Source organism: Rhinopithecus roxellana, chromosome 16, assembly GCF_007565055.1.
Source record: "Rhinopithecus roxellana isolate Shanxi Qingling chromosome 16, ASM756505v1, whole genome shotgun sequence".
NCBI classification, from domain to species: domain Eukaryota; kingdom Metazoa; phylum Chordata; class Mammalia; order Primates; family Cercopithecidae; genus Rhinopithecus; species Rhinopithecus roxellana.
This window is the reverse complement of record NC_044564.1, coordinates 15,625,151-15,739,854: the sequence shown is the minus strand read 5'-3', so window position 1 is coordinate 15,739,854 and position 114,704 is coordinate 15,625,151. Positions and strand designations below refer to the sequence as shown.

The 114,704-nt window shown below is 48.2% G+C and overlaps 1 protein-coding gene across 6 annotated transcripts; it reads left to right on the top strand.

Moving 5' to 3' along the window:
- Window positions 1-51,714: 51,714 nt before the first annotated feature.
- FUBP3 (far upstream element binding protein 3) lies at window positions 51,715-110,663 on the top strand. Of its 6 annotated transcripts, none has more exons than XM_030919791.1 (20): window positions 51,744-51,903; window positions 65,651-65,728; window positions 67,824-67,929; window positions 82,644-82,674; window positions 85,111-85,160; window positions 85,613-85,684; window positions 86,946-87,003; window positions 89,011-89,173; window positions 90,451-90,549; window positions 92,982-93,086; window positions 95,016-95,118; window positions 95,873-95,973; window positions 98,613-98,754; window positions 102,825-102,985; window positions 103,757-103,830; window positions 104,141-104,221; window positions 104,401-104,477; window positions 106,905-106,976; window positions 108,252-108,379; window positions 109,329-110,663. In XM_030919791.1, the coding sequence occupies exons 1-20, from the start codon at window positions 51,820-51,822 to the stop codon at window positions 109,335-109,337; spliced, it is 1,794 nt and encodes a 597-aa protein (XP_030775651.1). In that variant the 5' UTR covers window positions 51,744-51,819; the 3' UTR covers window positions 109,338-110,663. The 6 variants fall into 6 exon arrangements, with proteins under 6 accessions (XP_010359248.1, XP_010359250.1, XP_030775651.1 ...); XM_030919790.1 differs by having other exon boundaries at window positions 51,745-51,903; window positions 82,641-82,674; XM_010360946.2 differs by lacking the exon at window positions 65,651-65,728 and having other exon boundaries at window positions 51,715-51,903; window positions 82,641-82,674.
- Window positions 110,664-114,704: the final 4,041 nt, after the last annotated feature.

The following is a 114,704-nucleotide window of genomic DNA, read 5'->3' as shown; positions in this document are numbered from 1 at the left end:
AGTGGAGTGGGGGACCAGATCCTTGAAGACCTCCAGACCCTCCAGCCAGCTTGGGGCCTGTTACAGGCTTGTGTGACTCACCTCAGAGCAGTGTCATGGCTGTAATGAATGATGATTTTTGGGATTTTTTATTCACCATCTATCCCCCATGCTAACCTGGGAGCTTCTCGTTCACCTCAGTATTCTCAGCCCCTAGCAGAAGACCTGACCCATAACTGATGCTCAAAAGATACTTACTAAATCAAATTATATATAGCTCAGACAGAGATGAGTACATCTGAACAAGTGGCACACAGGAGCTAGCACACAGGAGCTAGCACGCCAAATGGGCTTTGAAAGTGGATACAATTTCACTAAGCAAAGATGGAGGAATGGAGGTTTTTGCGGGGAGGGCTCACCATGAATGAAGAAGAGGAAGCAGGAAAGTGTGTGTCAACTTCCGTGCCTGGAAGTGCACACACAGCAAAACACAAATATTTTTAAGCTTTTCACAAAAAATACTGGGAGTCTCTCTGAACCTATTCTGGTCTGGGGACTGCCCAAATCATGAATCACCAGAATAAATAAATAAATGTATAAATAAAATACTCATGGCAGGGTGTGGTGGCTCACACCTGTAATCCCAGCACTTTGAGAGGCCGAGACAGACAGATCACTTGAGGTCAGGAGTTTGAGACCAGGCTGGCTAACATGGGGAAACCCTAACTCTACTAAAAATACAAAAATTAGCTGGGTGGGGTGGCACATGCCTGTTATCTCAGATACTCAGGAGGCTGAGGCAGGACGCTTGAACCTGGGAAGCGAGGCCACAGTGAGACCAGATTGTGTCACTGCACTCCAACCTGGGCGACAGAGTGAGACTCCATCTCAAAAAAAAAAAAAACTTACCAAACGCATGACTATTTGGAAGGGTGGATGGACGGACAGGCAGATGGGCAACAGATTAAAGCAAAGCTCCTCCTTTTAAGGAAACAGAAACCGAGGGCTGGAGAGAAAGGGGGCCCCTGAAGATGACTGCACTGCATTGAGGCAAAAGGAAAGCCGCTGTACCTTCAGACCGTCTCTCGCCATCCACCCTGCGTGACCATTGCCTATACCAGTCTTCCCTCCTCCTAGGATCTCTACCCCTCACCCCCAGCATCCCCTCCAGTGCCGCCCTCACAGGTAGCTACTTTCCTGCTTATTACTTTTTACCAAACCTGGAGCCGAAGCCCTGAGCAGTTGGAGCAGGGGATGGGCCCTTTGTCCAAGTCTCAGCCCCAGGGTGGGGGTGGGGGATGCAGCTGGGGGGCTCCCTCCTCCCCGCTGTCTCTGCCATCTCCCTCGCTGACTTTTGTCCTTGGATCGCCTGCGTGATTAGAAGAGGTTTCATTCTCTGGCAACTGGGCAGCCATTAGCAAGAGGCAGACGCATTACCCTCTCACCGCACAATAGTTGGCTACTTCAGTTATTCTATTTCACCTGAAGACTTTATTTGCAGCCGAGCCTCCCCTTCCGAGCGGGGCAGGCCCCATCTGTCGGACAGTTTGCTCCAACCGTCTCCGGCCATTATGCCTCCACTTGGAGGACGGGATGGCGTGCGTGCAAGGGAGCGGGGGAGAGAGAGAGCTGGGGAGACAGCGCGCGTGTCCGCCTGCCTGCACTCCCTGCCTCTTGTCTCTTTATCATTCTCCCAGGGCCAAACAGAACTTGCTTAAAAGAGTGATGTCAGACGTGTGCAAAACAGAGCGATAAAACCTAATGCACTCACGCCCCTTTGTCTGCCTGATTCTCCTCCCGAACATTTCCCACTCAGAAAGCCACTTAAAACACATCAGCAGTAACTCCACAAAACAGCCACTTGTTGGCTAATTGTGCTAAGCATCTGCCAGCAGGGCTAGGGGCGGGGTGGGGAAGGGAGCTGGAGGCCCCTCTGCTCCCCTAGCCAGAACCCAGCTCCTGGGGAGGGTGCCCAGCCCAGCCATCGCCTCCCTCCAGTGCCTCTGCACCACAGGGCTCTGCAAGGAGAGAAGAGGCAGCTCTGCTCACTGGGTGGAGGGCCGGGAGGGGAGGGGAGGAACTCGGGCCTGGGGACCAGGTTGGGGAGCCAGGTAGGCAGGATTCTCTGCCAGCTCCCGAGGAGTCACTGGCCATCTCCGGGCCTCAGTTTTCCCACCCACCCCACAAGCGGGTTGGACTGTGGGTTCTGAGGTCTCTTCCAGCTCCCAAAGGCTGCCTGTTGTTACACACTGGGAGCTTCTGACAGACCTAGGTTCAAATCCCGGCTCTGCCTTTTGACCTGTAGCCTCAGGCTCTCTGAGCTTGTTTCCTCATCTGGAAAATGAGATACCAGCAGTGCCTGTCATGATTGGCACAAGATGTGGTGGTGCCTGGGTAGTCTTTAGAGCCAGCCAGCACAAGACAGGGCTGTTGGGGCCCATAAGAGGGCACCCTGGCCCAGACTTGGAAACTAGGGTGAGCTAAGCTGAGACCAGAAGGATAAGAACCTCACCAGACTAGGGTGTGGGCACAGGCAGGGGCTGGCGCACAGTGGGCAGGCACGGCATATGTAACAGTCCTGAGGCAGAGCTGAATTGGAGGACCAGAAAGGAGGCCAGCTGAGTGGAGTCCCAAGGGAGGAGCTGGAGAAGTGGCCAGGGCCGGGTGAGAAGGACTCAGTAAGCCCTGGTAAGGAGCTCGCCTTTATTCTGAGGGCATAGAGAGCCATGGAGGGAGGGGAGCAGCCAGGTACCTTTTTCAAAGACCCTTCCTGGCTTTAGGTGGAGAAGAAGCTGGCGGTCAGGGTTCAAGAACAGAAGCAAGGCGCTCTCCCTCCCCTGTTCCAACAGCCCAGGCTGGATGGCAAAAGGGATGGATCCTCCCTCAGAGGGACAAGGATGAGACGCGGAACCAGTGCTCCCGCCCAGGCTCCGCAGGCCCTTTTCCTGGCTGGCCCCACTGGAGAGGCAGGGGTTAAGCTCCATGGCCTGTCCCCTCTGTCACACACGCACCCTGCCATCTCTGGGTTCAACTGTCACTGCGCTGTATCAGGACTCCATTAGGGAGGCTCAGGCGGCAGCTTGCAGTGTTCAGGCCAGGGTGGCGAGTTCTTGTACCCCTACAACGGCGCTTGAGGACAGCTCTGTCCGCCTGCCGATGCTGCAGCCTCCTCCTGCCCCTGCGGCAGAGGAGGGAGAGCCATGGGCACAGCAAGCACTAGCATTTGTGGGTTCAGAGGTCTGGAGCGGTTCCCGCTTCCAGACCTCGGATGTGATGCTCATCCGCACAGTGCGGGCAGAGATCACCTCCTCCCCAGAACAGCATGGAGATATTTCAGCGGGGCGCTTGGCTTAGATAAGCGCTCAGCAAACCAGAGTTGCTGTCATTATTCCCCCACCGCCCTCAATCCTCTCCACTCTGCAAAGCGTGCGTTTTTTTTTTTTTTTTTTTTTTTTTTTTTTTTTTTTTTTTTTTTTTTTTTTTTTTTTTGAGACGGAGTCTCACTCTGTCGCCCGGGCTGGAGTGCAGTGGCCGGATCTCAGCTCACTGCAAGCTCCGCCTCCCGGGTTTACGCCATTCTCCTGCCTCAGCCTCCCGAGTAGCTGGGACTACAGGCGCCCGCCACCTCGCCCGGCTAGTTTTTTTTTGTTGTTGTTGTATTTTTAGTAGAGACGGGGTTTCACCGTGTTAGCCAGGATGGTCTCGATTTCCTGACCTCGTGATCCACCCGGCCTCCCAAAGTGCTGGGATTACAGGCTTGTGCCACCGCGCCTGGCCCGCGTGTGTTCTTTTTTTACCCGATCTTCCACCCTTGCCGATTTCCCTTTTGGCCTCTTCTTGGAGGTTGTAAGTCAGGGTGAATCATTCATCAAAAAATAACTCACTCTTCCTCTTCCGGGGTTCCTGTCATAATTACCTCCCTCTTCAGTTTTGCTCCTGACGCCTCTTCTGTTTCTTTCTGTGTGAATTTCATGTTAACCATCCTTTGTGTGTGTGAATGCTGTTTTAAAAAAATCTTGCAAATGAGAATAACTTAATTGCTTTTTCTGATTTTTAAAGTAACACATGCTCATTATCAAAAACATCCAGACAACACAGAAAAAGATACAACAAGAGGAAAAACAGTGAGGTTGTTCTTAAGCAGCCTCAAGTAGTTTGCAGCAGAGTTGGGAAAAGGAGGCCCCCTCTTTTTAAAACTGGGGTGCTCCCCACCTGCCCCCAGCCCTCAGCCACCAACATCTTGCCCACTGTCTAAATGCCAGCTCAAGTTCTTACTCCCCACATAGGCTTCCTAGATTCCCACAGCCCAGGGCGATCTTTCTTTCCACTGACTTCAATTCTTTTCATTTCTTTTTTCTTTCTTTCTTTCTTGTTTTTGAGACTGGGTCTCACTCTGTTGCCCAGGCTGGAGTACAATGGCTTGCAAACATGGCTCACTGCAGCCTCGACCTCACAGGCTCAGGCAATCTTGATCCTTCCACCTTAGCCTCCTGAGTAGCTAGAACTAAAGGTATGTGCCACCATGCCTGGCTGATTTTTGTATTTTTTGTGTGTGTGTGGAGACAGGGTTTTGCCATGTTACCTGGACTGGTCTCAAACTCCTGAGCTCAAGCGATCCACCCGCCTTGGTCTCCCAAAGTACTGACAGGCATGAACCACCGCACCCATCAATCCTTTTCATTTCAACAAACATTTATTGAGCCTCTACTTTGAGCCAAGACATAGGATCTGGCCATCTGGATTCATCCCCTTCTGCCTGCATTTCATTGGTTTTTTTTGTTATTTTCGTGCCTGGCGTCTAGACTCCTGTTCCAGCCTGGACTGTCAGGTCCCCATGGGCAGACCTACAGCTCTGTCTCTGTATCCTCATCCCTAGCACATATTGTTGCTAAGAGGAACCTCGCAGCTGCCTGCAGGGAGGGCAGGTGCTGTGGATCGCATGTGCTGGACACCGTGTCAAGCCCTTGGCACCAATGATCTTGTGTGATCCTCACCTTGACGATGGGAGGTGGGTGTTGTTATTAGCTTGACTTTTCAGGTACAGAAATTGAGTTTATACAAGCTTGCCCAAGGAACCACGATGGGTGAGCTGAGAGTCAGGAATTGAACCTGAGTCTCTGAGACCAAGGCTTGAGCGCTGAGCTGCTACAGGGGATTGCTTCCTTGTACAGCTCAGTAATGGCACAGGGCAGGGGACAAATGCTCTCAGCAAGGAATGCCTGGCACAGGAAGGATAGTGCCATCATCCTGGGATGATGCTTGACAATGTTTCTTTCTTTTTTTTTTTCCTGGTTTGTTTGTTTGTTTGAGACAGAGTCCCTCACTCTGTCACCCAGGCTGGAGTGCAGTGACACGGTCTCGGCTCACTGCAACCTCTGCCTCCCACGTTCAAGCAATTCTCCTGCCTCAGCCTCCCAAGTAGCTGGGATTACAGGTGCCCGTCACCACACCCAGCTAATTTTTGTATTTTTAGTAGAGACGGAGTTTCACCATCATGGCCAGGCTGGTCTCAAACTCCTGACCTCAGGTGATCCACCCACTTCAGCCTCCCAAAGTGCTAGGATTACAGGCATGAGTCACCGCACCCGGCCTCTGCCAAGTTTTTTGAAGAACAAATGAATCATAAAATGTTGGTCATGTCGCTTCTGGCTTAAGACTTCTCCCAGCTTGTAGGAGCAGTTTTAAATGCATTTGCTGCAAACTCTTCTAATGAAATCTTACACTGAAAATCTAAAGGAACAACCCAATGAAAGCACAACTTCCCTGAGACCGGCGTGGGGCTGGGTGCAGAACCTGTATCGTCTCATCCGTTCCCTCCCTCTGGTTCACCTTCCCCCAGGCGCCAACGGGGCTCTGAGGAACCCAGAGGATTCCAGGGAGCTCAGTTTGAACCACTGGCCTAAAACTCAGGTCCAAATGCTTGGTTGGAGTGTATAAGGCACAGCATGGTGCCGCCAGCTGGTCAGCCCACTCCCCTACCTCCCTGCCCTGCTCCGTATGCACCTGCACCTTCCACTCAGAGTGGCCCATGGTTCTCCCACCACAACTGATTACACCTTTGGCTTGATTACAGGTTGTTGCCTCCTCTTCAATGCTTTCTACCTACTTTCCACTGGACTAATTCCTATGCAACCTTCAAAACTTGGTCAAGTTCGAGACCAGCCTGGCCAACATGGTGAAACCCTGTCTCTACTAAAAATACAAAAAATTAGCAGAGCGTGGTGGCGGGCGCCTGTAATCTCAGCTACTTGGGAGGCTGAGGCAGGAGAATCGCTCGAACCTGGGAGGTGGAGGCTGCAGTGAGCCGAGATCGTGCCATTGCACTCCAGCCTGGGCGACAAGAGCCAAACTCTGTCTCAAAACAAAAACGAGAACAAAACAACAATAACAAAAAACTTGGCAGAGCTTCACCCTCTACCTTCCTGACTTCTGGCTCTCGGGAGGGTATGTTCTGTTGTGCCTGCCTTGGGGATCCTGTGTCATAGGCCCAGGGTCAGGATCCCAGGGTTCTAGTCCAGCGCTACCTGAGACTTACTAAGGGGATTTCCCCCTCTCTGGGTCTCAGGATTCAGGCCCTCAGCCTTGGACTTGACCCATGCCTGTGGCTACAGGCCAGAAATAATCTTACCCTGGCCAGTTCTTTTCAGGGCAGTCATGCACTCCTGATGGGCCTCCCAGATTAGAAAAAGAACCATGACAACTATAGCAGCCGCCGCCAGAACCAGTACTGCAGGCACTTCTTTCTCATTGAGGCTGCACAACCACCCACTCTGCAGGGAGGAAAACCAAGGCTCAGCAGTGAGGTCACTCAGCAGCTACATATTGGAGACAGGACTTGAGCCCAGAGCCTATGGCTCTGAAGCCTGCCTTCAGCACCACCACCCCAGTAGGAAGAGGGCATAGGCAACCTGCCTGCAGCCGCTGTGAACGCCTCCCACCCCTGAGGCCCTCCAGGCTGCCGTGCTCTCAGACATCAAGGTGACCAGCACAAGTCTCTGAGGAAGGGAAAGTTCAAGGTCCCACTAGAAGAAGGGATAGGGCAGGTGCTGGCTGGACTGTGAAGGTGCTCCCTGCCTGCCCACCCTTGACTATGGCCAGTCACTCCCAGTCTTGGGATGTGATGCTTGTGCTGGGGGCCTGAGGCCTTCCCTCCTGGCCTCCACCTCCTGCTGTCTCTGCGGGTCCACCTTGGTTCACACTGGTGGCTCTAACGGGAGCTTTGTTCCCATCCCCAGCCCCCACCACGCCACACAGAGTCACCCACACCAGTGCTGTGGGTTTAGTGACGTTTCCTGGAGATGGCTGGGCTTGGGGGGTTCCAGGGTGGTCACTGTGCTCCCCCCCGTCTCTGCTCCTCGACATCCCCCAGGACCTCCACCGTCTCCTCCCTCTGCTCCACAGGACACCTCCTGCCTGCTTGCTCTGCTTCCTGGAGGACCTCAGGGCTGGGGGCTGTTCACAGCTACTGCAGGCAGACCACCCCCACCCTCTGCCCACTGGGAAGGTGGTACTGAATGCAGAGCTGAGCCTCGGTTTTTACTCCCAGTAAAATGGGTGGTTGTGTTGCAGCCATAAAAAGGAATGAGTTCATGTCCTTTGCAGGGACATGGATGAAGCTGGAAGCCATCATTCTCAGCAAATTAACACAGGAACAGAAAACCAAACACCACATGTTCTCACTCATAAGTGGGAGTTGAACAATGAGAACACATGGACACAGTGAGGGGAACATCACACCCCGGGGCCTGTCGGGGTTTAGGGGGCAAGGGGAGGGAGAGCATTAGGACAAATACCTAATGCATGCAGGGCTTAAAACCTAGATGATGGGTTGATAGCTGTACCACACCATCATGGCACATATAGACCTATGTAACAAACTGGCATGTTCTGCACATGTATCCCAGAACTTAAAGTAAAATAATAAAATAAAATAAAATAAAATAAAATAAAATAAAATAAAATAAAAAATGGATGTTTGTGAAGACTCAATGAGAAAGAAGTGCCTGGGGTACTGGTTCTGGCGGTGGCTACTATGGTGGTCATAGTTCCTTTTCTAATCTGGAAGGCCCATCAAGCATCTGACATCTCAGGTACCCTCACTCCCAGTCTCTGCCATTCACCTCTGCGATTCACCTCTGCTGCGTGGTTTGACATAGCAGCTTTGGTGAGTCGGACCCTGCCGTACATTTTACCCAACAGTTGCATTGTCTTGCAACCTTGATTTTGGATTCACCTGAGCAGAAACCCACATGAAGTACCACGATCAGGAAGGAATGCAGAGTGTGCGCCTCTCCCAAGGAGCAGCTCTACCTCACGCTCTGCCTTACGCTCTGCCTTCTCTCTGGAAGTGTGTGGCCGGTGGGGCTTTTATGGAATATTCTCTCTACACAGGGAGTTCATTGATTCTGTTTTTTTTTTTTAAGAGGAAAAAATTCTTCAAACACCTTTTTTTTTTTTGAGACAGAGTCTCACTCTGTTGCCCAGGCTGGAGTGCAGTGGTGTGATTTTGGCTCACTGCAAACATGTGAGCATGTGCCTGGCTGTCAAACACCTTTTTTAATAGAATGCTGATTTTGAGTGTTTCCCCAGACATGGCAAGTTTGTATAAAGTCAAGACTTCTGTTAAGAAGTGCCCATCTTCAAGCTGGGCGCAGTGGCTCACCCCTATAATCCCAGCACTTTGGGAGGCCGAGGCGGGTGGATCACCTGAGGTCAGGAGATTGAGACTAGCCTGGCCAATGTGGTGAAACCCCATCTCCACCAAAAATACAAAAATTAGCCGGGCGTGGGGTCGGGTGCCTGTAACCCCGGCTACTGGGGAGGCTGAGGTGGGGGAATCGCTTGAACCTGGGAGGCAGAGGTTGCAGTGAGCCGAGATTGCACCACTGCACTGTAACCTGGGTGACAGAGTGAGACTCCGTCAGAAAGAGAGAGAAGGAAAGAAAAAGGGAGGGAGAGAGAGAGAGGAAGAAAGGGAGGGAGGGAGGGAGGGAAAGAAAGAGTGGGAGAGAGAAAAAGAGAGAGAGAAAGAAAGAGACAGAGAAGGGTGGGAGGGAGGAAGGAAGGAGCACCCATCTTCATTTATCATGAAAAATGTGGCTATTGCTCACTTCTACAGCTAGAGTGAAAAAGAGGGGGCCAGGAGAGCAGGTTCTACAATTTTTCTTTAATCTGCTCCTTTAGCAAGTAAGTGTTGAGCTCCTGCAATGTGCTTGGAGTATAAATTTGAAAAAGGCAGAAGCAGGCACCAGCCCAGGGGAACTCACAGGCTAGAGGAGAAATAGGTCATGAGTCCCCTCGTTCCTGGAAAGCCCCGCATAGGGAAGCATGAAAGTGGGGGCTGCTTCACAGCCTCAGGGAGATGAGGAGCTCATCCCTGCGGAGGTGAGGTCCAGCCAAGACCTGGAGGAGGAGGATTAGCCATGCAAAGAGGAGGGGAAGGGTGTTCTGGGCAGAAGGAACAGCACATGCCAAGGCTTGGCGGTAAGAGAGAGCAGATCTGTCTGGGAACAGGAAGGACCAGTGTGGCTGGAAGAAGACACCCAGCCAGGGTGATAGGGCTCAAGGGAGACAGGAGGCAGAAGATGAAGGTGGGGTCAGGACTTGCAGAACCCTTGGGCCAAGCCCAGGAGTTTGGAGACCACCGAGGAGGATTATGCAAAGAAATGACCCATCTGAAATGCACTTAGAAAAGTCTCTCTGGGCTGGGCATGGTGGCTCACGCCTGTAATCCCAGCACTTCGGGAGGCCAAGGGGGGGGGTCACTAGGTCAGAGGTTCAAGACCAGCCTGGCCAAGATGGTGAAACCCCTTCTCTCTACTAAAAATACAAAAATTACCCGGTTGTGGTGGTGGGTGCCTGTAATCCCAGCTACTCGGGAGGCTGAAGCAGGAGAATTGCTTGAACCCAGGAGGCAGAGGTTGCAGTTAACTGAGATCACACCACTGCACTCTAGCCTGGGCAACAGAGTGAGACTCTGTCTCAAAAAAAAAAAAAAAAAAAAAAGAAGGCTGGGCACGGTGGCTCACGCCTGTAATCCCAGCACTTTGGGAGGCTGAGGCGGGCGAATCACAAGGTCAGGAGATCAAGACCATGGTGAAACCCCATCTCTATTAAAAATACAAAAAATTAGCCAGGCGCGGTGGCAGGCGCCTGTAGTCCCAGCTACTCAGGAGGCTGAGGCAGGAGAATGGCGTGAACCCGGGAGGCGGAGCTTGCAGTGAGCCAAGATTGTGCCACTGCACTCCACTGGGCAACAGAGCGAGACTCCGCTTCAAAAAAAATAAATAAATAAATAAAAAGAAAAAGAGAAAAAGAAAAATCTCTCTGTAGAAGCATTATAGATTAGCAGTTGAGGCCAGGTGTGTTGACTCATGCCTGTAATCCCAGCACCTTGGGAGGCGGATGTGGGAGGTTTGCTTGAGCCCAGGAGTTCGAGACCAGCCTAGGCAACAAAGTGAAACTCCATCTCAACTAAAAAAAAAAAAAAAAAAAAAAAAAACATTAGGAGTTGAAAGTTCAGGTTCTGGCATCCCAAGGGCTTGAGTTCAAGTCCTGGTTCTGCCAGAAAGTGAATGATCTTGGGTAAATTGATCAAGTCTTCTGAGCTTCAGTTTCTCCTGCTATAAGATGGGGACAATAATAGTCTCTACTGCCAAGAGCCATGGGAGGAATCCGTGAGACATTGCAGGAAGTGGATCCCTCAGAATGGCAGCTGTCAGGGGCAGATTTTCCATCTGATTCATTCACTGCTGTATTTCTATACCTGGAAAATGATAGAAACTCCATAAAATATGTACGCAGTGAATGGAGAAATGGTTGCTGAGTGCATGATGGATTGGAGGGGCAGACAGGGATCCCTCTTGACTATGGAAGGCAAGAGGGCAATAAATATAGCAAATTTAATAATCACGCAGGCTGAAGACACAAGGCGTTCAGCGATGTACATACATTAGTCCTCCACAAACCCAACATCTCCCTCATTTACAAGTGAGGGCACTGAGACTCAAAGGAGTTCGATGCATTGCCCAAAATCACCCAGCAAGAGAGCACTGAGTTTGGAATTTGCACCCAGCCCTTTGCCTCAGAAGCCTTTGAAGTAAACCACAATGCCAAGGACCCCACCAATGCCGTGCATCACACTGGTTTTCTTGCTCTGTTGGCAGTTGCCTGCAGCTAAGGCACCTGTGGGTGCAGCATAGGAGGGGGCTGGTAGGCACAGAATTTAGTGGTCCCCAGAAAGGGCCTGGTCCCAAGGGCATTTCCATCCATCACCAGCTATTTATTGAGCACCTATGATGTGTGCCCTTTATAACTACAAACGTGTGAGGCGGGGTGGAGGCTTGCAGGCTAGTGGAGGTGCCTGCCACCGAATTGAGAATTTCTTGGGGGTGGAGGCACACGGACAGGGATAGACAGGCTGATGGAAACTGTCAGCCATGGTGATTAAAACACAGTTGGAGTCCCAGCTACTTGGGAAGCTGAGACATGAGGATGGCTTGACCCCAGGAGTTCAAGGCTGCAGTGAGCCACAATTGGGTCACTTTGCTCCAGGCTGGGCAACATAGCAAGACACCATCTCAAAAAAATAAACTCTTCCTGTGTCCATTTCCCTCACCTGGGTCCTGCTGCACCTGCCTCACCATCAGGACCCTGCGGCTGGGCTCTGATTGGCTGTTCCCTGTCCCCATGCAGGTGCTATGAAAGCCTGACCTGATGGGTGGGGAGGCTGCTTGAGGAGGTGACAAGATGGTTCCGTGATGCTCAGTGAGGGTTAAGTGGGTGGAGAGACAGAGAGAGCAGGGCAGGGGAGGACCCACAGCTGCAAGGCCCAAGGCAGGAAGGAGCTGTGCGTTGGGAGTGAGAATTGGTGGTGAAGCTGGAGAAGAGGTGGGGCCAGTCCACAGGGCCCTGGGGGCCACAGGGAGAGATTTGGGTTTGATCCAAGGCCAGTGAGGGGTTGTACCCCACGGTCAATGAGTCATGGAGGTTCTAAGCAAGGGAGGGGTGTGGCCTGGTAGGAGGGGCCCAAGGGGGGGCAGGTAGGTAGCGGATGGCACTACCCAGGGCAGAGGTGAATGAGGACAGCACAGAGGCCAGGGACGGTGGCATGGAGAGAGGTGCGTAAGAGGTAACTCGGACTGGCAGGAGCTCCCTCCTCTGCATGTCCACAGCATCCAGGCCCAGGACCTCATGCTCAGACACCATTCCTCGCAGTCCTAGTGCTCCCAGAGATCATTCTGGAGCCTGCGGCAGGTTACAAGGCCGGGACCCCTCATCTGGCAGAGCGGGCAGGAGTGAGAGCTGCAGCCTCCAGCCCTGGCTCCCCAGAGTGCCAATTCCGAAAATGACAAATGGAGAGCCAATAAGAAGGTTGGAAAATGGGCACCTCCGTGCCTCCCTGTGTCTATTGCAGGGTTTGGAAATAGCTGAGATGAGACGAGAGCTGCTAGGAGGGGTGCCCGCTGGGCAGAGGAGAGGCCCAAAGCTGCTGCTGCTGCTGCTGCAGGAAGTAAGAGGAGAGACTGGAGGGGAGGGGAGGAAAGGAACAGCAGAAGACAGAAAGGACAAATGTCAAAATGGATGCACAAAAAAGACCAGCTGTGGTGTGTGGCCTAGGACTGTGGGAGGGGTGTGTGTGTGTGTGCGTGCACGCGTGTGTGTGTGTGTGATGCGGGCTTTGAGGAGCAATTCAAAAGCCCCTGGTCCCTGAGCCCATCTGAACACCCCCCTTCTCTCTTCACCCCCGCAACCACCAAAAAAAAAAAAAAAAAAAAAAAAAAAAAAGAGAGAGAGAGCAAGAGAGAAAGAAGGAAAACAAAATATCTACAGTTGTCGAGACAAGAGGAGAAAAATAGAGGCAAACATCCGTAATTTTCTCTGTGGGGCTTTGCGGTAATTGAGCCATTTGGATAAAAATAAAGGCAGCAGGCCCCTTAGGTAAGAAGAGCTTTTGCAATCTAAGAAGCTTGAATTATGCGTCTTGTGTCACTTGAAATCCCCCATTCTCCCCCTTCCTTGGACGACCCAAACCACTTTCCCTTTTCTTATTATTTTTTTAAGTACCCTGTCAAAATGTCGACTGTAGAGAATTTCAGCTGTCACAACTAATTTCAATTTTTCCACGTGTTTTCCCCCTTGGCGGGGCCCTGGCAGAGCCCCCTTTCCCTCCCTCTCGCATCCGCTTACTCTTTATTTCTCATTATTGTTATTATTTTAAAACTAGATTTACATCATCAGTGTGTTTGGGGAGTGTTTAAGGACTGTGGTTTGCTCCTGAGGAAGGCTGGGCCTGGCACTGTTGGTTTCTGGCTCCTGCTCGACTGCACCCCCTCATGCATGCTCCCACCTCCATCCGCCTGAGCCCCTGGGACTCCCACCTCTGTCTTCCTGGTCCCAAGCTGCCAGCCCCCATCGACCACCCACTGGGGAAAATCCAGACCTCCAAAGAGTCTTGAGGTTCTAGGAGAGCCATGGGAACCATGCACATTTCCCTACCAAGAAGAGGTTCCGGGGCAGGCGAGATCCAGAGGGGCAAGCGTCAGTGACTTTCCTCCCTCCCTACTCTCTCTGGCTTTTCCATCTTTTAAAAAATTGTTTAACTTGTTTCTGTAGAGACAAGGTCTTACTCTATTGCCCAGGCGGGTCTTGAACTCCTGGACTCAAACGATCCTCCCACCTCGGCCTCCCAAAGTGCCGGGATTATAGGCGTGAGCCACTGCTTCCAGCCTCAGCTCTTTTACCTTTTGCCTCATCTTTCTTGCCTTCAGTGCATTCATTCCATGGGCATCAGTCCGGGGCCACCTCCTATGAGCTGGCCCTGCCAAGTTGCTGGGCACAGCGAGGTGAGTAAGATACAGTCCTTGCCCCTGAGGAGGTGACAATCTAGTGGGCTCCAGGAGACAAAAAGGCCGGCGGACGGGGCAGAGTATCTGACGATGTGCTGGTCAGCGCTGCTTCTAACCCAACTACTGAGAGGTCTGCTATGGTTTTTTTTTTTTTTTTTTTTTTAAGACAGAGTTTCACTCTTGTTGCCCAGGCTGGAGTGCAATGGTGCGATCTCGGCTCACTGCGACAGCTGCCTCCTGAGTTCAAGTGATTATCTTGCCTCAGCCTCTGGAGTAGCTGAAATCGCAGGCACCTGCCCCCATGCCCAGCTACTAGCTGATTTTTGTATTTTTTGCAGAGAAGGGGTTTCACCATGTTGGCCAGGCTGGTCTCAAACTACTGACCTCAGGTGATCCACCCACCTCAGCCTCCCAAAGTGCTGGGATTACAAGCGTGAGCCACCACGCCTGGCCTCTGCTGTGGCGTCTCCTCCAAGATTGAGGTGTTGCCAATATGGCAGTATCAGGAAGTGGGGCCACTAAGAGGTGATGAGGCCACAAGGGCTCCTCCCTTGTGAACTGTATTAGGTACCCTTCTGTAAAGCGGCTTGACAGAGAAGGATCATCCCTTTTTCCCTCCTGCCTTCTGCCATGTGAGGATGCAGCAAGAAGGCCCTCACCAAGCCGGGCGCGGTAGCTCATACCTGTAGTTCCAGCACTTTGGGAGGCCGAGGCAGGAGGATCACTTGAGCCCAGGAGGCAGAGGTCACAGTGAGCCATGACTGTGCCATGGCACTCCAGCCTGGGTAACAGAGAGAGACCCTGTCTCAAAAAAAAAAAAAAAAAAAAAAAAAAAAAACTTAAAATTTAGCTGAGCACAAAGGCAGCCGACTAAATGCCCGTAGTCCCAGCTACTCAGCAGGCTGAGGCAGGAAGATCACTTGTGCCCAGGAGTTCAAGATCAGCCGGTCTACATTCTACACAGGTCTCTTGTGTAAAGACTCTGTCTCTAAGCAAAATAAATATTAAAAAAAAAAAAAAAAGAAGAAGAAGAAAGAAAGTCCTCATCAGATGCCAGCAGCAGAACTTGGACTTCTCAGCCTCCAGAACTGTGGAAAGTGCATTTCTATGTTTTATAAATTACCCAGTCTGAGGTATTTTGTTAGAGCTGCAGAAGCAGACGAAGATAAAATCTTCACCAAGGAGTGGTGCCCCAGCTTTCACAAGCAAATGGATGCTGTCTCTACTTTAAAAATACAACAATTAGCCAGGTGTGGTGGCGCGTGCCTGTAATCCCAGCTACTTGGGAGGCTGAGGCCTGAGAATCGCTTGAACCCAGGCAGCAGAGGTTGCAGTGAGCCAAGATCGTGCCACTGCCCTCCAGTCTGTGCAACAGAGTGAGATCCTGTCTCCAAAAAAGGCAGGGGGCGGGGTGGGGTGGGTGGATTTGGACACAGACACGCAGGTGGAAGCAGAACACTGTGCAGAGATGAAAGCAGATATCAGGATGATGCCTTCACAAGTCAAGGAATGCCAAAGATGGCCAGCGAACCACCAGAAGCTTGGGGTTTGGGGAGAGGCAGGGAACAGACTCTCCCTCACAGCCCTCAGAAGAAACCAACTCCACCGACACCTTGATCTCAGATCCTGTAGATCTCAGAACTGCGAGACAAGAAAGCTGTGCTGTTTAAGCCCCCGGCCGGTGTACTTTATGACAGCAGCCCTAGCAAACGAACACATGTGGAGGCATGAAACAGCACGTTCTGAGAATTGCTGTAATTGAGCAAGGTGGGTGCGTGGAGTTTGAAAGTGGCAGCAGTTGCAGTGGACTATGTAGAATCAGGGACATTACCTGCAGGGCGGTGGAGAGTGGGGGAGGACATCCATGCAGGGATTTCTTTTTTTTCTTCTTCTTTTTTTTTGAGACAGAGTCTGGCTCTGTTGCCCAGCCAGGCTGAAGTGCTGTGGCGCAATCTCAGCTCACTGCAACCTCCACCCCCCAGGTGCAAACGATTCTCCTGCCTCAGCCTCCTGAGCAGCTGGGATTACAGGCACCTGCCACCACACCCGGCTAATTTATTGTATTTTTAGTAGAGACGGGGTTTTGCCATGTTGGCCAGGCTGGTCTCAAACTCCTGACCATGAGGTCCCCCTCGGCCTCCCAAAGTGCTGGGATTACAGGCGTGAGCCACCACACCCGGCCCATGCAGGGATTTCAAGCAGGAAAGAGATGGGATGAAATGAGCTTTATTAAATGCACACCCTGGTTACAGAGAAAGCAGCAGAGGGGCTGAGACACGTTTCTCCTCCTATTCCTGGCTCCCCTTCCCACTCTCTCTCCCACCCCTTCTAGCATCTCTGGGGCTGGGCCTGGCTTTACCCATCCGTGGGTTTTGGGGCCCAGGACAGGGCCTACCCTTCATGGGCCTCCTTGACCAGTTTGTTGAGTGACAAAACGAGCCCATCAGCTCCTGGTTTCTCAGCTCTTTCTACTTGGTTAATGGCCCTCATGGAGCACCCTGGTGTGCAGAAAATGGGATCGAGGACTGGAGGAGGAGCTGCGGGCAGGTGGCAGGTGCCAGCACCTCGCCCCTGAGAAGCCACTGGATGTTTTCTGTTTGCTTGTTTGACTTGAGATGGTCTCACTCTGTCACCCAGGCTAGAGTGTAGTGGCGCAATCTCGGCTCACTGAAACCTCTGCCTCCCAGATTCCAGCAGTTCTCCTGCCTCAGGCTCCTGAGTAGCTGGGATTACAGGCATGCACCACCACGCCCAGCTAATTTTTGTATTTTTAGTAGAGGCGGTGTTTCACCATGTTGGCCAGGCTGGTCTCAAACTCCTGACCTCAAGCCTGCCTCAGCCTCCCAAAGTGCTGGGATTACAGGCTTAAGCCACACGCTCGGCCAGCAGGTGCTGTTTAAATGAGGAGCTGAGCGACAATACATCCACATTGGAACAGAGGCAGAAGGAGAAGCGGTTGCCTTGGGGCTGGCATCACCAAACGAGGGCTCCCATGGACAAGGTAGAGAACTGGCCCTTACTTCTCAATGTACCTCCTCCTTGGTCCAGCTGGGTTCCCAGTGAGATCGACTTGGCTGTCTCCTACTGTAGCAGGACGAGCCACGGACAAAATCCCTCAGACACTGGGTTAAAGAAAGAAGTGGCTTTACTATGTTGCCCTGCTTTCCTCCCCTGCCCCTGCCATCCCTGGGAGAGAGAAGGGACAGGCTTAGAAAAGGCCAGGACTCTTCTCTAGGAGTGGAGGAGCCTGACCAGTGGCATTACCTGGGAGGAGTCAGGCTGGGTCACTCCTGTGTCCCCAATATGTGCCATAAAACCACACTGCGAATGGTCCAATTGCCATCTGCCAGGCCCTGCCCCCGGGGCTCTGTATGGATTAACGCGTTGGATTCTCACAGCAGCCCCGTGTGATAGGTACTTTATTGTCCCCATTTTACAGAAGGGAAAACTGTGGTACAGAGCGGTCACCTGACCCGCCCGAAATCCCACTGCTGGTAAGAGGCAGAGTTGAAGATGCAACCCTGGAAGTTTGGATCTGACCCCCTCACTCTGAAAACATACATGCTGCCCCCATGAGGGCCCCAGTGGGCATTCAATACCTATTTATCCAATTCAGCACTCACTTCCAGAGAAGCAGCGTAGCTGAGTGGTTAAGAGCATGCTCTCTGGAGTCAGAGAGCCTGAAGCTGAACTCCAGCACTACCCCCTCCCAGCTGGGCCACTGAACTTCTACAAGCCTCAGTTTCCTCTCCTGCAAAATCAAAATATTAGGTTGGTACAAAGTAATTCTGGGTTTTGTCGTTACTTGTAATACTAATGGTTGGCCAGGTGTAGTGGCTCATGCCTGTAATCCCAGCACTTTGGGAGGCCAAGGTGGGCAGATCGGTTGAGCTCAGGAGTTCAAGACCAGCCTGAGCAACATGGCGAAGCCCCGTCTCTACAAAAAATACACGCACGCATCTGTAGTCCTAGCTACTCAGGAGGCTGAGGCAGGAGAATCAATCATTTGGGCCTGGGAAGAGGAGGTTGCAGTGAGTCAAGATCGTGCCATCACACTCCAGCCAGGGCAACAGGAGTGAAGCCCTGTCTCAAAGAAAAAAAAAAGAAAGAAATACTAATGGTTCCTACCAGTGGCAAGTCCTGGCTGCTTTTCACCAAAAGGTCTCCTTTTCCTCCCAGGTACACAGCTAGACTGCATTTCCCAGGATCCCTTGCAAGCAGGTAGGGCCATGTGGCTGAGTTCTGGCCAATGAAAGATAAGGAGAAAGTGATGTCACCACTTCTGGTCCTGGCTCCTAAAACATCATGCACCATCCTGCATGCTCTGGACCCTGGGCCCATGCATGACTTCGTGGAGCAAATCCCATACCGGACACTTCTCATACTGGACTGTGATGTGAGCAGGAAACAAGCTCTTACTGTGGGATTACTTGTGTTAAACCAGGTTAGCCTAAAGCTGCCTCCTTACATATTTTAAGTTCAACCTAAAGGTTTCTCCATACGTCATAAAGTATAATCTAAGTGGAATTGTAAACAGATAGTAGCCTACACTTGTACCAATCAAGTGTGACCCACTGTTCAAACCATGTTCAAATAAGGCAAACACCAAGCTATAACCAATCTGGCATTTTCTTGGCCTCCCAAAGTGCTGGGATTACAGGCATGAGCCACCATGCCTGGCCTATCTCTATAAATTTTATAACTCCAAAGACTTCATGTGAGTGAGGTCATAGAATTTGTCATTTTATGTGTGACTTATTTCATTTAGTATAATGTCTTCAAGAGTCATGTGTCAGAATTTCCTTCCTTTTTAAGGCCGAATCCTATTCCACTGTATGAATGGACCACATTTCATTCATTCATTCATCCATTAGTGAACATGGTGGGTTGCCTCCACCTTTTTGCTATGTGAGTCATACTGCTATGGACACAGGTATACACCTACAGAAGATGGCTTTTGATGCCATCACTGAGATACTGAAAAAAAAAAAAAAAAAACCTTTTTTTTTTTTTTTTTTTTTTTGAGATGGAGTCTTTCTCTGCCAACCAGGCTGGAGTACACTGGTACAATCTCAGCTCATTGCAACCTCTGCCTCTTGAGTTCAAGTGATTCTCCTGCCTCAGCCTCCCTAGTAGCTGGGATTACTACAGGCACCCACCACCATGCCCAGCTAATTTTTGTATTTTTAGTAGAGACGGGGTTTCACCATGTTGGCCAGGGTGGTCTTGAACTCCTGACCTTAGGTGATCCGCCTGTCTCGGCCTCCCAAAGTGCTGGGATTACAGGCGTGAGCCACCATGCCTGGCCAAAAAAAAATTTTTTTTTTTTAAGTAGCTGACATTTTTGAAAATTTGAGACAGGATCTCACTCTGTCACCCAAGCTGGAGTACAATAATCATGGCTCACTGCAGCCTTGACCTCCTGGGCTCAAGCAATCCTCCTGCTTCAGCCTCCTGAGTAGCTGGGAATACAAGTGTGTTCCACCACGTCCAACTAATTATTTTGTGTTTTATGCAGAGATGAAGTTTTGCTGTGTTGCCCAGGCTGGTCTCAAACTCCTGGGTTCAAGTGATGCTCCTGCCTCAGCCCTGCAAAGTGCTGGGATGTAAGCCACTGTGCCTGGCCAGAAGCTGATATTTGAAGTCAATGTCATAAAGAGGGGGCAAACCAAGAACTCCCCCGACTGGTTTCTTGCTGGGGGGAAGCCTGGGGGAGCCATTGGTTGGCAGAGACGTTACCATCTCTTGCACAGATGAGGAAATGAGGCACAAAGAGGAAGGATGAGCAAGGTACTGAAAGTCAAACTGCCCAGAAGTGGTGGAGGGAGGATTTGAACCCAGGGCCATTCTGTGAGGCTGTGCCGTGCAGCCACCCAGCCACTGTGTTCATCCCTTCTTATTTTGATTTTGATTTTTTTTACTTTTGAGGTGGAGTCTTACTCTGTTGGCCAGGCTGGAGGGCAATAGTGTGATCTCGGCTCACTGCAAACTCTGCCTCCCAGGTTCAAGCCATTCTCCTGCCTCAGCCTCCTGAGTAGCTGAGAATACAGGTGTGTGCCACCATGCCCGGATAATTTTTGTGCTTTTAGTAGAGATAGGGGGTCTCACCATGTTGGCCAGGCTGGTCTCGAACTCCTGACCTCAGGTGATCTGCCCACCTCAGCCTCCCAACGTGCTGGGATGATGGCGTGAGCCACCGCGCCTGGCCTTGTTCATCCCTTCTTTCAGGCAGATGGCACAGGTTTCTGGTTCACGCTGGTGCCGGCTCAGCGACAGCCCTGTCAGTGACCCAAAGCCATCTTGGAGAGGGCGGTTCATCAGTGCCTGGCAGCCGGCTGTGGTAGTCTGAAACCTATTTTGTTCATTATGAATGAAAAGCAGATGTGATTTTAAATGTCGTGCCTTGGCTGCTGGTGCCGGGTGGAGCAGGGCCCCAGCGAGCAGTCACACCAAATAAAACATATTATTTAGGAGTGATTGGAAGGCAGACAAGCTGAAACATTGTGCACGGAAGGGCTACCGCAATTCGCTCATGAGCATCACAATCACTTTCCGCGGGCTTGTAGGTGGATTCACATTTAGGGCAATTTCCCTCACGGTAGCTCAGCTCTGTGAGTGGGCTTGGGCTTGAGGACAAGCGATTTCCCAGCCGAATGACTTCCAGCCTCCACACAAAGCACAGGGCTCAGTGGGGCATGGCTTCCCTGGACGAATCCATGCTGCCCACTGAGATATGATCTCAGAAGTAGCTCCTCAGCTCTCAAGACTCACGAGAAGTTTGGGCAGAGCCCTGACCCCATGGCTGAGCACCTGCTGTATACCATAACCAGCAGGCTGGGCCCAGGATCGGTAAAGCAGGAAACAGGCTTAGAGAGGTTAAGGTGTGCGTCCAAAGTCACACAGCTCTTCCCCAAGGAGCTCCTAAATGTTAGGAAGGCACGGCTGTCTAGCAGGTGCAATTGTTTTGTGGTACTGGTACCACTTGCACAGAAATTTAGACAGAGGAGGCAGTGTAGCACTGTCCACATGATGGCACTTAGGGGATTCTCTGGCCCTCTGAAGCCACATTCTAGAAGGGCTCCTCAGATCCATGCATAAGAACTCTGAACATAGGGTCTGGGACATCACCACAGGCCAAGGATCCCTGCGAGGGGAGCGGAACGTCTTTTTCACACTGGGGTTGGAGGCAGGGCTGAGGCTGCAGCTACAGTGAGGAGGAAGGCCACGGAGGCCAAGAGCCACCCCCCATAGTATTTCACGACAGGAGACCAACAGGAGCCCATTGTTTAGAGACCGAAGTTCTGGGATGGGAACCCTGGCCCCAACTCCAGACACAGGGCAACGAGGCATCCGGCGTTTACTGTACACCCAACAGGTACCAGACCCTTGGGGTTTAGCAGGAGGGCGCTGTGGAGCATTGATGACAGATCACTACCCGGGGCTCTCAAAGCACCCAGCACTGTGCGGAGCCCTCTGGAGAGACTGTCTGTGGGTAGTGTGTTCCATAGCATATGCCAACTACCTTAGCAACTGTTAAAAGAAAAACTTTAGCTGAATTAGATTTAAGAGTTCAGCTAAGGCCGGGCGCGGTGGCTCAAGCCTGTAATCCAGCACTTTGGGAGGCCGAGACGGGCGGATCACGAGGTCAGGAGATCGAGACCATCCTGGCTAACACGGTGAAACCCCGTCTCTACTAAAAATAATACAAAAAACTAGCCGGGCGTGATGGCCGGCGCCTGTAGTCCCAGCTACTCAGGAGGCTAAGGCAGGAGAATGGCATGAACCCGGGAGGCGGAGCTTGCAGTGAGCTGAGATCTGGCCACTGCACTCCAGCCTGGGCAACAGAGCGAGACTCCATCTCAGAAAAAAAAAAAAAAAAAAGAGTTCAGCTGGGTGCAGTGACTCACGCCTGTAATCCCAGCACTTTGGGAGGCTGAGGCGGGAGCATCACTTGAGGTTAGGAGTTCGAGACCAGCCTGGCCAACACGGTGAAACCCCATCTCTACTAAAAATACAAAAAATTAGCCAGGCATGGTGGCGGGTGCCTGTAATCCCAGCTACTTGGGAGCCTGAGGCAGGAGAATGGCTTGAACCCAGAAGGCGAAGGTTGCAGTGAGCAGAGATCACACCGCTGGACTTCAGCCTGGGTGACAGAACAAGACTCCATCTAAAAAAAAAAAAACTCATCTTGAAAAAAACGGAAATTTTTTTCAGTACTTTCACCTGGAAAGCATCGGAGGGAAATAAAAATGGGAACTATTGAGTTTCTATAATTATTCATCAGGTGTAGAAGCAGGTGCTGCTGTTGAGGTGACTTCCTGCTCAGAGATAAAGCCAAGGCCACCTCAGATAAACCAGAGAATAGATGTATAGACTTGCCTTCTTTGTAGGCATTAAATGTAGAGACCTCCAAGAGAGAAGGGAGAGGTTGTGTGGGCTGGGCTGTCTCAGAGAAGTCTGCATTTATTTACTCATATATTTATTTATTCACATGTGAAACAGTCAAGCACCTATTTCATCCTTTGCTGAAAAGAATTTTTTTTTTTTTTTTTTTGAGATGGAGTTTTGCTCTTGTTGCCCAGGCTGGAGTGTAATGGCCTGATCTCGGCTCACTGCAACCTCCGCCTCCCAGGTTTAAGCGATTCTCCTGCCTCAGCCTCCCGAGTAGCTGGGATTACAAGCATGCACCACCATGCCCAGCTAATTTTGTACTTTTAGTAGAGACAGGGTTTCTCCATGTTGGGCAGGCTGGTCTTGAACTCCCGACCTCAGGTGATCCACCTGCCTTGGCCTCTCAAAGTGCTGGGATTACAGGTGTGAGCCACCGCAGCCCAGTTTGCTGAAAAGAATTTACAGAGCACTTACGGAGAGTCAGGTGTCACAACTACAGAGGTGAACAAGACAGGCAGAGAACTCCCAGCTGGATGCTAGAGGCAGAGCTGCTAGCTGGGCACTGGGAGGGTCCCTAGGGATGGAAGCCCCCACTCCTGTCCCACCAGGAGGCTCTGGTTTGGTTGGCGAGACAGACGTGGGGCAAATATGCAAAGCATATCCTGGAATGTGACCTTGGTCTGCTTCCTGCTTTCTGCTTAGGCAGGGATTGCAATAGATGTTGACTGGCCATGGATGGGAAAAGGGAGGCCCCAGGATGTGCTGGTGGACCGCCTGGTCCTTGAGCATTGATACATGTCACAGGACCAGGTGTAAAGGCTCATGCCTGTAATCCCAGAACTTTGGGAAGCCAAGGCTAGTGGATCACTTAAGCCCAGGAGTTCGAGACCAGCCTGGGCAACATGGTGAAATCCCGTCTCTACAAAAAGTATGAAAATTTGGCCTGGCGCGGTGGCTCACGCCTGTAATCCCAGCACTTTGGGAGGCCGAGACAGGTGGATCACAAGGTCAGGAGATAGACATCATCCTGGCCAACATGGTGAAACCCCAGCTCTACTAAAGATACAAAACATTAGCCTGGTGTGGTGGCGCACGCCTGTAATCCCAGCTACTTGGGAGGCTGAGGCAGGAGAATCGCTTGAACCCAGGAGACGGAGGTTGCAGTGAGCCAAGATAATGCCATTGCACTCCAGCCTGGGTGACTGGGTGAGACTCCGTCTCAAAAAACATAAATAAATAGAATAAAATCAATTGAAAATTAGCTGGTTGTGGTGATAGGCGCCTGTAATCCCAGCTACTCGATGTTGGGGGTGGGGGCTAAGGAGCATCTCTTGAGCCCAGAAAGTCCAGGTTGCAGTGAATCAAGACAGTACCACTGCACTCTAGCCTGGGTGACAGAGCAAGACCTTGTCTCAAAAAAAAAAAAAAAAGAAAGAAAGAAAGAAAAGAAAAGAAAAGATGTCACAAAACCACTCTGACCTGAGTCCGGAGTCTTCTGTCCTATCTGGGTTTCTGGGGCCTCTCATTGTCCCGAGAGAAGCCCAAAGGCAACACTGGGCTCCGTGGAGGCAGAGGATGCAGGGTTCAAACCCTGACCTCATCCCTGTGCAGTCTCTGTTTCACCCAACCCTATCCACTTAGCCACCTCCAGAGGTTATCCACAAGATAGGTCCCATGTCTGCCTGGGGGTTTCCCTCCCTTCTCTGCCTGGGGCAGGCATGCATGGCCCACATGAGGGGCCAGCCCCAAATGCCAGCAAATTAGTGCCCCAGGAGTGACCCTCAATCGGTGAGAGGGAGGAGGTTGGCAGTTCTTAGGGGTGCCCCACACAGTAGCTCAGAGGGCCCCCACAAAAACTGAACCCTAGTTGCACCCTGTTCCAAGGACTATTGTAGCAACCGTTTTATTACGCTTGCAGATTTACAGATCCAAAATTCAGACCACGCACACAAGGGAACACTTGACTCTGCCCCTCAGTGTCTGAGAATCCAGCTGAGAATACTGGAATGATTGGGGGGCAACTTCAATGCCTAGAGATAAAAACCCTCTGGTGGCATCTTTCCCTGAATGCCAGGCACTGAGCTGGGATGGTCTGAAGCCTCAGCTCAGCTGGGGCAGATGACTGAAGTGCCTACACATGGCCTCTTCACGTAGCTTGGGCTTCCTCACTGCATGGCAGCCTCCGGTAGTCAGACTTCCAATATATAGCTCAGGGGCTCCAGTGGACAAGGCAGGAAGCTGCATTGCCTTTTATGACCTCATCAGGGATGGAAATTACACACTGTCACGTTTGCTTTGCTATATTGGCTGAAGTTGTCACAAGCCCAGATTCAATGGAAGGGGGTGTAGACTCTACCTCTTCATAGGAATTTGTGGCCATTTTAAAAATTCCCCCACCCCAGCTGCTGGCAGGGCATCCTTGATTGGCTCTCCTCCTGTCCTGGTCTCTATGCCCCTCACCCACACTGCCTGCACCTAGGTGTTTGTCTCAGCCACTCACTAACTGTAAGTCCCTAACCTCTCCCAGCCTCGGTTTCCTTATCTATAAAATGGGGATACTAATGGTCCTGCCTCCCAGCGTCAGTGTGAAGAGTAACCGAGATGTACGCATGCAGTGTTTGTAGCTGAGTGATTGGCATAGAGATTAGCCTTTTTTTTTTTTTTTTGACAGAATCTCGCTCTGTCGCCCAAGCAGGCTGGAGTTCAGTGGTGGGATCTTGGCTCACTGCAACCTCCACCTCCTGGGTTCAAGCGATTCTCCTACCTCAGCCTCCGGAGTAGCTGGAACTATGGCGTGCACTACCATGTCCCACTAATTTTTGTATTTTTGGTAGAGATGGGGTTTCACCATGTTGGCCAGGCTGGTCTCAAACTCCTGACCTCAGGTGATTCGCCCACCTTGGCCTTCCAAAGTGCTAGGATTACAGGCATGAGCCACCACGCCCAGCCGGAAGTTAGCCATTTTTATGAGTTATTTCCTCATGATTGTAGCTAAAGCCAGCTCTTGTATCCAGTAACCTCACTATGAAAAATTGATGGTGCTTCAGTCACAGTCCTGGGTCCCAAATCTCTCTTGTGCAGGCTGCCCACTCCCTTGAGGATGACAGCAACCCAGAGGGCAGTTAAGGTTACTGTTTAGGAATTTGGCAGATGTGAGCAATTGCATTTTCAAATAACTGCAACAGCATCTCCATCCTATCCCACGGGCTTACCCACAAGGTGACTGATTCTCCTGTCGTCAAAAAGCGATGTCTGTGTCCCCTCCCTTTGAATCAGAATGGGCTTTTGTTGTCTGTTGCAACCAATACAGGAAGGCAGAGGTGATTTCCCAAGCAAGGTCCAAGAGACAAGCAGTGTCTACCTTGCTGGCTGGACTACCTCTCTTGAAGAAGCCTTCAGCCACCATGTGAGCAGTCCAAGACCCTGAGGCTGCTGTGTGGTGAGGCCACATGAAGAGGACCTGACATTCATAAAGACAGACAGAGGCTCACTTAGCCCCTGGTGGTCCCAGACACTCCGCCAACAGCAGCTTCTGCCCACCCCTGCTATTCCAGCTCCAGCTACCTGATTGTAGCCCCACACACGAGAGGCTCCCCCGCCAGAAACACCCAGCTAAGCGCTCCCAAATTCCTCACCCACAAAGTAAGCATGATAGAAAGCTTGTTTTATGGTGCTAAAGTTTGGGGTAATTTATTACTCAGTAAGAGTAACCAGCTGGGTGCGGTGGCTCACGCCTATAGTTCCAGCACTTTGAGAGGCCGAGGCAGGCAGATCACCTGAGGTCAGGAGCTTGAGACCAGCCTGGTTAACATGACGAAAACCTGTCTCTAATAAAAATACGAAAATTAGCCAGGTGTGGTGATGGGCGCCTGTTATCCCAGCTATTCTGGAGGCTGAGGCTGGAAAATCGCTTGAACCCAGGAGGCAGAGGTTGTAGTGAGCCAAGATGACGCCACCGCACTCCAGCCTGGGCGACAGAGTGGGACTCCGTCTCAAAAAAAAAAAAAAAAGTAACCAGAGTACCAATTTAGGAACCATCCTGTAGCAGGTAGCAGTGTAACTGGGAAACAAAAATCTGTTCCCGCTTAGCTTGCTGCTCTCTCTCCTGAACCAGTCATGCCTGCAGGACCATCTCAAAGGTCGACCTCACATGCCAGCCTGGCACCTCAATGCTGTATGTTCCCTAAAAGCACAGCTTTGAGGCCTCCAAAGGGGTAAAGTGTGGTGGATCGGCAAAGTGCAGTGGCTCATACCTGTAATACCAGTGCTTTGGGAAGCCAAGGCTGGAGGATCGCATGAGACCAGGAGTTCAAGATCAGCCTGGGCAACGTAGCGAGATTCCAGTTCTATTTTTATTTTTATTTTTTAATTTCTTAAGTGTGCTGGATTATCTGACACTTCTGTGACCTCCTGGTGAGAACCAAACACCAGGAGTCGGCAACCTGGACCCCTTCACAAGGCTTTCCAAAGGGAATCCTTTGGCCCCATGGTACTTCTATTTATTTATTTATTTAGAGATGGAGTCTTGCTCTCTCGCCCAGGCTGGAGTGCAGAGGCTCACTGCAACCTCCACCTCCCAAGCTCAAGCAATTCTCCTGCCTCAGCCTCCGAGTAGCTGGGATTATAGGCGCATGCCACCATGCCCAGCTAATTTTTGTATTTTTAGTAGAGATGGGGTTTCACCATGTTGGCCAGGCTGGTCTCTAACTCCTGACCTCAAGTGATCTGCCCACCTCGGCCTCCCAAAGTACTGGGATTACAGGCGTGAGCCACCGCGCCTGGCCCCCATGGCACTTCCGTGACATTGATGGGGAAAGTGCAGCAGAACTAGGCATGGTGGAATCCCTCTTGTCTCTCTTGAAGGATGGTGATCCCTGTCTGGGCCCTGGTAGGGTTTGATCTGCCCTCACGGCACCTCCACCTACTCTGAAAACCCTCAGGCGGAGGCCGAGCGCGGTGGTTCTTGCCTAAAATCCCAGTACTTTGGGAGGCTGGAGTGGGAGGATCGCTTGAGCACAGGAGTTTGAGGACAGCCTGGACAACATGGGGAAACCCTGTCGCTACAAAAAAATACAATATTAGGGTGTGGTGGTGCATGCCTGTAGTTCCAGCTACTAAGGAGGCTGATGCGGGAGGATTGCTGTAGCCCAGAAGGTCGAGGATGCTGTGAGCCAAGATCACGCCACTGCACTCCAGCCTAGGAGACAGAGTGAGACCTTGCCTCAAAAACCAAAACCAAAACAAAACAAAACAAAAACCTGGCCCAGCTGGGATGGGAGTGCCCTCCTGAAGGCAGGAGTCAGGCCAAGGTAGCAATAGGAAGAGGAGGATAGAAGCTGCCTGGCCTCACTGTGGTCTCTGCCACTGAGTGGAAATATTTCCAGTTTGGTGGCTTAGTCCTTGCGACCCAGCCCTTGACCCTGTTGGTGATACCAGTTCTCATAACAGGCTCTCTAGAGTGTCCTCTTGCCATTTGCCAGAGTGGTCTAGGAGCTTCCCGCATGGATTCCACAGTACCACTCTGTGACACGCCCATTTTACAGAGGACACCCGAGTCACTCAGAGACACAAGAGGCTTGCCCAAGGTGATGAAGTGGCAGAGCTGGGGCTGGGCCCAGGCCCACTGAGCAATACTGTCCTAGGCAGAACAGCCAGGGCAGGTTCCCAACCTCACCCAGGACCCTCGGAGTTTAGGGGCTCCCCCACAGTGCTCCCAGCTGCCTGTTTCCTCTGCCCCGTTCCCTTCTCCTCCTCTGTACCAACTCTTCTTCCTCCCTCCTTTTTTATTTGCTTGTTTTGTTTTGAGATAAGATCTCCTTCTATGGCCCAAGCTATAGTGCGCAGGTGTGATTACAGCTCATTGCAGCCCTGATTTCCTGGGTTCAAATGATCCTTTCATCGCAGCCTTAGTAGCTGGGACTACAGGCATGTCACCACACCGGGCTAATTTTTGTTGCTTTTTGTGTGTGTGTGTGTGGATACAGGGTTTCACTATGGTACCCAGGCTGGTCTCGAACTCCTGGCCTCAAGTTGACCTGCCTGCCTCAGTTTCCCAAAGTGCTGGGATTATAGGCATGAGCCACTGTGCCTGGCTTAATTTCTGCCACTTTCTGACATTCTTGGATAAAAGAGGGTTTAGAGGCAGCAAAGTTGTAGAGGTCCTCTCCACTGCTGGGGAAAAATGCTACCAGATGGCATAACGTTGTAGTTAAAAGCTGAGCTCATGAAGTCCAAAGACATGGCTGTGAAATTCAGCTCTACAGCTTACTAGCCTTGAGCCTCAGGATCCTCATCTGTAAACTGGAAATAATTAATAGTACCCAACTCATAAGGCAATAGGCTTAAATTAGATAGTAGAGATTAACGATTTAACCCAAGGCTACCCCCAGCTCAATAATATTAACTAACATAATCATCGCCACCATCATTACTTGTAATAATGAGGGGGGTAAGTGATAGGCACTCAACAAATATTAGTTTTTTGGGTGGGGGATTGAGATGAAGTCTCGCTGTGTCGCCCACAGTGGTGCAACCTCTGCCTCCCAGGTTCAAGCAGTTCTCTTGCCTCCTGTCTATAGCTGGGATTATAGGCACACACCACCACACCTGGCTAATTTTTTTTTGTGTTTCTAGTAGAGGCAGGGTTTCACAATGTTGGCCAGGCTGGTCTCGAACTCCTAGCCTCAAGTGATGCTCCCGCCTCAGCCTCCAAAGTGCTGGGATTACAGGCGTGAGTCACTGTGCCCAGACAGTAAATGTTAGTTTCTATCCTTCCTTTATCTTATCTTCAATATACAGTTGATCCTTGAACAATGCTGGGGTTGGGGGTTCTGACCGCCCCACACTCTGCAGTCTAAAATCTACGTATAACTTTGACTCCCCCAAAACTTAACTACTAATTGCCTACTGTTGACCAGAAGCCTAAGTGATAACACAAAAAGTCAATTTGTCAGAGGCGTTGGAACTGGAGAAACCCCATCTTGAATAGGGGCTGGGTTAAATGAGGTTGAGTTCTTCTGGGCTGCATTCCCATGAGGTTAGGCGTTCTTAGTCAGAGGATGAGATAGGAGGTCGGCACACGACACAGGTCACAAACACCTTCCTGAAAAAAAAAAGCCCATGGCAAACAAACCGGCCAAAACCAGCCAAAACCAAGATGCCCGTGAAAGGGACCTCTGGTCTTCCTCACTGCTTTTTTTTCTTTTTTTTTTTTTTTTGAGACGGAGTCTCGCTCTGTCACCCAGGTTGGAGTGCAGTGGCACGATCTCAGCTCACTGCAAGCTCCGCCTCCCGGGTTCACACCATTCTCCTGCCCCAGCCTGGCGAGTAGCTGGGACTACAGGTGCCCGCCACCACGCCCGGCTAATTTTTTGTATTTTTAGTACAGATGTGGTTTCACCGTGTTAGCCAGGATGGTCTCGATCTCCTGACCTCGTGATCCGCCTGCCTCAGCCTCCCCAAGTGCTGGGATTACAGGCATGAGCCACTGCGCCCGGCCCTCACTTCTTATTATATGCTAATATTAATACATTAGCATACTAAAAGGCACTCCCATCAGCACCTTGACAGTTTACAAATGCCAAGGCAATGTCAGGAAGTTACCCTATATGGTCTAAAAGGGGCCGGAACCCTCAGTTCTAGGAATTGCCCATCCCTTTCCAAAAAGCTCATGAATATTCCACCCCTTGTTTAGCATATAATCAAGAAGTAACAACAAGTATAAGTAGCTGAGCAGTTCAGGCCGCATCTCTGCCTCTGGAGCAGCCATTCTTTAATTCCTTTACTTCTGGCTGGCGTGCAGTGACATGTTCCCGGCTCACTGCAACCTGCGCCTCCTGGATTCAAGTGATTCTTGTGCCTCAGCCTCCCGAGTAGCTGGGATTACAGGCACGCGCCAGGCACCATGTCCAACTAATTTTTGTATTTTTAGTAGAGACAGGGGTTTTTTCACCATGTTGGCCAGGCTGGTCTCGAGCTCCTGACCTCAAGTAATCCACGCTCCTTGGCCTCCCAAAGTGCTGGAATCACAGGCGTTAGCCACTGCACCGGGCTAGGATTACAACCATGAGCCACTGCTCCCAGTCCTGCCCCTACATACTATATACCGTATTCATACAGCAACATTAAGCTAGAAAAAAGAAAATGCTATTAAGAAAATTCTCTGGGGATGGGCGCGGTGATTCACACCTGTAATCCCAGCACTTTGGGAGGCCGAGGTGGGTGGATCACCTGACATCAGGAGTTCAAGACCAGCCTGGCCAGCATGATGAAACACCGTCTCTACTAAAAATACAAAAATTAGGCCGGGCGCTGTGGCTCACACCTGTAATCCCAGCACTTTGGGAGGCGGAGGCGGGTGGATCACGAGGTCAGGAGATCGAGATCATCCTGGCTAACAGGGTGAAACCCCGGCTGTACTAAAAATACAAAAATTAACTGGACATGTTGGCGTATGCCTGTGATCCTAGCTACTTGGGAGGCGAATCACTTGAACCCGGGAGTCAGAGGTTTCAGTGAGCCGGGATCACGCCACTGCACTCCAGCCTGGCCACAGAGAGAGACTCTGTCTTAAAAAAAAAAAAAAAAAAAATAGCTGGGCAAAGTGGCAGGTGCCTATAATCCCAGCTACTCATGACCGTGAGGCAGGAGAATCGCTTGAACCCAGGAGGCGGAGGTTGCAGTGAGCTGAGATCGTACCATTGCACTCCAGCCTGGGCGACAAGAGCAAAATTCTACCTCAAAAAGAAAATCATGGGCAGGCACGGTGGCTCATGCCTGTGATCCCAGCAGTTTGGGAGGCTGAGGCAGGCAGATCACCTGAGGCCGGGAGTTCAAGACCAGCCTGGCCAACATGGTGAAACTCGTCTCTACTAAAAAATACAAAAATTAGCCGGGCTTGGTGGTGCAGACCTGTAATCTCAGCTACTCAGGAGGCTGAGGCAGGAGAATCATTTGAACCAGGGAGGCAGAGGTTGCAGTGAGCAAAGAGCGTGCCACTGCACTCCAGCCTGGGCGACAGAGTGAAACTCTTTCTCAAAAAAAAAGGAAGGAAGGAAGGAAGGAAGGAAGGAAGGAAGGAAGGAAGGAAGGAAGGAAGGAAGGAAGGAAGGAAGGAAGGAGGGAAGGAAGGAAGGAAAGAAGGAAGGAAAAAAAGAATAAAATCGTCTGGGCACTGTGGCTCACGCCTGTAATCCCAGCCCTTTGGGAGTCTGAGGTAGGTGGATTGCTTGAGCCCAGGAGTTCAAGACCAGCCTGGGCAACGTGGTAAAACCCCACCTCTACAAAAAATACAAAAATTAGTGTGGTGGTGCGAGCCTGTAGTCCCAGCTACTCGGGAGACTGAGGCAGGAGGATCAACCACTTGAGCCTGGAAGGTGGAGGTTGCAGTGAGCGGTGATTGGGCCACTGCACTCTAGCCTGGGTGACAGAGCAAGACCCTATCTCAAAAAAAGAGAAAGAAAATTATGAGGAAGAGAAAATATATTTGCTATTCATTAACTGGAATGGGATCATCATAAAAGTCTTTATCCTTGTCTTCATGTTGAGTAGGTTAAGGAGGAGGGGAGGAAGGGAGGGGTTGCTCTGGTTGTCTCCTGGGTGGCAGAGGTGAAAGAAACTCCACATCCATGCGGACCTGCGCAGTTCAACCCATGGTGTTCAAGGCTCAGCTATTTTCACCCAGCTTTTGTATCTTCATTATGAACTGAAGACTAAGCTCTTTTTAAAAATAGATGTTTAGGCTAGGCACAGTGGCTCACGCCTGTAATATTAGCACTTTGGGAGGCTGAAGCGGGTGAATTGCCTGAGTGTTTTGTTTGCCGGGATAAACTATCCTGGAAGAAGTGGCAAAGGTGAAAAAAAAAAAAAAAAAAAAGGAAAGAAAAAAAGGAGAGATAAACCAGATAAGCCTCTGGAGAGCACAGGGGAGTGCCCTGAAGACAGTGTCCAGTAGTTTACCCAATGCGGGCCTTCACTCCTGAGGTTTGTCTGCTCGGCTTCCAGATCTGAGGTCCTTCTCTCCTTCTTTTCCTGCTGGCATTGGTAAATTGCAAGATGTGTTATTGAGTAAAAAAACCAAGTTGTAGAATGGTATGATCAGTCTGATCCCTTTGTGTGAAAACAAATCAAATGCACACAACCACACTGTTTATTTCAAAGGATAAGTATATATGCATGCAAATACGTAGAAAAATGCCCAAGGCAGCTGCCACAAAATGATAACAGAGATTACCTCTGGAGAGCCAGGAATGGATGTGGGGATTAGAGAGCATGTAAAACAGACAGTCACAGAAGACTTTAGTCTTACTTATCATGTTTAAAATGTGTGTTTTTTTAAGAAGTAGTAATATTTTGTGCATTATTTATGTGACTAAAAATCTTTTTTTTTTTTTTTTTTTTTTTTGAGACAGAGTCTCACTCCATTGCCTAGGCTGGAGTCTAGTGGCGTGATCTAGGTTCACTTCAACCTCCGCCTCCTGGGTTCAAGAGATCCTCGTGCCTCAGCCTCCCAAGTAGCTGGGATTACAGGCATGCACCACCACGCCCAGCTAATTTTTGTATTTTTAGTAGAGATGGGGTTTCTCCATGTTGGTCAGGCTGGTTTGAACTCCTGACCCCATCTTAAAAAAAAAAAAAAAGAAAAGAAAAGAAATCCCATAACCTCTGGCTAACAAATAGAGCCTGTTGGCTGTGTTTGGACAGTCACTGTTCTAGAACCATTAGCATGGCCTTCTCTTTCCTAACTACCAATGAGACCCCCAGCCCCAGTGAATTCAGGGCGATAACCATTTCTTGTACCACTGCCACCCCAGTCACTCCAGTCTTTTTTTTTTTTCTCTCTTTTTCTTTTTTGAGACAAGGTCTTGGTCTGTCACCCAGGCTGGAGTACAGTGACACAATCATGGCTCACTGCTCAACCTCCCAGCCCCAAGTGATCCTTCCACCTCAGCCTTCCCAGTAGCTGAGACTACAGGCATGCGCAACCACACCTGGCAATTTTTTATTTTTTTAGACCGAGTTTCACTCTTGTTGCCCAGGCTGGAGTTCAGTTGCATGACCTTGGCTCACCGCAACCTCTGCTTCCCGGGTTCAAGCAATTCTCCTGCCTCAGCCTCCAGAGTAGCTGGGATTACAGGCATGCGCCACCACACCTGGCTAATTTTGTATTTTTACTAGAGACAGGATTTTACCACGTTGGTCAGGCTGGTCTCGAACTCCTGACCTTAGGTGATCCGTCTGCCTCAGCCTCCCAAAGTGCTGGGATTACAGGCATGTGCCACTGCACCCGGCTTACCCCAGTCTATTTTTATCTGCTAACTCTTATTGCTTTCCAGTAGTAGACTCCTGCAGCGGGCTTCTTTATGACTTGCTTATTATCTTGTATCCTTCGCAGCCTGCCCCTGGGTTTTACTTGCAGTAAAAGCTCTTCTGAGCTATCTTTTTCCAGATAGCATCTCCCCCTCTGGGGGATGGATTATTGAAGGCAAGGGCTGTTTCTAGGCCCTTGCCTTAATAATTCATTCACAGGAAGGGCCTTTGTTGGATGAATGGATGGACGGAAGTTTAGTGCAACAATCCCTAAGTAGTCGTTTGTGGGTTTTTTTTGTTTGTTTGTTTGTTTGTTTTTTTTTTGAGACAGAGTCTCTCTCTGTCACCCAGGCTGGAGTGCAGTGGCGCAATCTCGGCTCACTGCAACCTCCGCCACCTGAATTCAAGCAATTCTCCTGCCTCAGCCTCCTGAATAGCTGGGATTACATTGTCTGTAATGTGCCACCACGCCCGGCTAATTTTTGTATTTTTTGTATTTTTAATACAGACAGGATTTCACCATGTTGGTCAGGCTGGTCTCAAACTCGTGACCTTGTGATCCACCCACAGTTTTTTTTTTTTAGACGGAATTTCGCTCTTGTTGTCCAGGCTGGAGTGGGCGCGATCTCAGCTCACAGCAACCTCTGCCTCCTGGGTTCAAGCAATTCTTCTGCCTCAACCTTTTAAGTAGCTGGGATTACAGGCATGAACCGCCACACCCAGCTAATTTTTTTTTTGAGACAGAGTTTTATTCTTGTTGCCCAGGCTGGAGTGCAATGACGTGATCTTGGCTCACTGCAACCTCCACCTCCTGGGTTCAAGCGATTCTCCTACATCAGCCCAGGCTGGAGTGCAATGACGTGATCTTGGCTCACTGCAACCTCCACCTCCTGGGTTCAAGCGATTCTCCTATATCAGACTCCTGAGTAGCTGGGATTACAGACTTGCGCCACCACACCCAGATAATTTTTTTTTTTTTTTTTTTTTGTATTTTTAGTAGAGACAAGGTTTCACCATGTTGGCCAGGCTGGTCTCAAACTCCCAATCTCAGGTGATCTGCCTGCCTCGACATCCCAAAGTGCTGGGATTACAGGCGTCAGCCACCACACCTGGCTGGGTCTGATTTTTTCTGCTCCTTACTTGACTAACTCATCCCAATTTTCTCAGGACTTTCCTGGTTTAACACTGAAAAGCTCCACACTCCAGGAATCTCTTCATTCCTGAATGGCTGCTTACCCTACCTACTTCCCCAAGCCCCACCAATCTAACACATCCCATGGAAGATAAACTTTTTTTTGAGACGGAGTTTTGCTCTTGTCACCCGGGGTGGAGTGCAATTGTGCAGTCTCATCTCACTGCAACCTCCACCTCCCGGGTTCAAGCGATTCGGAAGAGAAACTTTTGTTGGTCCCTGTGGTAGGCAGAATTCTAAGATGGCCCCTGGGTTCCCGTCCCCTCGTGTACATGCCCTGTATAACCCTCTCACGTAGAGTGTAGGTGAGATCTATAAATATTATGGGATCTTGCTGCTGCGGTTAGGTTACTAATCAGTTGATTTTTTTTTTTTTTTTAGGCGGAGTCTCGCTCTGTCTCCCAGGCTGGAGTACAGTGGCGCGATCTCGGCTCACTGCAAGCTCTGCCTATCCGGTTCATGCCATTCTCCTGCCTCAGCCTCCCGAGTAGCTGGGACTACAGGCGCCCGCCACCACGCCTGGCTAATTTTTTTTGTATTTTAGTAGAGACGGGGTTTCACCGTGTTAGCCAGGATGGTCTCGATCTCCTGACCTCGTGATCCGCCCGTCTTGCCTCCCAAAGTGCTGGGATTACAGGCGTGAGCCACCGCGCCCGGCATCAGTTGATTTTTTATTCCATCAAAAGGAAGATTCTTCTGGATGGACCTGACCTAATCAGGTGAGTCTTTAAGAGAAGGTGGAGTGTCAGAGAGAAGTATTCACTCCTGCTGCTCCCATAAATTCTACAGTTGCAAGAAAGGAATTCTGCCAGAAAAAAACACATAAGCTTGGACCCCAAGCCTCAGATGCAACCTCAGCCCCAGAAACACATTTATTTCAGCCTTGTGAGCTCCCAAGAAGAGTCCAGCTACACTCCGGCATCACTTATGAGCTACAGAACTGTGAGATAATACACTTGTGTGGTTTTAAGCTGCTAAATTTGTGGTTGTTATGCAACAATAGAAAACTAATATGATATTGTTAAGGGCAGCCTTCCATGTAAGAGAAAGCTATGTGCCTATGGCAAGTTCCTCGGTGTACCTGAGCCATTGTGAGTAATGCTGACATCTCTGTCTCTCTGTCTCTCTCTCTCTCTCTCTCTGGGTGGGCCAGGGACGGTGGCTCACATCTGTAATCCCAGCATGTGGGAAGGGCAAGGCGGGAGGCTGAGGTGGAAGGATCACTTGAGTCCAGGAGGTCAAGGCTACAGTGAGCCGTGATCACCCCACTGCACTCCAGCCTGGGTGACAGAGTGAGACCTGTCTTAAAAAAATAAATAAATAAATTAGCCAAGCACAGTGGCTCACACTTGTAATCCCAGCACTTTGGGAGCCCAAAGTGGACAGATTGTTTGAGGCCAGGAGTTTGAGACCAGCTGAGCCAACATGGAGAAACCCCATCCAAAAATACAAAAATTAGCTGGGAGGGCTTGGAGGTACAAACCTGTATTCCCAGCTTCTTGGGAGGCCGAGGCACAAGAATTGTTTGAACCCAGGAGGCAGAGGTTGCAGTGAGCTGAGATCACGCCACTGTACTCCAGCTTGACTAATTCAAGACTCCATCTCAAAATAATAATAATAATAATAATAATAATAATTTCTACCAGGATTCTGGATGCGTCACTTGACTTCACTGTGCCTGACTTTCTGATGTTCACCTACTTCGCCTCACAAAGATGATGGAAAGGACAAAAGGATGAGAGAGAGAGTAATTCCGCACCTCAAAAGGAAAATGAACAAATATGAGTCCAATCCTTTCTCTTTGTGTAACTCTGTCATAGACACGGACCGTTCTGTCTGCTGGGTAAACACTGCATCAACACAATGCATTTGGAGAGAATGGTTCCGCCCTTCCACTCCAACTTCATGGTTGATGGGGCTCCAACCTTCGCCACTCTTGATTGGTTTAGGGATGATACCTGATCTTTCTGAGCCAATCAGAATCTTGCCCTGGCATTCTGGAACTGAGATAGCAAAGTCAGTTTTTCTTCAGTGGCTGAAAATGAAGTCATGTAAACTCCTAAGTTTGTCTGAGGCTAAGCAGAGCTGTTTGCTCCAATATTCCATCATCCAGGCTGAGGAACAAAAATAGCAGGTTGGCCACAGGAAAGAAGGATGAGGCCAAAAGAGGCACACAAGGATGGGCACCATGGCTCAAGCCTGTAATCCCAGCACTTTGGGAGGCCAAGGTGGGTGGATCACTTGAGGTCAGGAGTTCGAGACCAGCCTGGCCAACATGGTGAAACCCCAGGTCTACTAAAAAATGCAAAAATTAGCCAGTCTTGCTGGGGCATGCTTGTAGTTCCAGCTACTCAGGAGGCTGAGGTGGGAGGATAGCTTGAACCTGGGAGGCGGAGGTTGCAGTGAGCTGAGATCGTGCCACTGCACTCCGGATTGGGTGACAGGGCATGACCCCATCTCAAAAAACAGGGCACTGAGATTTACCAAGGAGAGAGCTGAAGAGAGCACTTCCTGACTGGCCAGACTTTCCCACGCACCAACCTCAGACCCTCTGTGGTATGCATTTCGCCAGCTTCCCCAGCATCACTGCAGCATATCCCCAGCCTTCTTTCCACTCCTCAAAATTCTATTTTATTTATTTATTTTGAGAAAGTGTCTTGCTTTGTTGCCCGGAGTGATCATGGTTCACCCTAGCCTCCATCTCCTGGGTTCAAGGAATCCTCCCACCTCAGTCTCTGGAGTGGCTGGGACTACAAGTGTGCACTACCACACCCAGCTACTTTTTTAAAAATTTTTTAAGGGATAGAGTCTCACTATGTTGCCCAGGCTGTTCTCAAACTCCTGGACTCAAGTGATCCTCCCACTTCAGGCTCCCAGAGTGCTGGGATTACAGGCATGAGCCACTGCACCCGGCCAAAGTTTTATTTCCTGGGGTGAATACATTTTTTATTGTGGTAAAATATAAATAACATAAAATTGGCTGAGTGCAGTGGCTCATGCCTGTAATCCCAGTACTTTGGGTGGCCAAGGCGGGTGGATCACATGAGGTCAGGAGTTCGAGACCAGTCTGGCCAACATGGTAAAACCCTATCTCTACTAAAAATACAAAATTAGCTGGGCATGGTGGCACACACATGAAATCCCAGCTACTTGGGAAGCTGAGGCAGGAGAATTGCTTGAATCCAGGAGGTGGAAGTTTCAGTGACCCGAGATCATGCCATTGCACTCCAGCCTGGGCAACAAAAGTGAAACTCCGTCTCAAAAAAAAAAAAAAAAAAAAAAATCTGCTGGTGAGGTGGTTCACGCCTGCAATCTCAGCACTTTGGGAGGCCAAGGCAGGTGGATCACAAGGTCAGGAATTCAAGACCAGCCTGGCCAATGTGGTGAAATACCGTCTCTAATGAAAATACAAAAATTAGCTGGGCATGGTGGTAGGTGCCTGTAATCCCAGCTACTTGGGAAGCTGAGGCAGGAGAATCGCTTCAACCGGGGAGGCCGAGGTAGCAGTGAGCCGAGATTGCACCATTGCACTCCAGCCTGGGTGACAGAGTGAGATTCCGTCTCAAAAAAAAAAAAAAAAATCAACTGGGCATAGTGGTGGGCACCTGTAGTCCCAGCTACTCAGGAGGCTGAGGCAGGAGAATCGCTAGAATCCAGGAAGCCTGGGCCACAGAGCAAGACTCTATCTCAATAATAATCATCATAATAATAACAACATAAAATGTATCATTGTAACCATTTTTTTTTTTTTTTTTTTTTTTTTTTTTTTTGAGACGGAGTCTGGCTCTGTCGCCCAGGCTGGAGTGCAGTGGCCGGATCTCAGCTCACTGCAAGCTCCGTCTCCCGGGTTTACGCCATTCTCCTGCCTCAGCCTCCCGAGTAGCTGGGACTACAGGCGCCCGCCACCTCGCCCGGCTAGGTTTTGTATTTTTTAGTAGAGATGGGGTTTCACCGTGTTAGCCAGGATAGGATGGTCTCGATCTCCTGACCTCGTGATCCGCCCGCCTCGGCCTCCCAAAGTGCTGGGATTACAGGCTTGAGCCACCGCGCCCGGCCCATTGTAACCATTTTTAAGTGTACAATTCTTCGGCATTGTTATGCAACCATCGCCACCATCCATCTCCAGAATTTTTCTTTTTTTTTTTTTGAGACAGAGTCTTGCTCTGCCACCCAGGCTGGAGTGCAGTGGCCGGATCTCAGCTCACTGCAAGCTCCGCCTCCCAGGTTCACGCCATTCTCCTGTCTCAGCCTCCCGCATAGCTGGGACTACAGGCGCCCGCCTCCTCGCCCGGCTAGTTTTTGTATTTTTTAGTAGAGACGGGGTTTCACCGTATTAGCCAGGATGGTCTCGATCTCCTGACCTCGTGATCCGCCCGTCTCGGCCTCCCAAAGTGCTGGGATTACAGGCTTGAGCCACCGCGCCCGGCCCAGAATTTTTCATCATCACAAACAGAACTCTGTACCATGAAACAACGACTTACCATTTCCTCCCTCCTCCCAATGCCTGGTAACCTCTATTCTACCTTCTGTCCCTATTGATTGGACTACTCTAGGTACTTCGTATAAGTGGAATCATGCAATACTTGTCTATTGTGTCTGGCTTAATTTATTTAGCATAATGTTTTCAAGATTCACCCATGTTATAGTGTATATCAAAATTTCATTCCTTACGGCCGAATAACATTCCATTGTATCTATATGCCACATTTTATTTATCTGTTCATCTGTTGATGGACATTTGAATTATTTCTACCTTTTAGCAAATGTGAATAATGCCGCCATGAACATTGGTGTAAGACAGATCCCTTTTTGTTGTTGTTGTTGTTGTTGTTGTTGTTGAGACAGAGTCTTACTCTGTCACCCAGGCTTGAGTGCAGTGGTGTGATCTCGACTCACTGCAACCTCCACCTCCCAGATTCAAAGGATTCTCCTGCCTCAGCCTCCCAAGTAGCTGGGATTACAGGCGGCCGCCACCACGCCCAGCTAATTTTTTTTTTTTTTTTTGAGACGGAGTCTCGCTCTGTCGCCCAGGCTGGAGTGCAGTGGCACCATCTCGGCTCACTGCAAGCTCCGCCTCCCGGGTTTATGCCATTCTCCTGCCTCAGCCTTCCGAGTAGCTGGGACTACAGGCACCCACCACTTCACCTGGCTAGTTTTTTTTATTTTTTTTTAGTAGAGATGGGGTTTCACCCTGTTAGCCAGGATGGTCTCGTTCTCCTGACCTCGTGATCCGCCCGTCTGGGCCTCCCAAAGTGTTGGGACTACAGGCTTAAGCCACTGCGCCTGGCTTTTTTTTTTTTTCTTTTTCTAAGTAGATGGTGTTTTGCTATGTTGGCCAGGCTGGTCTTGAACTCCTGACCTCAGGTGATCCACCTGCCTTGCCCTCCCAAAGTACTGGGATTATAGGTGTGAGCCACCACACCCAGCCCTGATCCCCTTTTTTGTTTACGTCAATCAGTGATAATTTTTGTTTCAGACAATCATAAGATTTCTATCTAATACAGGAAATGAGAAACTGTAATCCCTAAAGCCAGATGACCTCCTGCCTTCCCAGAATGAATAATCCAACCCCAATGTGTCCCCAGACCCGTCTGGAATTCTGAATGGGAAAATCTAGGTAGGAATGAAGTCTAGGAACTGGAAAATGAATGATACTTTTTGTACTATTCCACCCTGGGGCCTGGTAGTCAGGAGAATGAGAGTAGTAATTTAAGATAGTGGGGTTTAGCATGTACTAGCTAGTTAGTAGGCAGGCATTATGGAATGTAAGCAGAAGCTCGAAGAGAAGAAATGTTCAAAACATGACATTGTTTTCATCTTTTTAGCCTCAGAATGTGGTAGATTCATTCACACATAATTTGTTTTTGTCTACATTCACTAAGCATCTAATACATGTCTACTAGGACTGAGACTGTTGTGCTAAGCACACCAGAAATGACCTCTGAATCTTGTAACATCCAGTCCAGCAGGAGCTGGCTCATAGTAAGTGCTCAGTACGTGTGCGTGTGTATTTGTTTATTTGTTTGCTTGTTTTGAAAAAGGGGCTGGCTCTGTTGGCCAGGCTGGAGTACAGAGGCATGACATTGGCTGTCTGCAACCTCCACCTCCTGGGCTAAAGCAATCCTCCCACCTCAGCTTCCCAAGTAGCTGGGATTACAGGTGCACACCACCACACCTGGCTATCAATACATGTTTTGCATGAATTATTTAATAATCATTTCTGTATGCTTCCTGGCATTTAATATGCAGCCAGTTTTTGACAAATGTCATGCTTGAACAAGTTTCTCACAATCCGAAGTGAAAAGTCTCCCAGATTATACACAAAATAAAACCAAAATACAATAGCTGGGGCTGGTCCATCTGAAGGGGATATTCCCAAACTCCCAAGGGTTTCTTTGGCTGAGTTTTTCCCACAAGCCAGTGAGCTTTGTATTCACAGGCATAACCCCGCCTAAAGCACCTGTCAGTCACCACCATTACTTGCTGCAATCAAGGTACAGATGAATGTTCTCAGACTATTGGAGGGTAGATTTGAGAGACCACCTAGAGGCCTAAGGTAGAAAATTAGACCATATCATATGGTCAGAATAGATCCTATTTATAATAGCCAGTTAAATATATGTGAGTAACTCTTCTGTTTAAAGACCTCATTACAATAAAAGTATCTCCAGGCAATCACAGGGATGAGGGGAAAACAAAACATTAAAAATTTAAGTAAAAATATTAAAGGTTTAAAATATTAAAGGTTTAAAAGCTACGGCCAGGACTTTGGGAGGCCAAGGCAGGCGGATCACTCGAGGTCAGGAGTTTGAAACCAGCCTCGCCAACGTGGTGAAACCTCGTCTCTACTAAAAATATACGAAAGTTAGTTGAGCATGGTGGTACATTTCTATAATCCCAGCTACTCGGGAGGCTGAGGCAGGAGAATTGGTTGAACCAGGGAGGCCAAGGTTGCAGTGAGCCGAGATTGGGCCACCGCACTCCAGCCTGGGACACAGGACGATTCCATTTCAAACAAACAAACAAACAACTACAGTATTAAAGTGCATGGGAAGGAGAACAACAGCTGACAAGAAGTGCTAATACATTTCTAGGCCAGATACATGGCTCACGCCTATAATCCCAGCACTTTTGGAGGCCAAGGCAGGAGGATCACTTGAGCTCGGGAATTCAAGATCAGCCTGGGCAACGTGGTAAGACCCTCATCTCTATGAAAAAAAAGTATTAAAAAAAAATTTATATGCTGGGTGCAGTGGCTCGTGCCTGTAATCCCAGCACTTTGGGAGGCCAAGGCGAGTAGATCACTTGAGGTCGGGAGTTCAAGACCAGCCTGACCAACATGGTGAAGCCCTGTCTCTATTAAAAGTACAAAAGTTAGCTGGGCACAGTGGCAGATGCCTATAATCCCAGCTACACAGGAAACTGAGGCTGGAGAATTGCTTGAACCTGGGAGGCAGAGATTGCAGTGAGCTGAGATTGCACCACTGCACTCCAGCCTGGGCAACAAAGCGAGACTCTATCTCAAACAAATAAACAAAAAATCCTAGAAGGCACAAATTGGATGGCAGAGTAGCAACTCATAAAGCAGAGCAGAAGCCGATAGTCTTTGCAGGCCAGGCGTGGTGACTCACATCTGTAATCCTAGCACTTTAGGAGACTGAGGCGAAAGACCGAGCCCAGGAGTTTGAGACCAGGCTGGAAAACATGGTGAGACTTTATTGCTACAGAAATTTTAAAAATTTGCTGAGCATGGTGGCATGCACCTGTGCTCCCAGCTACTCAGGAGGATGAGATGGGGGGGCCTTCCTGAGCCCAGGATGCCAAGGCTGCAATGAGCTGTGTCCATGTCACTGCACTCCAGCCTGGGCAACAGTGAGACCTGTGTCAAAAAAAATAAAATAAAATAAGGCTGAGTGAGGTGGCTCACTCTTGTAATCCCAGCACTTTGGGAGACCAAGGCAGGCAGATAGTTTGAGGTCAGAGGTTTAAGACCAGCCTGGCTAACATGGTGAAAGCCCATCTCTACTAAAAATACAAAAGTTAGCCGGGTGTGGTGGCAGTCGTCTGTAGTCCCAGCTACTCAGGAAGCAGAGGCAGGAGAATCGCTTAAACCCGGGAGACTGCAGTGAGCCAAGATGGCACCACTTGACTCCAGCCTGGGCGACAAGAGCGAAACTGCATCTCAAAGAAAAAGAAACAAATTCAGAAAATCAACCCAAAAAGGCTACTAGAACTAATAAGTGAGTTTAGCAAGGTTTAGGGATAGAAGTTCAATCTAAAAAACAATTAGGCTGGGTATGGTGGCTCATGCCTGTAATCCTGGCGTTTTTAGGAAGCTCAAGCCGGATAATTGCTTGAGCCCATGAGTTTGAGACCAGCCTGGGCAATATAGTGAGACCCTGTCTCTACTAAAAAATAAAAAACTAACCATTGCATGGTGACACGGGGCTGTAGTCCCAGTCACTCTGGAAGCTGAGATGGGAGGATTGCTTGAGCCAGGGAGGTTGAGGCTATAGTGAGCTGTGTTTGCACTACTGCACTCCAGGCTGGGTGACAGAGCAAGACTCTGTCTCAAAACCAAAACCAAAACAATTAATTTCTATACATCAGTAATAAACAATTGAAGATCAAAATGTTAAAACGTATCATTTACAACAGCACCCAAAGCCATGAAATATTTAGGTATAAATCCAACAAAATACGTGCAGGATCTGTACGCTAAAAACTGTAAAACACTGGACCAGAAATTAAAGACCAAAATTAATAGAGCAATAAATAATGTTAATAGATTGGAAGACACACTATTGTTAAGACGTCAATTTTCTCCAAATTGATCTATAGATTCATGATTTCAATCAAAATCCCAATAGATATTTATTTATTTATTATTTTAGAGAATGAATCTTGCTGTTGTCACCCAGACCGGAGCGAAGTGGTGTGATCTCGACTCACTGCAACCTCCGCCTCCCAGGTTCAAGCAATTCTCCTGCCTCAGCCTCCGAGGTAGCTGGGATTACAGGCTCACCCCACCACGACCTGCTAATTTTTGTATTTTTGGTAGAGATGGGGTTTCACCATGTTAGTTGGCCAAGCTGGTCTCGAGCTCCTGACCTCAGGTGATCCACCTGCCTTAGCCTCCCAAAGTGCTGGGATTACAGGAACGAGCCACCGCACCTGGCCTAGATTTTATTTTTTAAGACATCAACAAGGTAATTCTAAAATTTATTTGCTAAGACAAAGGAACTTGAATAGTCAAAACAATTTTGAAAAAGAGGAACAAAGTTGAAGGACTTACACTACCTGATTTTAAGATTTACTGTAAAGCTACAGTAATCAAGACAGTATGGTGTTGGTGAAAAGATAGGTACATATGTCAATGGAACAGTACAGAGAGTCCAGAAATAGACCTACACCTATGTGACTAATTCATTTTTTTTTTAAATGAAGGTACAAAGGCAATTCAATGAAGAAAGAATAGTCCCTTTTACAATTGGTTACTGAAACAATCAGACATCCTTATGACACCAAAATGGAGCCAGGTGCAGTGGCTCATGCCTGTAATCCCAGTACTTTGGGGGGCTGAGGCAGAAGGATTGCTTGAACTCAGGAGTTCAAGACCAGCCTGGGCAAGATGGTGAGACCTCATTTATACTTTAAAAAAAAAAAAAAAAAGCCAGGTGTAGTGGTGCATGCTTGTACTCCCAACTACTGGGGAGGCTGAGATGGGAGGATTGTTTAGCCCTAGAGGTTGAGGCTGCAGCGAGCCATGTTTGTGCCACTGCACTCCAGCCTGGATGACAGAGCAAGACCCTGTCTCAAAACAGCAACAACAACAAAGAATCTTGACCCCTACCTCACACTTGATGCAAAAGTTAACTCAAAATGGATCATAGGCCTAAATGTAAAACCTAAAACTATAAAGCTTCTAGAAGAAAACATAGGAGAAAATCTTTGTGACCTTAGGCTAGACAGTTCTCTTGTTAGATAAGATACCAAAAGTACAATCCATAAAACAAAAAATTGATAAATTGGGCATCATTGAAATGAAGAACTTCTGCTATTCAAAAGACAAAGGAACAGAAAGTCAAGCCACAGACTGAAAGAAAATATTTGCAAATCACATATTTTATAAAAGACTTGTATACAGTATGTAAAGAACTTTCAACGTCCCCCAAATTTTTCAAAAACCCAACTTCTAAAATGGGCACAACTTTTGAACAGACAGTTCATCAGAGAACATCTACAAATGGTAAATAAATTAGCAGAGTTGTTTGCTAAAAACAAAGCAAAACAAAACATCAAATGGCAAATAAGCATAGAAAAAGATATTCAACAGCATTAGTTATTAATTAAATGTAAATTCAGGCCAGGCGCGGTGGCTCACACCTATAATCCAAGCATTTTGGGAGGCCTGAGGCGGGTGGATCACCTGAGGTCAAGAGTTCAAGATCAGCCTGATCAACCTGAAACCCCGTCTCTACTAAACACACAAAAAATTAGCCAGGCATGGTGGCACATTCCTGTAATCCCAGCTACTCGGGAGGCCGAGGTAGGAGACTTGTGTGAACTTGGGATGCAGAGGTTGCAGTGAGCTGAGATTTTGCCATTGCACTCCAGCCTGGGCAACAAGAGTGAAACTCTGTCTCGGAAAAATAAATAAATAATAAATAAATAAATAAATGCGAATTGAAACCACAATGAAATGCTACAAACACCTATTAGAATGGCTAAAGTTGGCCAGGCGTGGTAGCTCACACCTGTAATCCCAGCACTTTGGGAGGCCAAGGTAGGCAGGTCACAAGGTCAGGAGTTCAGGACCAGCCTGGCCAATATGGTGAAACCTCGTCTCTACTAAAAATATAAAAATTAGCCGGGCATGGTGGCACGTGCCTGTAGTCCCAGCTACTCAGGAGGCTGAGGCAGACAAATTGCTTGAACCCAGGAGGTGGAGGTTGTACTGAGCCAAGATCGCGCCACTGCACTCTAGCCTGGGTGACAGAGTGAGATCCTGTCTCAAAAAAAAAGTGGCTAAAGTTTAAAATGCGACCAGACTCAAATGTTGTCAAGTAGGTAAAGAAACTGGAAAACTGGAATGTTCACATGTTGCTTACAAGAATGAAAAAAACTAAAAAATGGTACAAGCGTTTTGTTGTGTTTGTTTGTTTTGTTTTGTTTTTTAGAGAGAGGGTCTCACAATGTTGCCCAGGCTGGTCTCAAACTCCTGAGCTCAAGGGATCTTCCCGCCTTGGCCTCCTAAAGTGCTGGGATTATAGGTGAGTCACCATGTCTGGCCTGGTACAACCACTTTGGAAGGTAGGTTTGCAGTTTCTTGTTTTTTTGTTTTGTTGTTGTTGTTGTTATGTTCTGTTTTGTTTTTGAGACAGAGTCTCACTCTGTCACTCAGCCTGGAGTGCAGTGGCACCATCTCAGCTCACTGCAACCTCCACCTCCCAGGTTCAGGAGATCCTCCTGTCTCAGCCTCCTGAGTAGCTGGGACTACAGGCATGCACCACCATGCATGGCTAATTTTTGTATTTTTAGTAGAGACAGGGTTTCGCCATGTTGGTCAGGCTCGAACTCTTGACCTCAAGTGATCTGCCCACCTTGGTCTCCCAAAGTGCTAGGATTACGGGAGTGAGCCACCACGCACAGCAATAAAACTGTTCAAAGAAATATTGGAGCCAGGCTAGGTGGCTCACACCTGTAATCCTAGCACTTTGGGAGGCCAAGGTGGGCAGATCATCTGAGGTCAGGGCTTGGGGACCAACCTGGCCAACATGGCAAAACCCCATCTCTACTAAAAATACAAAAATTAGCTAGGCATGGTGGTGCATGCCTGTAATCTTAGCTACTCAGGAGACTGAGGTAGGAGAATCGTTTGAACCCAGAAAGAGCCAAGATTGCACCACTGCACTCCAGCCTGGGTGACAGAGTGAGACTCCATCTCAAAAAAAATATATATAATGTATATAATGTATATATATATTTATATGTATATATACACACATACATATATGTATGTGTGTATATTACACAAACATATATGTATGTGTGTATATATATGTATGTGTGTTATATATATATATGAGATGCTAGAAGACAATAAGAGATGCCTTCAGTGTTCTAAAGGAGAATTATTTACAATCCAGAGCTCTGTAACTAGCTACATCATTAATTTTGATGGGCCAGCTGAGTTGGCTCATGCCTATAATCCAGCACTTTGGGAGGCCAACGCAGAAGGATTGCCCAAGCCCAGGAGTTCAAGACCGGCCTGGGCAACATAGTAAGGCCCTGTCTCTATTAAAAAATAATATTTTTTTTAAAGTGTGAAGGCCGAATAGATTGTTTTGGACAAGTGTGGTCCCAAAAAATTTACTAGCCAAATTTACTAAGTTTCTTAGAACTTACTTGAGGGTGTAGCACTACTCTATGGTACCAGCAGGGTGGTACGAGGCCAAAGGTGGAATCAGGGAGATATACAGTCACGTTCCTGTCAACAATGGACAGCATATTCGACAGTAGTTCCACGAGATTATAACACTGGGCCTAGCGTGCTGGCTTACGCCTATAATCCCAGCACTTTGGGAGGCCGAGGCACGTGGATCATCTGAGGTCAGGAATTCAAGACTAGCCTGGCCAACATGGCAAAACCTCGTCTATACTAAAAATACAAAAATTAGCTGGGTGTGGTGGTGGGTACCTGTGATCCCAGCTACCTGGGAGGCTGAGGCAGAGACAATTGCTTGAAGCCGGGAGGTGGACGTTGCAGTGAGCCAAGATCATGCCACTGCACTCCAGCCTGGGAGACAGAGCAAGATTCCGTCAAAAAAAAAAAAAAAGATTATAACACTGTATTTTTACTGGATCCTTTCTATGTTTAGATATGTTTAGATCCACAAATACCTACCATTATGTTACAACCACCTACAGTAGTTCATATAGTACCATGCTGTACAGGTTTGTAACCTAGGAGCAATAGCCTACACCATATAGCCTAGGTGTTGTAGTAGGCTATACTATCTTGGTTTGTGTAAGTATGCTCTGAGATGTTCACACAGTGATGCATTTCTCAGAACATAGTCCCATCACTAAGTGACAATTACATACACACACACACACACACACACACACACACACACACACATGCATTCCCTATTAAAGGTAGATTCTAATTTACTCTCTGATACTAAGACAAAGAGCACTATTCCGATAATTGGATCACTCCTGTTGCTCCAAGACACGCCTGTATCCCTCAGTCAGTGTTGGAGAGTCTTCATAATTCTATTTTAAAATTTTCAGATTTCATGCTGACATACTGTTTAGTCTGCACTTGAAATTCCAGTGGACCCTTGACATTGGAAGAGGTCTGGTCTGGGGACCTGTTAAAATATCTAAATGGAGAATCCTCTCACTCACGATTTATTGCTATATGCTATTTCTGCCTCAGAGATACAAACGCAGATCTTGGGATGGCAATGCAAAGCTTCCCCAAATTACAAATGACCGGATGCTGAGGGTCTTTAGGGTAGTTAATGAATCCTGGAAACCACCCATGTTATATCCTTTAAAATCTACTGTACAACATTCTCCATGCTTATTTTTTTCTCTTGATTTATTTGAAAAATCATGTTACTATTCAAACATATTTGCTGTTTCTCCCTGGAGATGGACTATATTTCTCTGTCACTTGATCAGTGCTCGGCCACGGCTTGCTTTGACCAATTAAACGTGAGCAGAAGTGCCATATGCCACTCACTTCTAGGCAAAGCTTTAAAAGCCAATGTATGCTTCGTACTTCTGCATCCTATTGACAACAGGCACACATTCTTCAACCAATAAAACATGAACAAAAGTAGTGCCTAGCACTTGAGGCAGAAGCTTTTAAAACCAGTTCGTGCTTTGTCACTTGCTTCTTCCTCTGCCCTGATGAAGTTTAATGTTCTAGACAGAGGCTGCTATCAGCCTTGGCTGAAGACTAAATAGGACATGTAGTGGAGGCACCACCATGTTCACGTATCAAGTGAGAAATAACCTGTATTGTTGTAAGCTACTGAGGTTTTAAACCTTGTTACTGTAGCATAACCTAGACTCTCCTTATTGATACAATTTCATTTTAGCGTGGCTTCTAGTTGGTAGTATGTAGAGGCATTGCAATGTTATCAATAGGAATGGTTTGCAAAATTACTCACAACCACAGTATGTGGATTTTTCTTTTCTTTTTTTTTTTTTTTTCAGACTGAGTCTTGCTCTGTCGCCCAGGCTGGATTGCAGTGGCATGATCTCGGCTCACAGCAACCTCCACTTCCCAGGTTCAAGTGACTCTCCCGCCTCAGCTTCCCAAGTAGCTGGGATTACAGGCACCTGCCACCACGCCTGGCTAATTTATTTTTTATTTTTTTTGTAGAGACAGCGTTTCACTATGTTGGCCAGGTTGGTCTTGAACTCCTGACCTCAGGTAATCCACCTGCCTGGGCCTCCCAAAGTGCTGGGATTACAGGTGTGAGCCACTGTGCCTGTTTTTTTTTTTTTTTTTTTTTTTTGAGACAAGGTTTTGCTCTTCTTGCCTAGGCTGGAGTGCAATGGTACATTTCTCGGTTCACTGCAACTTCTGCCTCCCGGGTTCAAGCGATTCTCCTGTCTCAGTCTCCCAAGTAGCTGGGATTACAGGTGCCCACCACCACGCCTTGCTAATTTTTGTATTTTTAGTAGAGATGGGGTTTCACCATGTTGGTCAGGCTGGTCTCGAACTCCTGACATCAGGTAATCTGCCCGTCTCGGCCTCCCAAAGTGCTGGGATTACAGGTGTGAGAAACCACGCCCAGCCGAATTTTTCTTTTTTAACCTCTAAGAATCTTTCCCTGTCTTCTTTGGACAAGATCATTCTCATTCATCCATTTCACAAATACTGAGAGCCAATCAAATGTCAGGCATTGGTGCTAGGGAGAGCAATTAACAAGACAAACATAGACCTTATGTCCGCAGAGGCTTTATTCTAGGGGAAAAGGCAGACAATAAACATATAAGTGCATGATGATTTAAAAGCAACTGTGATAAGTGCTATAACAAGATGATGAAGTCTAGGGTGTTAGTAGAACAATTAACAGTGGACATGACAGGGTCATCTGCATCTTCTATGCCCCCAAATATAAGTGACCTGTTCAAAGTTACTCAACCAGTAAAAGAGGGGGAAACAAAACTCTATCTTCCTACTTACAGATTCTCTGGTCTTTGGACCAAACCTTGGAATATAACTTATATTTGGGCCAATAGCCTTGTTTTCACTATTTATACTCATAGGGAAGGCCAGCTGGAATATGCATGAATCAACATTCTAACCTCAGAGATATATTTTAAAAATTCAAAACAGAAGTTATCACTGATATTGGGTTCACGTGAACAACTGTGTTCATGAAAGTTGATACCATTGCCATTCCTTGATTTTTAGAAGCATGGCAAAGTTAAAACGCTCAACACACCCAGAATGGGCAATAAATGGATGTGTTGGCATGATCCTCCTCATGCTGGCACTTCAACAACACAGCAAGCTATGTACTTTTGAGCAGGGGTTGAAACATTTTTCCTGAAAGCGATCTTCAATCTTGCAATTTTGCCAAATTATTTTATTTTTCCATAATTTATGAATTATTCTACTTGGCATTATTGAATACAAAATAAGTTTACTAAGCACCTACCATGTGCCAAACCCTAGGGTGGGACTTTTTTCCCCAAGAAAGCGTCTTGCTCTGTCACTCAGGCTGTACTGCAGTGGCGGGATCATAGCTCACTGCAGCCTTGACCTCTGGGGCTTGGGTGATCCTCCCCCTCTGGCCTCCCAAGGAGCTGGGACTACAGGTGTATGCCACCATGCCCGGCTAAGTATATGTTTTGTAGAGACGGGGTCTCACTATGCTGCCCAGGCTGGTCTTGAACTTCTGGACTCAAGATTCTGCCTGCCTTGGCCTCCCAAACTGCTAAGATTACAGGCGTGAGGTACCGCACCCGGCCCATATTGGATTTTATTTATTTCCTTTCCTTGGTGCTCATCTTCCTTCACAACTTCAAGATGGACATACAATGTCTGACAACATGGTTCTTCATTAAGTCCAATTCCTAGTCATAATAGGGCTTGGGAAATAATACACACGAAGGCAATCGTGCTAATACAGAAATGGGCGCCTCCCAAACCTTGTTACTTGTTTGCTCACTTGTAAGAAGAGCCACCTCAAAGGCTCAACTGAATTCTAGCACTAAGATTCCTTCCTTGCTGTAGAACAGCTATACCTAGTCACTTCCATTAAAGTTACATGGGCGTTGCAAGAAGCCTCCTGCAATACAGTTTTGACTCAGCAGGCATGGGAGTAATGATGGTCCTGTGGTATTTCCTGCACCCCCAGAGTCCCAGAGTTGACACCACGCTGGCTTTTCAGGGGGCGCATCCCTCCTAGGGGCGTCACCAGGCAGCCCCAGGCGGAAGTGGCGGCGGCCCATCCTCATGCAAACTGCAGTGTAAGAACTGGGGCCCAGGACTCCCCGCAAACGTGGGACGCTAACATTCTGTGGTGCTGTCCCAATGTTATTTCAAAGCGCTCAGCCCCCAACTTTCCAACTAATAGCCATTTCAGGGAGGGGCTGCCCAGGACCAGGCTTTTGATGAACCACGTTCAGGGTGTCGTCTTGGGAGAGCCACGTCAGTCCCTTTGAGATTCCAAACGGCCGACAGAGGACACCTCGGGACCACATCCAAGCCTCAGGGACCTGTCAAGACGCCATCGACGATCCTGGACCAAATCTCGCCCGGGAAGGGAAGGGTCGCGACCGGACCCTGGAGACCGACGGCTGCCTGGCGATCTGAACCCACCCCGGCGCTGCCGTCTCGACCCCACTTCCGATCGGTCGAAGGTCACGTGCCCTGACCCCGCCCCCTGACCCCGCCCCCGCAGACGCGGCTTCTCTAGCTGAGAGCGGCGAGAGTCCCGGCTTCCCTTCCGCCGGAAGTAGAGCGACTTTCCTTTTCCGGCTACGGGTACCCAAGCAGAGCGGGAGGCCGGACCGGGGAGCCAAGCGGCGGCGTTGGCTGCGGGGGCGACGGCGGCGGGGGTGGTAATGGCGGAGCTGGTGCAGGGGCAGAGCGCTCCTGTGGGGATGAAGGCCGAGGGCTTCGTGGACGCCCTGCACCGGGTCCGACAGGTAGGGGCGCAGCTGGCTGGCAGGAACACGAGATCCCGAGGCGGGGCCTGGCGGGCGGGGAAGAGGAGTTCGGGCCTGGGGGCGGGAGGCAGCCCGAACCGACGTCTCAGCCAGGCCGGGCCGTTCCGTGGGGTTCCTACAGCCAGGAGGAGCCAGGGGGATAAGGCGCCACTGCGAGGCCCAGGCCCGACCTGTCGGGCGGGTCTCCCAGGTGCTTGAAGTCGCTGGGAAAGGGTTTGCCTAGAGCTTCTGGCCCCATCGTGCCCCAGCGGCCAGCGTGGACCCACAGTGTAGCCAGCGCGGGGTTCTGAACCTCGCGAGGGGAGGGGTCCGGGAAGCCCATGGGGAGGATCTGGGTGTAGACGTAAAGCAGCTCTCTCACGCCCAGTAGCTTGTTAGAACTTGGGGAACAACGTCTTTAGACTTTGTGTTGAGTAGAAGGAACTCGAGGGCATCTTGTATGTGAGGGTGCTCTTTGGAGAGGGGAGAGAGGGAGGTGTTACATGTGTGGGGGTTGTCCCTAAGAGGCAGAAATTTCTCATGGCAGTCTTGCCTCTGCTTGGAAGAATGATATGGCCTCATTCCGACATTGAAACTTTACTGTCTGACAATGTCGTGCATTTTGTCAGAGTTAAATTAACTGGGTTTTAAAAGGCTCCAGGCTTCCCTAGAGAGTGAATATGGGACCTGCCAAAAATACTCGTTAGAACAGAACGTGTTCTTAAATTGTATCTCAAACTTACTTACAAGTTAGCCCTAACACTTAAAAACTTTCGCTGTTAGGTGTCTTATGTTCTCCTCTCTTCTTACGTAATTGTAAGCGCACTGATACATTAAAATTTGGGCTATAACTGATTACTGCTTGATTCCTAACAGAAAGCCACAGGAGTCATTGTATTAGAAGAAGGTCTTCACTCGGGCGCTTGAAGATATGGTCTTTACATCTCTTTCCAGTATTCCAGGGGAGGGAACCCTACCTGTTTCCCTGATACTGACTTTTCATGTTATATATTGATGCTCCTATAGACATTATATTGGATCCCAGAACTTTCCAAACCTGTGGTTCCACCTAAAATTTTATCTGATGAATTGTTACTTTACTGCCTAGGTGCCAACCAGTACAGTAGTGAGTATCCATCTTACTTAGACTTCAGATCCACCCATGGCTATAATGGATGAACATACCACCCAGCTCCCCTTCCACCACTCTGCTTGCTGGTGTGTTACGGTGCTCTCCTCTACAGTACAGGGTCCTGAACCTTGTTTCTCACTGGCTACTAATATGTAATGGCTTTCGCTCTGTGCTGATGTGTGACAGTCAACTTGTTGGCCTTCTATGTCCGGGAAGAATTATAGTCACTGCCTTAAAGGGCTCAGATCCTCAGTTTGCAGAAGGCCTGTAGTTGAACATAAAGTGAATTTTGAACCATTGAGAAGACATTCCGCTTCTCTTGAGCCAGTGGTTGAACTCATATTCTTGGACAACCTGCTCCAGAGGGAAACCCTCTGTTAAATGCTGACCTAATGTGGATTGTTGAAGCAGTGGTGTTCACTACTAGCAGTGAAAACTTCATTGGATTTGTTCTCAGCTCTGAAATGCACCATTGACTGGAGCAGTAATAAGCCCAATGGAGACAGGGCTGTAAGTGTGTTCCTTCTGAATGTTAACAGCTGGAGGTCCATACTATCTCCAAGGATTTGATGGCCTTTAAAAACTAAAGAAAAAAACAGGTTGGTGGGTAATTTTAGGTTTATTGTGTATAGATTTGCATTGGGCAAGAATGGAATGTTAGAAATCTGTAATACTATATGCTGATGGTAAACTTTCTCAAAGGATCTCATTTGGGCATCTGGAAGGTGATACTTCTGTTTCTTTGTTATATACACAGCATGTTGCAGAGATGTGATTTTTCTCACCATTAAACAGAACTAAAAGACAGTATATTTATTTAAATGCAAAGCTTTTTCCCCTTTTATGTCTCCTCATAAACCCCAGAGACAGTCTGTAAGGCCCTCTTAAATTTGTCAAAGACAGTCAAGTGTCTCATGCTCAGTTTTTCTAGCAGATCTTAATAGAATCTCAGTTGACCCTGCTGGGATTTGAACCTGCAGTTTCTATTAAGTCTGGTGTGTGAAGTTCAACACCTTATCAACTAGACTTTTCCTCTGACATCTTGAAGCCTCCGTGGACTCTGCAGCAAAGTGCATCAGTTGTTGGTTTCCTCTGAGCGTGGCATTCTTATATTGAAAAGAAGTCTCTGAAGATGTCAAATAAAATGTAAAAATTATCCCCAGCAGTGTGAAGTCTAGTGAGTTAATGTTTGGCACAAGCAGGTAATTTACATCCATTCTATAGGGTAGTAGAAATGTGATCTGGGCAAGTCACAGTGGCTCAAGCTTGTAATCTCAGCACTTTGGGAGGCCGAAGTAAGAGGACTACTTGAGCTCAGGGGTTTGATACCAGCCTGGGCAACATAGTGAGACCTTGTCTCTACTAAAAATTAAAAAAATTAGCTGCATGTGGCGGCCACCCCTGCAGTCTCAGCTATTTGGGAAGCTGGGGCAAGAGAATAGCTTGAGCATGGAGATCAAGTGAACTGTGATTGCTCTGCTGCATTCCAGCCTGAGTGACAGAGTGAGACACTGTCTCAAAAGAAAGAAAGAAAGAAAGAAATGTGATCTCATTCAGTTCCATGGATGAAGATCTAACAAACTGCTGGATATTAAAAAACATCTTTTCTACTTTTCCCAAGTCATTAGGCTGGTTAGCAAAAGTAGTGTTTCTTCAACTAGTTCAGATAAGACAAAATTCTGAGTAATTTATCCTGTTCCACGGCCGTCTTTATCCTGTCTGTCTAGGTTATAAGGGGACCTCTGGATAAGTAGATCCAAGTCTGGTTTACGTTGTTCAGTTTTCCTAAAAATATTTTTGAATGTTCCTAGAAAGTCTACTGCTGATAATTTAGTAGCACCTGTAATCATGCACAAGCAATCCCTTGTTAGGATAGTGTGATGCCACAGTGCGTTATAGGTTGACAGCAGCCTTCCACAAGCTGGACCAGCCAGATGTCTGCCAGTCATCACCTACATAGAAATTGTTCTCCTGAGAAACTACTAATGCTTTTTAATGCTTTTAAAAAAGCATTAGATCTGTTTTGATCTAGATAGACTCACTCAATGCCTCTGGATTGTGTAACTACAGCACATAATGTTGATACAGAATGCACTCTAAATGGTGCTTCATGAAGTTCAGCATCATGGTGGCACTACACTCAAATGAGTGTGACCAAGCCATTGTAGAATTAGTAGAAAGTAACCTTGTGACAGATTTTTAGGCCCAAATCTCTTCTTCACTGGCACCTTTTTTGGGGAAATGTTGATTGGTGTGGGGGCCTCAGAAGTTCCACAGTCCTCCTGAAAATCTCTCCCAGTGCTGCTGTTTCACACTTGAAGCCTGAGCAGTAGATAATTTGGGATGTGTGCCGCATACCTTGGGCTGATTTAGAGCTTTAGTTGCTTTAAGATTCTGGCTTTTTAGAACAAGCACTGAGTTTCCTTTTAAGAGAACACTGTGCATCTACCATTAAAAGAAAAAGCCTCCATTCATTGGCCAGTGGGTTCACCCTGCGAGGCTCATTTAACATGGTTTTGACTCCCGGTTCAGTTGAGTGTACTGAGCACTCAAGAGATCTGAGTGGTACTCCACTGAGACTGTCTTGTAGATGTCCAGTGATTGAATAGCTCAGGTCATCATTTCTCAAGGGACTAACCCCTACCTGTACACTCATTTTAGCTTTCATAAACACTTGAAGGAAACTAGTGTCTGCAGGAAATCCATGGGCTGCTCCTGTAGCTTTACCTTGTTGGGACCCAGTGGGGTACCTGGCAGAGTGAGTCTTCCTTAAAGGGTTTTGGTGACGTCACTGAGTGTGTATGCACCACCACATGTTAACGGAAGTACTGAACTTCATATTGGGTATTGGAAAGTAGATAGTGAACTATGTATTCCACTGTATGTCTCTAAGGCTTTTCTCATTTTCAGGTGAGAACATTTATAATATGATAATTTATCATATAATTATTTTGAGATAGGGCAAGGGTCTCACTATGTTGCCCAGGCTGGTCCGGAACTCCTGGCCTCAAGCAATCCTTCCACCTTAGCCTTTCAAAGTGCTGGGATGGGTGTGAGCCACCTTACCCCCATGCCTGACTGTCTTTATTTTAAAATCTGATAGCCCACGTGTATTATCAAACTTTGGTTTCTTCTGAAGTACCAGTTATTTCATAGATAGAAATTTACTTAGACCACAGTTCTCAAACTTGTGACCTGTGAGCTATAGAAGACTTACAGTGGGCCTGCAGGCATGCTTTGTTTGACCCACAGAGCACCAACACTTAGAAACTAGAGTGATTTTTGGCTGGGCATGGTGGCTCACGCCTGTAATCCCAGCACTTTGGGAGGCCACGGCGGGCGGATCACCTGAGGTCAGGAGTTCAAGACCAGCCTGACCAACATGGAGAATCCCCGTCTCTGCTAAAAACAAAAAAATTAGCTGGGCATGGTGGCACATGCCTGTAATCCCGGCTACTCAGGAGGCCAAGGCAGGAGAATTGCTTGAACCCGGGAGGTGGAGGTTGCAGCGAGCCGGGGTGGTGCCACTGCACTCCAGCCTGGGAGAGGTTCCCTGGGCGAGGTTGCAGTGAGCCCAGATCGTGTCATTGCACTGAAGCCTGAGCGAAAAGAGCAAAACTTTGTCTCAAAAAACAAAAGAAACTAGAGTGATTTTGTATTTTTTTTAAAATGAGATTTCGGGCTAGGCATGGTGGCTCACTGCCTGTAATCCCAGCACTTTGGGAGGCCAAGGCGGGCGGATCACGAGGTCAGGAGATCGAGACCATCCTGGCTAACACGGTGAAACCCCTGTCTCTACTAAAAATACAAAAAATTAGCCAGGCGTGCTGGCAGGTGCCTGTAGTCCCATCGCCTCAGCCTCCTGAGTAGAATTGCTTGAACCCGGGAGTGGAGGTTGCAGTGAGCTGGGGTGGTGCTATTGCACTCCAGCCTGGACGACAGAGCAAGACTCCATCTCAAAAAAAAAAAGTTTCGGCCAGGCATAGTGGCTCATGCCTGTAATCCCAGCACTTTGGGAGGCCGAGGCAGGCAGATCACTTGAGGTTAGGATGAGACCAACCTGGCCAACATGGTGAAACCCTGCCTCCACTAAAAATGCAAAAATGAGTCAGGCGTGGTGGTGTGCATCTGTAATCCCAGCTACTCGGGAGACTGAGCCACGATAATCGCTTGAACCTGGGAGACAGGTTGCAGTGAGTGGAGATTGCATCATTGTACTCCAGCCTGGGTGACAGAGTGAGACTCTGTCTCAAAAGAGAAAAAAAAGATTTCTAGTTTCCCTAGAAAAGATCTGGCCACACTGCTCCCACAGCTTGCACAGCGATAATCAGGAGGAGCTGAGTAGCTATTGCGTTTTTGATGTGAGGCATTCACGCTCTCCGGGTTGCCTTCATTCTCGCCATCTGTCTATTGTTTTATACTGTTCTTTGGGATGCCTAATTGACAGTTTTTTACTTTTTCTAAACTGTGAGTGAGTCGTCTCTGGTTTTTATTTGAAATTTCTAATGGAAAGAGCTGTGGATGGAGAGTTAGGATGTCTGAGTCACCTGTAAGCCGATGCATGACCTTGGACTGGGTTGGCCTTCCCTAGCATTTGATCTGTAGGCTGTTTAAAGATCTTCCGTGGAAAAGAGATCATGGGCAGTTAAGTTTGGGGAATGCAGGATTAAATAAAGGTGAATTGACTTCTTTAAGACTTGTCAGAACCTTTAACATGCTTGTGTGCATTAACTCCTACAGGGGTGTAGGATGTGTTTTGTAAATGTCCTGAAGTTAGATCACTTCATGCCCTCTTTCCATGGAACCAAATCACATTCTGTGCATCAAACGTCAGGAAATGTGGAGCTAGATAATTTCAGCAGTCTCTTCAAACCTTTAGATATTCAGAGTGTCCATCTAACTGGATCTGGAAAAATTTCACCATGTTATTTTGGTTCTTGTGCTTTCTGTTATATCCGCTATCTATTCATACTCCTTTCTCTCCCCTTCTTTGCTGTGTAGTCTTTATTCTGGTACTTTATCTTAGAATCATCCCAATTGAAAATGTTCTGCATTTGGAGTTTTATTGTAAAGATTTTGTTCGTTGGTTTTGGGTTTTTTTGAGACAAGGTCTTGCTCTGTTGTCCAGGCTGGAATGCAGTGGCATGATCACAGCTCAGTGCAGCCTGGATCTCCTGGGCTCAAGGGATCCTCGCACCTCAGCCTCCATAGCTGGCATGCACCATCACGCCCGGCCTACATTTTTATTCTAATACCAGATGGTTACAAATCACTTGTAAGACTGAGTAGCGTGATTGGAAGTAGTGATTTGATTCAGATTACTTACCATTAATTGAAGATCTGCTGAGTCCAAGGCCGCTTGCTGGATGCTGGGCCAGTGCAAAGATAACTAAGACAAGTTTGTAAGTGGTTTTATCTTAGTGCGGAATTCAGGCTTTACAACCACCAGGTAAGATAGGACCACGACTATCAATTCTCTCTCTCCCCTTTTTAGTTATAAATTGAGATAGGATCTCTCTCTCACCCAGGCTGGAGTGCAGTGGCGCAGTCTCGGCTCACTGCAACCTCTGCCTCTTGGGCTCAAGCGATCCTCCTGCCTCAGCCTCCCAAGTAGCTGCCACTACGCCCAGCTAATAAGGGCTATTAATTCTCATTTTATATTTGAAAATAATGAGCCAGAGGGAGATAAAGCAGTTTTCTCAGAGGTACACATAGTTAATATATGCAGTAGTTCTTGAACCCATGCCCTCTGCATTTTAAGAAGGACTTGATTCCTTAGCAGAGGTAGTTGGATAGTTTTTCATCTCAATGGGGTGGCTGAAGCAGCAGCCTTTTTTTTTTTTTTTTTTTTTTTTAAGACAGAGTCTTGCTCTGTCGCCCAGCTGGAGTGCAGTGGCGCAATCTTGATTCACTGCAAGCTCCGCCTCCCAAGTTCATGCCATTCTCCTGCCTCAACCTCCTGAGTAGCTGGGACTACAGGCGCCCGCCACTACGCCTGGCTGATTTTTTGTATTTTTAGTAGAGACGGGGTTTCTCTGTGCTAGCCAGAATGGTCTCGAACTCCTGACCTCATGATCCACCCGCCTCTGCCTCCCAAAGTGCTGGGATTACAGGCATGAGCCACCATGCCTGGCCTTTTTTTTTTTTTTTTTTTTTGAGATGGAGTCTCACTCTGTCACCAGGCTGGAGGGCAGTGGCATGATCACGGCTCACTGCAACCTCCGCCTCCCGCGTTCAAGTGATTCTCTTGCCTCAGCCTCCCAAGTAGCTGGGACTACAGGCACGCACCATCACGCCTAGCTAATTTTTGTATTTTTGTAGAGATGGGGTTTCACCATGTTGGCCATGATGGCCTGGATTTTCTGACCTCGTGATCCACCCGCCTTGGCCTCCCAAAGTGCTGAGATTACAATTGTGAGCCACCGTGCCCAGCTTAGCAGTCTTTAAACAGATCATTGGAGGGGGTTGTTGGTGGAATTCGATGAAATGGAAGGGGAAAGCTAATGGGCGTGTCACATTTAGGGCCTTTGGTGGGAGCGACCCACCTGAAACGGTATTTCAGCTTAGAGCCTCACCTGATCATCTTAGCATTCTGCCTACAGATGGGCCTCTCCATATCCGCTTTAAATTTAGCAGGTGTTTAAGGAGCACCTTCTATGTGCCAAGTATTTTGCTATGCATTAGGAAAGTTGTTCCTTAACTTTTTCAGAACATGGACCTTTCTGAGACTCTTGAAACTTTGAACCTCTCCCCAGAAATATTTAAATAATTTGGGATGTAATTTTGGGAAATCATGAATTCTCTAAAACTAACCCCTGGGGCTCCTAATTAAGGACTCTTTGTCCTAAGGGTACCAAGATGTTGGAGACAGATCCAGTCCTCAGCTCTGATAGTGGGGAGACAGTATAACCAACAGGTCACTCAGTGAGAGTATGCTTTTTAGATGTAGTTTATAAGGTGATTTGCAAACACAAATGTGGGAGTATTTAGTTCTGCCTAAGCATAGGAGGGATGAGGTTGTCAGGAAAACCTCCCAAGGAGAGCTGCATCTTATTCAATTGTCATAGAATTCTTTATTTCAGTTATTGCCAGTAAGTAGGGCAGGATCAGCCGGGGCTCCATCTCTGATGACAACAATAGTTCTCATTCATCGAGCCCATGTTGTGCTGGGTGCCAGGCAAGGATTCTTATATATGTTCTTTCATTTCATGGTGACAAAACTCCTGGAGAATGGCATTGTGATGTGATTATTAAGACAGAGACTTGAGGTTCAGACAGTGTGAGTTCAAGTTCTGGTTCTGCCACTTACTAGCTTGGCTTTAGACAAGTTATTTGTTTCAGCCTTAGTTTTCTCATCTGTAATGCAGAAATAGTTGATGATAGTAATCATTTAAAAACAATAGTATTAGAAATTAGGAAGTTACCCTGGGTGGTGGGGTGGGTAGTGACTGAAGGCAGCATGAGGCAGACTTCTGGGGTCCTGGTGATGTTTCTTGATCTAGGTGCTAGTTACATAGGTATTTTAATATCTGAAACTTCAGTGAGCTATAAACTTATGATCCATGTATTTTTCTGTGTCATTATTGTTCTTCAATAAGAGGTTAAAATAGCAAGCATTTCTGGTTCCTTACTGTGCACCCGGCATTGTTTCTAGTGCTTTACATTTATCTTGTTATCCCTGTGAATACAATTCCAGGCAAACTGGTTCCAAGTCCCACAGTAAGGAGAATAGTGACAATTAAATGAGGACACTGTCAGGCACTTAGTAGGCAGTATGCTTGATGCACTGTCTTCTTTGTAACATTAGGTAGTGGGATGCAGGACTGGGACCTGCCCCTAGGGCCCATGACTCCAAGCCTGTCTTAGGAACTTGTTTTTAGCCACGGGGCTACTTGCCTGGCTGCATACTGTTTCTTCCCACATGTGGGGAGTAGAGACTTGCAGTCCAACCTCCCTTTCTCCCAGGCAGGGCCTCTCTGGGTGGCTGTGCCTCTCAGGGTCTGGGGAAGCAAGTTGGGTTCCCACGCCCTTGATGCCGGTGTGAGTCTCCACCTCTGCTTGCTGTATCCATGCGAATCAACAGGATCTGTGTTGAGTAGCATGGACACATATGTGGATGGCATTCAGGTGGCTTTGCCTATTTCTGATTGGTATAGAGTTCTAATAAGTATGAAGTTGTGGGGCTATTTGCAACTTCTTATTTGGATTTGTAAGGTGATCTACTTTGGTTATGAAACCTGTCAGAGAATTTTAGTCTTGAAAATGTGTACTGGGAATAATTAATTGCCATGTTTTCTATCTTTAGTGATTTGTGTACCACCTTTATGATTTTTGCCATATCATTGAACCTTCAGTATACTATTTAATATTCTTAAGTTTAGATTATTTATTTATTTATTTGTTTATTTTGAGACAGAGTCTTGCTATGTCACCAGGCTGGAGTGCAGTGGCTCAATCTCGGCTCATTGCAACCTCCACCTCCCAGGTTCAAGCAATTCTCCTGCCTCAGCCTCCTGAGTAGCTGGGATTATTGGCATGTACCACTACGCCCAGCTAATTTTTGTATTTTTAGTAGGGACAGGGTTTCGCCATGTTGGCCAGGCTGGTCTTGAACTCCTAAGTTCAAGTGATCCACCAGCCTTGGCATCCCAAAGTGCTGGGATTACAGGTGTGAGCCACTGCACCCAGCCAGATTTATTTTGAATATATATGCATATATATATTGTTTGTTTGTTTGTTTTGTTTTTTTGAGAGACGGTGTGGCTCCTGCACAGGCTGTAGTGTGGTGGTTCAACCATAGCTCACTGTAACTTTGAACTCCTGGGCTCAAGGGCTCCTCCTGCCTCAGCCTCTCGAGAAGCTAAGACTACAGGCTCATGCCACCACACTCAGCTAGGTTTTTGGGCGTTTATTTGTTTTTGTGTTTGTAGAGGTAAAGCCTCACTGTGTTGCCCAGGCTGGTGTCAAACTTTGGGCTCAAACGATCCTCCTACCACAGCCTTCCAAAGTGCTGGGATTACAGATATGAGCCACCATGCCCGGCCTCTTTAATTTTTTTTTTTTTTTTTTTTGCCGGTGACATACCCCCAAGGAGATCCTGAGAGCATGTGCCCCTAAAATATTTTTTAAAAGGGAACTAAGTCAGTATCATATCATAAGTGGAAAACTTTGTCATGCATAGAAGGTAATTGTAAGAACAATGGAAGTTTAAAAACATTCATCCGTGTACCTCCCAAGATCACCTTGTGTGTTTTTCTTTTTCTTTTTTTTTTGAGACGGAGTCTCGCTCTGTCGCCCGGGCTGGAGTGCAGTGGCGTGATCTTGGCTCACTGCAAGCTCTGCCTCCTGGGTTCACGCCATTCTCCTGCCTCAGCCTCCCGAGTAGCTGGGACTACAGGCGTGCACCACCACGCCTGGCTTATTTTTTGTATTTTTAGTAGAGATGGGGTTTCACCGTTAGCCAGGATGCTCTCGATCTTCTGACCTCATGATCCGCCCGCCTCTGCCTCCTAAAGTGCTGGGATTACAGGCGTGAGCCACTGCGCCCGGCCTCAACCTTGTGCATCTTTCTTGGGAAAACACTGGTTTAGTCTGCCCCTGCATTTTACAGGTGAAGACACCAAGGAGAAAGGCTCGTGAAGGTCTTCCCCAAGGTCACAAACGGGAAGAACTGGCCGGAAAATCAGGACTGTTGACTGATTCCTGGTCCAGTACTCTCCTCCCATGAGTTTCCTCTAACTACTGGTGGTTAAGTGTCTGTGACGTTGATTTATTTTTCATTTATCACTGAGCTTAAAATAGCACGGGTAGTGAGATAACCCATTTGCCTCCCCCTAATAAAAAGGGAAAATAACTTGTGTGGTAGAAAATTGGTAGCAGAGTCCGCTCAAGGTCACGCTTGCAGATAAGAGTGGCCTTGGTTTTGTGGACCATCCTGGCTTTTATCTCCTGGCCTACACCATTATGAACTGAGGACTGTACCTCACTTCCCTTAAGTAACTACTGTTTAAAATGATCAGTTGTGAAGAATTGCTTGGGCTCTGTGCACTGGAAGTCATTAGACTTTATTTAAGTCCTTGGGAACTGAGATATGTTTAAGAAAATATTAGGTGGAGGGAAGGAAGCAGCCAAGTGGTCAGAGAATTTTAGTCTTGAAAATGTACACTGGGAATAATTAATTGAAAATAGAAAGTTAATGTTTTCTAACTTCAATGATTTGTGTACCTCCTTTATGGTTTTTGCCATATCATTGAACCTTCGATGTACTATTTACTTGGACTCCAGACTCAGGAAGATCTGGGTTTAAATACCGTTTCTGCCACCTTTTTGTTTTTTTGGTAAACTGAAAGCAAGTTTATTAAGAAAGGAATAAAATAGAGCAGTCTGTTTCTGCCACTTATGAGATGAGTGACTTTGGGTAGGTCACTCCATGTCTGAGCCCCAGTTTTTGTTGACTTAAAATGGAAAAAATAAGGCCGGGCACGGTGGGTCACACCTGTGATCCCAGCACCTTGGGAGGCCGAGTTGGGCAGACATCAAGGTCAGGAGTTCGAGACCAGCTTGTCCAACATGGTGAAACCCCGTCTCTACTAAAAATACAAAAGTTATCCGGACATGGTGGTGCACGCCTGTAACCCCAGCTACTCGGGAGGCTGAGGCAGGAGAATCTCTTGAACCTGGGAGGCAGAGGTTGCAGTGAGCCGAGAACCTGCTAGAGAATCACGGTGAGGAATAAATGAGATAGCGTATTCAAAGTGGTTTTAGCAGAGTAGCACTCATTACATTTTAATTCTATTTTATTAGGCATTTAAAATCATTTTTTGGAACAAGGTTGTATGTGGAAGAATGACGAGTATATTGCTTCTTTACAGTATAGTGTAACATAGTCTACACCATAGTATAAATGTGATTTATATATTGTAATGTTGACTTTATACCCAACATTTGTTTAACCAGGGTTCAAATGCAGTTTCCTCACTTCGGAGCTGTATCTCAGCTGTTTTTCTGTACTACTTCTCTCATAGTGGAAATTTCCCAAATTGTAGATAATGAAGTAAGCATGAATTAAGAAACCTGACAGGCTTAGTCACATTTTGGAAGAACACTTGTTGATTTAATCTAAATTAAGAATAGGAAGCTGTTGTAACACTTTTATCATGGCAGCTTTGGAGGAAAATATGACATGAAACTACTACATAACGTTAGAAGGCAGGCCAAGGACTCAGGAATACAGTTTAGCTACTTTAGAAGGAAGAGAAAAGGGCCAGGCGCAGTGACTTATGCCTGTAATCCCAGCACTTTGGGAGGCCAAAGTGGTTGGATCACCTGAGGTCAGGAGTTTGAGGCCAGCCTGCCCAACATGGTGAAACTCCGTCTCTACTAAAAATATAAAAATGAGCCAGGCATGGTGGCACGTGCCTGGAATCCCAGCTACTCAAGAGACTGAGGCAGGAGAATTGCTTGAACTCAGGAGACGGAGGTTGCAGTGAGCCGAGACCACGCCACCGCACTCCAGCCTGGGTGACAGAGCAAGACTTCGTCTCAAAAATAAAATAAAGAAGGAAGGTAAAAGATCTGGAAGCCTAGAGGCGTCATTTGAAGGGAGCTGGTATAAGGTCATATAGAGCTTGTGTTTGGGGTCCTGTCTTTTTGTTTTGTTTTGTTTTTGAGTCAGTCTCTCACTCTGAGATGAGTGTGGCTGTGTTCTAACAAAACTCTAATTACAAAAGTAGGTGGTTCACCAGCCGTAGATTGCCAACGGCCTGGCCTAGACTACAGTAATGTCTCCTAAGGCTGAGTCTGGCTTAGACTATCTTTTCCTTCCTTCTGTCTTCCTATCTTGTCTCCTCACAGTCAAGGGGATGTTTTTTGTTGTTTCCTAGAGATGGGGTCTCGCTCCATCTTCCAGCTGGAGTGCAGTGGCTCAATCATAGCTCACTGTAACCTTAAACTCCTCGGCTCAAGCAGTCCTCCTGCCTTAGCCTCCTGAGTAGCTGGGACGACAGGAATGCACCACCACGCACAGCTAATTTTTTATTTTTTGTAGAGATGGGGGTTTCGCTGTGTTGCCCAGGCTGGTCTAGAATTCCTGGCCTCAAGCAGTCATCCCACTTTGACCTCCCAAAGTGCTGGAGTTACCTATGCTAGCCACCATGCTCTTGGCTGGGGATCTTTTAGAAGCATAAATCAGCATGTTACTCTGCTGCTTAAGACTTATATTAGCTGCCCATCAGCCTTCCTATAAAGTCCAAGCTCCTCACCATGACCTGAAAGGGTCCAGTATGAACTACCACCTTTGAAACATATCTAGTTCCTTCCACGCTGGCAAGATTGACTTCTTTTCCGGGCTCATACCTACCAAGCTTGCTCCTGCCTCAGGGCCTTTGTACAAGTTCCTCTGTGTAGAACATACTTTCTCAGATTTTTATGTAGCCAGCTCCTCATCGTCACGTAGGACTCAGATGTCGCTCCTCACAGTGGCCTTCCCGTTCACCCCGTTTAAAGCAGCTTCCTAAGCATGCTCTGTGACATTATCTTCTCTTATTGTGGTAATGCTTATCACTTGCCGAAATGATCAGTTTATTGATTATCTGGTTTACCTTTAACTTCCCCCAGCTGCTGACTCTTAAGTACCAGGCCTGGTGGTTCTCCCTCACCACAAAAGCTCCAGTGCCTCAAAAAGCCCATCACACAGTAGGTACTTAACATTTATTGGGTGAATTGCCTTGTTTTGCAACCGTAGTATTTGTGGTGTGCTCAAGTATTCCTCTGTCTTCAGGGATCTTATTATCTTTTCAAAAACTATGAACTATGTGGTATTACCCTGGGGCGTCATGCAGAGAGGAAGGAGACTTGCCTCAACATCACAGAACTCATAAATGTAAGGGATGATGTCTGCTGTTTAAATCCTGCATTTGGTTTTCAGTATCATTATTGTCTTTGGTTGGTTGTTTGTTTCAAGTAATTTCTGTTGGTCCCAATAGGTCTGAGACTTCTGGGAACATTTGGACTAGCTCAGAGCTACCACTGAAGACTTTGCTCTGGGGGACAGCTGTGCTAGCTGCCCCCTATAGACCCCTGTTTATTAACTTTAACTGAGGAACTAACATCAAGAGCAGTTGCTGTAAATATTCCTTTGGTTAAATGAGTTACTTTCTTATGAAGATCACATATAATTTCCTGCTGAGAACAAAGTAGATAAGTAAGAAGTTCTGCATACCATTTGTTTCTGGGGGGAAATTTTTAACAGCTGTGTTCTGTCCTTTCACTGATAATAAATATTAAAAGTTGAAATAGCTCTTAGAGATCACCTCCGTTTCTCTGCTGCAGGAATCCTTCTGAAATTGTTTGAACACTTCCAGTAAAGACAAGCTTATGTTACATCTCTATAGATCACACATCAGTTTATAGAGATTAAAGTTTATAGGATGGGTGTATTCCTAAGGAATTGTCAGGCTGGGCACCGTGACTCACACCTTTGAGCCATGGGATTAGCCAAAGTGCTAATTCCAGCACTTTGCGAGACTGAGGCAGGAGGATTGCTTGAGCTCAGGAGTTCAAGACCAGCCTGGGCAACATATTGAGACCTCATCTCTATTAAAATTTAAAAAAGTAGGCTGGGTGCTGTGGCTCACGCATGTAATCCTAGCACTTTGGGAGGCCGAGGCAGACAGATCACCTGAAGTCGGGAGTTTGAGACCAGCCTGGCCAATGTGGTGAAACCCCATCTCTACTAAAAATACAAAAATCAGCTGGGCGTGGTAGTACACGCTTGTAATCCCAGCTACTCGGGAGGCTGAGGCAGGAGAATCGCTTGAACCCAGGAGGCAGAGGTTACAGTGAGCTGAGATCATGCCATTGCACTCCAGCCTGGGTGACAAGAGCAAAGCTTCATCTCAAAAAAAAATAAAAATAAATTTTAAAAAATTTAGCTGGACATGGTGGTGCATACCTGTTAGTCTCAGCTACTTGGGAGGCTGAGGCGGGAGGATCACTTGAGCTTGGGAAATTGAGGGTACAGTGAACAATGATCACATCACTGCACTCCAGCCTGGATGACAGAGTGAGACCCCTTTGTCACATTTGAGCACACAAGGCCATTCAGATATTCTTGGGGAATTTGTTGCATAAGCGAACCCTGTGAGAAAACCTAAACTTTTTGAAGAAAGTTCTTCAATTGTTGGCTTGCTTTTTTTTTTCTTCTTAAGATGTGACATGCCTATATATTAAGAGGTGGCTTAAAAATGCTAATTTGCAGCCAGGCACAGTGGCTCACGCATGTAATCCCAGCACTTCGAGAGACCAAGGCGGGCGAATCACCTGAGGTTGGGAGTTCAATACCAGCCTGACCAACATAGAGAAACTCCGTCTCTACTAAAAATACAAAATTAGCCGGACGTGGTGGCACATGCCTGTAATCCCAGCTACTCGGGAGGCTGAGGCAGGAGAATCACTTGAACCCGGGAGGCAGAGGTTGCGGTGAGCCAAGATCGCGCCATTGCACTCCAGCCTGGGCAACAAGAGCGAAACTCCATCTCAAAAAAAAAAAAGAATACTAATTTGTTTGTAGAGACACATTTTTGAAAGTACTCTGAAGACACATTATTATTAAGACCAAAAGAAAACTCACTTAACAGTGAAAAGTATTTGTGCTCTTGTGGTGCTGCCTTCCATTAATCTAGGTCAGGGGAGAAATGGGATAACAGCCGTTTAAAGAGGACACTTGTCTTTCTCCCTCAGATAGAGCCATGGTTTGTTACTGAGTGTTTAAATCTGATTCTCTCTGTAGATTGCTGCTAAAATTGATTCAATTCCTCACTTGAATAATTCCACACCTCTAGTGGACCCCTCAGTATATGGATATGGAGTACAAAAACGGCCCTTGGATGATGGAGGTAAGTTGCCAGAATTATCTTTGCCTTTCAGGTGGTAGTGAACCTGCCAGTTAAGTTTGAATTTGTCAGCCATTACCTTAACGACTCTCTGAAGTGTCACTCTGTCGAGAGGAATGGTTGAAGGGAAGTATTTAGGATGATTTTTCACGGCAGTCCTTCAGCATTTGAGTTCCTGTTTGCCTTGATAATACAGAAATCTTTTCACTGGGCTCTGAGATAAAGACTTGGCCCCTGAGCATCAGCTTGGAAGTAATTTGACCTATTTGAGAATTTTGTTTGATTTAGCCCTCTGTTCTTCAGGGCGCGTGGGAATTGAAGTTCCCACTTTCTCCAAAGAAAGCTACGATTTGGTGCATGGCTCAAGGGAAGCTGTGGCTACATCTTGACCTTAAAGAAAGAGAAGAATGGTGACCTTTCTACAGTCTGGCTGCCAGATTTTTCACCATTCCCATTTATGTCAGGCTTTTTCTAGAAGCATCCCTTTTCTTTAATTCATTTATTTGTTTGTTGTTGTTTTGGCTGGTTTATATATCCTACTCCATCTCCAAAAGAATTTGAGAACACTTAGAAGTGGCCATCCCCAGCACTCTGGCAGAGTGGTCTATCAGATGTGTTTCTGTAGAGAGCTTGGGCATCTGTATCATATTTTGTCTCCTGTTACTATAGAAGAGATAGTGAAATACACTAGATTGACATGAATTTGCATGTAGTCAAGTGAATCGGTGTCTTCTCTGTGTTCTTTTTCTGTCGCTGTGTACCCAGTCATTTACGTTTGTGCATATTTTTGTGATGTATTATGTGAAAAATGAAGGTGTAGAATGGTATGTATCGTATAATCTTTTCTCCCAAAAGTGCATGTTTTAATGTACATAGAAAAATATAATTTGCCATGAATCGTTTCTCTGGTCTCTAGGAATTCTTGTTTTTTTTTAATCCCCCCTTAGCATGGGATCACACTCTGCTCAGGCTAGAGTGCAGTGGCGCTGTTGAACTCCTGGGCTCGAGTGATCCTCCCACCTCGGTCCTCCCAAGTAGTTGGGACTACAGGCATGAGCCACCACGCCTCCTAGTACATTTTTAAATTCTCCAGTTCATAGACTTGTTCACAAATCTCAATGTCCTGAACAAACCCTATGTTAAGGTTCTTTTTAGTTAACTTAAGAGTTGAAGTATTTTATTCTATTTGTAATTTTTGTGACTACATAGGTGTATATATTTATGGAGTACATGAGATGTTTTGATGCAGGCCTGCAATGTGAAATAAGCACATCGTGGAAGATGGGGGTATCCATCCCCTCAAGCATTTATCTTTTGAGTTACACACAATCCAGTTACTCTCTTTATTTTAAAATGTACAATTAGGTTATTGTTGGCTATAGTCACCCTGTTGTGCTATCAAATAGTAGGTCTTATTCGTACCCATTAACCCCCTCCCCCACCTCCCCGAGCCCCCTTTGCCCCCTACTACCCTTCCCAGCCTCTGGTAACCGTCCTTCTACTCTCTGTGTCCATGAGTTCAACTGTTTTGAGTTTTATATCGCATAAATAAGTGAGAACATGTAATTTTTGTCTTTCTCCGCCTGGCTTATTTCACTTAACATAATGCTCTCCAGTTCCATTCATGTTGTTGCAAATGACTGGATCTCATTCCTTTTTATGGCTGAGTTGTTTTTAAATAGACCCAAATAACACCTCCAAAAAGTTCTAGAGGACTGAACTTCAACCTTCCTAAAGGTTAAAGAACCCTGCTTCAAGGGAAAGTTAGAAAGTTCATATTGCTAAAGAAGTGATCTTTAGGGGTAGCCTCTGTTAAAGATAACCCAAGCCAAACCAAACAAACAGCTACACAGCCTTTGGAAATCTTTATTGCTAAGAAAAATGTGCCAGAATTCCGGCGGCTTGGTCTGCCTCTGCTTTTCTAAACTTTTCATCACACCATGAGCAAGACTGTGAGCCTAGAAGGCAGCCAGGTAAACATGAACATCACTTCCCTTCACAGGATCTGCTTGTTCACATTCTTACTCTCTTAAGAGAGTGGCCCAGTGACCTTCCCCCTACCAGAAGACAAGTGACAAAAAGGGGCTGTGGCAGTCCCCAGATGCTGAGACCAACGCAGAACTCAAATTCTACACGTGGAGAAGAGCTTGGAGAAGAAAACAATATGTGTAATCCTGTGATTTAAACAGTGCTCACCAGAAGACAGGATTCATTTTATCGAGCTATAATGCAGAATGTAAGAAGCCTGAGGGAAATTCCTTTTTCTTGAAATACAGCCTGTGGTCACATAAGACCAGGTGTTCAGGGAGGACAGGAGGTTCAGCACGACACAGAAACTTTCCTTCTTGCTGTAGGAGGGGTTCATATTTAGAAGGAAGAAAAAGATAAACCATAGTCATTTTCTGTTTGTAAAGACTTATTCCCCAAAAGGTAGACATGGAAAAAAAATACGGTTATCAAAACAAAGAAGTGAAAATACGCAATATACTAATGAAACTGAGGTTTTAAGTGAGATTCTGGACCTACGCGGTGATCTTGGCCAAGTCAACTACATCTGCCTGTGACCCAGTTTTCTTTGTCAATACTGATAATGTCTTTATTAGTGCTAATTTCTTTCAAATGTGTGTGCAGTGGACTAATGGGAGAAAAATGTCTGCAAAATGCTAGAGGGCCTCATTTGCACATATTTAGGTATTCCTTATGCAGAGGACACAGCAGATACCTGCTCACTGCAAGCACAGGTTTTAACACTTCAACTCCACGCAGTGAGTGAAAAAAACAAGGCTCAATTGTGAAATTGTTGTGAAAGGCTGAATGAGTTGTGAAATATATTGATTTCGATTTCTGGAAACACTGGGCCAAAGAGACACTGTCCTTTAATGGGCTACGTGCACAGAGGCAGACAACTTAGTTTTGTTTTTACTTTGCTGTCTCCCAAGAGGAACCAAAGTATGATTGCTCCAAAAAGATAAAAAGGTTAATTTGCATTACAGCTTTCTGCTAAGGCAAAAATGCCGATAATGCAGTCACCCCTATTTGGCCTAGGGAATCACTAACACCAGTCAAATATAAAAAGATCACAGTGTGTTATTTTGGATAAGCAGTTTAAATGGTTATCTTAGTTCCAGTGGCCCTGGGGTGAATTTTCTGTTTTGTGGTCATAAACACTTTGTAAATACACAAGAATTTTTACAAATGAGTGCTGTCCCCTTAAAATCTTCAATGTGAGTCTAAAGAATTTTCCCCCAAAGGCTCCCACATCTAAAAACAATGGCCATCTCCTCTTAGAGTTCCTAGAGATGCCCGACATGGTGGCTCACACCTGTAATTCCAGCTACCCAGGAGGCTGAGGTAGTGTGAAAGCTCGAGCCCAGGCATTCGAGGCCAGCCTGGGCAACATGGCAAAACCACATCTCCAAAAAATAAATATTTAAGACCGGGCACTATGGCTCACGCCTGTAATCCCAGCACTTTGGGAGGCCGAGGCGGGCAAATCATGAGGTCAGGAGATTGAAACCATCCTGGCTAACATGGTGAAACCCCGTCTCTACTAAAAATACAAAAAATTAGCTGGATGCCGTTGCCTGCGCCTGTAGTCCCAGCTACTTGGGAGGCTGAGGCAGGAGAATCGCTTGAACCTGGGATGTGGAGGTTGCAGTGAGCTGAGATCGCGCCACTACACTCCAGCCTGAGCAACAGAGCGAGACTCCGTCTCAAAAAATATGTATAGTGTGTGTGTGTGTGTGTGTGTGTGTGTGTGTGTGTGTGTATAAAGTTTTTTTTTTAATGTGCTAGGCAGTGGAACAAGGGAAATGATTTGTTCCTGATATAGAAAAGGGATTTGGGTTAGTTGTGTTTCAGGGAGTGGCGGTTTCGAGCCGGCTGTCAGAATGCTGTTCATGAGCCTGCTTAGAACCCAGAGCAGAATTTAGAGCTCAGTTTGAAAGCTTGCCTGGATGCCTCTCTCTGAGAGGTAGCTGTCACCAGTCACTCCACCGCCCTCCAGCTTTGGATCAGGCCATTTTAACCTTCGCTGTCTTCAATCTTGACACCCACATGTTCCAGCAGTCTTTGATATGCATCCTTGGCACCCCACCAGTTCAGGAATCTGCCTTCTGGTCTCAGTTTTGGCACCTTTTCCATCCAGTATGTCTCTCATGCTTCAGCTGGAGCCTCTCCCTGCAGTCAGTTCAACCAGTTTCATTCCTCCAGTAGCCAGGGAGGTGCAGATCTTCCAACCTGGCCGTCGCCTGCCCTCCCTGCTTGGCTCCTCCCGTGCACCCTGTGCAACAGCCTGGATGGCTGTCTCTTCTCTCTCCCCTCTCACCCAGCTCTTAACCTGCCCCACTCCTGCTCAGCCAGCTTCCTCCTAGAAACCTATCCTCTTCCGTATCTTTTGACTTTCTTCAGTGCTCAGCCCACATGCCACCTAGCCTCTTGGTCTTCTCTCTACCCTTTTTTCCTTCCTTCCTTCCTTCCTTCCTTCCTTCCTTCCTTCCTTCCTTCCTTCCTTCCTTCCTTCCTTCCTTCCTTCCTTCCTTCCTTCCTTCCTTCCTCCCTCCCTCCCTCCCTCCCTCCCTCCCTCCTCCTCCCTCCCTCCCTTCCTTCCTCCCTCCCTCCCTTCCTTCCTCCCTTTTCCCTTTTGCCTTTTTCACACACCCACCTCACTAGTGAATATTGAGTCATATCGTTCTCTTAATTTCTAAAGCAGTGTGTTTGCCCTCTGCTCAGGGCAGACAAGATCCCATCCTTCCTTCTGCGGTTACTGGGTCCCGCCATGCACCTCTCCTAGTAGAGCCTACGTGATGTGGCCATAGATACTGGCCTCATTTCCCATGGACTCTTCATGCTCAAGTTCCCCCCTGTTTCCTACAATTAGCATTTAAAAATTTTGGAAAAAGTAACTTCCAAATTTAAGAGAATAATATTAGCTAAGTGATTTAGAAGTGCAAATTTAAATGTAATCTAAATTAGAGGTTGGCAAGCATTTCTTTTTTTTTTTTTTTTTTTTAAGACAGGGTCTCGCTGAGGCTAGAGTGCAGTGGGGCAATCATGGTTCACTGCAGCCTCTACCCCCCCCCAGACTCAGGTGATCCTCCCACCTCAGCCTCCTGAGTAGCTGGGACTGCACTGCACTTGGCAACAAGCTTTTTTTATAAAGGACCAGATAGTAAGCATTTTAGGGGCCAGGCACGGTGGCTTATGCCTATAATCCCAGCACTTTGGAAGGCCGAGGTGGGAGGACTGCTCGTGTCCAGGAGTTTGAGACCAGCCTGGGCAATGTAGCAAGACCCCATCTCTACAAAAAAAAAAAATGAAAAAAGATTAGCTGGGTGTGGTGGTGCATGCCTATAGCTGCAGCTACTCAGGAGGCTGAGGCGGGAGGATTTCCTGAGCCTGGGAGGTCAAGACCACAGCGAGCAGTGATCGCACCTCTGCACTCAGCTTGGGCGACATAGTGATCTCAAAACAAACAAAAATAAATGTAAGGTTGCAGGCTATGTATCCCACCTACTAAGCTACGCTATTGGAGTTCAGAAACAGCTGTAGCATCTGTATAAACAAATGAGCATGGCTATGAGCCAATAAGATATTTCATGGAAACAGGCAGCTGGCCCTCAAGCTTAATTTGCCAGTCCTCAGCTAAAATCAGCTTCATCAGATGATGAACATTTTCTGCATCTTTAGTTAGGGAAGTATATAGAGAGTACCCCTCCCCCAGTTTCTTTAAACAAGTCTCCTGTCTCGTGGTTCACTGTCCAGCTGCCCTGACCACCTAAACAAGTGCTTTCAAAATGTTTGCCCAGAGCTGATGGACAGACGGAGAAGTCACTTCCCATTTGCCCCTGTGTATCCTCTCCTGATCCAAGATCAAAGCCTTTCGAGTTTTCTCCCTCAGGAGCGTTTTAAGGAGCTTTCTTAGTTGAACTAAGCAGGCCTTACCTTCCCCTGCATTCTGTGTAGCGGGTGGCACCAAAACCAGGGCTTCGGGAGAGTACAGCACTGTCCTCACCACTAGGGTGGCGGGGGAAAGGCCACGCAAGGGGCTTTGAAACTGTGCCTGCCTCTTCTCCCAAAGACTCGCCTTTGCTGTTTATGTGGCACCTTGTTTTTCCTTTTTATTCTTTTTACTTCGTGACCTGCTGAAGAAAGCACCTTTTATGTAGTACCACACTTCCTAATTTTGATAATAGAATTGTTCCCCGTTTATTCATGACTTCTTTTTCCCACAGTCAACCACTGCCAAAAATATTAAATGGAAAAATGGAAAATTCTAGAAATAATTCCTTTTTTTTTTTTTTTTTTTTTTTGAGATGGAGTCTTGCTCTGTCACCCAGACTGGAGTGTAGTGGTGCGATCTTGGCTCACTGCAACCTCCACCTCCCGGGTTCAAGCGATTCTCCTGCCTGCCTCAGCCTCCCGATTAGCTGGGATTACAGGCGTGCGCCAGCACAGCCAGCTAATTTTTGTATTTTTAGTAGAGATGGGGTTTCACCATGTTGACCAGGCTGTTCTTGAACTCCTGACCTCGTGATCTACCTGCCTCTGTCTCCCAAAGTGCTGGGATTACAGACATGAGCCACCGCGCCCAGCTAATTCCTAATTTTTAAATTGTACGCCATTCCGAGTAGCATGTGTATCCACACTGTATACAGTTACCCGCTCACCAATGTATAGGAAAAAATATAGTATATACAGGGTTGGGTACTCTCAATGGTTTCAGCCACCTACCAGGGGTCTATGGAACATATCCCTCATAGACAAGGGGAAATTCCTGTATTCTTACGGGGTAAAGGACGAATTCTTGGGCGTACTGCCAAATGAATTATTTGCAGGAAGAGTGAAATAGACTATTTCTATGATCCTTTCCAAGCTTTGTTTTTCAGTACTTGTGGCATAGGGCAAGGACTGAAAAGGAGGACAGGAAGGAGGAGAAAAAGGAATGAGGAGGAAAAGACATTTGAAAATCCAAGACCTTAGGGAGAGACAGGAGATAGGAGGTACAAGTGGTAGCGGGTGGTGAGAGCCATGATGCCCAGACCCCTGCCTGTGACCTGCACCCCAGGCAGGTGCTGCAGGCACCAGTCTCCACTCTGGAAAGAGGAAAGTGAATCTCAGAGGTGTTGATACTTTCCCTGAATGGGGAATGATGACAGATGCTGGAGGGGTGAAAAGCCAAGACCAAAACCTAGTTCCTGAGAGTAGGAGCGGTTAGGAGGAAGGTTTGCCTTTTGTGAAGAGGAAAGAGAGAAAGCAGATGAAGGCTTTCCAGGGGCGGGTGGACATGGGCAGGCTTCCCAGGGTCCTTTTCCAGCCCCTTGCCTCCTATCTGCCCTCTTCCCTAAAATGGGCCTTTCTGAGAGTCACGTCTGCCCCGGAAGTTTGTGCCTTTCCTGCCACACCCCTTCTCCCATTCCCCACTTTTGGTGTACAGTGGGCAGTCACCTGGGGTGGAAAAATCCCCAAGCAGTGGGGCCAGGCAAGAATTCTGAATAGAGAATCCCAAGGTAACAGGGTAGAGCCTTGGTAAGAAGTAGTGAAGGGAGGCTGGGCACAGTGGCTCACGCCTGTAATCCCAGCACTTTGGGAGGCTGAAGTGGGAAGATCACCTAAGGTCAGGAGTTCAAGACCAGCCTGGTCAACGTGGTGAAACCCAGTCTTTACTAAAAATACAAAAATTAGCCGGACGTGGTGGCGTGCATCTGTAGTCCCAGCTACTCGGGAGGCTGAGGTGGGAGAATGGCCTGAATCCAGGAGGCAGAGGTTGCAGTGGGCCGAGATTGCGTCACTGCACTCCAGCCTGGGCAACAGAACAAGACTGTCTCCAAAAAAAACAAAGAAATAGTGAAGGGGGCCGGGCGCGGTGGCTCAAGCCTGTAATCCCAGCACTTTGGGAGGCCGAGACGGGTGGATCACGAGGTCAGGAGATCGAGACCATCCTGGCTAACACGGTGAAACCCCGTCTCTACTAAAAAAAAAATACAAAAAACTAGCCGGGCGAGGTGGCGGCGCCTGTAGTCCCAGCTACTCGGGAGGCTGAGGCAGGAGAATGGTGTAAACCTGGGAGGCGGAGCTTGCAGTGAGCTGAGATCCGGCCACTGCACTCCAGCCCAGGGTACAGAGCGAGACTCCGTCTCAAAAAAAAAAAAAAAAAAAAAAAAAAAAGAAATAGTGAAGGGGGACAGGGTCTGATTTTATCCAGTTGACGACTCCTGGCAAAGGCTCTGTGCCCTACCCCCCACCTCAGCCACCTCCATTTGTTTCTTCCTCCCTTCACCCATCTATCCATTTTAGGATTATAATTTAGAAGTGAGATGATAGTTACATGGGTACATACATACGTGTAAGTTGGAAAAAGGCAGTGAGATTTTTCACCTTGGCAAAGCATGATCCGACTGGTTGGTTGACAGTTGGCTTAGCCAGCTGGGTAAAATAGTAGACATTTTCCACAAAAATGAATGAGCTAAACCTGTGGCATCAATGTTGTGACAAAAATATAACTCGAGCTCGTGTACAATGCCTGTTACATTCTTCGTGGCTGTTAATAGGGAAGAAAAGTAGTTGCCAAATTGAAAGAGGATTCATAGGTTTCCAGAGTTCAACTTGATGGTACAACCTCTCTCAAATACAGTTTTGGAGTGTTACAAAACTAAACCTGCACTTATGCATGGTCCACAATTGCACTGTTGGGCATTTATCCCCAAGAAATGAAAATGTTCACACAGGAGCCTGTTCACGTAGCAGCTTTATTCGTAATAGTCCCACACTGAAAACAGCCCACGTGTCCTTCAAGTGATGAATGGTTCTGCTGCGATACAGCCATACCGTGGAATATTACTCAGTGGTGAAATGGAACAAATGCTGAGTACATCCAGCAACTTGGATGAATCTCCAGGGTGGCAAAAGCCAATCCCAAAAAACTACATACTGCATGATCCCCTTTGTGTAACCTTTTGGGAACGGAGAACAGATTAGTGGTTGCCAGGGGTTAGGGATTGAGTCAGAGGAGAGGGGGTCGTGTAAGATCATAGCCAGAAGGGAACCTGAAGCTTAAACTCCTTATTGTTGTAGATAAGGAAACCGGTTTCTGAAGTAGTAAGTGGTTTGACCAAGGCCAGATAGATACATGGTAAGTGACAGAAGGGAAGTTGAACCTGGGTCTCTGTCTCATGTGCCCTAATAGTTTAGTACTTAAACCTGTGAACTTCAGAGTCTGATAGATCAAGGCTTGAATCCCAGCTTTGCTAGTCGTTAGCTGTTTGACCCTGGACAAATTCCTTAACGTCTCTGAGCCTGTGTTTCCTCGTCTGTAAAATGGACCTGATGATAACCTGCCTCATCAGATTATCATGAGGGTTATATCTCATTATTTTCAAACTTTAAGAAATACCACTCCCGGGCCGGGTGCGGTTGCTCATGCCTGTAATCCCAGCACTTTGGGAGGCCGAGGCAGGTGATCACGAGGTCAGGAGATGGAGACCGCCCTGACCAACATGGTGAAACCCCGTCGCTACTAAAACACAAAAAATTAGCTGGGCATGGTGGTGCGTGCCTTTAGTGCCAGCTACTCAGGAGGCTGAGGCAGGGGAATTGCTTGAACCCAGGAGGTGGAGATTGCAGTGAGCCAAGATCGTGCCACTGCGCACCAGCCTGGTGACAGAACAAGACTCTGTCTCAAACAAAAAAGAAAAAATACCACTCCCCATGTGAGAAAAACTGTTTCCGTCAGAACTAGTTAGTACAGATGTGTTAAAACACATATGTGACTGAAATGAAAGTTTTATGAAATACATTACCCTTTTTATATATGGTACATTCTGTTTTCGCTTTCATTTTTTAATAAAGCTGGTTATGACCCCCTGTATTGATTTCATGACACTGGTGTAAATGAAAGTAAAGCTTAGGGCTATGAATATAGTATCATAGAATTCTTTTTCCTCTTAGGCACTTGGGGAGAAGGTGCAGGGCCCAACGTGTCCCTGGAGGCTAGGGTAGGCCCCCTCATCTGTTGCCTTCTGCCTTCCCTGCTGGACTCTAAGCTCCCTGAGGGCAAAGGTGACTTTGTTAGATTGTTGTATCCTCAGGTCCTGTCACAGTGCTCAGCACCTGGAAGGCACTGACCTGTGAGATGAATGATCAAGAGACTTAATATCACAAAATTAAACACTGATAAGTGTTGAAACCCACAAGATTAGAGGACAGGGGAAGATGAAGGGGTGCAGAGTTTGCACGGGCACAGGCCCCTCGCCTGCATGCCATTCTGAAGGCTTGGGTGCAGTGCGATAGCACCTTCCTCTTCAGTTAGATGGGAATGGCAGTGACAGTAGCTGCCTCAAAGGTGGGTTCTTGTAAGACCAGGTAGGTTCATGCAGGTGAGGCGCCCAGGAAAGCACCTAGTGTGGCTGGGGGTGGGGGATGTTCTTTCCACTCACAGAAGTTTATAGTAGACTACAAGTAAGAGTCATGTGATTGGCTGGGCACAGTGGCTCACACCTGTAATCCCAGCACTTTGGGAGGCTGAGGCAGGCGGATCACCTGAGGTCAGAAGTTTGAGACCAGCCTGGCCAACACGGTGAAACCCTGTCTCTACTAAAAGTACAAAAATTAGCCGGGCATGGTGGCATACACCTGTAATCCTGGCTACTTGGGAGGCCGAAGCAAGAGAATCGCCTGAACCCAGGAGGCAGAGGTTGCAGTGAGCCGAGATCGCGCCACTGCACCCCAGCCTGGGAGACAGAGCGAGACTCTGTCTCAAACAACAACAAAAAGGAGTGACATTATTGAGATAAACTTGAATTTACTTTCACTTTTTAAAAATAATTTGCAAAATTAATAAATTATGCTTGCCAAAGTACTTTCAGCTGAACTCAGCATATCAGTGTTTTGTGGCCCTGGAGCAAGAGTTGCTGCCTAGAACACAGGAGGCATTTGTAGTGTCCCTGGGGGAAAAGCTTTCTAAAAACTGCCTGAATCCTCACCGCTAAGTGTGTGTTACTGACCTGAGGTGGGGCGTGGAAAGCCATTGGTCGGTCAGAGGAGACTGCAAATCCAAAGAAGAGGCAGAGGAGGGAGGATTGTTTTCAAAATCTAAAGAAGATTTGGGTTATTTGCTTTTGCAGTTATAAAAATTGGTATTCACCTCCCCCCCACAACAGACTCACTCACCTGCCTCTGGCTAGTGATTCTGTGTGGGTGCCAGCCCGTGCTAGCTGAGCTGTTGTGAAGGAGGAATTGGCACTTTTGTTCCTTGCGCCGGGGTGGGAGTGGGGGTGTTAACTATTAAAGCTGATGTGACCGGGCACCGTGGCTCACGCCTGTAATCCCAGCACTTTGGGAGGCCAAGGCAGGTGGATCACCTGAGGTCGGGAGTTGGAGACCAGCCTGACCAACATGGAGAAACCCTGTCTCTACTAAAAATACAAAATTAGCCGGGCCTGGTGGCGCATGCCTGTAGTCCCGGCTACTCAGGAGGCTGAGGCAGGAGATTCGCCTCAACCCAGAGGCAGAGGTTGCGGTGAGCCAAGATCGCGCCATTGCACTCCAGCCTGGGCAACAAGAGTGAGACTCTGTCTCAGAAAAAAAGAAAAAAAAAGCTGATGCATATTGCAAAGTTGCGTGTATTTCCCAGTGCTGTTTTGCTTCTTTCAGAGGAGGAAAAAAAATGAAGTCTTTGTTTTCTTTTCATTAGCAGGGAAAACATGTCTGATCACCTTTTTTTGTTTGTTTTTGTTTGTTTTATTTTTGAGATAGTTTTACTATCATCCAGGCTGGAGTGCAGTGACACGATCCCGGCTCACTGCAACTTCCTTCCTGGGTCCATTGTGCACCAGCCTCCCAAGTAGCTGGGGTTACAGATGTGTACCACCACACCCAGCACGTTTTTGTATTTTATTCTTTTTCTTTTCTTTCTTTTTTTTTTTTTTTTTTTTTTTTGCTTTACTAGAGATGGGGTTTCACCGTGTTGGCCAGACAGGTCTCGAACTCCTGGCCTCAAGTTACCTGCCCGCCTTGGCCTCCCAAAGTGCTGGGATTACAGGCATGAGTGGCCACACCTGACCTGACCTTTTTTTTTTTTTTGTAAGATTATTATTAAAATTGACAGAGTATTGCTCTTCAGAAGGAATTTATGATTTTGTGGAATGACTCACAGCCCAGGCAGGTCGTATTACATAGTGCACAAGGGAAATGAAAACTACACCTGGATGTGCTGGAATTGCTCCAAGGGGACCTTTGGAAGCAAGAAGATGCATTGTCAGCCAGCACACGCCATTAGTGGAAATAGGACTGATTTTACCCAGCATTTTTCCTTTTTTATAGGAAAATGAGTGTAGTTCCATTCAGTTGAACTTGATAGGTGTTCCCATCGGCCTCCTCAGTGTGACCCCTGCTCATTGTGAAGACTAAGGAGAGGTTCCTGTTCCTGGAGTTGGACATAGAACTTGGCCATATGAGTACCCACTGCCCCGATCTAACTGCTGGTTTTCATTTTTAGGCACCAAATGGGAATGTTCTGAAGGGAATGAAACTGTAATCGCATGTTTCAACCTTGGGTGGGCTCCAGAATTTGCATGGAGGAGGGAGATGATTTATCCTTCCTAAGCATCTGCCAGCTCAGAGTTGACTCTGGACTTGAACCTGATTTCCTCTCAGTGGTGTAGCTCTCCGCAGCCTGTCTATTTGGGATGATAGTGTGTACATTTCCATCTCTGGCCATTGTGAGTGCCTCCACTGTGGCTGGTTGGAATGGTGTTGTGTGCATGGCACCTGTAACACATACTTTGCCAACAAAAAGGAATTGCTCTTTTTGTGATGAGTACAAAATTTCAAATGGCTTTTGAACAGCAGCCCTCTGAATATTCTTGTGAATCTCAGGGAGTTCTTTATGGTAGCACAGCCCTTTGTTTCTGTGGCTTCTCTGGCTGAGACAGAAATTTCTGAAGATCATCGGTCCTTTGACATCCTTTACTAAACAACACAGTGAACCAGAACCCACGGTGCGGCCTCTGCCCCAGCTGAGGAATGCTGAGTACCTCTCCTCTGTGTTCTCATCATTTCAAGACATTTTAGTTCTTCTGGCTTCAGTAGATTCTTTACCCACAAAGAGGGGGATTCTGATAGCACTCAGGGAAGCTCAGCTGACTGAGGAACAGCTAACCGAGCTCGCAGGTGCTCTGTCATTGACATTCTGCTTTGGCGTGTTTCTTTTCCTCCCCGCTGCCCTACGTCGCCAACGTTCCTCCCTCAGGAATGTCTCAGCCCCAACACCATTCAGGGGCTGAGTGTGGTGAGGATTCCTTTCCTGACCTGGCAGTTGTCCAGTTTTCATGCAAAATGGGAATTGTGAGCACTACCTGTTCCAAGCAAGAATGTTATATTCAAACAGATATGCAAAGAGAAAATTTTAAGAGTCAATAAAAAACAATTCTCGTATCCCTGAGATAAGCAGATTAATAGTGTCGAGTGTCAATATTTTGGCTGTAGACCATTATCTTGTTATCGATCCAGAAGAAATATGGTATTGACTCAGTAGCTTCGTTTACTTTTTGCTAGCATTGTTTTGCTTTGCTTTTTTTCTTTTTAAATGTCACGGTCTGCTTTTTCTCCTTTGTCTCTTTACTGTCCAGTCAGAGAATGACAGCACTTGAGTTTGAGCACAAGCAGAGCAGTTGGTTCCCTGTTTCAGATGTAGTTCGGTTGTCAAACCATTTCATTCTCTGACCTCAAGTGGGTGGAATCGAGCCTTTCCGACTTACCTCATGTCCTTAGAATAACTTTCCCCAAAGACGTATTTCTGAATGCCCTTTTTAGCATCTTGTAAGGTGCGTTCGGTCGGTTCTTTGTGATATGTTTAGGATTTGTACTTTTCATTGTTTGCTGACTGTGTTTCCTGAGCTGCATTTTCCAAAAGAGAAACACTACAGAATCATTTTTGCTGATGGCTGGGGAAGGAGACACTCATCAATAGCTGAAAGAGGAGAAACTGGAACAAAAAGCGTAGCTGAAGTGGTTTTGTGGGAATGTGATTACAGACTTGGTTTTAATAATAAGAGGCTGTTTGGCACCGTTGTCTCTGTGAAATGGGCTTGAAAGGCAGTTGCTCATTCTTAGTGTCCACTGCACATGGACTGCTCTGGTGGGTCCGTGACGAGGCCTGTGGAGGGAGGAGGCCAGATCCTCTCCTTCAGATGCTTATGCTGTTGGTGGGGGAGGGGGGTTCGTTGGGGGGGCGCCAGGGGGCGTCTCCTGCCCCATGGCCAGGAGGAGCATATGTGCATGTTCCTCATGACTACAGCTGCTGTGGGGCAGTCCTTAACAATACATCCAAGGAGGGTAAATCTTCTCATTTGTTTTTAAAAAAGGATCTCTTTCTGTCTTTACATTGAGTTTGGATCCAGAGCAGGAGGGAGGTAGGAAGTTAGAGGGATTTAGGCTAGCAGGATTTTCTCCCAGGCCTCACAGCATGTGGACACACAGATCAATTTCTTATCCTGTGTTCAGCTGGACACTGGGTTAGAGACTGTGTTGATCAAGATGTCCCCTCCTGTTTCATATCATATAACGCATTCATTTCAGCCACTGAGCCTAAATTACTGTTTGCTTTCTTTCTGCCTTTCTTCCCCCCCCTCCCTGAAATGGTAAGAATGGTAAGGATGAAGTTAGTTTACCCGTGCTAATGCTTTGATTTTTTTTTTTTCTCTTTCTCTTTGCCACAGTAGGTAACCAGTTAGGGGCCTTGGTACATCAAAGGTAAGCAGTGGGCTATGTTTTATTATTTATTGATCATTTCTAATTGTTTATTGATCCACCATCTGTACTAGAGTGCTAGAAAGTCAGAGGTTGAGTGTGTGAAAAAGCATGGGTTAGGCTTCTTTAAGACTTGAGTTTTTTGCTAGCCATTTCCAAGATAGTGTCAGCTCAAGGATAAACTAATACAAGGCATTAAAAATCAGCCATTATTGCAGTAACTTAAAATACTTGTAGAAGATTGGAGTTGCTCTTTCTACCAGTGTACACATAATTTAAAAGGAGAGAATGAGATTTTCCCACCTGGTTTTGTGGTGTTGCCAATATTTGATTAATCCTCAGCCTCTTCACCTGAGAAGGGACACCTCGAAGTGTGAGGGTCGGACACTCACAAGAGAATGCTTTGGGTGCCCAGGAAGTATGGGTGGGTGGCTAGTGCGTGGCAGGGAGCCCAGAAGCCAGGGTTCCATCCCTCCAGAGTGGTAGGGACCTGCCAGAGAGCCTCAGCCCAGCTGATTATCTGTTTCTGTGTCCCCTCATAGCCTTCTGTCAAACATTGAGGATTTAGAGAGATACAGAAAGAGCCCCGAGTTTTACAAAGGCCAGTCTGTAAGATGGGGTATGTGTGGTCATAGTGTATCGCCCTTCAAACAGGAAAACCTATACAAGAAACTGCCACAGTTTCTCTTCCGGAAGGATGAATTTTGTGCTGTGTATCTGTTGCTGTAACATATCCTTAACCTTCTATTAGCAAAACAATTCTGTCATCTTGTATTCTGCCTAGCTGTTTGGGAGTTTCTAGAAATCACCAGGCATCAGTTAAACAAGAGTTTTATCCTGGGTTTTTTTGTTATTGTTTCTTTGTTTGCTTTGTTTTGTTTGTTGATGAATTGAAAAATTTAAATGAGGTGATCATTAGTATCAAATGCTGACTTTCCTATAAAGCCGTAACTAGTCAGGATTTTCTTTTCCAAGGTGTTTGTATTTTGTACCTTGGACAAGTTTCAGCCTTGCATTGAGATGAGAACGTTTTCTTCCTGGAAACCCAGAGCAGTTTGTCTTGGTATGTTTCTTGCTCAGAGTCTGCTGAAGTTATTCCTTAGGGCCAAGAGCTGCCTGGGCTTTGTGACATTTTGTATTGCAGTAGTGTTGAAGCCCCTCTAGTCAATTGCCAGGTAATATTTCTGAGAGTAGACAGAGTAGACAGCTCATGCTACACATGGTGTGAGCAGCAGCCTCCTGGCCACAGGCACAAGAGCCCCGTCTTCCCTCACAACAGAGTCAGGAAGCACATCCTGACAGGGACCTGGCTTCTGCTGCAGGACACGTTGGGACAGCAAGACTTGACATTCACATCCATGGTGTTACTGATTAGCAAGCTGGGAATGAATTGCCTGATTTGGGGAGAACACGTATATTCCAAGAGGTGGAGAGAATCCCGTCTTGTACATAAGCTTGAGGGTATAAACTCCACAAGGAGAAGACTGTTGTTCCCATCAAAATGATACAGTGGCAAGTGCTATTTATGCTGTTGCATTTCTTCTAAGTAATGCACTCTCCCTAAAAATATGCACTTATTCAGTCTTTTCCATGATGGGTAAAAATCCAGCTGTGTGAGAGATATTTAAAAATGCTTGCCCTTTTTTTTTTTAACTACTTGCATTTAGCATCCTCCCAAGGTAAATGTTGAGATTTAATTGCTTTCTGGGGTGTTGGGCAAATTGGACATTGTCCACAATACACTGTGTGGCAGATTTGAAGGTTTGTTTGAAAAAAGCCAGTGCAATAGTAGTTTAAAAAAAAAAAGCACATAATGGATGGGATAGCATTTAACAGAAGTACCTTGCAGAGTAAGTGAGGTAATTATTCTGTTCTGGCAACACTGATTACGCCTCCATCAGATACTGATTCCATTTGGGGCATCTCAACTTGAGAAACATCCATAAATTAGAAGGGAGGCCAGAAGACAATAAAAAGATTGGGAAACAAGGAATGTTGAAGAAAAGTTGGGTATCTCTTCATCTAGAGAGGACTCCACAATGGAAGTCTAAACATCTCCCAAAACCCCGGAGGACCTTTCAATGACCTGGGATTGATGGCCCGTTGGTTAGAGAGCACCTAACCAGGCAGAATGAGGCAACGCTGAGAGGTGCTTTGGAAGAAAAGGCAGCTGTTAGAGGAGGTGGTGGTTTCATGAAAACCCGAGGTTTCTTCCTCTAACACAGGGAGATGAAAGGCTTAGATCTTTGGGAGGAATGATTGACCAGAGGGTTCATTACGTGACACTCTTTGTAGATGGTGGCGGATTTGTTGGCCAGATTGGCCTGATATATTTTAAGCTTTTATCTTGCAACGTTGCCAGTATGGGCAATTTGGGGACCTAAAATGGCTGCAAAATTCTGTATTCTGTATTTTTTCCAAAATGTTCTTTGTTTTTAGGACAGTAATAACAGAAGAATTCAAAGTGCCTGACAAAATGGTTGGATTTAGTAAGTATCCATGTTGTCTACTTTTTCCCTGATTCCTGTCTCTTCTTTCTCTCTCTCTCTTTTTCTGAGCTCCTTTGCCAGGATGTTCTTTTTGTTTTAATCTCTCTTGTGAGTGTCACCTGTAGTAGAATGCTTTGCACATGCCGTTCCCCACAGCTCTGAAGTGCTGCAGGTCTCTTCAGGCTGAGGGAGAAACCAGAGCACTGGGCTGTGGATGCCCTCGCCTTCCCCACCTCTCCTCACCTCAGCTTGAATCCCCTCTGCCTGTAGGCTGTTTCACACGGGCTTTCTGCTGCCATCATGCCCAAAGAGTGGAGATGGGCTCACGGTGGCCAACTCGATGTGTAGTGTTGTGAGCCAAGTGTCACAGTTTGTGGAATTAATTCAGTCATTCATGCGTGGTGAAATATGGAATGGGGGCGTGTATTCTGACCCTGTTCAATTTGTTTCAGTTATCGGCAGGGGAGGTGAGCAGATTTCACGGATTCAAGCAGAATCTGGTTGCAAAATTCAGATTGCTTCAGGTAAGGGCTTTTTAAAAATAGATACCAATTTTATAGAAATCAGTATTTTGCAAAAATTTCCAGATTCGGTACTTTGCTTGTTGCTTGGGTAAGTATATGCGATTGGTGTTTTCCGTGCACTTCGGGAGTTGGACTCCTAGATGAGAACCAGAAGGATCAGAGCAAAGGTGGGCCCGGAGATAAGGCCTCGTATCTGGCTTCTGGGGTAAACCCTCCCTCAGCTCTGTGGCCAGACATGGCCCCTTCCCAAACACCTGCCACTCTAGGACCTATGTTTTCTGCACCAGAATGTTACGCCAGACATGGTGGCATAGTGGGGCCTGTAGGAATCCTACGGCTTTGGGGTCACTCCTTGACTGTGTGCATCAGGGGAGGCTCCCCTGGATGAGACTGTCCCTTCCCTTTGTGGGAACTGGATATCTGGGGGTCCTGGCTGGATTAGCACTCACTGAACATGTTTTCCAACCTTTCCTAGCTGGGTTCATTTTGACCATGCAATATGGAGAGAGATGGAGTGAAGAACAGTTTTTTATTGTATTTATGGTTTTGTCATCTAATTTGAGCTTGACCTCTTTCCATTGCAAAGGAGGGGGTTTGAAGGACATTTGACTAGAAAAATGTTTGTCCTTTTAAAAGATACATATTACAGTGTCTTGAAGGCAGTAACTCCTGTTAGCTGTTTCTCTTTCATTTTTTTGAGGAAGGATTTTAAGAAGCACATTTTTTAGGAACAAAATGAGGCATCGTGTGGTGTTAGAAAGTAACGTGTTTCTCTCGTTAAATGGCCTAGTTCCACATAGATGTCACTGATCTCTTGGGACATTCATGCAGTAACTGGTATGTCCTGATATATGTGTCATGAAGTTCCTTCCTAGTGTACTAGCTTATTTGCCGTGTGCAGACACATCACCATTGAGCTGCAAATGGAGAAACTGAGGAATAGCACGATAAAGGGACTGAAACAATTACTAGCGTGTGAATGGCTCAGAAGTGAAGCTGAGACGGGTAATCAGGACCAACTCACAGACCCTGTCACGTCCTTCTAGCTTCCCCTGTGGGACTTGTTTCTGCTTCGAGAACCTAGGGTGGAGCTACCAGCTTCATATTCTGTCCACAAGTGGAAGCAAACTGTCTTTTTCTGGGAGCCTGGGCCTCTGCGGGGCTGGCCTAGGAAGCAGCCCTAGAGAGAGTCTGTACAGAGGCAGAGGTGCATGTGCCCGGGGCCCACCAACACCCCTCATCTTCTTGATTCTTCTTATAGAGAGTTCTGGGATTCCAGAGAGGCCCTGTGTACTTACCGGAACCCCAGAAAGTATTGAGTAAGTTTATTTTATTTACTTTTTCTTTCACTCTTCTTCCTCCTTCCCCAAATGGGGAGAAATGGAAGGGCAACACTGTTACTGAACACTGTGAATCTGTGCTGCAGTCTGGCCACACAGGCAAATAATTCCACAGGAAAAAAATCTGGGAGGTTCTGTGCCAGGGGATTTTGTTACCTTAAGTACACGAGATATCACCTTCGTTCTAAATCCCACAGCTGTCATAACTTCTCCTTCAAACCAGGGTCTCAGGAGTGTACATTCACCCCACCTGAATGCTCTAATCAACTTACTTCTTCCTTGTTAACACCTCCTTTACCTGAGCAGGTCTGGATTAGTAAGCCAGTCACTTGGTGAGCTACTGAGAATCCTGGTACCGGGTCTTTTGGCTGGAGGCTGATCCCGTTACCCTTCTGATATTTGTGAACCAAATGAGTCAACTCTTCGTGACCTTTGCTCTACTCAGAGGGCCGTACGGACTGGCCAGAGGATGTCTTGACTTTTGGCGCCCTTGCAACAGCCTTAAGACTAACATTGCTTTCCTACCCTGTTACTCACAAACTCAGAACCTTATACCAGGTGCAGGCGTCATAAATCCAAGAGTCTCCCAGGAAAGGGAAACATACTGACTTATAGCCTGCTTGCTGTCCTTCAATCTACAGAGCAGCACTGCATTTGGGGTCAGGACTGCTAAGATTATATCTGGCTCAATAGGTAGGGTTGTTTTATTGTTTCCATTTCTCAGGGAGTCTAGATGAGCTTAAATTCTCTTGTTCTGCCATCACATTGCGAGCAGTGAACCAGAATAAATATCGCTGGCAGGTGTGCATTACAGGGCAAGCTGGATGGTTTGCTGGAGTCAAAGCGTTTTTCTTCCAACACAGGTTAATCTAGTACACAAGCAAAATATTAAAAAGCTGCTGTAACTGGGAAGATACACGAAGCTGACTCTGTACGCAAAGGCTCAAGACTACAAAAGGCCACATCTATTTCCTGCCTTTCTCTTCTTTCTTACTACTCTTCTAACCGCTCCTGCTTCCTGTCTACCCAAGGACCTGAGGCAGTGGGATTATAACTTTAGGAGGAAACAAATTTCATGTTCTTCAGTGAGCAGCACAGCCAGCCTGTTTAGTAGCTGAATTCTTCTCCATTAGAGAAACCAAAAAGCAGATCGTGTGTGGCAATTTAGAGAATAAATACGAGAAATAACAGCCAGGAGAAATTCTGGTGCAGAAAAGGAAATTGGCCCAGCAGATGACTTTGGTGGTCTGGGCTGTGCTGTCGCCATGTTACAGTTGCCCTCCCCCGCTGCCCAAGAAATCAACACAAATGGCAGGACATGTGACATGCAGGGTCCCAACTTGGCTGCCATGGAAAGCCCAAAGCAGGTGTCTGTGAGTGCACAGATGCATCCAGCACCGCCTCCCCCTTTCCCACCTCTTGGAACCAAACTGGGATTCATAGCCTTAGCTTAAAAGTCATAGAGCAGTGTTGTTGGTTATGAAGAAGCAGCGTGGAGTATGGGAGTTCAGACAGTGAGTACTAATCCTTGCTTGCTTTCTTCCCATCTTTCTCATTGCTGGCTGTCTATCCTGCCTGCATTTATTTAACAAATGTATACTGAGTATACTCTGTGAGAAGGGTCATGTTGGATGGGGGAACAGAGAGGTGTAAAGGGATAAAAGATGGTCTCTGCCTCCAGAGCAGCTGGCATCCTAATAGGAGACGACACCTTTGTGGAGACATAAGCATGAGCAGAGGGCAGGCTTGAAAGGGGCGGCAAGGCTCTGTGTCGCAGCGTTGGTACTATGGTGTGTGTTGCTTTTAAATTCCAGCCCGGTAGCGTGGCGGATGGCAGAGAGACCTCCGGGTTGGGGCAGGAGCTGGAGCTGGATGGAGGGCTGCCCTGACTCCCGCAGGTTTTTCCCTCAGTGCTATTTCCCTGTCTTGCACACCTAGAGCCTCCATTTAATGCTGGTTCTCTTGTGGTTCTTTTCCCTCCCAAAGACAAGCCAAACGGCTCCTGGGACAGATTGTGGACCGCTGTCGAAATGGACCTGGCTTTCATAATGACATAGACAGCAACAGCACAATCCAGGAGATTCTCATTCCCGCATCTAAAGTGGGTCTGGTCATCGGCAGAGGAGGGGAAACAATCAAGCAGTTGCAGGTATGTAAGCCCGGAGCGCGGAGCACAGCAGCCGCTCTCAGCAGGTCTTCAGCTTCCTGGCCCAGGAGATCTGCTCACGGCCGGCATTCCCTGACTGGGCTGGCTTTGCACAGCATGATGCTAAGGCTTCCTTCCTCCATTTGACAGACAGCTTCTGAACATACACCACAGCCACGCCTGATGCCAAGTGTGACGCCAAGTACTGGGGCAGGTGTGCCCTTTCAGGGCCCCTGTGAACTTTGAGCAGCCTTTTTGGCAGTGAGCTCTGTGAGGGCTGCTTTTATCATCAGAGGACAGCATCTCAGATAAAAGTGCAGTATTTGGAGTCAGAGGCTCGGACCCAGCATTCTTCCTCCCTCATTGATTGATCTTAAATGTGCTCATTTACTTGTTGAAGGTTCAGGGTCTTTGTGTGTCAGAAGGGGCAAGTGCAGGCCTCACTGTTGTGATGGAGCTGAAATAATAGCTGTTCTTTTCTTCTTATGTAAGAGCCTGTTACTGAGTGAATGTTCCATGAGCATTAGCTCCTGTTAGTGCCAGAATCCCTCGTCTGAGAGACTCGGCACCAAACACGTTTCAGAATTTGACACTCCCAGCAAGTTCTGGGGTAGTACCCTGAAATCAAATGCGTATTTCTGTAGCTAAATAGAATAATACACTCAGAGAAAAGCAAAAAATACATTGACATGAGTTCAGTTTTGCTGCCAGATGAATTATAAATAGACTTTTCTTTCAGAAAAGGGATTTTGCAGTTGCAAGTAAAGGATTGTGGCTTCCCTTGCGTGCCATCTCATAACCCGGTCCTTGGGTTCCGGTTGTAAGGATGGTATCCTAATGTAGATTCTGAGAGTTTATCATTTGGGATCCCAGCCTCCAAGTTTTGGTCCCCCATTCATTAGCTCCGGACCTAGAGCCGTTACACGCCAAAGTAGAAAGATGGCAGGACTTGACTCTCAGTTCCACGAAAGTTCTAATCACATAATGTCAGATGGAGTGTGTGCCAAGTGCCTGGCATTCAGTAAAAGTAGCTCCTCAGTGCTTAGGTACTCCGGGGACTGGAATCATTTTAGGAGATGGTTTTACATCTCGCATTTGGACATGGTCTTACTCAACCTATATGTCTGCTGTCACAGAAGCCAGCTTCATGGCCCAGGTTGGAAGGCAGTCCCTGGTGGTAGGTGGAAATTGGGCTTATTGTGGGTGTGACTGGATCCAATTTTGTGCTGCCCTGCATTATTCGTGACAGTGAGGGCTGTGCCGGTGTGTGTTCCCCACAGGAGCGGACAGGAGTGAAGATGGTCATGATCCAGGATGGCCCGTTGCCCACGGGAGCAGACAAGCCTCTTCGTATCACTGGAGATGCATTTAAAGTACAGGTAGGAAAGAGCCATGGGTTGGGTGAGTCCTGGCTGTGGGACTGTCACTTGGTGGTACCCTAGAGCTTTTATCTTCCTCAAGTAATTGTGAAACTGGCTGCTCCGTTTTTGAAGGTAAACTGCTCTCCTCAACAAAGTTTGGTGATGAAAAGAATCTAGGTTTGTGCTGCCCAAAACCAGAGGCCTTAGCTACTTGTGGCTATTTAAATTCACTCAAATTAAATAAAAACTGAGCTCCTCATGTACACTGGCCACACCTCAAATGCCCAGTAACACCTGAGGCTGGTGGTGACTGTTCTGGACTGTGCGTTGCAGAACAGTTCCCCGCTTCTGCTGGTGGCGCGGCTCAGGGCGGTTTTTTTTGTTTTGTTTTGTTTACCCCGTGTCATCCTTCCAGGTGCAGTTTTGATTTGCTGACCTGTGATCAGCTTAGATGCAGGCTCTGCTTGGCTGTTACTTCCTCATTCTCTTCTGGGCTTATTTTGCAAGCCCTTCAGCTGAGGTTGGAGGTGAGCACAGGTACCAGAGCCACCCAAGTGCCTGGGCACCCTCATAGCAAGTGTCCTGCGCCCCGAGCTGCCATGGGAGACAGCCCCACTGGCTGAAAGCAGTAAGGGGCTTGGTTTTCAATCCCCTGGGGCGGTCCTCTCCTTCCATGTCTTGCTGGTAGCAGGAATTCAAGTAGGCAGAGAGTGTAAGGTTTTTGTCTGTCCTCAGTGAAACACAGATGTACTTTTTTCTGCCACCTGCAGCCTGTCTTGCCATTGCCACATTCAGAGTAGCTCCAGGGTGATGCTCCTCGGTGAGCCAGGCCGCCATCAAGAATGGGTCTTCTCCAGGAGCACTGGGGTTTTGATGAGTGAACGTTTCCAGTCCCTGGCAAAATATTTCTCCCAGTTCTGAACCCTATCCTTCAGCTAAGCTGGTTAAGGTACACCTGTAAAAATAACAGTTTTAGAACAGGAGTGAGGGCAGTGGTGGGCATGGTTCTGCCTGGGGACTCCAGTCAGTGATGCGGTCCTTCACTTCCATCAGGCCAGAGTCCTCATGTGCTGTCTCCTCCAGAGCTCCCGGCCTTCTCTCAGTGTGAACAATTGGGCACTTAAGGAACCAGATTGCCTCTCGCCTTTCCCCACCCTGCTCAGCATCCAGCCGTGGGCTCCAGCACTGTGGTGGTGTCGGATCCAGGCCTGTGGAAGGCTGCAGGGGGCCACAGAGTGCCTGCTTCTTGACTGCCTCCCTCAGAGGCCTTCTTTCTCTCTCACAGCCTTTGATGGTGTCTTTTGTAGGGAAAACCTCAAGCAAAGAATATATCATTAATGTCCCATAAATTTGCAGGAAATAGTTTTAACTTAATGGGTTTTAGTGTTTTTTAAATTTTAAAACTGTATTTCACTTTTTTTTTTTCATTTAGGAGATGGAGTCCGCTGTATTTAGGGCACCTATATACCTCTTCAGCCTGCCTAACGTGTTGCTGTGTGTGTGTGCATGTGTGTGTTTTTCTTTATCATTGAAGTGGCAGATGTTATGACTCTACCCCTAAATCCTTAAGCATGTATCACCTAAGAATAACCAGGCCTAAGAAAACTCTACTTGTAAAACGTCATCTGGTATCCAGTACATATCCAGATTTCTCCAAATGTCCTAAGATGTAAATTGCTGACGGGTTTGTTTTGTTTCTTCCTAGACACAGTTCTCACATTCCCTTGAGTTGTAAGGTACAGCAGGTCTTTAGCACAGATTCCTGTGTGGCTGGTACTGGCACGGGCTGGCCGACATGCAGCGATAGACTCACCAAGTGTGTGTTTTGGGGAGAAGGACACTTGAGTCTGCCTGGGATAGAGTGATGTCCACAAGGAAGTCTCACCAGGAGATTATAGAAATGAGAGAGGCTTGCCCTGTTGCTGTTGTTGTTGTTGTTTGTTTGTTTAAAGCAATGTATTTAGCTTTCAGCCTTTTCTTTTTAACTTACTGGAGTGCCTCTGTGATATAAAGCCTTGACAAAGTTCTCTGTCTCGTGGACCTGCCCTCAGTGGGCGCTCTTAGACACCCCTTCCTGCTAGAAAGAAATGGCACCAAGAAACATCTAGGTCAATCCACTTTATTGATCAGAAAGAAAAAGATTTAAAAATTTAAAAACACCTAGGGGTGATAGGAATCCATTTCTGACCACACGCAGATGTGCTCACCCAACTGAGGCTTTTTATAGAAGGTGGACCCTTACCTGTGTGGACATTTGGGCAGTGTAAAGAACACATCACTTAAAATTTGATACATGCATCCCTACATGTCCCATAAGCAGTAAGCGAATTGTCCTAAAGCTGAGCGCCTTTAAACCCAAGTTAAGAGGGTTTGATCTTGAAATTTCACCTGGTGGTGTATCATTTTTCAGGAATTTTTTCTCATAATGCTTTTTGTTTGTGTTTATGCAGCAAGCAAGAGAAATGGTACTAGAGATTATCCGAGAAAAAGACCAAGCTGACTTTCGGGGTGTACGTGGTGATTTCAACTCCCGAATGGGAGGAGGCAGTATAGAGGTATGCTTAAATTACAGGTTAGTAGGCAAATGAGATGAGGATTAAAGTTGTAGGTCACACTTCTGTTAGCTCTTTAACCTTGAGCAAGTTAGTTAAGTTTTGTCTCAAAACCTTTAGAATTATCTCGCTTCTTAGGGTGGGTGTGAGGGTGGACTGGAACAGAATCAGCCTGCAGTGAGGGGAGCTGGCTGCATTTCAGGGCATGGGGCCATTTCCCTTGGTTTTGAAGCTTTGCTTTAGAGGTTAACCAGTTGCCCAGGTAAAAACCAAAGTTCAGGATTTCTTGGTGATGTATATCATGATTCTGTCAAACTCAGCAACCTGTATTTATTGATGAGGTTGCAGTGGGGTCAGAATCTATCCTAGAAAATGAAATTTTGTTGTGTGTGACAACATGGATGAACCTTACAAACAGTATGCTCATTGCAATAAGACGGATACAGAACAAATATTCTACGATTCCATTTACCTGAGGCACCTAGAAGAGGCAGATGCCTAGAGGCAGAAAGTATAGTAGAAGCTATCAGATGCTGGGGGAAGGAGGAGTCATTGTTTAATGGATACAGAGTTGCTCGGGATGATGAAACGGATATGGATAGTGGTGATGGTTACACAACATTGTGAATGTATGTAATGTCATTGAATTGTGTACTTACAAGTGGTTAAGTGATAAATATTATGTATATTTTAGCCACAATAAAAGAAAAATGAAGGAAAAAAATACACTTTAAAGAACCACTAGGGCTACGCATGGTGGTTCATGCCTGTAATCCCAGTGCTTTTGAGAGGCTTAGGCAGGAGTACTACTTGAGGCCGGGAGGTTGAGATCTGTCTGGGCAATATAGCCAGACATCATCTCTACCAAAACAAAAAAAATTATTTAAATTAGCCCGATGTGGCACATGTCTGTAGTCCCAGTTGTTCTAGAGGCTAAGGAGGGAGGCTCACTCCTCCCAGGAGAGCGAGGCTGTAGTGAGCTACAGTTGCCACTGTAACCCAGTCTGGGTAACAAGTCCAGCCCGGGTAACTGTGTGTATGGTGTTTATTGGAAGGCAAAATTACTATTTTTCATCTTTTATCTATAAGGTTTATTCATTTTTATAACTATTTTGATCAAATCTCAAATTGGATGCATTTAACAGTTAAGAATGCAGTTCAACCACAATGTTATTCCTAAAAGGGAAAAATATCCTTTATTATATCATTTCCAGTAATGCACTATAATAAAAACTAAGTTGTGTGTTAAAATGTGTCCTGGGCCGGGCGTGGTGGCTCGCGTCTATAATCCCAGCACTTTGGGAGGCTGAGACAGGCAGATCACTTGAGGTCAGGAATTTAAGATCAGCCTGCCCAACATGGTGAAACCCCATCTCTACTAAAAAATACAAAAATAAGCCGGGCATGGTGGCAGGTGCCTATAATCCCAGCTACTCAGGAGACTGAGGCAGGGAGAATTGCTTGAACCTGGGGTAGGTGGAGATTGCCGTGAGCCAAGATCGTGCCACTACAGCCTGGGCAACAGAGCGAGACTGCATCTCAAAAATAAAATAAAGTGTCCTGGCCAGGCACAGTGGCTCACACCTGTAATCCCAGCCCTTTGGGAGGCCGAGGTGGGCGGATCACCTGAGGTCAGGAGTTCAAGACCAGCCTGGCCAACAAGGTGAAACCCCATCTCTACCAAAAATACAAAAATTAGCCGAGCATAGTTGCCTGCGCCTGTTTTCTCAGCTACTCGGGAGGCTGAGGTAGGAGAATCACTGGAACCCGGGAGGCGGAGGCTACTGTGAGCTGAGATTGTGCCGCTGCACTCCAGGCTGGGCAACAGAGCGAGACTCAGTCTCAAAAAAAAAAAAAAAAAGGAAAAAAAGTGCCCTTTAAAAAGACAGGTTTGTGAAAAGTTCTGATGAGGTTTGGTTTCTCTGTGCCTAGGTATCTGTGCCTAGGTTTGCTGTGGGCATTGTAATAGGAAGAAACGGGGAAATGATCAAAAAGATCCAGAATGATGCTGGTGTGAGGATTCAGTTTAAACCAGGTGGGTTTGATGATTCAAAAATCTTTAGTGTTGAAAGGATGATAAAACACCTTACAAAATAAGAGCTTGGTTATTGGTTCATGTGTGTTCACCTTTCTTGTCCTTGCAACATTCTGCTCCCAGATTATCAATCTCAGTTTCTTCTCCCAACTTTCTTTTCCCTCCCTGGATCCATGTCAGTCACCTTTGATTTCCAGGCCTTTCTTTTTTTTTTTTTTTTCCTCCTCGGACTATATGCGTAGTATGTCAGCTTTTGATTTTGCCAAGTAAAATTTAAATATATATATATATCATTTTGATTTTATTGGAGATAATTTTAAACCACAAAGACAAAACATCTCAGAATAAAGGACAAATTTTTAAATTTTATAAATTTGCCTTAATGGCAAAATTTTCAACGTGGTCTGAAAAGAGGAAAACATGGCAGGCTATTATCTGGAAGCTATTGCCATAGCTCTGCTCTGACTCCCTTGGCTTTTTTAAAGTCAAGTTTTGTTTTAGTTCTTTAATGATACATTTTTTAAATGGCTATAATTGCATAAGAATTGAGCATTGACCTGAAATATGCGAAACAATATAATTACACACATTTTCCTATCAACCACATCACTCCCAAAGAGTCCCTGGAGCTGGCAGTATTCCTGTTGCCCCTTTTGGCACCGCGGGTAAGAATATTGATTGGGAATCAGATTAATCTTTGTTTCCTTCTAACGTTGGGCTTTTTTCTAATCCTGTCTCTTACCTGGCTCCTCAGATGATGGGATTAGTCCAGAAAGAGCTGCCCAGGTCATGGGCCCTCCGGATCGGTGTCAGCACGCAGCGCACATCATCAGCGAGCTGATTCTTACAGCCCAGGTGGGTCCAGCTCTGCGGAGTGTGAGCGTTTGGGCTGCAGAAGTGGAAAGTGCTACCCAGGGCTCTCGGTGCAGCTCCACAGAGTAGAGCAGTCACCCTGAGGCATCTCAAGTCACATTATGGGAAGCCAGCAGTTTCTCTACATCAGCCTCTTTCCTGTCTTCTTGGTGGTTTTTTCTGCTCATTAATTATTATTCTGCCTTTATTGACCTCACCATCTAGATTGCCTTTACACAGTAAGTTTCTGGCTATTTAAACCAAGTGGGGAAATACCATGGAGATTGGTCGCCAAGTTTCAAATAATCAAGTGTATTTCATGTTAAACTATGTTAGTGAAATCGTCTTAGTGGTAGAAAGCACGTCAGGATCTTCCAAAGTCCTAAAGCTGCCTTCATGCACTTGATTTCATTTACGTCTTTGGACTGTGAGCCAGCCTGTGTGACAGTGCTAGGAACCCCTGTAGCTGATGGTAGGACTGAGGACACATTTGAGAATGACCAGAACGGAAGAATAAAGCAAGAGATTGGAAATTATAGTCCCAGCTCTGGCATCAGTCATGTGACCTTGGAGCAGCCTTTGAACCTCTGGGTCTGGTGTTCCCAGCAGCAGACTCGGGGTGCTTTGTACCAGGCAGTGCTCTCCATGTGATGCCCTAAGAGCCATCTGGTGGTTCTTACTCAAATTACAAATGTGTAGGCCCCCACCCCAGATCTACTGAATCAGAATTTCCCGGGGAGGGTCTTGGGTCTTCACTAGAGACCCAGGCAATTCTTAGGATTAGACAAGTTTATAAAACAGCCACTAAATCAAGCTTGTTCAGTCTGTGGGCTGCACGCAGCCCAGGAACAGCATTGAATGCAGCCCAATGCAAATTCATAAACTTTCTTAAAATGTTAGGAGATTTTTTTGTGTGATTTTTTTTTTTTTTTTTTTTAAATCTCATCAGCTATCATTAGTGTTAGTGTGTTTTATGGGTGGCCGAAGACAAGCCTTCTTACAGTGTGGCCCAGGGAAGCAAAAGATTGCACACCCCTGCTCTAAATGATCTCTGGCATCCTTTTTTTGTAGCAAGAGTTTATGAACCTTGGCCAGGCGCAGTGGCTCACTCTTGTAATCCCAGCACTTTGGGAGGCCGAGGCAAGCAGATCACCTGAGGTCAGGAGTTCGAGACCAGCCTGACCAACATGGTGAAACCCCTGTCTCTACTGAAAATACAAAATTAGCTGGACGTGGTGGCTCACGCCTGTAATCCTAGCACTTTAGGAGACTGAGGCGGGTGGATCACCAGAGGTCAGGAGTTCAAGACCAACATGGTGAAACCCGTCCCTACTAAAAATACAAAATTAGCCAGGTGTAGTGGCGCATGCCTGTAGTTTCAGCTACTCAGGAAGCTGAGGCAGGAGAATCGCTTGAACCCAGGAGGTGGAGGTTGCAGTGAGCCGGGATCCCACCATTGCACTCCAGCAGCCAACAAGAGCAAAAATCTCTCAAAAAAGAAAAAAAAAGAGTTTATGAACCTTGTGCTGCAGAGGCTGTAAGATGTTTGGGAGAAAACCTTTTCCTTGAGATCTGTGGCATGCCCAGAAAGTTGACTGTGTGCTCGTGTGCTTGTGTGGAACATAAATTCCTAAAATTGCCTTGTTTACTTGGCAGTTGTCTCTCATAAAAGCAGAGTGCGGGGGAAGAGCACTCCAGTTGTCTCCGCTTTCTGCTGGTTTAGATTCTGAGTAAACGTTCAGTTTACTCTTAATCAACATGAGCAGGTTTTGCCCAGCATTTCTTCAGTGTGTTGAAAAGTCTGTGCCATGTAATAGCTCTTAGTTTGACCAGGTTCACCCTCCACATTTAAGAGAGTTTAAATACTGCAGCTCCAAAATGACTCAGCGGACAGCAGCTCCAATGAGACTTGCTGCCGTCTGAATGAAAGGGTTCTTCCTCTGTCAGCTGTTAGATTTAGGTTTTTCTCTCTGCTGGGTGAACAGTGGGAGAATGATTCAGAGACTTCTCCAGCTCCACATGGGGAGGAGGCCCTGGCCGGTTCCCTCTGTTCCTCCCTTCCAAAGTAGCCCCAAATGGTCACCCTCGAACCTGTTGCTGCTGCTGCTTGGGGGCACAACAACCAAGAAGTTTTCTAAAACTGAATAAAATCCATTTATCCTTCTTGCTGATTGGAGTGCCAGGTGGTGTGGCTCAGCAGTGCCCGGTCAGGGAGGGTCAGCAGGCTCTGCACACCTGGCTTCCCACAGGCCTAGTATGTGTCTGCCATGGAAAAGAGGGGCCTCAGCTGCAGGGGAAAAACCAGCTCTTGATGCCTGTAGATTGGGGCCCAGTGAGGAAAGCTCCAGGGAGAAAGGCCGCTGGGCTTCAGCCTTGGAGTTTGTATCTGCCTGTTTCTGTTGGGTACACTGGAGCTGTTTATGTAACCATGCGTGTTTGTCTGCACGGGCCCTCACCGGATACACCCGTGATTGGTGTCAATACTGGCTTGAAAGAGCCCTTCAGAATGGGAAGTGTGGAAAGGTGCTAGGTTCTCATGGGTGGCATTGATTGCATCCTGTCACTTAACCTCCTCCCTGGAGAAGAGGAGCAGTGGTGCTGTGGCAGTGGCAGAGGTCACTAGAGCTCTGTGATCTTTCCAGGAAAGAGACGGCTTTGGAGGCCTGGCAGCAGCCAGAGGAAGAGGTCGTGGCCGTGGCGACTGGAGCGTGGGAGCCCCTGGTGGCGTCCAGGAGATAACATACACGGTGCCAGCCGATAAGTGTGGCCTTGTCATAGGCAAAGGTAAGAGGCAGCTGGGGTTTCACATCCCCCTTCAGCTGTTTGGCTTGAGGGAAGGCAGGTCAGCGGGCCTCCAGAACCTTTGGTGAAGTCCCTTTGCTGCTGCAGGCTGGGGCTGCTGAACCCTGCTTGGCATGGTTCTCTGAGGCTGCTGACGGGCCTGTTGTGAGGGGCAAAGTGAATGTTTTCCTGTGAATATGAAGAAGACAGCAGTAAAACCCTCTGCCTGTTGAGGGCAGCTTAGCTTGGTGAAAAGATACCCTGTGCAAGATGGGGGGTCTTTGTCAGTCGACTGATGGGTAATTAACTCACCTCGAAGGAACTTAGAGGGACGGTTGAGACAATATCCTCAGTGAAAATCCCTTCTCGACTGTGTCACTTCTTTCCCTTACCAGGTTTGAGTATTTGGTCTTGATCCGCACAACATGTGAAAATGGTTTTTATCCTTTCTGCATACTCACTGTGAGTCCCGGACTCTGTGGAGGGAAATAAACATTGATTTGTTAGTTTTTTCTGGGCATTTTGGAGAACATTAGGAAGAAACCCTCATTCATGGCTACTGTAGCTCCTTCCTGTCCTTCACTGAGAACCGGGAGAGAGCAGCCATATTTCTCAGCCAATGGCAGCAGTTCATCTTGGCTGGCCCTGGGACCCAGAAAGGCTACTGAGACCAGGGCTGAGGCTGTGGGGCCTTTCCCAGTATGGCAGCGGACTCGGCTTCCGGGGGGGCTCTAAGCCAGGCCTCACTGCCAGCGGGGGCCTCCGTTGTCTCTGGGGTTCGTATTTGCCTTCATTAGGTATTTGACAGCATGTGGAGAGGACAGTCGTCTCTCCAGAGTTTCTCAGATTTTTTTGATCACCAAATATCTCTTAGCTGCTTGAGGGGCACTCGTATTGGATAGGCAGGACTTGGGGATGCTTCACCAGCAGACTTCCAGAGCTGGGCAGGTGGGAGCCCCCCACACTCACGTCCCAGGAGCTGCCCTTGTCCCTGCTCACGGACACTGTGGGCTTTATGCTCTTGCAAAATGCAAGAAACTGTGTTGTCTTTTAGATGCTGAACCACTCAGAGTTGGTAGAAACAATATGGGTTTGTGTTCATTTGCCGACAGGTGTGCGGGCTGGTGAGTGTTTTGGGGATATCGCAGGCTGCACCAGATGCTGCCAGAAGCCTCACACTGCCCAGACCGCCAGCCTGGCCGCTGTGAGACTGCAACTAGTTGATGCCTGTAGGTTGAGGATTAGCTAGATCTAGATTTCTTGGCCTTTTGCAAACCATTTTGTCAGCGAAGTTTTCATTTGCTTGTGTCTCTAAACCCTGACTGAGCGTTGTTGCCTCACCATGACAAGTTCTCACAGTGAGCCCTTGTAGTTGGTCCTTCACAAAGTGATCCTGAGTGATTCCTAGAAAACAGTGATGAGAACGAAGCAGTAACTGGTCTGTGTCCCATGCTTGAATAGCAGCCTAAAGAAGCCTAATAAGCGTCTCGGATGTGGGAGGATCTTTCTGTGTCTCACACACACACACACACATACACACACACACACACACACACACACAGCCCCACACCCCCTCAGGGCCCATGTGAGGCATCTCTATTCCTTGAGATGGGCGCGCCTGGGTAAGGGAGAGAGGAGCCCCACGCAGTCAGGCCCAACTTTCCTTGGCCTCTGGCCTGGGCAGACACAGAGCCTCCCTGGCCCCTGCTGGATTTCCATGATAAACACAGCAACATTGACAGATAGTGCAGCCAGCCTGCTCTTGTCAGCCAGGCCTTTTAGCAGGTTTGATTAATTGCTTTACGATTTCACGTCCAGCCGGGGGGCCACTGGTGGGGCGCTTCTGCCCCCCATCAGGTAGAAGAATGGAGCGGGCTGCTGAATGAGTCTATAGACAGCCACCATGTGCCAAGCTAGTGACCTCATTTTGAAAGAAGATGAACTTAAATTAACTCCTTCCGGCCCCGCAAGGTTTTGTGGTGCCTCCTCACCTTATTAGCATGTTCCCAAGGCCTGGGGACGAGGGTCCCAGGGCCCAGTGGGGAGGGCTGGGGCCTCAGCTATCTGGGGACCGCAAGGTTCTCAGTCGCAGACACTCACGTCCTTGTGCTTTTGCCTCCAGACCAAGTGGATCTGGGTGGAGGCTAGTAGGGTTCCCTCGAATCTTAGGTGTGCCTGGGGAAATGGCCTGCATTTTAGTTTCTATTCTTTTTTATTTTATTATTATTTTTATTTTTTGAGAGGAGTTTCACTCTTACTGTCCAGGCTGGAGTGCAGTGGCGAGATCTCGGCTCACCACAACCTCCGCCTCCTGGGTTAAAGCGATTCTACTGCCTCAGCCTCCCAAATAGCTTGGATTACTGGCATGCGCCACCACACCCAGCTAATTTTGCATTTTTAGTAGAGACGGGGTTTCTCCCTGTTGGTCAGGCTGGTCTCGAACTCCCAATCTCAGGCGATCCGCCCGCCTTGGCTTCCCAAAGTGCTGGGATTACAGGCGTGAGCCACTGCACCTGGCCAAGTCTCTATTCTTTATTGCTCTCCAAAAACCATTGCCTAGGAGCCCGCTTTTCATGGCGCAGAGAAGATAAAATCCATGGCCTCTGAGTAAAAGGCAGAGGTAAAGGTCACCTAGGAGGGGCTTGCACCGGCCCAGAGGAAATCAGAGCTGTGGGCGTTGGCCCGGTGTGTCCCCCAGACAGGCGGGTCTGGCCAGGATAGAAAATGCAGGGATGCTTTTCTGAATCTCCAGCAGGACTTTAAGGAAATCACAGGCACAACATTTGGTTTTGTTGGTTTTTTAAATTTAAAACCACCCTAAAATTAACCTCTTCTGCATGTGACCTTATCTGCATGCCATGTCTCCCGGCGTCTTTTCTCCCCTGTAAGGGCTGCCCCCGCTCTGCCTTCAGTAAGGACCACCTGAAGTCTCCTTCTTCATTCCTTGACCCCTATAGAGTCCTGGCAAGATGCAGCTTGTGTCTGCCGTTAGCCCCTCCCTCCCGACTGGCCTGATAGGCTGTTGAGACAGGGCTTTTCTGGCAGTGGGTGGAGGGAAGCTTGGAGTGTTTGGTGGATTGTGGACGGTGTCTTGGTGAGGTGGCACATGGCATTTAGGGCCTGTTTTGACTGTGGGCAGAGGAGGGGCCGACACTGGCCCCTGGCCTTTGCTTTTGATCACCGGGCCTCGCTGCTGCCCTATACCAGCTTTGGAGCAGATTACCTTTTTCTCCACTTTTCCAAACTCTGTGCTCCAAGTTACCCTTGTAGTCTGGCTCCTCCTAGCAACCCTCTATCCCCCACGGAGTTGAGCAGAGCAGATCTGCAAGTTCTGTGAATTTCAGAAGAATCCAACTATTGTTACACTGCTGGAGCTTTTATTACGCAAATTTCATTAAGAGACTGAGACTCTCACAGGTTTTTGAAAGAGACCAACTGAATTTTCATTAGCCCTGCTCCACCCAGGTCTCTGTGGCCTCCACCCCATCCTTGCACTGCCTGGCTAGACCCGCCACCCCATGGAGGAGGCAGGAACTTGAGAAGTGACAGGGTGGGATACTGAAGGCCTGAGCGGGCTCCAGGCATGTTTGGGCCTGTGGTCTGTTAGGCCTATGGAGACAGTTGCCCACAGCCAGGCTGAAGGCCCCATTGTCATGGAGGGGCCCTTGGCTCACCATTCTTGTGCTAAGAAGTGCAGTGCCATCCCTGGCTGGGCGGGAGCCCCACAGCTGGCCCCCAGGGGTGAGCTCCATGGTGTAGACCCACGGGCCTCAGCCAGACCTGGTCACTGGGCCACTCAGGGCCTCCACATGGAGGTTTCACATGGCATCTGTGGCCTCAGCTTGGCTTTGAGAGGAAGTCCAGCTTCACTCCAAATAGCTAGTTTTGCAAGTGAGAGAGCCCTGGGTTTAGTTACAACCACTTTGGAGTAAATACAGAGTACTTCTCTACTGTCAGGACGAGTGCCGACGTGCACAAAATCCCCCCGAGTCCTCTTCTGGAGCCAAGTGCCCCAGAGCCTTGGGTTGCCACAGTAGCTGCTTACTCTTCGGTTTGTGTTCTGCTGTCCGCAGGGGGTGAGAACATCAAAAGCATCAACCAGCAGTCAGGGGCGCACGTGGAGCTTCAGAGGAACCCCCCTCCCAACAGCGACCCCAACCTGCGGAGATTCACCATCAGGGGGGTTCCCCAGCAGATCGAGGTGGCCAGGCAGCTCATAGATGAGAAAGTTGGCGTACGTACAAGGTCCTTCCCCTACCTGGCTTACTCATAGCTGTTTTCTTTTGGATGTCCAAGGTACCAGCTTTTCCCGCAACCTTGCGCTGCTTGTGCCTGTGGGTTCTCACATCACATGAGGGCAAGCCCCTTCCTGCTTTGCCAAAGGGGAGGGTCGGAGACCCAGGGAGTGCCAGAGCCAGGCCCAGAAGCAATGAAGGAAGCCTGGCAGGACTCACCAAGGCCGCAGCAGCCGAGGCCCCAGAGCGGTTCTCCTGCAGGCTTAGATGAGCAGCTGGGGCAGCAGCCTCCCCCCAGCGCTGCCCCGGGACTCCGCTGGCATTGCCCTGGCGGCCAGCCCAGCAGGCAGCTTTCATTGACTCTGGCTTTAGTTTCAGGCACCTCAAGGCAGATAAAGAAAGGGAGTGTTGATGGAGGACAGATGGGCCACTGCTCACCTCAATGGGGACGTAGAATGGCAGAAAGAGCCTTGGGCCAGCCTAAGTTGACGGGAGAGTCAAGCAGGTTGGTCCCTACCCCCAGGGTGATATACCAGGGCAGTTGTGGTGGTGCCAGGACTGGCTGTGTGGTGGAATTGGTCGCTGGAGGGCAGAAGCCATTTCTGCAGTGCAGCCTGCTGTGGGAAGGAAGGCTAGTATGAGTGCATAGGTGTCCTGACTTCACTCGACTCCATCCCCCCAATAGCTGGGCTTTGCCTCGGGGCGGGCCTGGGCAGAGGACAGAGGTGTGCAGCCAACAGCGGGTGAGAGCTCCCTCTGTGCCCCCACAGGGGACCAATCTCGGAGCACCTGGAGCCTTCGGACAGAGTCCCTTCAGCCAGCCACCTGCCCCACCTCATCAAAAGTGAGTCTTTTGCATCAGTCTTGCCCGGGAGAATTCACTCGCTCCCAAGAGATCCCCTGTCCTTTCCAGCTGCTTCTAGGGAGCGCCAGCCAAGGCCTGAAGTTCTGGGCGTGGGCAGGACTCGTTTCTTTTCATCTCACCAGTGGTCCCTCCAGCCTATCACTCACTGACCTCCGCAATGGGATGGGAGTCTCCCAGAGGGCAGAGGGTCTTCCATCCCGACCGCCCCCTCGGTGCCCTGTGGCTGGGGGAAGGGGCCAAGCCCTCCATGTGAGGCGCTCATTCTGTTGTTTCTTTCACCTTTTCCCAGTACCTTTCCTCCGAGGAGCTCCGGGTGCTTCCCAAACATGGCTGCCAAGGTGAACGGGAACCCCCACAGCACCCCCGTGAGGTAGGTGACCTGCTGTGATTCAGCTGGGGATAGACGGGACTAGGGTGATCACTTGACTACTGCTGACAGGCAGGGGTCCAGTGGTGCTTGGCTGGGGTGAGGGAGGTGAGCAGTGAAGAGGGAGACGACAGGGGTGACCTGCCCTCTATAGGAATGAGTGACTCTCTTGTCATCCACAGTGGTCCTCCGGCCTTTCTGACCCAGGGCTGGGGCAGCACCTACCAGGCGTGGCAGCAGCCCACACAGCAGGTCCCAAGTAAGTGACTCGGGGTGGGGAGTGCATGCCCTCCAGAAAGGCTGGGGTCCACAGAAGTCCTGGGGCCAAAACGCCCCCACTCAACTCAGCCAGCAGGCCCAGGATGCCCCTCCCCAAATGACAAGGAGCCCTCTGGGTGGGGCTTGGGGCTTCCTGTAGGCCTGTCCCGGGGGTTGCGCATGCTCAGAGAAAGGCCCAGAGGGAAACTGCACAAACCTCAGGCGGACTGGGGACTCTGGGCTGGCCCTCTTGGCCCACCTGTCCTCCTCAGAGCTCTGGGCCTCTGTCACTGTTGTTCCCCATGCATGGATGGGCTGTGGGTATAGGTTGAGCCAGCTTCTGCTCTTCCTCTTCTCCACTCCCTGTGGGGGCTGGCTCCTGGCTGCCTTCCTCTCCCCTCTCAGGCTTTCATCTCCTGAACTTTTCAGAAGCAGACAGCTAGGGAATGACCTCTGCTGCATCCCGCCTCTCCAGGGAGACTGGTTATGAAGGAGAAAGTCCGGGTGGGAATCAAACCCAGCCCACTCTGTCCCCACAGCCGCTTCAGGAACCACTGTTGGGTTTCAGAGCTGGTGTAGCTCCTCTGGCATGGCCTTCACAAAGCAAAGCAGAACGCTTACCTTAGTACGATCCAGGTTCTCTTGACCCATCTGGAGTTTCTGTCCTGTGTTTGGAAAGGCTTCTTCAGTGTCTGCAGATTCTGACAGCACCCAGGCCGCAGGCCCCGCCTCACAGCCTGGCTCGGAGGGCCTAAGCCCCCTTTCTGGGGTTCTGCCACTTTAGCCTTACACAGAGTCCTGAGGCCAGTGCTGTGTGGCCTTAGGCACGCCCTGCCTTCTCTGGAGCTCCACTTCTGTCACATGTAAAATCAAGGGTTTGGGTTTGAATTCTAAAGCACTTGCATGCTCTGAAATTGTATGGTTGTGTTTCTTCCCTTTTTTCCCCAGTATCTTATTATGAAGCATTTCAAACATCATAGAACACCGCAGTGAGCACCCACACAGCACCCAGATCCCACCATTCCCTTTCTCTCTGCATGCTTGACCACGGGGGCTGACCCTGTTTCCTTTCCTTGACTCTTCACGTCTCAGTGGGAGCTGCACTCACAGTGCCAGGGCCTTTGGGTGCTGTTCTGGTCTGAGAGAATCCTCCAGGCAGCAAGGTGGCCAGGATTGACTGGAGACACTGAGGCCTGGGAGGCCTTCAGGGCAAACGGCCCCCTGGCGGGTGGAACTGGCAGAGGCCTGTTGGGCTGAGGAAGGGAGAGCGCAGGAGGCGCCCAATGGTCTTGCCACCCTTGGGCAGCCTTCATCTCATGCTGTTGAGCTTGGCCCGTTTGTTTACTCTGGGGTTTTGCAGTTGAGAACCGGTTTGGGTTGGTGAAATACTGTTTGGCAGTGAAGTCCTGCTTGCTGGCGCCCTCTGTGTCAGAGGGAAGAGTGTTTGCTGCCTGTGTCCCTCCTTCGCCCTGCCCCTGTGGGAGGAAGCGGAGCATCTCCTTCCCTTCTTCCTCCCGCTGCTTGCTGCTTCCCCACACTGCTCCTCAGCCTGCAGTGAAGTGGACCAGTGGAGAAAGCATTTGGCTGCGCGCACTCTGCAGTGGTTTGCCCTTCCTGCCTGCTTCGGGCTACAATCCTCACAGGAGACAAGACAGTGAGGGGGTCTTCTGTGGGCCTTGGCAGGTGGACTCCTGAGCCAGCCCCAGCCTGGGCAGAAGGAAAGGTCCTGACCCACTGCAGTGGTCAAGTCTTTGAACCCTGTCTTGTGCCTGGCGCGGTGCTGAGGCTGTGTTTCCGGGCGCCGGCTGTTTCTCTGCCACTCCCAGTCTTCATTGTCCACACAGCTTAGAGGGTGAACCCAGGGTCCTGCACGGAAGAGAAGGGCTGGACCACCCCAACACATGCATCCCCTTTCCCTCTGCCCTACCCCAGCACAGCCTGAGGCTGGATAGGGTCCAGGAGCCCACGGGTGCTGCCCACCCCTGCGCCCCGTGGCCCCTCCACTTCCGCTGGTCCAGAGGCACAGCCCCCAGATCTTGAACAGAGGGCCACACGAAGAGTGGTCAGCAGCCTCTGGAGTCTTTGTCCTTTGGAAGGCTGACTGGGGAGCCTCAAAACAACAGTAGCTGTGGCCCTCAAGTCCCCGTCTGTGGACCCACAGCTCGTGTCTCCATCTGAAGAGGGTCAAGCTAGCCTTGCTAGTTGCCCTGTGAGGGGCAGCCGGTGTGCCCAGCCCCGCCTTTACAGTGATCTTAGTTACACCCCTCCCAGCCCTGCCAGCTGCCACCTCCTTCCCAGGCAGGGCTGTGGAGCTGTGTGTGGCCAGGAGCGAGGTGGAGGAGTGCAGGGCAGGGCCTGCAGTTGGCGGGCTGGGGCCGAGGCTGTGAGGAGCCCAGAAGGCCTGACTGCTTTTGTGTTCTTCGCACAGGCCAGCAGAGCCAGCCGCAGAGCAGCCAGCCCAACTACAGCAAGGCCTGGGAAGACTATTACAAAAAACAGAGTGAGTGCCCGGCCCTCCTAACCTGTGGCTCCCGGCAGCACAGTCCCCTCTAGCCCAGAGACTTCAGAGTCCAAGGCTCGCTGTCACCTCTTTTTTCCCTGATGCCTTCCCCGTGTGGCTTGATCTCATTATTTGCCTTCGTCCTCCACCCCGTGCCTGCCTGCTTCTCTCTGTCAGGAGTCCAGGCATAGTCAGTTAGTGACCACAGGCTGCCCTGCGACCCAGCACAGGCCTGCCATCCCCTCCTCTTTGTTCTCCCCCTGCTGGGCTCCAAAGGACTTCGAGGTAGGCGTGGCACCTGGAAGTGTGGGCTCAGTGGCATCTGGTCTCCTTAGGGACTGAAAGATTCGGGTTGGGTGCCACCTGGCCAGCAAACAGACCGACCGGGCGTCTTGTTCTCTGTCTCGGTGCTTCAGGGCAGATGAGGAAAGGTGGTGACACTCGGGGAAGGAGGCCTTACCTGGACATTGAAGCTGGGTGCTTAGTTTCTCTTAAGCAGGTCGGTTTTCTAACTACCAGAAATGAAACCAGCCTTCAGAGCAGGGCGAGGGACCCAGCAAGCCAGAGGTCTCTGGGGAGTCATCTAAAGTTAGTGCCAGACTCTGCGTATATTCCACCATTACTAGACGGGAGGGTTGGGGATTTGTTGAAAGAGGTATCTCACGTGCCTTGCGTTTGGAGGATGTTTCTTGCTGGTTGGAAGAGATCGGGTTGAAGGCCACCAGAGAAATGGTCCCCCTGGTGTTGGAATCATTGCCGGGTTCATGGCCCTTCTAGGGGTTGGAGGTGAGGGTGTTCAGTCACGGTCACCAGGGGACCTGGTGTGAGTTCAGCTGCCCAGTCTTCCCCAAATCCCGATTCCCAGACACACCTGGGCGTGTGTTCAAGCTGTTTACAGGATTTGGACACTATCACAGGCACCCAAGCTAGGCACTCCCCTTCTCCCCCCACCCCAACCCAGAATCATGCCTTCCGTCTCTGTCACGGGGCCCTGGGAGCTGAAGGGGCAGGCAGGCAGATGCAGAGAATGCGCTTCCGCAGAGAGAAGGCAGATGTGAGAATTGGTCTTCACAGGCATAGCAGGGGCCGGGCAACAAAAGGCTAACCGCACCTTTTGGAGCAAGCACTCCTGCAGCACCAGCCTCACTGCACCACCTCCCAGACCTCCCTGCCTTCCAGCCGTCCGGAAGGAGAGCAGATGCCCAGGGCCTTTGGGAAGGGCCCTGCCTAGTGCGCCCCTGCTCCCGATAACCTGTTTCCTCCTTTGTCAACCAGGTCACGCCGCCAGTGCTGCTCCTCAGACCAGCTCCCCACCGGACTACACAATGGCCTGGGCAGAATATTACAGACAGCAGGTCGCTTTCTACGGACAGACGTTAGGGCAGGCACAGGCCCACAGCCAGGTCTGTAGCTAATCACCAGCACCGCAGCCACTCCCTAGCCCCAAGCCCCTGTTCCCAAGCCTGTGTTTGCTGACCCCAGGATGAGAGCACTGGGCTAGGAGGAGCCTCTGGGCCCCGTAGCTCCTCAGCGAGGCTGCATCTGCTGAGAGCCTGGCTCCAGCCCCTCTGTCCCTCCTCGCTCCAGAGAAGAAGAGTGTAGGCCAAGTGGGAGGATTGGTGGTGCAGCCCCTGCAAGGAAGTGCCTGATCTTTTCTCAAGTCCGGGCCCCAGACCTCAGGGCTGATTAGTAGTCTCTGTCTTCCTCTAAGCCTCAGTTTCCCTAACTGTAAAGGAACATGTGCAGAGGGTGCGCTCCAGCGGCTGCTCTCGAGCAGGGTGGAGTGGCCAGGCCGTCAGCCATGCCCTGGCAGCAGCAGGAGGCAGGGAGAGGGCAGCGGGGGCGGAGCCCAACTTTCCTCTTCTGCGCACAACCTAGAGGGTTCTGTTCAGAGGCCAAAAACTGATTTCTTGTTAAAGAAGGGAAGACGTCTAAATGTTCCCACAGGGCACATTTCCCACCTGATGCCAGTCAGGTCCTCATGGATAACATTTCAGTTACCTCCTGGCCCTGGACTCAGCTGGTTAGGCCACTCACTGCCAAATTGGCCGTCTGGGTCTGGTCCTGGGGAAACAGGTGTCAGGGCTGGTGGCGACAGCGGCTCACACTGTCCGCTCTTCCCTGCCCCGAGCCCCTAGCAGAGGAGCCCAAGACCTCCTCTGCAGCAGAGGTTTTAACTGGCCCAGCTCCCGTGACGCGAGACCCAGGGGAGGTGCTGGGATACGGCCCTGTCCGTGTGTGTCGGTGCCAGCATGGCGCCAGAGGGGAGAGGGTGACCTGTCACCTCCTCACTGGCACACAGACCTGAGAACCTGCCATCACAGACTAATTCCTCTTCCCTTCCGCCCACAGGAGCAGTAGGACAGTGTCCTCGTGGCCAACTTTCCCTCAAAATCATTGTCAAAGAAAACCTGTTTGTAACAGAGGTTTTTACATTTGCAAACCTTTTGATGAAGAACCATTGTTTTGTTCTGTGAAACACTATATTTAGATTAACGGAATTTTTCTAAAAATCAGGAAAATTAGTTACTAAAAATTGCTGATCATTTTTGTTTCATTATTTTCGTTATTTCAAATGTATAAGCTCTGGGGTTCTTCTTGGAGCAATACCTACAAAGTCAGGCGCCGGAACGGGCCTCAGAGCTGCGACATTTCAACACGATGGTTTCGGGTTTGTTTGGTTTTGTTTTGTGTCCTTTTTATTTGCAGTTTTTTCTGTTGCAACAGAAAGTGGCTTGGAAGTCTTAGGTGGTCTGTAACAAATTCTTTTTAAAAATTTTAAAGCAGTATTTAAGTATTCTTAAATGTGTAAATTCATTTAATGTTTTACTTCTAATTTGTTGTATCTTGGCTGTCTGGTTTTATTGCATTTTTTAAAAACTGAACTATTATGTATTGTAATGAGTGATGTGAATTCTGAATTGAGACAGATAATTGTATTGCTGTCCAACAGGGGTTGGGAGGGGCATTTTGTAGGGTTTGTATAATTTCTAGAGTTCTAAAGGGGTAATATAAAAATGTGTTCGTGTGTTTAGCATACGTTTGTTTCATGTCTCCATTACCAGTCGCAACTGTGTTATCTAAGACCTCCAAGCTTGTTTTTAAAACAAAACAAAAAACCTTTCTCTATTCTCTCAGAAATATAAATACTGTTATTTTTAATATTAAGAAATTCAGTATAACTTTTAACACACACTGTGGAACATTAAACCGTATAAAAATGTAGTTATAACTATTTTTAATTCCAAGGTGTTGTTTGCTCTTTTCTTTTAAATATTTTCGTAATATTTTGTCAGATTAACTAGATGAATAAATTAGTATTAACCGCATTATGAATTAAATAATTTTGATTTAATAAAAGGGATAATATGATTTCCAGTGTTTACTGTAGTGTATCTTGTACAGATAACATGTATTTTTAAAGGAAAAAAAACGGAATTGAAGCTATTTTTTCTTGCATTTCTAATGACCTGAGGGACATTCCGTTTGAAATGTACTGAAGTTACAGTTTCTGGTTTTTCTCCTTATTTTTCTTATAATGCTTGAAATGTCTAACTATTAAAAAAGACAATTGGAAAATGTTATGCATGTGGTTTTTAAGAAAAAAAGTGTTCTTTTTATTTGACTGACAATTCATTTTACACTCTATATAATAAAATTTCCACAAGACATCTTGTGGGCAAAGTCTTTCTGGCCTGTTTGCCTTCCATTCGTCAGTTTGTCCCTCTGCCCCCTGCCCACTGCCGCCCGAGAGGGAAAGAGGATCCCTGCGGGCCTCGCCCATCGTCTTGCACTGCGTCAGCCCGCCTTCGCTGGTGCACGGCCTAGATGTCTAGCTAGTTCGTTAAGCTAATTTTATTTTAATGGCTTTGATTTGACAGCTTGACTTGAGTGCCGTGGTTGGGCTCAGCTCCCCTTCTGTCACAGCCGGGCATCTCTAAATGAGAAGTCAGTACGGGAGTGTCATCGGATGGAGCTGGGAGATGCATTGAAGGGCGTGCAGCAGGTCAGCAGGCTTCTGCGACTGACTGGGCAGCCCCTTGCCCTCCGCCCGCTCCCCTTCCCGGCATGCCCATGCACACACACTCGCCTATAAATGTAGGTGGGCTGCCCTAGGCGCGGTGCGGTTTCCCTGACTGTCGCTGCCTGCAACCCCCACCTCCTTGTCCCCAGCCTCACCTGTGGCTCTGGTGGTGGTGCTTTCTCGCTCTCAGCCCCGTGCCCATGGTGGGATGCCAGATTGCCGGGAGGGCTAGGAAGCGTCAGCACACGTGCTCATTCTATCCTTCCTTTCATGAAGAAACAAATGGGGCGTCCTTCCCCAGAGGTGTTAAGTTACAGTCCTGTGGTCTTAGGACTCGTGGCGACAGTGTGGGCCTCAGACTTGGAAGAGCATTACGGAATAGAGAACATCAGCCTTCGCCTTTTTTTTTTTTTTTTTTTTTTTTTTTTTACCTTGTGTCCCGTTGGTTGGGGTGACTGGCTTTGAGCACAGTGTCTGCTTTCACTTCTGAGCGGGCCCTGCCTTCGCCCTCAGCCTTTCTGTGCGGGTCGCCTCTACTTAGATGTAGGGACATGTTTCAATCCTGAACGGGGCTTGCTGGGGTGTGCCTGGCCAATACTGGCCGCTTGTCTGTATTCCAAGCTCTGACGGGAGGGGAAAAAAGCATCTGTGGCTCCTTCAGGCCGAAAAGGGGTGTGGAGAGCAGCCCATCTGCAGCCATGGCAGGCCTGTTGAGAGCCGGAAGACAAAAAGGAGATGTGGCATTTTTAACTGCACCTCTAGAGAATCGAGTTTGACGTTGAGAAATTGAATAGTAAAAGGCACTTGGAAAGTGGGGGGAGGGGGCCGAGTGGGAGGAGGGCGTAAACGCTGATGACGGTAATGGGAATTCGGGAGAGGGCATTACAGAGAAGACTTCCTTCTAATTCATCTTGCAAGCTCTGTGCCAAAACAACATTTGGCATGGTTCACAGGGAGCGATTGTGTGATAATGAACCCTAAGGTGTCCCTTAATTGAAGACTGAGCATTGCGGTTTGTGCCAAGAGTCGTAAATGGTGCAGGCTTGCGGAGGATGCATTTTCTTAAATGTATCGGTAAGTACAGATTAGCGCTTGTCCCCAGTGAAATGCCCATACTATAAATTATGGAAATCTCTTTTTCTCTCTGATGCAATCTTTTATTGGGGGGAGGGGGTGTAGTACCACAGGAGGCGGGGGGGAAAGTTTGCAAGCATATGAAATTTGGCCTCTCATTAACATGGCGCCCAAGGAAGACGATTTTCATCAGCAGTCTGGTGTACTGGAAGGCTAAAGTGCTTGAAATGTACCAAGTTCAGCGCTTGTGTTCCATTAAGAAAGATGCATGGTCATCACTGTAAGGGCAGTCGGGGTCGGGGAGGCGGGGCGGGCGGTTGCCCAGTCTGTCTTCTGAATGCATGCTCCACCCCCACCCGCCACCGCCCATGCCTACTGACTGGGTCTCTGCCAGCCTCCCAAGTTCAGGATTCATCAAGGACCCTGCTGAGCCGATCCCAGCCCCACCCCGAAGTTTGGGCTGGGGTTGAGGAGTTCTCAGCCAACGGGCCTCGGTCAGTACCCCCGGCCTCATCAGGTAGGAGGCACCATCTTTCCAGGGTCACTCGAAAGTGGTGACCAGCCATGATGTCCCAGAGCCCCCACAGTGGGGTCGGCTGGGGTACAGACGGCACAGTGCAGTGCCTGGCCTGTGAGAACATGGGTCACCTCAGAGTCGCAGCTTCTAGCTGGCTACAGCCCCACTGTCTCCCAGCCCCACTTCTGGTCCACTAGGGCCCAGCTGGGGTTTTTTAAGATGGGCTGAAGTAAATGGGCCTGATAGATGCTTAGAGATTAATGGCCAGAAAGTGGCTTGACACTCAATTCCGCAGGGGGCTGCCGGCCCTGGGTCTGTGTCTTGGGTGGGGTGGAAGGGGAAGCGAAGACAACCCTCACCACCCTTGAAACAATGGTCATCTTGCCTGTCCTTTGTCTTGAAGGTGTTTCTGTAGCATCTACCAAGGGGGTCCTGGCCCTTTCCAGGCACCTGCTTCCAAGGTGGTCTCTGCACCCTGGGAGGTAGAAAGGCCTAATCTCCCCATTTCACAGATGAGGGCTCAGAGTCAAAGGCTGAGACCTGCCTTTATTCACATGGGCATGGAGGGGCCAGTTCTGTGCCAGGTTCTATGCTGCACTCCAGCTGGGGCTTCAGAGGAGAGCGTGACCACCGCCTCCTGGGGGTGCACTGTCTTTTGTAGTCACCACCAAGGGAGGTGGTTGGCAGGATGGGGAGAAGATCTTGAAAGTTAGGGTTGAGTACCAACCATGGCCAGCCCTGAAAGTGCATTACAGTCAATCATCATTTTCAGTTCTGTATTTGCAAATTCACCTACTCACCGAAATGTATTTGCAACCCCCAAATCTACCCTCACTGTGTATTTGCAGTCATTCACGGTGAAAAACGTGAGTTACTCGATGCACTTGTTCCCAGCTGAGGTGGAAAGGTGGCGGCGCTCTGCCTTCTGGTTCCAGCTCTTGCGCCACAAACAAGTGCTGTTCCTTGGAGTCTACTTAGTGCCACAGTTTTTGCTTTTTGTGCCTGTTTTTTTTTTTTTTTTTTTTTTTTGTTTGTTTGTTTTTTTTTTTTTTGGAGTTTCACTGTCTAAAGTGGGCCCCAAGCATGGCACTAAAGGGCCGTCTAGCACTCCTGAGCATCGGAAGACTGAGATGTGGCTGATGGAGACAATACATGCGTTCTGCTGCTTGCAGGCTTGAGTTACAGTGCTGTTGGCCATGAGTTCAATGTTAATAGATGAACAATAAACATATTAAGGAGTCTTCATTTTTATTTTTTATTTTTATTTGTTTATTTATTGAGATGGAGTCTTGCTCTGTCACCTAGGCTGGAGTGCAGTGGCACCATCCCAGTTCACTGCAACCTCCACCTCCCAGGTTCAAGCAATTCTCCTGCCTCAGCCTCCTGAGTAGCTGGGATTACAGGCATGTGCCACCACGCCTGGCTAAATTTTTGTATTTTTAGTAGAGATGGGGTTTCACCATGTTGGCCAGGTTGGTCTCGAACTCCTGACCTCGTGATCCACCCGCCTTGGCCTCCCAAAGTGCTGGGATTACAGGCGTGAGCCACCGCACTCGGCCGAGGAAACGGGTTTGAATAGGTTCTGACCAGAGTCATACCATGGTTGTGCACATGTGACCTGAGAGGTAACCAGGACTATGCTCCCCATCTGACAGATGAGGATGGAACCTGTCCTTACTCACCCAGGCTTGGAGGGGCCAGTTCCATGCCAAGTTCGTGCTACACTCTGCTGGGGTTTCAGTGGAGAGCTACACTCTTGCTGAGGCCTCCTCGAACCTCAGCCTGGCTGCAACACCGGCCTGCCTTGCCACACCCACACATGAGCAGAGCCAGGCACATGTGCAAGGAATACCTAACATGGTTCTAGTGGGGCCTGGCGAGTTCAGCCTACCTAAGGCAGCAGGGTGTGAGGCATGAATGTGTAAATGAAACTTGGGTCTGAGTCCTGTCTGCAACTCATATGACCTAACCTCTGGTATCCTAAGTGTGGGGCTAGTAGGCACCTACCTGCCCGTGGGGCTATAATAAGAGTCAGTGGCACACAAAGCGCTTCACACTTGGTTCTTAATAAGCACTCAAAAACTGGCCACCAACCTGGTGCAGTGGCTCACAT

Bases quoted from the DNA above. Each gene is read 5' to 3' on its own strand.
- FUBP3 (XM_030919790.1), top strand. From the start codon at position 51,820: ATGGCGGAGCTGGTGCAGGGGCAGAGCGCTCCTGTGGGGATGAAGGCC. The intron at 51,904-65,650 runs GTAGGGGCGCAG...AACTTCCCCCAG, and splicing joins CCCTGCACCGGGTCCGACAG to CTGCTGACTCTTAAGTACCA. The intron at 89,174-90,450 runs GTATGTAAGCCC...TGTTCCCCACAG, and splicing joins AAACAATCAAGCAGTTGCAG to GAGCGGACAGGAGTGAAGAT.